Below are 144,179 nucleotides of genomic sequence, written 5' to 3' on the forward strand. Positions count from 1 at the left end.
TACCTTACACCCAGTAGTTTGTACCTCTTACTCATTATCCATATGTTGTCCCTCCATCTCTCTCTCCCCACTGGTAACCAGTAGTTTGATCTCTATATCTGTGAGTCTGCTGCTTTTATGACATACTTTGCTTCAGAATTATTGGGAGGGTAAGATAGTATGGCTGCTACAAGCATTTAGCACATAGCCCAGCCTGAAGAGCTCTTCAGAGACCACGACTCCTCTCTCTCCAGAAGAGGGGAAAGTACACAATCCAATACTGCTGAGGGAAAATTTCTGCAGTACTTAAGATGCTGCTTGAATGAATAAACAATATTATTTAAATTTCCTTTCACATGTTTTCTATTTTTCTTCCCTCTTTCGAGTGACAGTGGATAAATGGCAAGCAAAAAGCGAGAAATCCAGTTACAGGTAGGCATGACAATCAACAATTCTTTACTTATAGCATTGGCCCTTGAAGACTTTTGACAGCCCCTTCCTTTTTGCAGGCGGTCATCAATAATCAAAGCCTGTGGGATGAGATGATGCAGAACAAAGGCCTAACAGGTACTAGGCTTCCTAGGTGTTTACCATCCGGAGTTAGGCTCCGGGCATCTTGTGGCCCCCCCAACACTGAGTACCACTCCCCACTTCGCAGAGTAAAAACCTGCTCTTTTCTCTGCCCTAAGAATTGGGAGAAGCTGCTATTTGAGACTCTTTGCCTCTGTTCGTTCACGAATATTATCGTCTTCTAGTGATTGATGTTTACCAAGCCTGGTGTGGACCTTGCAAAGCAATGCAAACCTTATTCAGAAAACTGAAAAATGAGCTGAACGAAGATGAACTTCTGCATTTTGCTGTAGTAAGGATTTCCACTAAACTATTATTTGATTACTTTAAATGTTGAGGATTGTCTTAATTTAAGCAGTCTGTCAACTTTTCAAAATGGACAGTGTTTACTTGGTAATTTACTGTATATTTAATTCCACTAGATCTGAGAGCAAATGTGATTTTTGTCCCATTCCTATAAAGCGAAGGTCATTTACCATGGTTTTGAATGTTAGAAAAACATTAAAATGGGTATCTGTTTATTGCCATATTTATTTTCACCAGAGCATATGGTGTGTGTTCAGAATAAGGATTGCAAATGGCATTTACAAGAAAGCTTAGGGTAGGACTGGCCATTTACCCAGTTAATGTTAGATATGTGACTCTACCTCTTTAAATGTATTAAATCTAATTATAAGTCAGTTATTTATGATTAAAATTTGGCCCACAAATTGAGATGCATCCTAAGTATAAAATACAAGAATGAAAAAAAGAATGTGAAATACTTCATTAATAATTTTTTACATCCATTACATGTTAGAATCATCATTTGAGGATATATTGGACTAAGTGAAATATATCATTAGATTATTTTCACCTGTTTCTTTTTAGTTTTTAAATGTGGCCACTGGAGGATTTGAAAGTATGTATGTGACTCATTTTCTGTTTCTATTGGACAGAAACATGTCCAGACCAGCTAGTCCTAAAATGCAAAAGCAGATGCTGCTGGTGCTGCTAAGTCGCTTCAGTCATGTCCGACTCTTTGCGACCCCATAGACGGCAGCCCATCGGGCTCTGCCGTCCCTGGGATTCTCCAGGCAAGAACACTGGAGTGGGTTGCCATTTCCTTCTCCAATGCATGAAAGTGAAAAGTGAAAGTGAAGTCCCTCAGTCATGTCCGACTCTTAGCGACCCCATGGACTGCAGCCTACCAGGCTCCTCTGTCCATGGGATTTTCCAGGCAAGAGTACTGGAGTGGGGTGCCATTGATAACTCATGTATTTTTACTTCTTAACCCTAAAACTCATAATCCCTGGTACAAATATGAAGCCTCAATCTACTGCATGTTCTCATGTATACAGGCCTTCCTGACTCTTCCCAACCCCAAGCTTATGATGAATTTGCTTACTGACCTTAACTTACATTTGTCCATCCTCTTCTGCTGACACATTGTTTATAGGGCTTCTTTTTCTTAGTTCAAGGTTACAAATAAACAGTCTAAAGCTTAGAAACTCATCTTTTATTATTTTTTCTCTTAAAGAAGGTGGGCTGCAAAGAAGGAAAAAAAAAAAAGCCTGAAGACCCAACAAAGAGAAAACAGAAAGAAAAGTTTTTAAAAAAGAGAGAGTAGGTGGTTATATACAATCAATAACTCATTTTTGTCGAGAGATTGACTTTGTCTCTTAAAATAAAGGCCATATAAGTTTTTAAAGGGCAGCATTATATTACAGCCTTAACTCTGAAGAGTCAGGCCACCTGAGTAGAACTGAATTCTGATTCTAGATTTGACTTTACTTTGACCATCTGATGTGAAGACCCGACTCATTGGAAAAGACCCTAATGCTGGGAAAGATGGAAGGCAAAAAGAGCAGGGGGCAGCAGGGGGCAGCAGAGGATGAGATGGTTGGATGGCATCACTGACGCAATGGACATGAGTTTGAGCAAACTCCAGGAGACAGTGAAGGACGGGGAAATCATGATGTTGCAAAGAGTCAGACACGGCTTAGCAACTAAACAACAACGGGAGGAAAACTAATTTCAGAGGACAGAGAATGAGGCCTAAAGGGAACTGCCATATTCAATAGATGGTGGGTTGGTATAAGCAGTTATAAGACAATAACAGAAAGAGCTAATAGCTGGGAAATGGATCTTGGAGAATCAAGGGTCAGAAAATTCTCGTGACTCATGGCAATCTGTCTGGAAGTAATAGGAGCGCAAGTTCATGGTCTAGAGATCATGAAGAAACTCCAGGTCAAAAAGGAAACTGGGGCCAATGGGGAGAGACAGCAAGGCAGAACCCCTGCTCGCTTGTCTGGCTACCTAGAAGGAAACTGGTGCATAGAAAGCAAGGCGGGAGGAAAGTGTAATTTGATGCTGTGTTCCCAGGTGGTCTGGAGTCATTAAATCCCTCCTTGTTCACAGAGCCTGAGTAGGAGCAGACCTGGGGTATGTGTGTGGGTTGGGCAGTGTGGTGGAGGCTGAGGGGTGGGTCCAGGAGGGTTGGCTCATGTGGTTTTTTGGGCTACCGTTTCAGCACAGCACAGGGCTATGTGAGGACGCCGGTCTTCACAGCACCTCCTCCCACCCAGAGCCTTCTGACTGTGTCCTCCCAGCAGTCCCCCAGCCAGCCAGAATTCCTCAACCTGCCTCACATGAATCAGTTTCACCACTATATCTATTCCACCAGGGAGTGCTAGTAAACTTTCTAAAATATATCCCAAATATGTTCATATTGTTCTTTTGTTTAATTTAACAACCACAAGAATGTGTGCATTGTCTCTAAATGGCTTCTCTTCTGTTTGAGCACAACCAACAATAGTACATTCACTTAGACTGATGCTATTTTTCTTCTATGACCTGCTTATTAAAAAAAAAAATTATATATAACAGCTTCCGAACCTCCACTGGGAGCAATGGAGGGGCGACCTCTGCTGGACTCTTTTTAAACTTGTAAACTTGAATCCGAAACTAAAACCTATGAGGTTAATTACCTATTGAAACCACCCTAAATTGCATGGTCAGTATAAAATTTTTTCCATTATGTGGTCTTTTAAAAGACTTGAAGACTTGTACTAACATTGTGCCTATACATATAAAAATTCAGTAAATGTCATGTATTATAGTTTTTAGTTTTTATGTATTATAGTTTTTAATTATATGCTTTATTTGCTAGACTTAACTATCATATAAATTGCAACAATGATGGCTAGACTACTTTTAAATGTAATCTTTGACTACCGTCCTTTAATATTATGTATTCAGTTCAGTTCAGTTCAGTCGCTCAGTCATGTCCGACTCTTTGCCACCCCATGAATTGCAGCATGCCACGCCTCCCTGTCCATCACCAGCTCCCGGAGTTCACCCAAACTCTTGTCCATTGATTGAAAGCAGTGAAGCCTACTTTTTTGAAAAGAGAAAAATAGAGAAAGAAGGAAGGAAAGAAAGGGAAAGAAAGAAAGCGATGTGGAATCCAATGTGTTAGAAAAAAATGATTACAACATAGCCCCTCTGGCTGACATAGGGCCGAGGGACCCTGCCTTGGCTCGCACCTCACTATCCTTGGCCATGGTTGAGGAACCTCTAGAAACCCAGTTTGGAAACAATCACTCTATGTTCCAAAATGCAACTCTCATATAGAAGATCCTATAACACACATCCTGATGGCTGGCCCAAGGCATGTTACATTAATTTGCAGGAACACTATTTAATACATAGTTGTTGATAATCAATTTAAGACAACTTGAAATTTGTGAGAAAACTTTAAAATCGAAGGCTTTTAAATCTGACAGCCAGTTTATTCCAAAAGCATTTAGGCAGCTCTGACTGATAAGGTGGGGCGTGCCATGCAAGGGTGTGTATGTTCCCTGTGCATGCAGTTCGCTTTCTTACAGAGGGCATGAACTAGGTTCGTACAACAGTAGCGCAGTATTGAAAGGGACTGTTGGTGCCCTGAGAGAAGGGCGATGAAGCGTTACGTGGAGGGGAGATGATTTGCAGCAGAAGGGGGAGCAAAGCAGAGTTCTTGGAGGAAGGACACTCGAACTGGGTTGGAAAAGGAAGGGAAGGAGCAGGTAACAAGGGGAAAAGCCCACGTATATGCAGCAGTCTATGAGGAGATGAGTTTAGCTACAGGCTGGGAACCGTAAGGATGAAGAGTGGGAAGGAAGGTTGGAGCCAAATGAGATAGGGTCTGAATTGCCAGAATGTGTAACTTGATTCTAAATACAACTATAACACACTCAAGAAATGTAGTAAACATAAAAGCTTTTATGTTTTGAATATAGTACATCAAATGACTTGAACATAGTGTCCTTTATCATTATATGAAATAATATTTTTTAGGCAGAAGCTGACAGTATTATGACTCTCCAGCCATTTAGAGATAAATGTGAACCTGTTTTTCTCTTCAGTGTTGTAAGTATATTTATCATCTCAAATGTATCATCAGACTCCAGTTCACAGCTAAAGGGCAAATAACATTGCACAATGACTGGAACTCTTCTCTGATGATAGTAATTGTAGACTTTTTTTGCCTTACATTTGCTTGTCTATTAACATATTTTATAACTTGACCTGTAGGAGCTCATAATGCATTGTGAAGATTAGACTACCATACACTGAGTTGATCAGGGAAGAGAAAAAAAATGGTATCTACCTTTCCTAAGGAAAATAATCAGAGATTTTTATTATAGGATGAATTATTACAGGAGTGAAAAATTGGAAATTTCTTAGGTACCCAGTAGAAGAGAATTGGTTGTAAATATTCATTTATATCAATACAAAGAAATATTTATATGGTCACTATTTTGTAATATAGTTTGTTTTTCTCTCCCTATTTATAAATGCAGAGAAAGAAGGTAGGTTGCACCAGAATGTTAATAGAAGCTTTCTGTGATGGGGGAAATATATATAATTTAAATTTTTGTCATACTTTTCTGTATTTTCCAAATATTCCAAGATAAGCAACTTTAATAATAAAAAAATATTATAAGTGCTGGTTTCTAAAAGAAGAGTCAAGTAACTGCTTGCTTGTGTGATACAAAGCAAAAAGGAAATTCTTCCCTGAGAGGGTTTGGACTGTTTATTTGCTGTTGAAGAGACCGTTTTTGATATTATAAATAATTATTTTAAAAACACATCTCAAATATAACTTTTTGCTTCTGTTAAACAATAATCTTGCAGCTATTTTATGGAAGTGAACGATACGGTTAACTGAATTTTAAAAATTGCTCTATAGATCTTGCTGTCGACTGGATGGGAAAGATTTGATGATTTATCTGAGGGGTAGCAAACTGTTGTTTATATGGGGTCAGACAGTAAGTATTTTCAGTTTTGCAGAAGTATCATCTCTGTATAGGTCATAGTTTGCAGACCCTTGGCCTAGATATAATTCAGGGAACCAGAATGAATAACAACCAGAGGCAGGAATGGGCTGAGGTTAATGTGCCCATGAGGTGGGTTTAGTAGCAGCAGTAGTTCGGAGCCTGAGACTCAGGAGGAGAGGCTGGGGAGGGGGCCCACATAGAGTCTGCAGCTTTGGGGTAGCCATCACATGCCAAGTGAGTCAGCTCTGAGCAGCAGACCCATGTCTACCTGAAGACGGGGCTCAAAATCTTCCTTTCATGCTAACATGTTGTCATCATCCTGGGACTGAGGGATCTTGGCCTTTCCTAACTACCAATGAACTTTTCTTCCAGCTCACTTCCTGCAGTCACACCTCACTTTGTATTCACCCATTGCTCCCATATTCAAAATCCTAATTCAAGAATCTCCATGGGGAATCTAGCCAATATTTTGTAATAACTGCAAATGGAAAGCAACCTTTAAAAATTGTATAAAAATTAAAACTTAAAAAAAAAAAAGAAAAGAATCTCAATCCATGACTACAAAACCACCTTTGTTTTGGGCAGTGTTCTTCAGTTCAGTTCAGTCATTCAGTCGCGTCCAACTCTTTGTGACCCCATGAATCGCAGTACTCCAGGCCTCCCTGTCCATCACCAACTCCCAGAGTTCACTCAGACTCACGTCCATCGAGTCAGTGATGCCATCCAGCCATCTCATCCTCGGTCATCCCCTTCTCCTCCTGCCCCCAATCCCTCCCAGCATCAGTCTTTTCCATGAGTCAGCTCTTCGCATGAGGTGGCCAAAGTACTGGAGCTTCAGCTTTAGCATCATTCCTTCCAAAGAAATTCCAGGGCTGATCACCTTCAGAATGGACTGGTTGGATCTACTAGCAGTCCAAGGGACTCTCAAGAGTCTTCTCCAACATCACAGTTCAAAAGCACCAATTCTTTGGCCCTCAGCCTTCTTCACAGTGCAACTCTCACATCCATTCATGACCACTGGAAAAACCATAGCCTTGACTAGACGGACCTTTGTTGGCAAAGTAATGTCTCTGCTTTTGAATATACTATCTAGGTTGGTCATAACTTTTCTTCCAAGGAGTAAGCGTCTTTTAATTTCATGGCTTCAGTCACCATCTGCAGTGATTTTGGAGCCCCCCAAAATAAAGTCTGACACTGTTTCCACTGTTTCCCCATCTATTTCCCATGAAGTGATGGGACCGGATGCCATGATCTTCGTTTTCTGAATGTTGAGCTTTAGGCCAAGTTTTTCACTCACCATTTTCACTTTCATTAAGAGGCTCTTTAGTTCTTATTCACTTTCTGCCATAAGGGTGATGTCATCTGCGTATCTGAGGTTATTGATATTTCTCCTGGCAATCTTGATTCCAGCTTGTGTTTCTTCCAGTCCAGCGTTTCTCATGATGTACTCTGCATAGAAGTTAAATAAGCAGGGTGACAATATATAGCCTTGACGTACTCCTTTTCCTATTTGGAACCAGTCTGTTGTTCCATGGCCAGTTCTAACTGCTGCTTCCTGACCTGAATACAGATTTCTCAAGAGGCAGGTAAGGTGGTCTGGTATTCCCATCTCTCTCAGAATTTTCCACAGTTTATTGTGATCCACACAGTCAAAGGCTTTGGCATAGTCAATAAAGCAGAAATAGATGTTTTTCTGGAACTCTCTTGCTTTTTCCATGATCCAGCGGATGTTGACAACAAATTCATTCCAGCCTGTCAGCAGGAAGGGCTTTCTCAAGGGATATTGAAAAGCTCATTTTAGTGGTAAATGGTAATTGGAGTGTCAGGTTTCATTCAAATCTTTCTCAACTGGATTCTTCTCTGTGGCCTTTGAATATGATTAAATCTTTCTGATTAAAAAAAATTCCTTTTGTTACTATGTTCCACTCCAGCCTCCACTCACCTCTCTCCTCTACCTCAGAGCTAAATTTCTTGGAAGAGTTTCTCTATTTTCACTCCATCTCTTCTCATCCTATTAATTCTTCAACCCATACAATCGAACCTCTTTCAGATTATTCCACCAAACTGGCTGTTGCTAATGTATCCAATTACCAGCCTGTTGTTAAACAGAGTGAATGCTTTCAGGTCTTCATCATTCTGTACCTCTCAAATGTATTAAATGTGGTAGTCATGCCCTCCTTTTTGGAACAGTTGCTTCTTTTGACTTTTGTGACTTGGTTTTCCTTTTGCTTCCTAGGTTGCTACTCACCATCCCCCCCACCCATTCTCCTTTACAGGTTCACCTTTCTTTATTCAGCCATTACATTTTGACTTCATTATGCCATAAATCTCCTTAGAAAACTTCTCCCAAACACAGTTTAAATTGTCACCTCTTATATATCAATAACTCAAGTATATGTCTTCAGCTAAATCCTACACTTTGAGCACCAGACTTGTGTATCCAACTGGTCCTTTGACCTTTCCTCTTGATAGCTCAAGGACATCTCACAATGAACTGGTCCAATACTAGACCCCTCCTACCCTCCACATCCCCATCGGAAATGTTCTCTTCTAGTGTTGCCTCATCTGGTGAGTAATATCTTAGCATACCCAGTTTCTCAAGCCATCTCAAGTCATCTTAGTGACTTCTCCTTACGTTGAACCCCATCCACACCAGACCTTGGTCCTGTCAATTTCACCATCCAAGCTTGCCTCACACTCATCTCCTTTCCATTTCCAACAGCACCTCCATAGACTGAGCTCCCATCTCTCCCATCTTCACCTCTAGAGTAACTTCTGATCTGTGTACAAACATCTCTTGCTCCATCTCTAACCTTTTCTCCATATCGTAGGTAAAATGATTTCTACAAACAGCGGTTCTAATTGTGATCCTTGCCTCTGTTTAAACATTTCAAAGTCTTTCCACTGCACTTAAGATAAAGGTTGCATCCTCGCAAGACCCACAAGCCCCTGCACATTCTGGCTACCCTTAGCTATTGGGCTCTGTCTCATATCAGGCCTTCCCTTAGTTTCTCTGCTGGCCTTCTTATTTACCATGTTTCTTTCCAGCCATAGGACCTTCACATCTCTATTTCCTTTTGCCTAGAATGATCTTTCTTCTTTTTATTTCTTACCTGTCCTTAACATTTTAAACCAAGAATCACTTCCTGGCATTGATAAGTACCTTTACTAATCTACCTAACCAGAATAAACTTTTATAGATGCTCCCAGCTCTTTGTACCTCCCTTAGTGGTCCCTGTCATGGTTTTTATCTCACGTGTGTTTGTGGTTTTTTCTTTTTTAAAAATAATTATATGGTACCAGGATACTGGCATCCTCAGTGGCTCAGTGGTAAAGACTCTGCCTGCAATGCAGGAGATGTGGGTTTGATCCCTGGGTCGGGAAGATCCCCTGGGGAAGGAAATGGCAACCCACCCCAGTATTATTACCTTGGAAATGTCATGGACAGAGGAGCCTGGTGGGCTACAGTCCATGGGGTTGCAAAGAGTTGGACAGGACTAAGCAACTGAACAACAACAAAAGCCAAGACTACTATCTCATACCACCATGCCTGGTACAATGATAGTTCACAGTTCAGTTCAGTTCAGTTCAGTCGCTCAGTCATGTCTGACTCTTTGTGACCCCATGAACCGCAGCACGCCAGGCCTCCCTGTCCATCACCAGTTCCTGGAGTTCACCCAAACCCATGTCCATCGAGTCAGTGATGCCATCCAACCATCTCATCCTCTGTCGTCCCCTTCTCCTCCTGCCCTCAATCTTTCCCAGCATCAGGGTCTTTTCAAATGAGTCAGCTCTCTGCATCAGGTGGCCAAAGTCTTGGAGTTTCAGCTTCAACATCAGTCCTTCCAATGAATATACAGGACTGATCTCCTTTCGGATGGACTGGTTGGACCCTTGCAGTCCAAGGGACTCTCAAGACTCTTCTCCAACACCACAGTTCAAAAGCACCGATTCTTCTGCACCCAGCTTTCTTTATAGTCCAACTCTCACATCCATACATGACCACTGGAAAAGCCATAGCCTTGACTAGATGGACCTTTGTTGGCAAGGTAATGTCTCTGCTTTCTAATATGCTATCTAGGTTGGTCATAACTTTCCTTCCAAGAAGTAAGCATCTTTTAATTTCATGGCTGCAATCACCATCTGCAGTGGTTTTGGAGCCCAGAAAAAGAAAGTCAGCCATTTTCACTGTTTCCCCATATATTTGACATGAAGTAATGGGACCAGATGCCATGATCTTAGTTTTCTGAATGTTGAGCTTTAAGCCAACTTTTTCACTCTCCTCTTTCATTTTCACTTTCATCAAGAGGCTCTTTAGTTCTTCTTCACTTTCTGCCATAAGGCTGGTGTCATCTGCATACCTGAGGTTATTGATATTTCTCCCGGCAATCTTGATTCCAGCTTGTGCTTCTTCCAGCCCAGCGTTTCTCATGATGTACTCTGCATAGAAGTTAAATAAGCAGGGTGACAATATACAGCCTTGACGTACTTCTTTCCCTATTTGGAACCAGTCTGCTGTTCCATGTACAGTTCTAACTGTTGCTTCCTGACCTGCATACACGTTTCTGAAGAGGCAGGTCAGGTGATCTGGTATTCCCATCTCTTTCAGAATTTTCCACAGTTTATTGTGATCCCAAAGAAAGGCAATGCCAAAAAATGATAGTACACAAGTGTTCAGTAAATATGTGTTGAAAGACAGACTAAAGGGAAATAGTATCAAAATTAACGAGGGAGAGTAATGTTGAGAGACCTGAACAGAGCCAGTAAAATTTAGTGCATGGATGGCCTGTGTTTGGTTGTAGGAGAATTAGTGGTAGAACTAATCATCTAATAGATGAATTAGAGGTAGAACTCAAAGAGATGGATTTACCAAATGGACATACTTTCGTACCACTAATATTTATTTTTAAATGGCTAATTACAGTAGCTAAAAAAGGGTTGGTGAGGGTATGGGTCAGAGTGGGGTGACTTAGTCCAGTTGAAGTATTCTTGACTTATCCTGAAAATGAATTCCCTTCCTGCTTTTATTTCCCCTTATAGAATGGAACAATTGTTGCAAAAATCCAGGGTGCAAATGCACCACTTGTGAATCAAAAAATTATTACCTTGGTCAATGAGGAGAGGAAAATTGCAGCAGGTGAAATGGTTCGCCCTCAGGTAATACTTCAAATGACTAACAATTAAATTTTTAAAAATTTGTTTTCAAAATGATGTATTTCATCTTCTTTGTTGTTTTCCTGAAGTGTTTCCTCTAGTTTTATAACTATCTGGGTATCTAAATGGTGCAACCTTGTTGGGAAGTATTTTGATAGTATGAATCAAGGGCTTAAAATAAAACATGTATCTTTTGACTGACAATTACACTCCATTAAGTTTCCTTAAGCTCATGAGACAAAGAAAGAAAAGGCTATTTATTTCAGTGTTGTCTATGTTACTAAAATTTTGGAACCAATCTAAATACCTAGCAATAGTGAATAGATGCCATAGATGTTGTAATGTGCCGTAAATGATACAAATTCATACAGTGGAATATTAGTTAGTACATTCTAGCTCTATTTACTGATATGAAAAGAGGGCCAAGATAAACTGACAAATGAACAATAGAGTATCATACTTTAATATGATGCTTAGAATAAGATCCTATGTGTGTAAAGTGTACTACCTGGTAAGAAATAAAATATTTTGAAGTGAATCATAAAGCATGTAGAGCTATGAACATAAAATACCATAAGAAAGAAAGCCACAGAGGAAAGTGATTACAAATATAGGCAGATAAATAGGAGTGGCATATTGAAACATGCACACGCATGTACACACACACACATACACACATATACACACACAACAACAAAAACAAGAAGTGTGAATTTAAGAAACAAAAAGTAAAGACTAGCTGAGAAATAATGAAAAATAAAAGCTATGAGATGGTGTAGGCTCAAGGCTGTATACGTATCTGCTATAAAAACTATCAGCTTAAATCTGGAAAGGATTAAAAATTCATAAAACAGTAATACGGGGTTAACTATTTGTATAAGAAAGTTATATCATTTCCTCATGGATATAAACAAATTTCAGATGAATGGAAGAGCGATGAAGAAACAAAGCATAAAAGTATTAGAAGAAAATATTGGAAAGTATTTATTTTGTCATAGGTTGAGAAAGGCCTTGAAAGTATAGTATAAAACAGATATCAAAGAAGAAAAAATTGATAGATTTGATTATTTAAATGTTTGAATGGAATATAAAAGTAAAGCAGCAAACTTGGAGAAATGTTTGCCCTGTGTCTCAGTGTGCCAACATCCTTAGTGTGTACCAAGTATAAGCAGTAAGGAAAAAAATGAGTATTTTGATGGTAAACTGACAAATGACAAACATAGGAGATTTACATTTAAAATAGTGATTTTTCTCATCCAAGGGCGTTTTCCTTTACATTTTCAGGTTTCTTGTTTTTCAGGGAAACTTTGCCCTTCCTTTCTCTCTGTATCTCCCTCCCTCCCTCTTTCCACCCCCTCTACTTCTTTTTGAAGTTAGAATAACTTGGAATTTTTGAGGACTTACTGTTTGCTAAGATTTTTAAAAAGATATCCTCATTTAATCCTTACAGAAACCATTTTACTCCTCACTTTTATTTAGATATAATTGACAACTAACATTTTATTAGTTGGGGCCCCGTCTTTCTGTTGGAAGTCTTAAAGTTGGGGGTACTCGATGTTCGTGTCAAGCCCTTCACTTCTTTGGGAGATGCTGGGAGTTGTGAGTCCCCTCTGGATTTTATGCCTCTGTGTCAGGGAGGGAGTTTATGGTGAGATTGTGACTCAGCCTCTCCTACCCAGTTTGCATGTGTTTTTTTCCTCATATGTCTGATGCATAGAAATTGCCCAATTATTTTCTGGATTTCGCTCAGAGGGAACTGTTCCACAAATAACTGTAGGTCTGGTGTGTTTGAGGGAGGAGGTGAGTTCAGGAGCCTCCTATGTTGCATCTTGAATCTGAACCTAGGGGAGCCTTATGAAGTATTTGTGCTCAATAGGACAGGCTTAGAAACATTATGTCCTCTCCTTAGAAACAGGTAGCTAGTAGGCTGTAAAAGCAGAATTTGAAGTCAGGCAGTGTGACTTTTAACCATTTCTCCTAATTACTGCATCTGGCTTTCGCTATGTGTGCTCTGTACTATGGTTTTATTGTCGTTATTCTCATTATTCTTGCAGAATGACATCTTATTTTAATTAATAATAGTGGATATGTAAGAAATTTATTAATATCTGATATTTATTTTATCTTATTCCATTTTGTTGGACACTTCTATTATTTAGGTTTCTCATCAATTGCCTTGTTTAGTGCAATAATAGTAATAAAATACAAGACATAGTGTGAGCCACATACATAATTTTAATATTCTACTAGTCAATTAAAAATAATAAAAAAGGTGAAATTAATTTTAAAACATCTTTTCTTACATCTGACATATTAAAAACATGCTCATTTAAAGATGTATTCAATATAACTTACAAGATTTTGCACAATGAGGTAACCCATAGACAAAATGAGAAGACAATCTATGAACTTGGAGAAAATATCTGCAAATGATGTGACCAACAAGGGCTTAATTTCCAAAATATACAAAGAGCTCTTACAATTCAATGACAACAACAACAACAAAAAACAACCTAATTGAAAAATGAACAGAAACCTAAATAGACATTTCTCCAAAGAAGACATACAGAGATCTAATAGGAACATGAAAAGATCTTTATTAGTAATTATTAGAGAAATGAAAATCAAAAGTAACATGGGGTACCACTTTACACCTGTCAGAATGGCCATCATTAAAAAGTCTACAAATAATAAATGCTGGAGAGGGTGTGGAGGAAAGGGAACCTTCTTACACTGTTGGTAGGAATGTAAACTGGTGCAGCCACTATGGAGAACAGTATGGTAGTTCCTCAACAAACTAAAAATAGAGTTGCCATATGACCCAGCAATCCCACTCCTGGGCATATACCCAGACAAAACTATAATTCAAAACAAGACATGCACCCCTAGATGAATGGATAAGGAAGATGTATATATATATACACACACACACACATACATACACACACAATGAAATATTACTCAGCAATTAAAAAGAACAAAATCATTGCAGCAACATGGATGCATCTAGAAAGTATCATACTAAGTGAGGTCAGTCAGAGAGAGAAAGATAAATAGCATATGATATCACATATTTGGGATCTAAAATATGACACAAATGAACATATCTATGAACCAAAAACAGGCTCACAAATATAGAGAACAGACTTGCGGCTTCCAAGGGAGAGAGGGGGCCAAGGAGGGGAGGATTGGGAGTTTGGGATTAGCAGATGCAAGCTATTATTTATTAGATGTATAAACTGTATAGCACAGGGAACTATATTCAATATCCTCTGATAAACCATAATGGAAAGGACTATGAAAAAGTATATATATATATATATATATATAACTAAGCCACTTTTCTGTATAGCAGCAATTAAACGCAGCATTGTAAATCAACTACAATAAATCAACTTCAATAAAATAAGAAAAAGGATGTAGTCAATATAAGAAATAAAGTATTCCACATTCATCTTTTCAAACTAAGTCTTTGGAATGTGCTGTATATTTTCTACTCATAGCACATCTTAATTTGGACTAACCTCCTTTCAAGCTCTCAGATATAGCCTTGTGTGGTTAGTGGCTGCCCTGTTTGTCAGGGTAGATTCAACAAATACTAGACAGGTCACTATGAAGTTATAGCTGGCATAATGATCTTATTTCTGATTATAACAGAAGTGAATGCTTTCAGTAGTTATTTCCAAACGTTTTTGATTCTGTAGTCCATTGAGAATCTATAATGATATAAACTTCTTGCCCTCAAAATGTATATATGTAAATATATAAACTCTTCAGGTAGTTTACAGAATCACAGAAGCATTTTCAGGGCTTCTCCAGAAACTAAGAATCCCTTATCCTTCCTAGGGTTTTACTCTATAGGAGGATATTGGCTATTGTTTTGAGGAAGACATTTATTTTTATAAGTCAAGGACATATCTTTCTGCTCCTAATTTACTCGGAGCAATGGTCAAGAATGGATCCTGAAGCTTAATGTTCTTTCAGTTTTTAACATAATGATTGTGTGCTTATTGCTTTCTTACTTGTTAATCTTTTTTTCTTTCTTATTTTATTCCTTGTGCTCTTATGTTTTAAAGGTTTTGTTTTAAAGCATTTTCCATATAGCATATATGCATTGTTCCTGATAGTCTCCACATCCCAACTATTTAAATATTCTTTATTTTATTTTAGTGAAAAGGTTGGGGAAAAGTAGTGTTAGATAAATGCAGCCACATTTCCACTTTAATTTCTATCCCTTTGATTATACATATTTACTAGAAACAAAATTTCTAAAAACTCTCTCACTATCATATTAAAATATAACTGTTCTATTTGCTTTCCTTTTTCACAGTATCATGAAATTGTGTTTGTAGACTCAGATTCAGAGGATGCTGGGGAACTAAGCCATGAAACCGTTGGCAAGTAAATTTACTTTAAAGTAATAGCGAAGGATTTGTGTACATGAATAATGTTCATTACAGCATCACTTGCAGCAAAAACCTTGTAATGACATCAATGTTAATTGATAAAGACTGGTAGGATTAATGATGATTTGTGCAATACCAGAGTCAGCTCTTAAAAAGCAATCTCTTTTGCTCCCCTTGCCTTGCCTTCAGTCTCTATGCCTGGAGTCTTTCAGAGATTACATTTGACCAGGGGCTTCTGTCTCCTGTGAGTAATCTGGACAGTAGTTTCCTCCCACTTTATCCTTCATCATCTTTCCAAAACTTATAAAAATTTCTTCCCTGATGACCTGCACTTCTAGTTTACTTTATGGATCAACAACTTCCTGCCTTCACTGGATTGTCTTGAGTGAGTGTGTGAATGTGTTCATGCCCTGGAGGGATCAGAGGCAAACAACATGCTAGGTGAGCTATTCTGCACTAAAAACTGGTTATAAGAATGTGTAGATAAATGTGGACAAATTCATAGACAGTTAAGCCATTGGTTTATAATGTTTGCTTGCACTGAAACTCTAGCCACTAGTGATACTGAGCTGGATGGATCATTGGTGTGATTCTAATGCACGTGAATTGTATTAAAATAACTAGTGCTGGGAATTCCCTGGTGGTCCAGTGGTTAGGACTTCACATCGTCACTGACGAGAGCCCGGATTCAACCCCTAGTTGGGGAGCTAAGATCGCACAAGCCATGAGATGTGGCCAAAAAAATAAAATAACTAGTGCCCACCTACACTTTTTTTTGGCCCTCTGACTGTAAACTCCTGTGAATGTTTCTCCTGCATGCAAATACAGGAAATATACTTTGATTCTAAGTAGAAACTCTTTGGTAGTTTCAACGCCATAAGGACAAAGCTGTTGATGGACAAAATTCATTGGACATTAGTAGTTTACGCTTGCAATTGTCAAATCCTTCGTTATCTAGACTTTGTGCCAAGAAAATGAAATCCATCCTTTGTTTTTTCCTAGACCAAATATACACTATTGTTATTATCAAGCCTGATGCTGTGGCTGCTAGAAAAGTTCAAGAAATTAAAGAAAAAGTAAGTAATATTTCCAAATAATAGTTTAAATTAATTGTAAAAAAAAATCCCTTACTTTTCAATGTAGAGGCAAGCTTATCATTTAGAATAAACTAGAACATAAAAACATCTGGTACTAGGTACCTCTAAAGGCTTTGGATGTTTTACTCAACATCCTTATTTAAATAACTCTGCTCTCCTAGTATCCAATATAAAAGATAAAAATTGCCATCCTTATGTTGGATGATAACAAATTCTTTGTATTTAGTTGTCATCAGTGCAAACCTGCTATAAGCTCACATTAGCTTGCATTATTTCCTGATGTTGTCACAAATATATGGTCCTTTTAGATACATGATAACTTAAAGAAGCATTTAAAGTTTTGCATTTAGAGCCCAAAGAAAAAAATTTTTGGAGGAAAATTGCATTCTAATCCAAAGGTCAGCATACTTCTCCTATAAAGAGCCAGATAGTAACTATTTTCAGGCTTATGGGGCATATGATCTCTGTCACAGAAGTTTAACTCTGCCATCATCTGGAGAAGGCAACAAGACAGTAAATAAACAAAGGGGCGTGGTTCTAGTAAACTTTGTTTCTAAACATGTGTGGTGGAAGGGTCTATGGTTTACTGACCCCTGAATAGAGATTTTGTGTTGAAACAACAAAATTATATTAAAATTTGTAAGAATGCTGCATGTGCAATAGAGGAGGTCATATGGGAAGCTATGTCAGGAGGGATTGGATATCTCATTATGAATTTCCCATCATGCATTCTTTCTTCAGCCAAAGCAGCATCAATTAAACTACAATAAAGTAGACGGTCCACTTTATACATTGTTATACTTAAGTGACATACACACAATTTGTCATTAAATTAAAAAATTTTAAGACAAAGCATGGCTGAATTTTAAATTCTATTCTTCCCTGTAATTTGGATATTTTTGTTGCTGTCACAGTAAGATATACTAGATTATGAGTTACAGGTTTAACAAAGGTAATCCTTGAAGAAAAGTTAAGAAAGTTACAATAATTTTGAAAATAAATGGTTCAAAGTGCTTATAAATGTGTTTCTTTTTGAATGATTTAGAAAGCTGTGATATCTTTCCTTGGAATTAAGTCAGTTCTTTTTTTTTTTTTTAAATCTGAAAACAATTCACTTAAATAATAGAAGTAGTGTGGAGTCTCTCCTTCAAGCCATGAAAATTTAAACACTGAGGTGGGGGAGCATGAAAAGAACCTTCTCTGTTTACATATTTTTGGGCCTCTTGCAACTTAGTGCCTTATGGATTGTGCTGAGGCATCATCATGTAATGCATTCAAATCTGGATGATTTGTTAAGCCTAGGAAACAAATGTCCTTGACTTCTTTTACCTGTGGTCCCACTACCCATTTGAATCTGACCTTGCTCTCTAATTGAAGATTATCAAGGCAGGATTTGTCATAGAAGCAGAGGATAAGAAACCGCTTACTGAAGAACAAGTAAAGCACTTCTATAGTAAAATAGTAGACCAGGTAAGAAAGTTTTTTAAAAAATCCGTTGTGTGTCAAATACAGTGGATTCCTCTAAGTTTAGTATTCTCATTATAGAAAAAACAAATGAATAAGTCTGGCCAACCAACTAAGCTCCAGATTTCCTTGGCGGTGTCCATATCATGGTTGATCCAAAGAGAATGACACTGGAGAAAGCTCCAGTAGACATAGAGGCAGCCAAGCAAAAATGGATGCTCTGATTGTGTTTTATTGGAGCAAAGACCTCTTTATGATATGTGTCCTCTAAGACTCTGTGCATTAGCCCCCAAGAAGTGAGTATCCAGACCTTTCCTATAGATTCTGATCCCAGTTTGAAGGCTCCTTGTCATAAACTTCATAGGAAAGCTTTCATCCTTTCTTTACCTACATGTAAATCCTTTTCATCAAGCTATTTTTAAAATTCTCTTTTGTCTGGGGTAATACAGTAAAGACTTTGTGTTAGCAAGTGCAGTGGCTTGGGTGTCAGGAGATGTAGGTTCTAGAAATTCACTGTCTAATATGGTAGCCATTAGATACATGTGGCCATTTGAACTTAAATTCATTACAGTTAAACAAAGTTAAAAATTCAGAGTCTCAGAGGCACTAGCCATATTTCAGGTGCTCAGCAGCTGCCTGTGGTTACATATGCTGAAGAGCACAGAGCATGTTGGTCATCAGAGAAAGTTCTACTGAAAAGCACTTTGTAAACCAGCTGCACCCCTCAGACCATCTTTCTTGGCCCTGGAAAAGGGTTGGGCCAGCAACATCAGCATCGCCTAAAAACTTGTGAGAAAATCCAGTTCCAGGGCCCCACCCTAAACCTACTGAATCATAAAGTCTGGAACTGGACTCCAGAAAACTGTGTTCAACAAGCCCTCCAGTTGATTTGGAAGTATCTTGTAGTTTAACAATTGTTATTAGACTGCCTTGACGATCAGTCCCTGCCAACTGTGAACTTCTGTCCCTCGGAGATGTGTTAGTTAACAGGAGGCTTGTGAGTAACTTTCTCTTGACCAATAATCACGAAGGGGAAGAGGTCCTTGACTTGGGTCCTTGGGTAGGGGTCACCATTGTAGTTTATCCATTTCATGAGCCCAGTAATATTATTTTCATTTTATTTTGTAGCCTGACTTTGAGGATTTTGTTTCTTTTATGACAAGGAACCTAAGCTATATTCTAGTTGTTTCACAAGGAAAGGAAAAACAGTCTTCCTGGGATGAAAGTGAAGTTAATTCTGAGACGGAATCTAAAGAACCATGGGATGACCAACAGGAGATGGCCAAGTCTTCGAGGATGAAGGAAAGGAAAAGGTAGCTTGTTTACAATGTTTTAGCAGGTAACATAGTATAACATACAGATATCTCAAATCTAAAGACAAACATCTTTATGTCGAAGCTACAGGTATTCTTTTCAGTCCAAAATTTTATATGATCAACAAAGCCGGAGTTGCCCTGAAAGTTTATGTCAAGCAGTTTTGAAAGGGAAGAAATTCCTGTTTGTCTCTCTTAACACTGGATGCACCAACCTAGCATCATGGCCCTGGACTCCAGGGTTAGAATGGGACCAAGGCTGCTCCCTTCCAAACCAGACCCCTTTCCTGTCTCTCTGCATTCCACTTCTGCCTCCTCTGGTCCTAGAGACAGCAAATGTCCTCTGTCCTTTTACTCAAGGCAGTTAGTGGTGGTAAATTGCTAAGAATTAAATAGCTGTACAGTTTTTGTTGACAATTTGTAAATATTCAAAAGTGAATGTAAGTCACTTACAGAACGTTGGGTTTACGCACTTGCCGTCTATGCCTTTCAGTCCTCTGAAGACTCAGAAAATCCGGCATTTAGCCCATGAGTTGTCAGAGTTATGTCTGAAAGAAAGGTGGGTGAGCAGGAGCAGCTTCCGAGTAGCTAAATCCTGAGGCTTCCTACTGTGTGTCTTCTCCTGCCGGGCAGCCCATCTCCACTGCATGTTCTGGTTGAGCATCTCCAGAACTCTCCTTGTTATCTTATTAATAAATTATAGCGTTTTTTTTTTTTAGTTGGTCCATCCACTGGTTCCTAGCCATATCATAATTTTTATGTAGCAGGGAGACCCTAATACCATTAATTCCCCGTTTTAAGTGAGATAGAGGGGCTGGTATGATAAATCAAGAGCTGACAAAGGACTTTGTATACAGTAGGAGTTACTGTTTTAGTTTTAAGAGAAAATGATACTTAGCGGTTGGGGAGCAGGCTTGGGTGGGAAATGTTGGGCTCAAGATACCAGGTTTCATACCAGAATTTTTGAGCCATTTTTTAAAGTGTTCCGTGAAACACTATTAACATAGCTGACAGAGGAGGAGTCAGTGTTTGTTGGTGCTGTTGTACAGGTCGGGGTCTATTGCATCCAGCTTTCAGAAGCAATTGTTCAATACACACGTAATAAGATAATTTAAGCACTTGGCATGATAGAGATGGAGTGAGATGTGTCAATGTTGTTTTGCAAAGTTTGCAGCATTTTCTTTTTAATATTGGCCTGTGTTTATACTAAGCATCAACCTAAGCAGGCAGCATGAAGTTGTGGGTTAGGGAGCATATTTTCCTGGGAATCAGTTTTCACAGATCTTATTCTGCAGACATGGCCTAACAGGTGCTGTGAACGTCCACCTGCCATTTTTAAAATAGATTCAAAACCTAAAGGATCAAGGACAGAAATTCTTATGTAGAATAAAAAGTATATATAAATTTTTATAGCCAGATATATGACTGCTATACTAAATATGAAAAGATTAGCTATCCCATCAAATACAGAGATTACCAGATTAAGATAAAAAAATTAAAAACTACCTAATGATAATTAATGCAGACAGGAATCATCAATGAGTGCTAAATCCATTGTATGAATAATATATAGATTTTCCAATAGTGCCCTTTCAAATAATAAGGATAAATAAATAATAAGGCTATTATTTATAAAGTGAAAATTGTTGCTTTTCAGTGGTGAAAACTGGGGGTTCCACTTTGACTATGTTATTATAATTTCCCAGTGATGGGAAAAACTGACATTGTGTACCTCCTGTTGTGATGTTTCAAGAAGGATACAGCACCACTGATGTGATATTCCTATAGAGTATCATACCCAGAATGTAATAGGAAACTGTGGGGCCATTCCATAGTTTGAAACCTTCCAAAATGAGGACTGGCCTGGAGTCTTCAAAATATCAGTATCATGAAAGACAAGAAGGGCTGAGGCATTTGTTAGAGGTTGAAGGAGACTAGGGCTTAGGGCGACTGCATGCAATATATGATCCAAAATTAGGAAAAATTACTATAGATAGGTGGTTTCCCCAGTGGCTCAGCGAATCTGAGCTCAAAGAATCTGCCTGCAATGCAGGAGACGTGGGTACTATCCCTGGGTTGGGAAGATCCCTTGGAGGAAGGCAAGGCAACCCAAGCCAGCATTCTTGCTTGGAGGATGCCATGGACAGAGGAGCCTCTCTGGCTATAGTCCATGGCGTTGCAAAGAGTCAGACATGACTAAAGCAACTTAGCATGCATGTATGCACTATAGACAGGACAGTATAATAAAACTGCTGAAATTTGAATATGGATTGTTCATAAGATGATACTCTTATAACAGTGTAAACTTCCCTCGGGTATTTAGGAGGGTGAATGGTGAAAATATCTGCAGCCAATTCTTAAATGATTAAGTCAAAATATATGTATACACACACACACACACACACACACCACTCTTGAATGGGGGTGTAGGGATAAGAGAGAGAGAACAAATGTGACAAAATGCTGACAGTTGATGAATCTGAAGTTCAGTATCTTGGCCTTAAAACTTTTCTGTCAATTTAATTTTTCAAAAGAAAAAGTTTTAAAAAATGGTACTCATCTATATTCTGCTTCTTTGTTGTTGTTCAGTCACTCGGGTGTGTCCTTCACCATCTCCAGGAGTTTGCTCAAACTCATGTCCATCGAGTAGGTGATGCCATCCAACCATCTTGTCCTCTGTCGTCCCCTTCTCCTCCTGCCTTCAATCTTTCCCAGCATCAGGGCCTTTTCTAATGAGTCAGCTCTTTGCATCAGGTGGCCAAAGTATTGGAGCTTCACCTTCAGCATCAGTCCTTCCAATGTGTGTTCAGGATTGATTTCCCTTAGGATTGACTGGTTTGATCTTGCAGTCCAAGGGACTCTCAAGAGTCTTCTCCAACACCACAGTTCAAAAGCATCAGATCTTGGGCACTCAGCCTTCTTTATGGTCCGACTCTCACATTCATACATGACTACTGGAAAAACCGTAGCTTTGACTAGGTGGACCTTTGTCAGCAAAGTAATGTCTCTGCTTTTTAATATGCTGTCTAGCTTGGTCACAGCTTTTCTTCCAAGGAGCAAGCATCTTTTAATTTCATGGCTGCAGTCACCATCTGCAGTGATTTTGGAGCCGCCCAAAATAAACTCTCTCACTGTTTCCATTGTGTCCCCACCTATTTGCCATGAAGTGATGTGACTAGATGTCATGATGTTAGTTTTTTTAATGTTGAGTTTTAAGCCAACATTTTCACTCTCCTCTTTCACTTTCATCAAGAGGCTCTTTAGTTCCTCTTTGCTTTCTGCCATAAGGGTGGTGGTATGTGCATATCTGAGGTTATTGAAGTTTCTCCTGGGAATCTCTATTCCAGCTTGTGCTTCATCCAGCCTAGCATTATGCATGATGTACTTTGTATATAAGGTGAATAAGCAGGGTGACAATATATAGCCTACATGCACTCCTTTCCCAATTTTGAACCAGTCTGTTGTTCCACAGCAAATTCTAATTGTTGCTTCTTGACCTGCCTACAGGTTTTTCGGGAGGCAGGTACAGTGATCTGGTATTCCCACCTCTTTAAGAATTTTCCAGTTTCTGGTGATCCACACAGCCAAAGGCTTTAATGTAATCAATGAAGCAGAAGTAGATGTTCTTCTGGAATTCTCTTGCTTTTTCTATGATCCAACAGATGCTGGCAATTTGATCTCTCGTTCCTCTGCCTTTTCTAAATCCACTTGAACATCTGGAAGTTCTCAGTTCACGTACTGTTGAAGACTTGGAGAATTTTGAGCATTGCTTTGTTGGCATGTGAGATGAGTGCAATTGTGTGGTAGTTTGAGTGTTCTTTGGCATTGCCTTTCTTTGGGATTGAAATGAAAACACCTTTTCCAGTCTTGTGGCCACTGCTGAGTTTTCCAAATTTGCTGGTATACTGAATGCAGCACTTTCACAGCATCCTCTTTTAGGATTTGAAATAGCTCAGCTGGAATTCCATCACCTCCACTAGCTTTGTTTGTAGTGTTGCTTCCAAAGGCCCACTTGACTTCATACTCCAGGATGTTTGGCTCTAGGTGAGTGATCACACCATTGCGGTTATCCGCATCATTAAGAACTTTTCTCTATAGTTCTTCTGTGTATTCTTGCCATCTCTTATTAATATCTTCTGCTTCTGTTAGGTCCACACTGTTTCTGTCCTTTATTGTGCCCATCTTTGCATGAAAATGTTCCCTTGGTATCTAATTTTCTTCATGAGATCTCTAGTCTTTCCCATTCTATTGTTTTCCTCTATTTCTTTGCAGTGATCACTGAAGAAGGCTTTCTTATCTCTCCTTGCTATTCTTTGGAACTCTGCAGTCAGATGGGTATATCTTTCTTTTTCTCCTTTCCCTTTCACTTCTCTTTTTCTCAGCTATTTGTAAGGCCACCCCAGACAACCATTTTGCCTTTTTACATTTCTTGTTCTTGGGGATGGTTTTGATCACTGCCTCATTACAATGTTATGAACCTCTGCCCATAGTTCCTCAGGTATTCTGTCTATCAGATCTAATCCCCTGAATCTCACTTCTACTGTATAATCATAAAGGATTTGATTTAGGTCATACTTGAATGGCCTAATGGTTTTCCCTACTTTCTTCAATTTAAGTCTGAATTTTTCAATAAGGAGTTCATGATCTGAGCCACAGTCAGCTCCTGGTCTTGTTTTTGCTGACTGTATAGGCTTTTTCTGATCACATGGGTCACAGCCTTGTCTAACTCGATGAAACTATGAGCCATGCCGTGTAGAGCCACCCAAGACGATGGGTCATGGTGGAGAGTTCTGACAAAACGTGGTCCACTGGAGAACAGAATGGCAAACCACTTCAGCATTCTTGCCTGAGAACTGTATGAACAGTATGAAAAGGCAGAAAGATATGACACTGAAAGATGAACTCCCCAGGTTGTTAGGCATCCAATATTCTACTGGAGAAGGGAGAAGAAATAGCTTCAGAAGGACTGAAGAGGCTGAGCCAAAGTGGAAACAACACCCAGTTGTGGATATGTCTGGTGATAAAAGTAAAGTCTGATGCTATAAAGAACAATACTGCATAGGAACTTGAAATGTTAGCTCCATGAATCAAGGTAAATTGGAAGTGGTCAAATGGGAGATGGCAAGAGTAAATATTGACAGTTTAGGGATCAGTGAACTAAAATGGACCAGAATGGGTGAATTTAATTCAGATGACCGTTATATCTACAACTGTGGGCAAGAATCCCTTAGAAGAAATGGAGTAGCCCTCATAGTCAACAAAAGAACCTGAAATGCAGTAGTTGGGTGCAATCTCAAAAACGACAGGATGATCTCTGTTCATTTCCAAGGCAAACCATTCAGTATCACAGTAATCTAAATCTATATTCTGCTTAGAAGAGACAAAGAAAAATTAAAAAATTAAGAGATGGCAACAAAATAGCCAGAAAAAATAAAGAATTAGAATTGAATATTAAAAGTGTTAAACTTGATAAAGAAGGACATGATGTAAAAGAAAACATTTGTGAAGAAGATATAGTGGTCAAAAACTTTATTCCTGAAACCACACAGATGACATAATAAAAATATAAGTATTAGAAAGATAATAAGGAGAACTGGTAAAAGTAACATTATGCTCATAGATCTCAATACAAAGCAGAGAAAAAAGCAAGGATATATATGAATGGCAAATATGTATTCCATAATTGTGTATAATAAATGATCTAAAATATATGAAATATGAATATGTATAACCTTAAATCTCACAAGCAAATTTGCTTTGTTTACAAAGAAAACCTAAACAAATTTTTAAAAATTAAAATCTTACTACATACATTTCAAATAGAAAACATTTTACCTATTTGAAAACATGAAATGTGCTCCCAAATTAGCCTAGATTCAAAGACAAGACTATAAGGAAAATTAGAAACTATCTGGATTGCTTTACATAGAAGAAAGAAAAAAATTTTTTAAACATACTTTATTTTGGTATCTTTAATATCCTCTCATGAAATCAAACATATGTGATTTCATGTAATTGATTTTTGTGTTTGTTCAATAAAAATGGAATTAAATACATATTCTTTGATGTAATAGAGATGTAACTTATCTTTATGTGAAGTTCAATATTCATTTGTTTTATTAAAATTAAATTATTTGTGAGGATATATTATCAGTTTTAATTTTCTGGCATAATTATTAAGCTTCAGTTTATAATTATGTTTTGGATTTTAACAGTTTACAACAATATTTGGAAATACAACAAATATCTCAGTTTTGTGATGTTGAAGAGAATATAACTAATACTAAGTTTATCGATGTCCTAATCCCTGATTTTAAAAAAATTAGAGGCGTAAAATTTGAAAAGATACTGGCATTACTTCGACCAGCCCTCTTTAATGAAAGAACAGGTAAGAAATAAAGTATAAATTATTTAACTACATTGTGCATATGATTTGAATAATATTAAAATATGTTAGTTTAAAATTGAACATTCAAGAAAAAGCACTTGAAGTAAGAAATTTAATTGACACTAATTTACTAATTTATCAATAAATAGAATAAAACAATTTTATAGTTAAAAAGTTCAGAAAGTGCTTTCTAACCTAGGAATTTGTTAGGGTAGATTTAACATACAAGAATTATTATTATATATAATTATTATTATAGTTATTATAATAAAGATTAGAAGTATTCATGTCTGAAATGCCTAAGTTCAACACTTAGGTAAACCTCTTATTAATAGTGTGATTTGAAAAAAATATACTTTACCAAATCTTTTTTCATGTTTAAATTCAAAAGGTTAAAATGAGAAAACATAAAGTACCTAACTCTTAAAAGGTGCTGGCTATTTTTAACCTCACAGAATAGAGTGAATATTGGCAGAGCAAGAACAGAAACTATAAAGTAACACTATTAATTCTTTTTTATATCCAGTGTATGGAAATAAATTGATACTTGTATGTTGACCTCATATTCTCTGCCTTGCTAAACTACTTAGTTCTAGGACATCATTTCCTTGAGAATTTCTGTTACTAGGGTTTCTGAGGGCTTTTCAGGTGGCATGAGTGGTTAGGAACCTGCCTGCCAATGCAGGACACATAAGAGAGGAGGGCCGGGAAGATCCCATGGAGTAGGGCAAGGCAACCCACTCCAGTCTTCTTGCCTGCAGAATCCCATGGACAGAGGAGCCTGGCAGGCTACAGTTCATAAGGTCACAAAGAGTAGGACATGACTGAAGTGACTTAGCACAGCACAGCACAGGATTTCTGCACATCAGACCTACGTACCTTTTGGGCTAGGTAGCTGTTGAGGGTGCTGCGTCACAAGCATTGGAAAATGTTCAGCGACATCTTTGGCCTTTACTCACTTCATGTCAGTAGCATCCCCTCAACTCCTAGTTGTGAAAATCAAAACACATCTCCAAACATTGTTAAGTGCACTTTGAAGGACTGAGAACTACTGATGTAGACAATAATATCTAAAAATTGAGACAGTTTTGCCTCTTTCTTTTTAATATGTGCATGTTTTATTTCTTTTGCGTGCCTTATTGTACTGGTGGAACTTCCTGCATGATGTTGAATAATAAGAGAGATGAGAGTACACAAGTTACCTTGCTCCTGATCTTACAGTGAAAGCATTAAGTCTTTTACCTTTAAGTGTCATGTTAGCTTTATATGCCCTTTATTTAGATTAAGGAAATTCTCACCTACTCCTAGTTTGGGGAGGTATTTTTTAAAAAAAATCATGAATGGATGTTATAGTTTCTCAAAAAGATTTTCCTGTATCTACTGATATTTTTCCCTTGAGTTTAATAATATGGCAATTATTTTGATTTTTAAATATTTAACCAGCCTTGCATTCTCCAGATAAACTATACTTGGTTGTTGTTTATTATCATTTACTGTCCTTTTTAACATATTGCTGGGTTTTAATTTTTGATATTTTGTTGGGCACTTTCTTGTAATGTCTTTATCTGGTTTTGGTATTAGGGTAATGGATAAATGCAGTCACTGTTTTCTGGAAGAGATGGTGTAGAATTGATATTGCATCTTTTTAAAATCTTTACTGGAATTTACCAGTGAAGCTCCCTGGGCCTAGAGTTCTCGTCTTTGGAAAGTTTCATTTGCCTTTTTAAACCTTGAACAAAATGTATATGTTTTTTAGGTGAATAGACTTTATACTTTAGAATAGTTGTTGATTTACAGAAAAATTAAGAAAGATAGTACAGTGTTCCCATAAGCCTACCCCCGTAATAGTTTCTTAGAATAATTTTTTATTGTGATACATTCTTATAACTAGTGAGCCAATGTCAACACACTGTTATTAACTAAACTTCATAGTTGATGTTAAGGTTTGCTCTATGCATTGCACATTCTGTGGGTTTTGATAAATTCAGTGTCATGTGACCCTTTTACAGTATCATACCTGGTAGAACCACTGCCCTAAAAATCCCTGTTCTTCTCCTATTTATCCATCTCCCTCTCCCAACCCCTGTTGTAATCTGACCTTTTTACTGTCTCTGTAGTTTTGCATGTTCCAGAATGTCATACAGTTGAAATCATATAGTGATAAATTTCTCTTATAAAACTATATACACTTAAGTTTCCCTTGTGTCTTTTTGTGGTGTAAATAGCTTACTTCTTTATAGCTGAATAACATTATATTGTACGAATATACCAGCATATGTATAGTTACTTATTAGAGGACATCTTCGTTGTGCCCAGTTTTTGGCTATTATGAGTAAAGCTGCTATAGGCAGCTTTATTAGGAGCATGTAACATTGTGATAAGGATATCTCTGATGTATTGAGTCACTAGGGTTTTAGCTTTAATTTTCTACACGATATAATCTTTATCCTACCAGCACAACAACCTGCTGCAAAATACATCTCAGTTCAGTTCAGTCATTCAGTCATGTCTGACGCTTTGCGATCTCGACTGCAGCACGCAAGGCTTCCCTGTCCATCACCAACTCCTGGAGCTTGCTCAAACTCATGTCCATTGAGTCGGTGATGCCATCCAGCCATCTCATCCTCTGTTGTCCTTTTCTCCTTCTGCCTTCAATCTTTCCCAGCATCAGGGTCTTCTCCAGTGAGTCAGTTCTTCGCATCAGGTGGTCAAAGTATTTGAGTTCCAGCTTCAGCATCAGTCTTTCCAATGAATATTCAGGATTGATTTCCTTTAGGATTGACTGGTTTCATCTCCTTGCAGTCCAATCAGTCAGTCAGTTCAGTTGCTCAGTCGTGTCTGACTCTTTGTGACCCCATGAATTGCAGCACGCTAGGCCTCCCTGTCCATCACCAACTCCTAGAGTTCTCTCAGACTCACGTCCATCGAGTCGGTGATGCCCTCCAGCCATCTCATCCTCTGTCGTCCCCTTCTCCTCCTGCCCCCCAATCCCTTCCAGCATCAGAATCATTTCCAATGAGTCAACTCTTCACATGAGGTGGCCAAAGTACTGGAGTTTCAGCTTTAGCATCATTCCTTCCAAAGAAATTCCAGGGCTGATCTCCTTCAGAATGGACTGGTTGGATCTACTAGCAGTCCAAGGGACTCTCAAGAGTCTTCTCCAACAACACAGTTCAAAAGCATCAATTCTTCGGTGCTCAGCTTTCTTCACAGTCCAACTCTCACATCCATACACGACCACTGGAAAAACCATAGCCTTGACTAGACAGACCTTTGTTGGCAAAGTAATGTCTCTGCTTTTCAATATGCTATCTAGGTTGGTCATAACTTTTCTTCCAAGGAGTAAGCGTCTTTTAATTTCATGGCTACAATCACCATCTGCAGTGATTTTGGAGCCCCAAAACTAAAGTCTGACACTGTTTCCGCATCTATTTCCCATGAAGTGATGGGACCGGATGCCATGATCTTCATTTTCTGAATGTTGAGCTTTAAGCCAACTTTTTCACTCTCCACTTTCAGTTTCATCAAGAGGCTTTTTAGTCCAAGGGACCCTTAAAAGTCTTCTCCAACACTACAGTTCAAAAGCATCAATTCTTCAGCACTCAGCTTTCTTTATAGTCCAACTCTCACATCCATACATGACTACTGGAAAAACCATAGCTTTTTTGGACTTTTTTGGCAAAGTAATGTCTCTGCTTTTTAATATGCTGTCTAGGTTGGTCATAGCTTTTCTTCCAAGGAGCAAGCATCTTTTAATTTCATGGCTGCAGTCACCATTTGCAGTGATTTTGGAGCCCAAGAAAATAAACTCTCTCACTGTTTCCATTGTGTCCCCATCTATTTGCCATGAAGAGATGGGATCAGATGCCAAGATCTTAGTTTTCTGAATGTTGAGTTTTAAGCCAACTTTTTCACTCTCCTCTTTCACTTTCATCAAGAGGCTCTTTAGTTCCTCTTCACTTTCTGCCATAAGCATGGTATCATCTGCATATCTGAGGTTATTGATGTTTCTCCTGGGAATCTTGATTCCAGATTGTGTTTCATCCAGCCCGGCATTTTGCATGATGTACTCTGCATATAAGTTGAATAAGCAAGGTGACAATATACAGCCTTGACGCACTCTTTTCCCAATTTAGAACTAGTTCATTGTTCCATGTCTGGTTCTAATTGTTGCTTCTTGACCTGCAAACAGGTTTCGCAGGAGGCAAGTAAGGTGGTCTGTTATCCCCATCTCTTGAAGAATTTTCCACAGTTTCCTGTGATCTACACAGTCAAAGGCTTTGGCATAAATAATAAAGCAGAAGTAGAGGTTTTTCTGGAATTCTCTTGCTTTTTCTATGATTCAGCGGATGTTGGCAACTTGATCTCTGGTTCCTCTGCCTTTTCTAAATCCATCTTGAACATCTAGCAGTTCACAGTTCATGTACTGTTGAAGCCTGTACATGTACTGCTGAAGTAAAATACATCTAATTGATAATAACAGCTGAGTATGGAAAGCGCTATGATAAGAGAAGCCTCACTGGATATCAAATAGGATATGCAGCCCATTATTGAGTGGAAAGATAAGTATGGCTTAATTAACCAGGGACAGTTGCATAATACTTCATGGAAAAAGCACTGTTTATGCAGAGACTAAAAAGTCAAGTTTGAATTAGCCAGGAAAAGGAGAATCTTGAATAGTTTGAGTGTAGTGCTTGCCACCAAAGTCAGTCTCAAAACTGGGGTGAGAGATTATATACAAAGAAGTCAGAACAATTCAGAATTAAAGAAGTAATATTTGACAGATTCGTAAATGTTATTTTGAGATTGGAAAAATCTGACTGTAGATTAATGCTCATGGGAAGGAACCAAGCAGTTGAAGTTAAAAGAAAGACAGAAAAGATTAGCACAGGCCAAGGTCACTGAGAGCCAGGAGGAAATAATTTCTGTAGCAGATGTATAGGATTGGGCTGAGAAGAGATTTTCATTCTATGTAACAAGAGAGAAAGAGGCTGGATAGACACAGATCCAGTTTATAGGTTTGTGGCAGGAAGTTGAGGGGTTTTTCTTTTGTTACTTGGTTTCTCTGTAAATAAGAAGCAGTGTTATTGGCTGAGAGGAGAAGAGGCAACCCTGCTGTGGACATGATCCATCAAAGGCCAGCCCTTTTCTTGGTCTATGTATGCCATTTCTACCTGCTTTCTTGAGTGTTTCACACTCGAAAATGTCCCTTATTTTCTGGCAACATCACTTTCTCTCTTGCTACTGAGTTTTCCCTGTTAGCACAAAAACATGGTCCAACATAATAATGAACAAAATTCAATGAAATAAAAACAAAATCTGAAAAACTGCCTTGGATCCTCCGCCCCCTCAGCTGACAACCCATTTCTTTACTTGTCTGCAATGGACACTCTCAAGGAGTTGTCTGTGCTGTGAATCACCTTCTTGACCCTCACCCACTCCTGAACCCCCTCCAATTGAGCTTCTGTCAGAACTACCCTGGTCAAGTTCACCAGCGACCTCCAAATTGCCAGCTCTCACTTTCAAATGGCCTGTGTTCTCTTCATAGCTCTTAGTAGTATTTAGCAGTTTCTGCTTCCACACTGGTCACCTGGTTTGGATTGCCCCTGAAATCCTGACTCTTGTTCCTGGGAAACACATACAGTTTTTTCAGTTTTTCTGAGCAAAGCAAATCTACCTCCAACCAAGTTGCAAAGATCTCACCTTCTACTCAATAATTTGTTGAAATAATTTTTCCCAAACAAATACAGTTTTCTCCTACAAAGAATTTTGGTGACAGCTGTTAGTGTCATAACATATTGCTATTGTGATATGCAAACCATACTGACATTTAAGGATGGCATAAAGGTGTTAATTAAAAAGGGGAAAAAACAAAATTTGAAGTTGGTTAGTCTCTTTTCACTATCTCTCTCCCTCTTGCTCAACTCTCACCTCAGTTTTTGATTATTTCATGTTTACAATGTTTGCCATTTGGTAGTAAATGGTAATTCATCACTCTTTAAATAAATGTTGACCTTTATTGATATTTAATTATTCTGGGTCACCCCAAGAAATTCTACAGCAAAGTCTGTGTGGATTATTAAACTTGAAGAAAACAGACATCTTCGCCATATTCTCATGTATTTTCAAGAAATATAATGTACCTCTATTCAACTCATCTATTACATCTTTTATTCAGATATAATAGTTTTCTTCATTATAGTTCTTGTTACCTTATTTTTCAACTAAATATGGGAATATATGTAATGTTCTTTGCTCTAAAGTATTCACTCAACAAAAGGTAAGCTGTTCACAGTTGTTGTTTTAGTGCCAGCTATTTCTTTTCAGCATTATTCCTAGTTTTTAACCCCAAAGTGAACGACACTTCCCCCCCAAACTTATTTTCTATGTAAGAAAGATAGTGGCTTCTGTAATTTTTTACTTACTGACTCCCTTACTGAATTATGTATTTAATACTATTAACCTTTTAAAAATACTCCTAAATTTTCCAAGCAGCAAATGTGCAAACACTGCTATCCATTTTGTTCAATTTTGTTATTTTTATGTATGGCTTAGTACTTCCAGAATAACTATTAAATAATTAAAGGCCGGTATGACATTTTGCCTTTCTTCTACTCCTGACTGCTTTTAATGCCTCCAGTGATTTTGATTATGATGTTTGCTTTAGATTTTAGGCAAAAATCTCTATACTCTGAAATATTTCTATCTGCCACATGGTACAAAAAGATTTTGAATGTAATCCAATGGCATGTCTTTTGATGGCATATTTTGAAATTTATAATTTTTTTATAAACAGGTGTACAGTGGATGTATTTAGAATTGTTCTTATACAAACCAGTTTTCATGCTTTTCACAGTCCTTAGGTCCATTAATTTCCCACTTTTTCCTCAACTATGTTTCATCTTTCAGTTATCCAGAGCCTATATTTAAGCACATTAAAAAAAAGATATGTACCTAGTTATTTTGTTTTCTGAAAGTGACAGTCGCTCAGTCATGTCTGACTCTCTGTGACCCCATGGACTTTACAGTCCTTGGAATTCTCCAGGCCAGAATACTGGAGTGGGGAGCCTTTCTCTTCTCCAGGAGATCTTCCCAACCCAGGGATCAAACCCAGGTCTCCTGCATTGCAGGCAGATTCTTTACCAGCTGAGCCACAAGGGAAGCCCAAGAATACTGGAGTGGGTAGCATATCCCTTCTCTAGTGGATCTTCCCAACTCAGGAATCGAGCTGGGGTCTCCTGCTCTGCAGGCGGATTCTTGACCAACTGAGCTATCAGGAAAGCCCAGCCCTAGAGCCCTACCATATCTGAGAATGTCAGTGTATCACCTGTATATATGAAATAAAACTTATCTGCCCATACACATTTTTAAAAATAAATCCCCCATTCCCAGATCTATAGAGTTTGGTTCACTGAAGAACTGGAAATGGCATCATAAATTTGACATGTTAAGAATACTGTTCACCTTAAATTAAAAATCGAATAATCTATTTTTGTAAACTTAAATTTCATATGAGAATGAAATACATTCTATGTCCTTATGATAATATAGTCTGTATTGTGTGTATAATCAATAACCTAGCCCTTTAAAACTTATGTGACTTTTTATTTAGAGGATGTTTTGAATAAAATTCAAGATGAAGGCTTTAAAATACTGCTGCAAAGACAGATAGTATTATCAGAAGAAGAAGCAAAAACACTGTGCAAAGAATATGAAAATAAAGATTATTTTGGAAACGTTATAGAAAGCATGACCAGGTAAAACAGAATTCAGGTTGATTTATGTTTGAATCAGTTAGCCTTCTTTTAGCCCTGCTTTCTGTTCAAGTTGCCAAACCTCTCAGTTCTGTAAAGAGGCGCTGAGCCGACTCTTTGCCAGTGTTACTTCCATTTTGAGTCCCTGCTCAACCACGTGTCTTCTGTGATCCCCCTGGAATGTTGCTAGAGCAATGCAAGTCCCCAGTGAAGCCTCTGGAGTCTAGCTGAGTTGAACTGCATAGCCAGTTTGTGCAGCATCATCAAGTCCAAGTAGACAGCTATGACTGACTCTCAAGGGTTTTGGTAACCCTGAAGATCACTAGTCCAAGGAGATGAATGGGATGCTAGAAACCTGTCAGGTTTCTATCAGAATAAATGAAACAGCAGCCAGACCAGAAAGCCAGCAAGCGTGTATAATATAAATCAGCAGGGGCATGGGGACAATACCTGTATTGTCCCTAGACCACTCGATCAGAACCAAGGCCCTTCTTTTCCCTTCCTTTCTCTGCTTCCTTTCTTTGATGAATATACTCTTGAGAGTACATCAGCAGAAATTAATTTCTTACTCTTAGTAAAAAGGGCTATTTTACTATTTTTATCTAACAAATACACTTGCATTATTTATCTATAATTAGCTACAAGCCATAGTTTCATTAACTTTTTCTTTTCTAACAGTGGTCCATCTCTAGCCCTTGTTTTAGTAAGAGAAAACGGTTTAGCATACTGGAAACAGTTAATTGGACCAAGCAGTGTTGAAGAAGCCAAAGAATATATTCCAGAGAGGTACGATTCATGTCATGGGTCCCCAGATTCTTTCATGGGAGCCATTTTGATTTCCTTTTGGATATAGGGTACAGGAACTACAGCTCTCTTCCAAAGTAGGTTCTCAGGAATGCTCCTTTTGCTGGGTAAGGAGGGGGCTATTTATGACTGAAAGCCCAGCCCAGTGCCAACCTGAATATGGCGAAGGCTTTGCAAGAGAATGTTGTAAGCTGCTTTGTTTGGGGCTGAAAATAAGTGGTAGCTACCCAGCCAGAAGTCTGTATCTTGGCAGAAATACCTGCCCCATGCACTGTTTAGGAGAATTCTTTTGAGAAGGGCATGATGGTCCTATAGGTTGTTTAATTGATATAGGAGTTTTAAGACAATGATGACTAACTTAATATGTAGTCTACAATTTGGTGGGAACATTTACAAAGTAATTTACTGATGAGTCTTAGAATTTTGTAATCAGCTCAAAACCTGGCATGTTACCTGTTACCTAGTTCAGTTCAGTCGCTCAGTCTTGTCTGACTCTGTGACCCCATGAACCGCAGCATGCCAGGCCTCCCTGTCCATCACCAACTCCCAGAGTTCACCCAAACCCATGTCCATTGAGTCGGTGATGCCATCTAACCATCTTATCCTCTGTCGTCCCCTTCTCCTGCCCTCAATCTTTTCCAGTATCAGGGTCTTTTCCAGTGAGTCAGTTCTTCGCATCAGGTGGCCAAGTATTGGAGTTTCAGCTTCAACATCAGTCCTTCCAATGAACATCCAGGATTGATCTCCTTTAGGATGGACTGGTTGGATCTCCTTGCAGTTCAAGGGACTCTCAAGAGTCTTCTCCAACACCACAGTTCAAAAGCATCAATTCTTCTGTGCTCAGCTTTCTTTATAGTCCAACTCTCACATCCATACATGACTACTGGAAAAACCATAGCCTTGACTAGATGGACCTTTGTTGGCAAAATAATGTCTCTGTTTTTTAACATGCTATCTAATACCTGTTACCTAGGCACTTTAAAAAATATATTTTGATCTTAGCTGCTGGGCTTGGTCTCAGCTGAGGGAAGGAGATAACATCTCATTCATCTCTGTTCTTGGCATGTAGCTGATGGAAACAAACTGTCTTGCAATTCACCTAAATTCTTTGTGCTAATTTCAGAGCAGGATTGAATTCAGGGGAAGAAAAGCCCTCCTTCAAGTGAGCAAGAATAAAGATGCTTTATCAAACACAGGAAATGTTTGCATCCATGCTACCACAACAAATAACAGGACTTATGAAACATCATGTATATAAAGTTGAAGTGTTTTCTTCGGGGTATAAGATCTTGAGTTGGACTTGTCCTGAAGGAGGCATTTTGCACTCTTTTGACCCTCCTCTCTTATGCCTTTGTTCCTGTGCCAGGAAATTACTGTAAAGGATAATATGGCTTGGACACTCTTTACGTGGTAAGAGCAGGGTGCCATAGAACCTCTTAATGAAATGTAGCAGAGAATGCAATACATGGCATCAGAGAGAAGAATCCTTATCAATACCTGGCCTATACATGTAGGCACACTCTTCTAGAAATTCTGGCTCCAAGTGTGGAGGCTACATACCAGCACAGAGACATTTTCTCCAGGTGAAGGCACTCAGTAACTGCCCCTCTTCTCCCCACTATTATAGTGAGAATTTAAATCGTAAGCCCTTATGATCTCTAATGTTGCCACAAGTTCACAATGATTCTTAGCCATTATTTTTGATTGCCTCCTTTTTTAAGTTGCCTTAGAAATAACTCCTGCACTTGGGCATCAGACTCTTTACTCTCCATTGCTTAATCTGAAATATGGTCACTTGCATACAAGAGAAACACAGCAATCCTTCTCTCCTATCCTTACACGCACATACACACACACACACAGACACACACACAGACACACACACACACACACACAGACACTTTTTCCAAATACCATGTCTAACAGCCTAATAGAGGGCCTGCTTGTAGTTCTTTGCATTGAATGGAGTCAGTTCTGGTGATATATCATTCATTGTACAAATCTCCTTGACAATCACAGGCTCTTAGTCTACAAATATCTTCAAATCAGAGATGTAAGAGCAGCCAAGGGATGAATGGGAAGGTCACGTTAGATAAGGAAATCTGAAATGGTCACTGAAAAAATTAGAGAGATTTTACCAGCTGAGCCACAAGGGAAACTCAGAGATAAGAAAGGGGTCTTAAAACTTAGGACAGAAAGCCAGGTTTCCAGTGATGTCAGTCTGTTAACAGGAAGGGAGATTATTTGCTGTGGCTGGATTTTGTGGGTTGCTTGCTCAGGGCTATGTTTAAAGGGCAGAAAATTAATGAGCAATGAATATCACTTCATTGGCAAAATAGATAGATAGGCAAAATAGATAGGCAGAGGGACAGAAAGAAAAAGGTGCAACTGGAAAACACTGAGGAATAATGGTTGACTTTGGAGATATGTATTCATCTATCATACAAAAACAGAACTGGAATAAACTACCCCAGCAGGGCTTGCCCATTACCATCAATGTCACTCCTGCCTTGTTCCACGAAGCCATTTGGTATGCTCCTCTTTTACTGCTGCTTTCCTTACCTGGAGGGTTCCACTGCCATGTGTCCTGGATTCAGTGTTTATAATTTGGTATCTTTGGAATAGGTCAAATGCCATCTCTAGTGCTTGATATTATTTAGTGATTAAAGAAGGAGAAGGAATTTATTGACAGCTTACTATGCACCATAAATTTCAAACACATCATCAGATTACATCTGCAAAGACTCCTTCTGAAACTGGGTTTATTATCGTATTCGTATTTGAGACAACTGAAGCGTAGACAAGGAAAATAGTTGATCAGTATCATGTGGCTAGCAAGTGGTACCACCAGAACTCTATATTCTGTTCTTTTCCACTGCACCAGCGTGTTCATTTAACTTCTATGCAGAGTACATCATGAGAAACGCTGGGCTGGAAGAAACACAAGCTGGAATCAAGATTGCCAGAAATATCAATAACCTCAGATATGCAGATGACACCACCCTTATGGCAGAAAGTGAAGAGGAAATAAAAAGCCTCTTGATGAAAGTAAAAGAGGAGAGCGAAAAAGTTGGCTTAAACCTCAACATTCAGAAAACGAAGATCATGGCATCTGGTCCCATCACTCCATGGGAAATAGAGGGAGAAACAGTGGAAACAGTGTCAGACTTTATTTTTGGGGGCTCCAAAATCACTGCAGATGGTGATTGTAGCCATGAAATTAAAAGACGCTTACTCCTTGGAAGAAAAGTTATGCCCAACCAAGATAACATATTCAAAAGCAGAGACATTACCTTGCTGACTAAGGTCCGTCTTGTCAAGGTTATGGTTTTTCCAGTGGCCATGTATGGATGTGAGAGTTGGACTGTGAAGAAGGCTGAGTGCCAAAGAATTGATGCTTTTGAACTGTGTTGTTGGAGAAGACTCTTGAGAGTCCCTTGGACTGCTAGTAGATCCAACCAGTCCATTCTGAAGGAGATCAGCCCTGGGATTTCTTTGGAAGGAATGATGCTAAAGCTGAAACTCCAGTACTTTGGCCACCTCATGCGAAGAGTTGACTCATTGGAAAAGACTCTGATGCTGGATTGGGGGCAGGAAGAGAAGGGGACGACCGAGGATGAGATGGCCGGATAGCGTCACTGACTCGATGGATGTGAGTCTGAGTGAACTCTGGGAGTTGGTGATGGACAGGGAGGCCTGGCGTGCTGCGATTCATGGGGTCGCAAAGAGTCAGACACGACTGAGTGACTGAACTGAACTGAAGGGTGTTCATTGCATCTTTGACATTTGTCAGTATCCATTATCATGATTACTGAAATGTTCAACTCCTTTCTTCCTAATGACTGCTACCTGCTTAAAGGTAATAGCATGCCCCAAGCCATTCTGAAATTACTTCCTTTTGTAGAATGCAAATATGAAGTTTTACATTGTGTTATGTTATTTTATACGTTATATCAATTTTTGAGTTGACTTCTTTTTCAAAGCTTATGTGCACAATTTGCAATAGAAGGTTTGCCTATCAACCAGTTGTATGGAAGTGATTCACTAGAAGCTGCTGAAAGGGAAATACAATATTTCTTTCCTCCTCAACACACTGTGGCACTGATTAAACCTCATGTAACACAAGAACAAAGAGGTAAGTATATAAAGATAGAACCAATGTATATGTTTTTCTTCAAGTCCTGTGAAATTTTGCAAAGTAAAGAAAAGTTGAAAGAATAAAGCAATGAGCACCTTCATTATCAGGCGGTAGTGCTCCAAGTTTAGGCTGTGAGAGATTTCGACCAGATTTCCTTTATTTAGTCACCTTAATGGTGCCCTGTTAGTTCAGTGAGAAGAGTTCAGGTTGGCTGTCTCTTCCAATCTATATCTAGAAGTTCTATATCCAAGAAGTTCCTTGGCATTTGCAGTGTGGAGATGAAAACATGTCTTCACTTTTGGCATAAAAACAGGTTTCCTCATTTATAGACCACTAGACATTTCAGGTTGTTTCTGGAAAGATGGATCCCAGAAACTGAACATCTACATTAACATATTGAAGTTCTTCTGAATGTCCCTCTGGTGCCTTTTCAGTTTAGTTTAGCACAGTTCTGGTTTTTTAAAACCACTGTATGCAAGTGATACTATGACCTTCCTTAGTTATTTCAATCTACTTAAAAACAGAACAGAAATGGAGGCAATCTGCAAGACTATCAAATATCTGTTTTCCCTAGAGGATATCATGAAAGTTATTAAAGACACTGGATTTGATATAACACAGATGAAAGAAATACTCCTAACTGAAGAGGAAGCAGAGAAAATTTATTTTAAAATAAAAAGAAAAGCGTTTTATAAGGATGTCTTGGGTGTTTTAGCTGAGTAAGTTTCAGATATAAAAAAGTTCTTTGCATTTTTCACATAGTAACTGTTTGTTATAGAAACTTTGAAAACTATGAAAAATTCATTAAAACATTCTATCTAATCTAATTCATGAGAAAAGCACCCTGGTAATATTTGGAGTTCATGTTTATTCTAATTCCCTTTTTTCCTTCTCTGTTTTTCTTTGTTTCTTTAGGTCTTCACATAGATATAGAGGCTATCTGCTTTTAAACGTCTGCTTTGCCAACATATTTAATCTTTGCCTTAGTTTCCTTATCCATAAAATGGGGATGTTAATAGGACCTACCTCATTGGTACTGTTGTGAAGGCTAAATAATTGATACATTGAAAGTAACGGGAATAGCATCTGGCATGTATCCCTAGAATTAAAAAACAACATTCTTCTAGAACAAAAAACCTGTTGAAAGGGAATTCCCTGGTGGTCCAATGATTAGGACTCTGTACTTCCACTGCAGAGGGCATGGGTTCAATCCCTGGTCAGGTAACAAAGACCTAGCAAGCCATGTAGTATGGCCAAAAAACCCAGAAAAACAAATCCCAATAAACCTATTGGGTACGGGAGAAATTAAAATTTTTTTAAAAAGTAGAAAAATCACACTGATGAGGACAAAGAATAAAGATGAGCTCTCTGGATGAAGCTGTGGCATTCTGTCTTTAGCTGTGTATTCAGCCTCTATAGTTACCAATAGTCCAAGTCTTCTGAAAGCATTCTTGTTTGCAGGGGTACATCTCTGGTCATGATTCTGACCAAGTGGAATGCTGTTTCAGACTGGAGACGATTGATGGGTCCCACAGACCCAGAGGAAGCAAGACTATTGTCCCCAGATTCTATTCGAGCCCAATTTGGAGAAAATATTTTGAAAAATGCTGTCCATGGACCATCTGATATGGAGGAGGCAATGAAGACAATTAGTAGCATGTTTGAAGACTTTGTTCCTGAGAATCTGGAGGAAAACTAAAGTACAGTGCCTCTTGAATTATTATTATATCTCCTTATTACAGTGGCTGGACCTAGGATAAGGCTGGTCCATAAAGACCAGAGTTCTCCCCATATTCCTGAATCAACTTTATTTCCTGCCAGACACACTCTGCAGGTCTGTAGCAGGCTGGGAGCCGTGTAGATGCCAGGCACCTGAGAGACAGTAGGGCAAGAGAGACCTCTGCAGATTCGCCAGCCTTGGTTTTAAACCTCTGGGTTTGCAAGCCCTGGTCTCCAGCTGTGTCTGTGCCATCTGCTATGACTCAGTCTCATCAGTCTCTCTCCTTTCTTCCCCTCCACTTCTTCACTCTGAGTGGTCAAAGTCTCATTCAGAAGCCTCAACTCTATCCTTTAAGCGTCTGGAAACTTGGAGCCGATTAACTACCTGTGGGTACTATGTGACCATGGAATAAAATAGAATGTTAGAAAGTATAGAATAAAAGGCAACCAGTTCTATTCTTTGGCAAACAGGTGCTTATTGGGAAGAGGCAGCTACATAAAATGTATGTGAATTGAGTCTTGCTTAGTTGTTGACTGAAAGCTTTTCCATCTTGGACAATATGGGAGATAAGAGTTGTAAGACAGATAATTTCCCCCCATAAAATCTACTTTCTTTCTTTAGTTTCAAAGAGCAGGCTCACTAATGTACACCCATGTGGCTCTGGTTGCTGACTTGAATGTGGAGTACAGTCCCCACCTGGACAAGCCAAACAGAATCAGCCTCCAGAGCATAATGAAGAAGCAATGTGAAATGCAGCAATCCCTTGACACCCAACCGGTTCCTCAGGGAGAGATGAGCAAGCACATTGATTCCTATTATTATTGATAAGCTATGATTTCTCTAGATATAAGAATGTTGTATTACTATATTATGCATAGAAATAAAGGTAAATTCTGGCATAGTGCAGCTCATTCCATTAGTCCAGCTCAGTTATAGACCAAACCATGATGGTACAACCTTTGACCACTTATGTTGGGAAAATATGTATTGTATATCTGCTTGAACTCTGGGTTCTTAGTTAATACAAAACTATGGGTTCTTGGTTAATAACTAATAATTAAGGTTACCTTCAGGGAAATACAAATATGATGAGGAGACAAAATCACAGAAACAATGTCTGATTGTAACTACCATCTGTACATTATTAAGCATGTCAGTGATGAGTGCCTGTGAAGCAGGTGGTGAGTAGAATTGCATTCTGTTCATAGTGTCTATTAGAAATATAGTGTAGATCTAATGTTAACATACCTCCCCCCTCTTTTGTGATGAGGGAAACATTATGAATAATATAGGGGATTTTTAATTAGTGTATATTTCAGTGCTGAATTGATAGGTGTGCGTTTGATGGGTAGGAACTGGAGAAGGTAATGGATCAAACAGATCTTGAAAAATGGGTAGGATTTCCAAAACCACACACACACACACACACACACACACACACACACACACACACACGGGCTTCCTTGGTGGCTCAATTGGTAAAGAATCCACCTGCAATGCAGGAGACCTGGGTTTAATCCCTGGGTTGGGAAGATACCCTGGAGAAGGAAATGGCAACCCACTCTGGTATTCTTGCCTGGGAAATCCCATGGACAGAGGAGCCTGGTAGGCTGCAGTCCATGGACTCACAAGAGTTGGATGTGGCTTAGTGACTAAAGCACCACCACAACTACACACATATATTCACATTTTGCTGGTTTCTTTCTTATGCTGTCACTATATCATAACTCTCAGGGGGCTAGTATTGTGGGTATGTTTCAGACATTCAAGAATCATTTGTTTGGCTCTTGTTGGACACTGTTGCAGGGCTGTATATACACAGTGCTTGTCCTAAAGGAGCTTAAGACTCTAAAGGCTGGAGATAGAAAATGAATATGTGTTCTAGGATTCTTAGAGGTAAGCACAGAGTGAGCAGATGCATATGTGTGACAGAGAGGGAAAAAGACATTGAAGTTATCCAGAGAGAAGGCACTGCAATGATCAAAGTGAAAATTGAAAGCAACACAAAATAATGTGGAAATGTGAGTTAGTGATAAGTGAAATAATCAGAGAATTTTTAGAAAGCTGCATTGCACCCACAAGACTTGATAACTGGCTATAATTCTACCACATTACAGTTGAATTGTCAAAAGCCAAAAATAAAGACTGAAAGAGGAATAAGAGAAAAGCACTTGTTGTGTACATAGAATCCACAATAATAGCTGATTCTCATCAGAAATCATGGAGGCTAGAAGGCAATAGGATAACACATTTAAAGTACTGAAAGAAAAAAAAATCAACCAAGAAGCCTATACCTAGCAAAACTATCCTTCTAAGACATTCCTAGTTTAAAAAAAAAAAAACTAAAGGAATTTATTACTACTAAATCTGCTCCACAAGAAATGTTAGAGAGGGTACTTCAAACTGAAATGAAAGGTCACTACACTAGACAGTAACTCAAAGCCACATGAAGAAATAAAGAACACTGATAAAAATGTAAAAGCCAGTATTACTGTACTTTTGGTTTCTAACACTTTTTGCCCCCCTATGGTATCAACATATAAAAAAGATGATAAAATAATGATTATAAATATATATTAATGGGCACACAGTGTACAAATATGCAGTATGTGCCAACAATAATATAAAAGGGAAGAGACAGAAAAGTTTAGGAGAAAAGTGTATACTATTAAAATAAATACTAGTGGTATATTCCATTATAGACTATTGAAATTGGTATTCTTCACAGTAGGTTGTTTTTTGTTTTGTTTTGCTTTTGTTATGAGTTTTAGAATGTTAATTGTAATTTCTGAGGAACCACTGAGAAGTTTTATAAACTATTAGGAAAAAGAGGGAAGCAAAATGGTGTGCTAAACATAAAAAGTCAACCAATTAAAAAAGAGACAGTAATGGAAGAACTGAGGAAGAAAAGCACACAGGACATATAGAAAACAGATAATTAAATGGCAGACATAAGTCCTTCCTAATCAGTAACTACCTTAAATGCACATGAGCGAAAGTGAAAGTATTACTTGCTCGTCACGTCCGACTTTTTGTGACCCCATGGACTGTAGCCCGCCAGGCTCCTCTGTCCATGGGATTCTCCAAGTAAGAATACTGGATTGGGTTGCCATCCCCCTTCTTCAGGGGGATCGAACATAGGTCTCCTGCACTGCAAGAGATTCTTTACCATTTGAGCCACTAGGGAAGTAAAATGAAAGCGAGTCACTCAGTCACATCTGACTCTTTGTGACCCCATGGACTATACAGTCCATGGAATTACCCAGTCCAGAATACTGGAGTGGGTAGCCTTTCCCTTCTCCAGGGGATCTTCCCAACGCAGGAATCAAACCCAGGTTTCCTGCATTGCAGGCAGATTTTTTTTTTTTTATGAACTTGTTTATTATTTTTTATTTTTACTTTATTTTACTTTACAATACTGTATTTGTTTTGCTATACATTGACATGAATCCACCACGGGTGTACATGAGTTCCCAAACATGAACCCCCCTCCCACCTCCCACCCCACATCATCTCTCTGGGTCATCCCCGTGCACCAGCCTCAAGCATCCTGTATCCTGCATCGAACATAGACTGGCGATTCATTTCGTGCATGATAGTATACATGTTTCAATGCCATTCTCCCAAATCATCCCACCCTCTCCCTCTCCCTCAGAGTCCAAAAGTCCGCTCTACACATCTGTGTCTCCTTTGCTGTCTTGCATACAGGGTCATCATTGCCATCTTCCTAAATTCCATATATATGTGTTAGTATACTGTATTGGTGTTTTTCTTTCTGGTTTACTTCACTCTGTATAATTGGCTCCAGTTTCATCCATCTCATCAGAACTGATTCAAATGTATTCTTTTTAACAGCTGAGTAATACTCCATTGTGTATATGTACCACAGCTTTCTTATCCATTCATCTGCTGATGGACATCTAGGTTGTTTTCATGTCCTGGCTATTATAAACAGTGTGCAGGCAGATTCTTTACCAGCTGAGCCACTAGGGAAGCATGGAGTAAGTTCTCCCAATTTAAATGCACATGGAGTAAGTTCTCCAAATTAAAGGTGGAGAATAACAGAATGGATTAAAGCATGTCCATTAATACGTTATCTTCAAGAGATTCACTTTCAATCCAAAAACACAAAAAGCTTGAAATTAAAAAGATGGAATAGAATATTCCATGCTAATAGTAACTAAAATAAAGCTACGGTGCCTATATTATAATCAGAAAATTACATTTGACATCAAAGAAGTTTATGCAAAATACAGTAAAGGACATTAGATATTGAAAAAGATCCAATTTATCAATAAATTACCATTATAAACATATGCACAATAACAAAATAATTCCAAAATATATGAAGCAAACTTTGACAGAATTGAAGAGAGAAATAAGTTCCACAATAATAGTTGGAGACTTCAATGGAATGCTTTCATAATAATAATGGATAGAAAAAGACAGAAAATCAGCAAGAAAATGGAGGACTTCAGCAATACTATAGTCCAATTAGACCTAAATGACACACTGTTATTGCCTCAGGAGTGGTCCAAGACTTCAGTAGCATTGAAGCCAAAACTCTTAATAACCAGCAGATGGCATGCTTCACTCAGTTGTACATAGTTGTTCAAAGATTTTAAAAACAAGACATAGGGACAGGCTATTTTTTTCAGGTTGTAGGAGAAGGCAATGGCACCCCACTCCAGTACTCCTGCCTGGAAAATCCCATGGAGGAGGAGCCTGGTGGGCTGCAGTCCATGGGGTCGCTAAGAGTCGGACATGACTGACCGACTTCACTTTCACTTTTCACTTTCATGCATTGGAGAAGGAAATGGCAACCCACTGCAGTGTTCTTGCCTAGAGAATCTCAGGGACAGCGGAGCCTGGTGGGCTGCCGTCTACAGGGTTGCACAGAGTCGGACACGACTGGAGCAACTTAGCAGCAGCAGCAGCAGCAGCAGCAGAATTAGGTTTAAGTAGTCAGAAGTCTAATAATCAATGTCCAAAGAGATATATTCAGTTAAACTTTAGTTTATGTTGGTGTTGGTCTTGAGGGGTTTGAACTTAGTAAAGTGGTATGCAGCAGCATGAGGCAGGCATCCAGGGGCTGGGGTTGGTGGTATCTGGGAATATATTCTTCCCCAGAGAAAGAAAGGTTAGAAAAGACTAGAAAATTGTCAGGGATCGAGCTCACTGGATCTTGAATCTTAGCTGGACTTTAGGCAGCAGATGCATGTCATTGGCCATTGTGGCTGAGGTAATCCATGCATAAACTTGAAGCAGTTGGCTGAGATATGTAAACAAGATGAGAAGCGCATGACGGTGGGGCCATGGGTCCAAATACAGGGACTAGCTCAGAAGGCAGGCAATGGTGTGTCTGTGAGGGAAGGAAGCACCTCTAACCCAACAGCCAGACAGAGCTGGGGATGAGTCTCGTCTTCATGAACTATACAGTACAGAATAAACTCCAGCCCGGCACTGGATCAGTCATGCACCTTGACCCTGAACCCAGAGTTTCCTTCATTGCCCTACTTAGCCCTTGTAGCCCACTTCCAACCTGAAGCATGGCTGATTAGAGGTTAATACCTTCCAGGATCCTCTCCCTGGATCCTGTTTCTTGGAAGCAGATGCTTTGCAGAAAATGTGCTCTGCTCTATTCTGTGGCCCTCTCCCTGGAGTCTCTTGGCCCTGAGACACCAAGAGTTGATCTGCTGCCAATGATGCTTGCCTGCACAGTGTTCGAACTTGCTCACCCCTTGGAAGTTACTCTGGGAGACCTCCAAAGTCAGTTCTTTTTTCAATGCTTTTAAGAAAGAAGAAAGTTTACTAAGCAATGGTTTATGTGATTTTCAGCTGCTAAAATATTTCAGTGACATAATAAATACTTGAAATTATTAGATGACTAAATGGTTGATGAATTTTAAAAATCCATCTGTTTGATTCAACAATAGCATTTGAGAGATCCCTTGATACCATTATGAAACTTTATTCATAATACCATGTTTTGCTTAACCTCAGTGTTCTGAACCTCATCCTGTTATTCATGTTATTACAATTTTGTGAGATTTGGGATCAGCCCTCTGGCTATGAGTCTTCTCTCTTATCTAAATGTAGTTGCTGATCAGGTATGCTCCTTTTTCGTCTAAAATATATCACTTATGTGATTTAAATTTGCCATTACAAAATGGTTCTAATCTAGATATTATAGCTGCATGTTAGAACTATCTAGTTATAAAACTACTCTCATACAAATATTGCAACTAGATATCTTAGACTTATGCCTATACTGCCTGAAGTTGTAAAGGCAAAATTGCACACCATAGAGATTCTTACTGCCATTGACTTCCTTTCAAAAAAGGTTTCCTTACGTCCTAGTAGAAACAGACCTCTCTTAGATAGAAGAGTGAATAATGTAAGATATGTAGGATATGAAGGCAGAGCTGTCCCTGGGAGACGAGGGAGTCCCTGATGGCTGGCTTGGGTCAAGGTTCCCAGTAGTCTTGACGAGCCTTCCTTAGACAGTGAGGCAGCCTGGACAGTTTCTTCCCCCACTTCCTGTCCATCTTCCTTCCGTCTCAGCTCTCCCAGCCCTACTCCCGCCTCACTCTTTTCCACAGGTGTTTCCTCTAATAGGATCCATATTTGACTGAATTCCATTTTGGTGCCTGCTTCTCTGAGTACCCAGACTAACACACATGTAATCAATAAAAGTTTTCATGTCTACCTGGCTTGCTGCTGCTGCTGCTGCTAAGTCGCTTCAGTCATGTCTGACTCTGTGCGACCCCACAGATGGCAGCCCACCAGGCTCCCCCGTCCCTGGGATTCTCCAGGCAAGAACGCTGGAGTGGCTTGCCATTTCCTTCTCCAATGCATGAAAGTGAAAAGTGAAAGTGAAGTCGCTCAGTCGTGTCCGACTCTTCGTGATCCCATGGACTGCAGCCTACTAGGCTCCTCCGTCCATGGGATTTTCCAGGCAAGAGTAGTGGAGTGGGTTGCCATTGCCTTCTCTGCTACCTGGCTTAAATCCATACTATGTTTCATCACCCTCTTTCTCTTTCTCTCTCTGATAATATGTTTGTGCATGCCTGCTAAGTCACTTGAGTCATGTCCAACTCTGTGTGACCCTATGGACTATAGTCTGCCAGTCTCCTCTGTCCGTGAGATTTTCCAGGCAAGACTACTAGAGTGGGTTGCTATGCTCTCCTCCAGGGGATCTTCCCAGCCCAGGGATGAAACCTGCATCTTGTATGTCTCCTGCACTGGCAGGTAGGTTCTTTATCACTAGTGCCACCTGGGAAGGCCTAATATGTTTACAGTATTTTCTAATTATAAAAGCAACATATGTTCATTAGACAGAGTACAAGGAAGCATTTATGGCTTGTACTCTTCTGTGCCACATTTTTTTTTTCTGGTTCTGAGAACTCAGTAGCAGTAGAAAATTATTTGTGTCATGGAAATCTGCCCTCCCTTCATGCCTGGGGAACCACATTCAGAAGTCCATTCTCACAAGTTATTGACAAAATAAACTAGTCATTCATTGCCCAGACGCCTGGAATGTGGAGAATGTTGTCAGTTGAGGGCTCATAGATGAAAAGAGACATCGAGTTCGCAGCTCAAATTTATAAGAAGGCAAAGACAATCTTAGTGAGGAGCTGGAAAATCACTTTAATACACCTATGGGCCAAACGTTCTGCAGGATGACTGACAATAGGATCAAGAACTTTCCTGGCTGGGCATACTCCTCGGCCCAGCAATGTCCCTTAAATGAACTTATCCCCCAGGACTAAGTAAGGATGAGCACAGATATTAGCTATGAAGCTGTTTGAGTTATTCAGTACATACAGTTAAGAGTCAACTTAAATCTCTAATAACATGAAGGTCTAAGTGATGCTCACCATGGAATACCCATGGCCATTATAAATAAGCTGGCCTGGGTTTTTTAGTGATGTGAGAGCTAATTCAAATAAAGGGCTGAGTGAAGAAGGTAGATTATGAAACAGTATAACAAAACCTATTATAGGTTTTGTTTTTTATCATATAAATGCACAAAGGGAGACTGCAAACTGCAAGGGGAGTGACTGTCAGGAAGTGGAAATTTGGACACAGACCTACCCATAGGAACACTGTGTGACTACCAAGGCACAGATAGGAGTTATCCTGCCTCAAGCCAAGGAATGCTCAGCACTGCTGGCAACCTGCAGAAGCTAGGGAAGAGGATTTGGTAACCAAACTGATGGATGCTGACAGAATTGGGAGTTTTCTGAAGGAAGTAGCTGCATCAAGGGGACAAGGTGGTGGAATCGAGGGACCCTGGGCTTGCCTCTTCTCATAAGCACACCCAGACTGTAACTACCTACCAGATAATCGTCAATAACAAAGACTGGAGCCTACCCAAAATGATATTCTACATCCAAAGAGAAAAACTCAACAAGATGGCAGGAAGGGTGCACCATTATACAATCAAACCCCAACCCCCCAGGTGAGCCATTTGCCTCTCATAAGTATTTAGGTGGAAAAAATATTTTAAGGGAGAAAAATCTGTGGCTCTCACACAAAACCCGCTTCCACATTTGTTATATTACTCTCAGTGTGGGCTGATGTTCATTTTCAACTTTTTTTTAATAACAAATAAACAGTGATTATCAATTAATCAAAGTAATTAATGTACCTTATTAAGTTGTGATATGCAGTGTATGATTTCAGTTAAACATTCAAAGGAAACTGTGTTTAAAATTGTCAAGTCATTTCCAAACTCTTGTTACATCATTTTGCACTTTAAAAAAGTTTTGCAGGGAGTTTTTTCATTTCCACTGAGAGTTCTAACTCCCCTCCCTACCCTCCAAATTCCTACTATGCTAAGGAGGTAATCTAGGGTATCAATGCCTTTTCATGGACTTTCCTAGATTTCTTTAGATGCTATCCTAAATACCTGTCTGGTTTTCCTTAAGGGCCAGAGTGGTTTGTTTTTTAGACAGAAACACACATGGAGTATTTTATTGATACCTCTGTGTGTGGGTTTGTATTGGATTCCTTCAGCTCTGTTGCCATGGGGTAACAGGATGCAGATGAAGTTACACTTTCAGGAGGAGATGGGTGCCCATGCCAGCACTCTCATTAACACTGTTTCTTCACTCTGCCCTGGCTTACCCACACACCTCACCTCTGTGTCCCAAAGCCTACAGAGATGAAATTAAATTACCTGTTTAATCATCGTGTGTGAATGCAACACGTAACTTACCCCTACTCTGAGAAGCAGCAACAATGGTACATCTAAAGGAGATTTTACTCTTAAGCTTGCAGTTTGTTCTTCTATATCCTTGAGTGGTGGATGGACAAGTGACAGCAACTGTCTTTTCCAAGTACAGAGCTGGTGTGTGGCAAGGGTGCCACAGCAGGCTGAAGACCAGGGGTTTTGGATCCCAACCCTCCTACCTCAGGCCCAAGGCACCCTTGGGGGCACCAGCAATCAGCAGAGAGGCTGGGCATCAAGATACCTGGGATGTCCTGGGAAGTGAGATGAGCATCACACCCGCAGGTATAAGATGCTTGAGGATGACTAATCGGTACCTGAATCATAGAGAAGAAACAAAGTGTTTCCAGTGCTGCTTAAAGGGGCTAGTAAGAAACGTGCATATGAAACCAGAGCATCTCCACTATGGCATGGTAACCAGAAAACAAAGATCCAGACTTTGTCTGTCTGCCTTTCCCTTTTATTCATTTAGCAATACTATTGTTTTAGTTTTTAGGGTTTCTAGCTGAAAACAGAGCAGAAAGTCTTCTTGGTAAAAACAAAACCCATAAAACCAGACTGATTCTGATTTTCATATCCTACTTTTCTAGATTGTTCAAAAATCCCCTTTGATTACAAAAATTCTTCTGCAAACAGTAAAGACCTTTGAAACATTCATTCCTCTCGCTTTCCTCTTTAGAAGCATTATATTTTCAACCACATTTTGAAAACCTGCTCACATCCTAACCACCAAATGAAATAAAACATATTGTAAAAAAAAAAAATTGGGTGTTTTGTTTGTAATATGGCATTTATTTTTCAATGCACATATCAGGTCAAATTGTAAGAACAAAAGCATCTCTGCCCTAGTGGAGCTCTCACAGAGTCTGCACACAGTTTACTCTCAATACAATAAGCCTATTTGACCAGCTTTCTTATACCTTCCATACCAAAGGGCATACCTACCACTATGGTTTGTAGTGACTTAAAAAGAAAAATTGAAGCATATCATTAAGAAAAATGCTGCAAGATGTGTCTATGAAGAGGACTGTGGTTGTTAAGGCGAGGGGTGTGTGGCCTTCTACAGGCTGTCTGGGCGATGCCTGGCCTCACTCTGAGAGGAAGTCCCCATTTCAGAAAGCAGTTAGCTCATGCTCGTTTGGGGTTTGTGCTCTTTGGAGCACTCCTAGCTTTGATGTTCTTCTTGGGGCTGGCTGGTTTGGGAGCAGGTGGCTTCCCCTTGGGCTTCGGGGCGTTACTGCGACTGGTGCGCCCTGCTGTTCGCTTCTTGTCCTGGGTTGTCCTCTGCTGTTCCTGCAGCCTCTCTTCCCACTGCTGGGAGGCAATGTGTACATGTGACCATCAAATATGTCTCACCTCTTCATGCTATTAAACTAATATCCAAAATAATGTGTGTTTTCACTGTAGTATACTCATCATGACATTCATGATTATCATAGCTACTCTACCCTGTGATGTTGAGCACGTATCCTGTAACAGGTGCTTTGGAAAGCACTTGATATATATGGTCATGTCTTGACATGCATTTATTTCATTGAAACAACCCTTTTAGGTAGACACCATTGTCATGACTGGGAAACAAGCATACTGATGTTATTTGCAGAGCCAACAAAGTCAGAGCTGGGATTGAAATTTACTAGCCTGACTCCACAGCCTAAGGCCCTTTGTTGTTGTTCAGTTGCTCAGTCATGTCCAACTCTGTGACTCCATGGACTACAGCATGCCAGGTTTCTCTATCCTTCACTGTTTTCTGGAGTTTGCTCAGACTCATGCCCATTGAGTTGGTGTTACCATCCAACCATCTCATCCTCTGTCATCCCCTTCTCCTCCTGCAAAGGCCCTAATGTATGCAATTTTTCCCATAGGCCCTGTAATGCAACTTTCCTATACAGCCAATCACTCTTAAAAGGCTTTGCCAAGGCTAAAAGCAGAAGTGGATCCAGCCTCACTAGGAAGCTGGGATTTCTTACCACACTTATAGGTTCACCTAACTCTCTTACATCTGAAGGAAGATGGAAGCCCCACCCACATATAGTAATCCACTCATGTGTTAGCTACCCAGAGCTGATGAGAAATGCCATTCTAGACAGTCAAGATTCCATGATAGAAAAAGAATTTACTCTTTAAATATGAAAATGTCTAAGAAAAAAATGAAAAAGAGTCTACTTGAATAGACATTGCTTTTCATTATAACACACATGTCCCTACTTTATGTTAGAGTATAAAAATTAGACCACAACCATAGGTCAGGCAGTAAAAATACAATGAAATGAAAAACACAGTCCCCACCCTCCTAGGGCACAACTCTAGTCCTAAAACAATAAACTTATTATTGTGTATTGTTATACCATGGTGATATTTTCATGTTCTTAATATTGTTTTGGAGTATTTGCTGCCAAGGTGAGTGACCCAGTTATGATTCTTGAAAACTTTCTTTCCTCTCAACAATCTCAGTTTTCAAGGTGGACTTACCTTCTAGATTGATTCTTCTAATCTACTGCAGTCTTGGAAACCAGATAACCAACTCTGCTAGAATTTTCTGTTCAGTAAGACAAAGTGTGCTCCTGAGAAGCTCATGAGTGTTTAGCTTAGATGCAGCAGCAGTGTTTGGGCCTGTTATTTAGAAAAGGACTCAGTAGAAGAGGTTGTGTTGAAACTACCTTCTCCATGCATGCAAACACGCTCAGTTGCTCAGTCACGTCCAACTCTTTTGTGACCCCAAGGACTGTAGCCCGCCAGGTTCCTCTGTCCACAGGATTCTTCAGACAAGAATACTGGGGTGGGTTGCCATTTACTCTTCCAGGGGATCTTCCCAACCCAGGGATTGATCCCATGTCTGCTGCGGCTCCTGCATTGGTAGGCAGGTTCTCTACCACTGAGCTACCTGGAAAGCCCACCTTCTCCATAAATCAGTATTAATATACACTCTCCCCTTGCTCAGGAATTTTCATTCCTGCAAACTAAGAGAACATAGGCAGTTGCAGTATCTTTTCTGAACTGGGTAATACAAACTCTCCTGCATACATCTAAACATATTTTAAGCAAAAGGGATGCTTTTAAAATCCAAACCAATAACCTGATTTCTTTAGTTCTGGAATGATTTCACATCTCTGGGCAGAAAATTATTCTAACTCCTCTAACTGAGTGACCAATTTTTCTATGATGTTACCGTTAAATTATGGATTTGACCACAAAAGTATTACTTTTTGTATATGATTTATTTTGACAAAAGTCTTGAAATTATCTTAAATACAGGGAAAGAATCTTCTCTGTACAGTGACAGTGTGAATTTCAAAAGCAGATATTCACACCCATATATGTCTGTATTAATACCACTGGATATTAATTCTGTTGAAGCACCTGACTGTCTGCTAAACAAATTAAATATAATACAATAAAAAAACAATAAATAAATTTAATCTGAAAATGATAAAAACCAGTAGATCAGTATTGAATGCAACCAAATCACCTTTGAAACTGAAGAGAAATTTATGATAAAAACTCCACATGAGAAAAGTTATTCTCTTAATTACCTATTCAAAAGACAAATACCGCTACTGTTGCTGGCTCCTATCATAGCCTAGCTGGAGCTAGGTATGGCAACCCACTCCAGTATTCTTGCCTGGAGAATCCCCATGAACAGAAGAGCCTGGAGGGCTACAGTCCACAGGGTCACAAAGAGTCGGACACGACTGAGTGACTAAGCACAGCACATGATAGCCTAGAGATGAAAGAATGTGAATAATTCCCAAATACATGCATTTAAATCCATATTTATGAATTCCTAATTATACTTACTACGGATCTTTTACTGAGTTGGTCTCTCCATTTTTCAACTAAACAATTTTCGAGGAGCATCATCCTGAAAAATGTAATTTATCTTAATAAGCAATGCTAATTATGAAAGTAAAAATTTCAAAAATACAGGAGTTCAAAAATATAAAATACAAAAAATTGTAAAAACCAAAATTCTTCAATAACTGTTAGCCCCACAAGTCCCCATTTATATTTTACTAATATTTTCTTTCAGTGTATTTATTTTACTAATATTTCATATTTTATTAGATCACACTGTACATTTAGATCATACTGTATATTTCCTTTCAGCATTGTATGCATTTTCTTATATACCTGAAAAATTAAAAAAATATAACTTTCCTAACTAACTATATAAATTATAACTATGGATATCCATAATATATTTAACTATTTCTGTACAGTTGAACCTCCCTTTTGCTTAGCTATTATCACCAGCATTGCACTGAATATCACTAGTGTGCACTGGCTAATTATTTCCTTAAGATAGATTTATGAAAGTGGAAATCTGGGGTTGAAGAATATGTATTTTTTTCTTAAGGTTTTCAATGCGTAGTGCTAAATTATTTTCAAAATGGTTGAACTGTCATTTAATTCACCAACATTAAGACTAGGTAAGAATGGAATCTTGCTTTTATTTGGGTTGGAAAACTAAGGAGGTAAATATTTTAATGTTTATTTGCTATTTGTACTTCTTTTAGAACTTTGTATAGACTTCGTACATGCATTTCTATATTGTAGTCAATGTTTTAAATATTTATTTAGATGTAAATTTATACTTACTTTTTAATAGAGTAACATCACTATCTTTTGTTATACCCATTGCAGTGATTTTTTTTTTGTCTTTCTCTTTCTAAGAAAATTGTTTTTGCCTGCCTGGCACGCAGGATCCTAATTTACAGACCAAGGATTGAACCCATGGCCCCTGCAGTGGAAGTCTGGAGTCTTAACCACTGGACCTCTAGGGAAGTCCATGTCTTTCTCTTTTTATTTTTGATTTTAATATGTACAATATTGTCATCAGATATGTGCACTGACATTTTTCCTCAAAATTTCTTACATTACTTTTATGTTTACAGACTACTTTATTTTTCAGGTAGTACACATTTATTTACTGAACTTTATCTTTTTTGATTAAGATTTTAAAATATTTACTTTTTTACCCCATTTGAAATTTATTGAGTACAAAGTGAAAATACATACTATTTTCCCAAGTAAAGCTATTTGCAACATTTACTAAACAACAGTTTAATTTCTATTGATTTTCCACATCTCTTTCATAACAGTTCTTGCATGCATTATAATCTGTTGCAAGATTTTCTTCTCTGCTTTATTTACCTACATGCCTACTGTTGCACCACATGACTTGAACAAGGGTAGCTTTGTACTAACTTTGCTCATGACATAAGGCACATTTTCTCTCATCCTTCGATTTTCAAAATCTCCTTTACATGTCCTTACCACTTTATTCTTCCAAATGATCATTGGCGTTATTTGCGAAGACATAAATCTCAATCATCCAAAAGATGTTTACTAGGATTTTGATCAGAATTACACTATCTATAATCTAACAGGGAAAATGACACAAAGGCTGTTATTTAACTCATGTATTACCTATTCACCTGTTCAGCGATCCGGCACATCCTCAGAGCTGCTTCTAGTACTGGAGCATATATAAGCATCAGAGAGGAGATGAGCCCAGAAACAGTCATTCAAAGTTCATTCATTCAATGTCTTTAGAAAGACAAGATATAAGCAGTAAAACAGCTTTAAAGCCAAGAGCACAAAGAAGTGTGAAGATGGTACTAAGTACTGATAGACTGAAGAATAAGAAAGTATTCAAGTGAAGTCAGTATCAAAAAGTGGTTTTTTGGAGAAATAGAATCGTGAGCTGTATATCCAGGAGGAACAGGAAGATTATTAATGGCAGAGAATCAAAAGGAAGACTTTTTAAATAAAAATGAGTAGTTTTGCTGGAGAAACGAAGTGAAGCAAGTTATGGGGCTCTTTCTGGAACCTGTGCTGAAGGGTTTGATTTTTATATTTTAAGGACTTCTTATGTTGTAAGGATATATATAAAAAGATGTTATGGAAAGATAAGTGAGGAGACACACTCCCAGCTGGAGAGATGCATACAACACATGTGTGTGAGTGTGTATATGTGTTTATATAATACTCTAGCAAACAAATGCAAACTAAGTGTGGAACTAGGTTTCAAATGGCCATCGTTTCTTGATTCATAATTTATTTAAAAGGTCTTAAAAATAAATATTTGCTACAATAAGATTGATTTGAAAAGAACTGGTTTTACTCAGTTTATTTGCTTATAAGTTTCTTAAATCAGGTAATAAATTATGAAATTGATTTTTAAAGAGGCACTGAAATACTCATATTTTCATTTTTCCTTAATTCTATGAAGAATTAACTGATGTTTAGGAGATATGATATCTCAATCAAACCATCTATTAAAACTGATTTTTTTAAAAAAGCTAGTGCTTTTTTTAAACAAACAAACTAGGACTTCTAAGTGGGATTCATGGTTTTCCTAAGCTGTGTGCAGTTTTTTTCTGCCCCTCTGTGCCTACCGTGAGCGCCACTCGTAACACATGATGAGAACATCTTGATGAGGCAGGATGTGTGGACACTGGCAGGAAGAATTCGTAATAAGAGGGACTTGAGTCCGAGGGATGGGTGATGAGGACTTGAAGATCTCTTTCACATCCACCACTGTCGTTACTTCATTACAGCCACTCCTCTGCACGGCTTTTATTTTTGCATGAATGACTGCAATTGAAAAATCGATTTAAGTGTTGCCGAAGCTTTGGAGAGAAATATGGATGGTGTACTCCTGCCAACTCTGAGCCTCTCTTAAAGAATCACTCCTGTAATTATGGTCATGTCCAAGCTGCCCGAATGCAGGCAAAAAAGCCCACACAATCATATGCTAAATGTAAGGCCTCCCATATTGTCAACAGTGTCTTAAAAGTTCTGAATCATGCTGCAAGATAGAAAAGGAAATTCACAAGCAGGCTTACTCTGGGATCTGTCTTTGGATCAGTGACTGCTCCACATGGGGCTACAGGTAGAGTTTCAATACAGAATCCCATGGATCCTTCTCAGCCCTAAAATTCTATAATTCTATGATGAGGGTTTTTTTTTGGGGGGGGTGGGGGCCAGGAGGGAACATCAGGAAATTTAGTTACATAGAAGTTTGACTAAATTTTGTAGAAATAATACTATTTTGTCTTTCTACTCTGTCTTGTATGATTTGAAGTGAGAATCATATATTCTCAGATTCAGAAGGCACCTGAAAGTTTGTGTGGTTCAATCACCCATCTGCTGCTTGAACTGTTCCAGAGAAAGTTATTACAGTCCTAACATTCTCATGTAGGAAGGAGTCTACATGAGAAGGAAGATGACTGTTCTCAATTCTTTAATTTCCCAAACTGCCAAAGCAGGGTCTGTGGTGGGCAGAGGTGGAACTGTTATTATGGATGACTGGTAATGTCACTACGTCAGATCATGCTTGCAGTGCTGACTTCTTTGGTCCCTTGCTATTACCACCTGCCATGGTGGTGTAATCAGCCTAGGATGGATCTGTCTTGGTTCCATCCTAGGAAGCTGGTTTATGAAGGAGTTAAATAATTTAAACAGAAAATAGTTTCATCATCAATGTGGTTACGAAGCAATGATGCCTCAGAGAACAGTATGACAGTGAAACTCAGACTGGACAACTAAGTAACTAAGGCTGGACGGTGCCAGACAAGGGGCTACGTGGATCAGATTAAGATGATATCTACATATAACAGGTTTAAAAAACAGTAACAAGAAGCTACTAGAAAAGACAGTGTTTTGCTTTTTTTTTTTTTTTTGGTTGAATTACCCATTTTGGCTATGTGTGGTTCTCAAATATGACAACCTAAATAAGAGGTTATTTTTTCAGACTTTTATAGTGCCATGATCTTCCTGCTTTTATGTGGGTTGTATAATACAAAGGTTCTTATGATATAAAATTTCAGTTTGAAATATGGAAAACTAAGTTACCAAATAAAACAAACATTTTTACCCAAATAGTTTCCACTATTTCAACAGAAATAATTTAAGAAACACACAAAAAACCCATGAAATAGCCCAAAAAGATATTTTAAAGGAACAAATCTTTAATTAAATTTAGTTTAAAATTATGATAGTAGAATTAAATTCACTGAAAACATTCAAGACAGCGTGATTGACTTATTCTCTGAAGAAAGTGCCGACTGGGTCTTTCAAATAAGAGAGCATTTAAACTGTGCTAATACTTACAGCCATAGGCCTTGTGATTAACATATTTCCACAGTTTTGTAAAAAGTGTTTTTATAAGTAAAAAGATACGTGTGCACATCTTAATTCTTTGGTCTCTGGGCCTCAGGTCAAATCCACAGATCACTTACCCATCCTTTCCACAGCAGTGAAACTTTTTTTTCCGTCCCCTCCCACCGCTGCCCTAAGGCTCTGTGGTGAAACCATGAGAGAAGTGAGGTGATGTCCTGGCTAACAGAACTTCTGGACAAATAGGACAATTAGGATCAGGATGTCACACTTATAATCTGATTCACAGCACTGCCCTCACCCAGGTAATTTACTTAGTTTTTACTTGATTTACCCAGAAAAGCAAGATATATTCACAGTTGTTATTGTGCCATCTAGGACCCACATGACTGAGAGAAATCACCAACCCGTTTTTTCACTTCATGACTAGCAGACCGGGCTGTGTCATGTGCCAAGTCCCCAAGCCAATGGATTCAGCAGATGATTTACCGTAACTGTAGTTTTTGCTTAGATACGTTGCCAGGGTTGGCTTCACCTTTTTGCACTTGCACCGGTCTAAAGAAGACAAAAAACAGACAGAATGTTGAAAAAAGGTTCAGAAGTCACTCTGGAAAGAAGAAAGAGATGGAGCCTTGAGGCTAACGAACTTACCTGGGCTTAGGCGTTTACAGTCAATGTCAAGAGGCCTTTCCTGTACCATCATGTCTGGAGTGATGTCTATCCACTTAACGTCTGAAAAACACACAGGGACACATGGGTGTGGTCAGTGACTCCAGCTGGAATAAGGAATCATCTGGAGACACTGACTAACATGGCAGCACACACAAACACACACAAATCCTAAACAGCAAAAATTATATGTGATTGTCAGCTACTTCTTCCATATAGACTCTTTGGGCTTAGGAAAGAAGACTTATGGCTGAGACTGCTTATCCAGAACAAACTAAAGTGAAGGCACATCCATTTAAACTGGTTCATACATACAGCCAACCTGGATTTATCCAACATTTATCCAACCTGGATAAATTACGTCATTCCCTCCTAAATCTATTTTAAAATGTTAATTTTCCAAGTTGACAGTTTACACTAATCAAAATAACCAAAATAGTCCCCAATTCCCATCTCACATTTTGCAGAAACAGTCCAGAGCTACCCCTCAAAGAAGCATAACCCTGTATCATTTCTATAATTAAAGCAATAAATGTTTTTTTTTTCTAAAACTGAATTAGAGAGGAGCTTAAATTTCCCCCCTTCACTTCACTTCTCCACCTCCACGTTTTGGGCAAGGCTTTGAGGTATAACTTCAGAAACTACACTAAAGCAACACCATAATTTCTTTAAATGTGTAGCAACTTGAGTCAGGGATAAAAGGAGGCAAAAGTATTCTTAGGTTTTATTTCAAGAAATGGATTTAAACCTGCCTCTTCTTCCTAGAAAAGCAGCAAAAAGACTAAAGAGAAAAGAAGGAAGTGGTGGTTGAGTTCAAGTTAACTAAGATGCCACAGACGCTGGCATTGGGTCAAAGACCATGAAACAGACATCACAGTTTTCCAGGGCAACTAAATTTATAAACTGTACTCCTGGTGGGAAGTGACAACTAGTACTCCTTTTTCAGAAAGAGCTTTCAAGAGCTAAAGTTAAGTGGAGAATCCTGGTAGGAGTGTTTTATTTATTAAATGATATATAAAAAGTGCTGAAAGCTGGTTCAGACCCAACTGTCACTGCTATTACTATTTTATTACTACAAAGAAAAACTTATCTAGTGTCACCTGTCTAAGCAAAATCGCCCATCCCTCTTTATGGGGACATGGTGTTCTTTAGCTCCTGAAATTCCTAGAGAAGGCAGACTTTTCCAGAAGTCAAGTCACCAGCCCTTCCCACCTCCTCCAATTCGCCTAAGAAGAATGAGGGGCTGCCTGACCACCCACTGGCAGCTGTCGATGTGTCTGTCGGGTTCTCACGTGGCAGTGACAGTCCAGAGTGCCTCTTCAACCCCACCCCCCACCTCGGTCCTTCCCCGTCTTACCGTCAGGGAGGTCAGTGACGATGGCCTCAGGCGAGATGCACACACCCCGGTCGTAGACAGGCAGCTCATCGCAGGCCAGACTCTCAGGCCAGCTGTGGTTGTACATCTTCATGAGGGGCTCGCAGTCGTCACGCGCGCGCTGGCACACCGACTTGCACGGCTTAATGGGGTCGTGCAGGAACTCTAGGGTGCAGATGGGCGCGTACATGGCACAGAGGAAGAAGCGCAGCACCGCGCTGCAGTTCACGTCCACCAGCTCCTCGTATTGTTCGATGGCCAGGATGGCGTTCTCCTGCGTGCTGTGGTGCAGGTGATTGGGCATCCGCGTGATGTTCCAGGGCATGTGCCGGCACATCGGGATGCGCACCGCTTCGCAGGGCGCGCCGCGCACGCCCAGCGCCAGGCGCAGCCACAGGCACAGCGCGGTCAGGATGGAGAGGAGCATGGTACTGCTCTCCCGCGCCGCCACCCCAGTAGACAGAATGGGCGCTCCCTAGTCTTTCTCTCTCCCTTCCCGAAGGAAGAGGTCCTTTAGGGCACAGGGGATGTGCTCTCCCCAAACTCCCGTGGGCAGTAGTGCGCGGCCTCTGGGGCCGGCCGGGGGTATCCGCAGTCCGGCGCGCGCGGCACGAGCAGCGCCAGCCCGCAGCCTCCCCGGCGCAAACCCGCCCTGACAATTCCAGTCCTCGGCCCGGCAGCTACGAGCGCAGCCAACCCCGGCCATTGCCGGACCTATTTATCCCGACACTTCCCCTGACGTGGGCTCGGAACGCTCCCTTGGCAGCTGCAGGCTCGGCGCGGGCTCCCCATCGGCCGCCCCACCCCCCAGCCCTCTCTTGCAGAAGCGGTGACATCATCTCCTCCGGGCCGCAACCCAGGGCTTGAATCCTGCATTCCCCTAAAGTCCCTCCTTTTTAGTCTGGCCAGTCCTTTTTCTTCAAACCAAGAAAAAGAGCCTCTGGCAGTCGTTTTGGACACCGGATCCAAGAAGGTGCAAGATACGATTTCAAGAGAGGGAAGGACCGTCTTTCGAATCAAAGCTGAACTTTGCGCCCTCTGCCTTTTGGGTTCCCCAATTGTGAAGTTGGAGGGAAATGGGAACTTCTGCTGCTCTTTACCTCTTAAACGTACTTGCTTTCTCCAGTAGGGGGCATGAGAAGCGCCGAGCGGTGAGACGTGTGGGACCCGGAGAGTGCAGTTGGAACAGGTTGGACACATTATATAAGAAAACCGCCCCCTCCCGGCCCTGAGTTGTATAGAATTTGTTTTTGTGATTACTGTCGTGGCTAGTAGACATTACTTTGGGCTCAGGTTTTGTTTTTTTTTTTTTTTTTCCAGAATGGCCTTTGAGCTGTACTTGCTCCAGGAAAAGAACTGACCGACGGTGTCACAGCATCTTCCAGTTTGAGAAATGTCTTCCGTCTAACATTTCTCCCTCTTTCTCCTACTCCTTGTTCCCCTTTTCAACTTGAACAAAAGCAGAAAGCCAAGACGACTTTGATATCACAATCTGAAAGATTTTTTCCTCCTTTATGCCAAGTGATTTCCAATCCAGCTAACATCTTGATTTACTTGGAAACTGTTATTTAAATGAAGAAACTGTGTACCATGGAGATCAATGATGTATGTTTTGTTCTCTCTTTTATCTTATTTTTATTCGGAACAGGTAGTAGAATCCACTGCTGGCTCAGCTATCCCCAGAAAAGGGAGGCTTTATTGTTCCAAGTATACACTGATTTGCAAACAGTAAGATTTTTGGTATATTTTCTTAGGGCATTAGAATATGAAAGCATGTTATCTGAATGGTAATCTTCATGGTTTAGTTGGAAATCTGAACTTAAGACAGACATTGATTTTTCTCTCCAAAGCTTAGATAACAGAATTAGTTTAGTTTTGACTCTCATTGGGACTGAGGATTACAATAGCCCAATAAAGGAAAAGCACAGCTGATGTTTCCTGAGCATGTACAATGCACTTGATGTGTAAATAAACCTTATTTATTTTTTCTGGGTACATGAATCAAACATCGTTAGTTGAAAAGGTAAATGAGACAAACATATTTCAGGATTCACTCAAGGAGTCTAGTTTTATTTATGGGAAGCCCAGAGTAACCAAATACAGCAGGGCCCATCTAGAGAGGTATCTTTTTTTCTGTAGAAAACCAAGCTTCAAATGCCAGTGCAGGCTAGTGAAACAGCAAGCAAACAGGATAGCCCAGATGAGATCTCAAGCTGTTTTCAGTATTAGATTCTAGTAGGTCTAAACCCTGGTTTAGTGAAAATGAGTTTCAGCCCAAGTTCCTACCAGGGAAGAAGATACAGTTTTGAGAATGAACTGGGCTCCCTGCCCTTTTCCTAAGAATCAGCTGAGGAGGGCAAACTTGGGGAGGACTCAAACTTCTATAGCTAGTTTGGACCTGCTGCATTAGTTTAGCTCTGCAAGTACCAAGTCACGACACTTTATTTCCTTGATATTCTCAGATGGAATGTCCTTTAAGAAAGGGAGGGGAAAAGCTGAGAACCCTTCTCCATAAAGCTCCTTGCTTACCCGATTAGGTCTGTTGGTACTTTGGCTTTAGTGTTCCTAGGAGAGGGTGGCAGCATTGAGGAATTCATCTGGAGAGTGTGACAACCAGCCTCCCTCTTCTTGCCTGGCGTGTAGCACTCAATCCATTACCCCATACTTGACACTGATTTGCCAAAATCTCAAGTAACTGGGGAAGTTCCCCTGGTCATTGGCTTCTCTCTGGTAGCTCCTCTTCAGTCTCCTCCAGGGCCTGCTTCCCTGCCCGTCCTTTCAATGTTGGGAGTTCTCTAGGGCTCCATCCTCAGCCCTCTTCTCACTCTCTACACTCCCCACTGCTCCAGGTTGTCTCAATCTGAGCACTAGTGTCAAAAGCACTGGATAATTCTTTTTTGAGTGAGCCATGGGAGCTGGGGTGGGGAGGGTTGTCCTGCACATTGTGGGTAATTTAGTAGTGTCTTTGGTCTCCTCCCACTAGATGCCAGGGGCGGCTTGCCCTCTATCCCATTGTAATAGTCAAAAATGTCTCTAGATATTGCCAACTGTCCCCTGGGAGACAAAATCACCATGAGTGGAAAACCACTCTTCTACTGTGCTTTCTGGGTTAAGTGACCAACTAAATGCCAATGGCTTCCAAATCCAGACCCCTAGGCCTACTGGGCTTCCCAGATGGCCCTAGCAATAAAGAACCTGCCTGCCTGCAGGAGACATAAGAGACGTGGGTTTGATCCCTGGATCAGGAAGATCTTCTGGAGTGGGAAATCGCAACCCACTGCAGTATTCTTGCCTGGAGAACCCCATGGACAGAGGAGCCTGGCAGGCTATAGTCCATAGGGTCGTACAGAGTCGGATATGCCTGAAGTGACTTAGCAGGCACACATGCAAGCCTGCTGGTCTCTGGAAATGTTTATCCAACTGTCCCCTGGGTATTTCTATCTGTATATCCCACAGTCATCACAAAATCAGCCAATCCTAAACTGAATTCATCTTCTGTCACTCAGGACTGAACTTCCAGTGATCCAAACTACTCAGAGGAAGTGGTCTTCCTCCAAGTCTGTCCTTTTCTCTAGTTCCCAACTCTTCCATCCTCTGCATTGCTACTACCAAGGTGTTTACTCAGACAGTAGCTCTTGTCTAGATTGTGACAGCATCTTCCTCATCCCCCTGCCCTCTGCCTTGCCCTGCCATTCTCCACAGTGACCTGGGGGAGCTTCCTAAGACTTCTACCTGATGACACTCTCCCTAGCTTTACATTTATGGTTGGCTCCAAAACTTTGGAATTAATAATAAAGCCTTAAAAGGATTTTCAAGGCCCCAAGTGATGCCTCATACTTGAACCCCCAAATCACACTCATTTCTTCTTGCCCCGCATCTGTCTCTCATCCAGGAATGCTCTCTCCCACGTTCACCTGCCTCACTCTTCCTCATCCTTGAAAAGCAGATCAGGTGAAAAGACTACATAAACTTTGAAAACAAGGTGTTTTTTGGTTTTTGTTTTTTTAAAATTAACTTATTATTTTAATTGGAGGCTAATTACTTTACAATATTGTAGTGGTTTTTTGCCATACATTGACATGAATCAGCCATGGGTGTACATGTGTTCCCCATCCTGAACGCCCCTCCCACCTCCCTCCCCATCCCATCCTTCAGGGTCATCCTCGTGCACCAGCCCTGAGTATCCTGTCACATGCATCAAACCTGGACTGGTCATCTGTTTCACATATGATAATATACATGTTTCAGTGCTATTCTCTCAGATCATCCCACCCTCACCTTTTGTTTTTTAAATAGTTGCTTTTTATATTGAGTCCATACTACAGATTCTAACCTTACACAGACATAAACCATAAACCCAGTTAACGTTGTTCTTAACGACCCTAAACTTCCAGACACCAACATGTAGGTCTGTGTTATTGTCAGGTGATGGGTGAGGTGATGGGTCTCACTGCAGATGTGGCCACCAGGCATGTTCCTGAGTCCTCAGCCCAAGAGCAAAGGCATAGTGTCTAGTCCCACAGTGTCTAGGGTCTAGACTAATCCCCATAGTGTCGAGACCCACAGGCTCTCTACTGGCTGCCAAATGGCCATGAATGACTGATGTAATTTCTTCAGGAAGAGACCCCTTTTTACACTTTTAATTTGGAGTTAGCAGATGGTAATTTTGATAAACTCAGCCGTGGCCACAGGACTGGAAAAGGTCAGTTTTCATTCCCGTTCCAAAGAAAGGCAATGTCAAAGAATGCTCAAACTACTTACTGTACAACTGCACTCATTTCACATGTTAGCAAGATTACACTCAAAATCCTTCCAGCTAGTCTTCAGCAGTAAGTGAACTCAGAACTTCAAGATGTACATGCTGGATTTAGAAAAGAGAGAGGAACCAGAGATCAAATTGCATCATAGAAAAAGCAAGACAACTCCAGAAAAACATCTGCTTCATGCTGCTAAGTTGCTTCAGTCGTGTCTGACTCTGTGCAACCCCATAGACGGTAGCCCACCAGGCTCCCCCGTCCCTGGGATTCTCCAGGCAAGAACACTGGCGTGGGTTGCCATTGCCTTCTCCAATGCATGAAAGTGAAAAGTGAAAGTGAAGTTGCTCAGTCATGTCCGACCCTCAGCGACCCCATGGACTGCAGCCTTCCAGGCTCCTCCATCCATGGGATTTTCCAGGCAAGAGTACTGAAGTGGGGTGCCATTGCCTTCTCCGTCTGCTTCATTGACTATGCTAAAACTTTGACTGTGTGGATCACAACAAACTGGAAAATTCTTAAAGAGATGGGAATATCAGACCACTGTACCTGTCTCCTGAGAAGCCTGTATGCAGAACAAGAAGCAACAGTTAGAACTGGACATGGAACAATGGACTGGTTCAAAATTGGGAAAGGAGTATGTCAAGGCTATATATTGTCATCCTGCTTATTTAACTTATATGTAGAGTACATCAATCCCAAAGAAAGGCAATGCCAAAGAATGCTCAAACTACTGTACAGTTGCACTCATCTCACACACTAGTAAAGTAATGCTCAAAATTCTCCAAGCCAGGCTTCAGCAATACATGAACCGTGAACTTCCTGATGTTCAAGCTGGTTTTAGAAAAGGCAGAGGAACCAGAGATCAAATTGCCAACATCTCCTGGATCACCGAAAAAGCAAGAGAGTTCCAGAAAAACATCTATTTCTGCTTTATTGACTATGCCAAAGCCTTTGACTATGTGGATCACGATAAACTGTGGAAAATTCTGAGAGATAATACCAGACCACCTGACCTGCCTCTTGAGAAATCTGTATGCATGTCAGGAAGCAACAGTTAGAACTGGACATGGAACAACAGCCTGGTTCCAAATAGGAAAAGGAGTACGTCAAGGCTGTATATTGTCACCCTGCTTATTTAACTTCTATGCAGAGTACATCATGAGAAACACTGGGCTGGAAGAAACACAAGCTGGAATCAAGATTGAGAAAATCAAGATTGAGAAATATCAATCACCTCAGATATGCAGATGACACCTCTCTTATGGCAGAAAGTGAAGAGGAACTAAAGAGCCTCTTGATGAAAGTGAAAGAAGAGAGCGAAAAAGTTGGCTTAAAGCTCAACATTCAGAAAACGAAGATCATGGCATCTGGTCCCATCACGTCATGGGAAATAGATGGGGAAACAGTGGAAACAGTGTAGGACTTTATTTTGGGGGGGCTCCAAAATCACTGCAGATGGTGATTGCAGCCATGAAATTAAAAGACGCTTACTCCTTGGAAGAAAAGTTATGACCAACCTAGATGGAATATTCAAAAGCAGAGATATTACTTTGCCGACTAAGGTCCGTCTAGTCAAGTCTATGGTTTTTCCAGTAGTCATGTATGGATGTGAGAATTGGACTCTGAAGAAGGCTGAGTGCTGAAGATTTTGCGAATTGTGGTGCTAGTGGCGCCAAAGAATTGATGCCTTTAACTGTGGTGTTGGAGAAGACTCTTGAGAGTCCCTTGGACTGCAAGGAGATCCAACCAGTCCATTCTGAAGGAGATCAGCCCTGGGATTTCTTTGGAAGGAATGATGCTAAAGCTGAAACTCCAGTAGTTTGGTCACCTCATGTGAAGAGTTGACTCATTGGAAAAGACTTTGATTCTGGGAGGGATTGGGGGCAGGAGGAGAAGGGGACGACAGAGGATGAGATGGCTGGATGGCATCATGGACTCGATGGACATGAGTCTGAGTGAACTTCGGGAGTTGGTGATGGACAGGGAGGCCTGGCGTGCTGAGATTCATGGGATCGCGAAGAGTCGGACATGACTGAGCGACTGAAGTGAACTGAACTGACAGTACATCATGTGAAATGGTGGACTGGATGAATCACAAGCTGGAGTCAAGATTGCTAGAAGAAATATCAACAACCTCAGATATGCAGATGGGTAACAAAAGAGCCCCTCGATGAAGGTGAAAGAGGAGAGTAAAAAAAGCTGGCTTAAAACTCAACATTCAAAAAACTAAGATCGTGGCATCTGATCCCATCACTTCATGGCAAATAGATGAGGAAAAAGTGGAAATAGTGACAGATTTTGTTTTCTTGGGCTCCAAAATCTCTGCGGACAGTGTCTGCAGCCACGTAATTAAAAGATGCTTGCTCCTTGCAAGAGAAGCTATGACAAACCTATTAGCATATTTAAAGGCAGAGACATCACTTTGCCAACAAAGGTCCATATAGTCAAAGCTATGGTTTTTCCAGTAGTCGTGTTTGTGAGATATGAGAGACCAGAAAGACAGCTGAGGACTGACAAATTGATGCTTTTGAACTGTGGTGTTGGAGAAGACTCTTAAGAGTCCCTCGGACTGCAAGGAGATCAAATCAGTCAATCCTAAAGGAAATCAACCCTAAATATTCATTGGAAGGATTGATGCTGTGAAGCTGAAGCTCCAATACTTTGGGCACCTGATATGAAGAGCCGAATTTTTAGAAAAGACCCTGTCTGGGAAAGATTGAGGGCAAGAGGAGAAGGGGGCTACAGAGGTTGAGATGGTTGGATGGCATCACTGACTCAATGGACATATATTTGAGCAAACTCCAATGAAGGACAGGGAAGCCTGATGTGCTGCAATCCATAGGGTCGCAAAGAGTTGGACATGAGGTGGTGACTGAACAGCAACAAAAACAGTTTGATAAAGGGACAGGGTTATGTGGGGTACAGCAAGTGCAGTGATCCAGCTTTCTTGATCTTGTGTTTGAGTTTGTCCTCCAGTGTTGGTTATCTGCTGAATACTCAACTTAGCAGAAGAACACTTTCCTTTTCACCCCACCACCCCACCCCCCTTAAAATGCGGATACCCTTCAGGATGCTAGTGGCACCACTGCCACTGCATTTCCTGTTGGCAGCAGAGAGCAAGTGAAAACAGTAGCGGCCGCCGGCAGCGGCCCAGGCAGAAACAGCTCTCACACGATTCACGGAAGCTTTCCCGTGGCCGATCCCGGCTCCCAGGCCTTGCGCATCCTGATCCCAACAGCTGGAAAGGCCCCCGCCGTGACCAGCAGCAACTTGGCCAAGATCCCCCTCGGGCACAGTTGGAGAAAGCCCCGCCGAGTGCCTGGGCTGCTCAGCGCCCCCTTGGGCGCGGGCTGGCTCTCTGGGGACTGCGGCCGCGGCAGAAGGCGATGCCTGGGCTAGCTCCCCTCCGCGTGGCCCGAGGGTCCCTGGACGCTTGGCTGCTGGGCGGCCTCTGGGTCTGCGCGCTGGGCTGCCTCTGCGGCGTGGGGACAGCGGTGCCGGGGGCCGGGGCGGGGGCTGGGGGATCTCTAGGGGCTCAGCGCCCTTGCCAGGCGCCGCAGCAGTGGGAGGGACGCCAGGTGCTGTACCGACAGAGCACCGGGCGCTACAGTCGCGCCCTGCTGTCTTACGACGGGCTCAACCAGCGCGTGCGGGTGCTGGACGAGAGGAAGGCGCTGATCCCCTGCAAGAGGTACGCGGGGCGCGGAGAGCGAGGCCAGGGCGGCCCGGGGAGGGCGAGGTCGAGGGAGCTGCGCCGGAGTGCGGGGTTTCCAGCAGCTCGCGTTGCCTTCCTCCCATCAAAGATAAACTTCACGGAGAGGATCTCTTGGGAACAGCAGAGTTGGGGGCTGGGTGTCGGGCTGGCACACTGGGGGCGGCGTGCTGGCGGGCACTCAGTGAGACCTCGCAAGGCAGTGGCCGGTGAAGAAAGGTGGCGCCCCCGGGCCCTGGTTCGCCCACATTCAAAGGCTGCTGAGTCAGCCTCCTGACTCCTGGTGCCCCCTTCAGCCTAGGGCGTGTCTTCTGCACTATCTCAGCTTTTTCAGGAGACATCTGTGAGGGAGACACGACGAATACATATTTTATAAGAGTTTTTTTTTTTTTTTTCCTTTTTAAAGGAATATGACAACTCAACCAAAAGTGTGCGGGATCAGTTAAAAGAACTGTCACAACCGTTGAAATTTTAGTCTACTCCCTTAAAATTTCTTTTAAGCAAGTTTTACATTCGGTGATCAAAAAGCCTGTATGTCTGTATCTTCTTTTTTACAGAACATGATCTCTTACCTGTTGTTATTTGCCATTTTAATAGTTGGCCGCTACCTATTTTTAATGGCTGCACAATATTCCACAGAGAGGTTATGCTACAATGCTTTTTAACCACTGGCGTGATTATTTACCTTTCTGCATCTGTTATTGCAAAGGACACCCTCTTTCCTGAGACTGCAGTTTGTTCTGACCCCATTATAACTTGATTTCTATTTTGGGATCGCCACCTGTCAGTTCCTTCTGCCTCATTCCTGTTTTTCTCTGTGTGTTCCTCCAAGGGTTATGCTGGCCTCTCATATGGAGCTGGCATAATTAGGAGGTGCCATGTGAATGTCCACAGTTTAAGGCTCCAGTGGGCAGTAAAATGTGGAGAAAATTTGATATCATTTCACCTAAAGGTGTTTGTTGAAGTATTAGGCATCTTGAAGACAGTATGCAAATGCAAGAATTGTTCAAAGCAATATATTTGAGAATGCAAAATAGTACATGATTGTAAACTACGAGTGCTGAGGAGGCCTGGAATAGCTGAGTCATCATGGGGTATTGGGAGTATCTTTTCTCTTTCAAGAAGATGAATGTTTTCTGTTAAGTCTTGAAGAACTTTGTATTAATAATAGCAAAATCCAGCATTTGAGTACTTGTTATGTACCAGGCATGGTCCTGAAAATGTTCCACATACCATATTATTTAGTTTAAAAATCACAACTACTGGACAATGCAGGTTTTATGATCTCCATTTTACAAGCAGAGAAATCTGGGGTCAAGGGAGATTGGATAACTTTCTCAGATCTAGAGCTAGGACTGGAGAAAGCTGAATGGATTCTGACATCTATGATATACTGGGCTCTTGTTTGTTTACTTATTCATTCGGTCTGCATTTTTTGTGTGTCAGTCATTTTGTATAATCAGAGTGGGTCTTGGGTTTCAGGGAGGTTATGGTCTGGGGGTGGAATCATATAAGGAAGAATTCCCATATAGTGGGGTAAGGGATGAGCTGGGCTTGAGAGCACCCCAGACAAGCACCTAACCTGGAGGTGCTTCCTGGAGGAGGTGGAACAGGAGTGAGCCCCCAAATCCCTGGACGGGGTGATCATTAGGGGGAAGTGGGTGTGGAGGGAAGACTGATCCAGGAGGATCCATCCAGGTGTATTCTGGGACATCCTGCCACAGGCAAGGCTGAGAATATCCCAAGAACTGCAGGCCAATCACTATTAGACTGAAGCGTGGAGTATGGAGGGAGGTTGGGGATCCAGGGAAGGATATTTAAACAGTGGAATGCCATGGCTGGGTTTTTTAAAGAGCACTGGATGAATGGTTGAGAATAAAGAAGAACAAGAGAAGAAGCTGAAACATGACCTAGGAGATGTTTGTAGAGAGATCCAGGTGGAAGAGGGGGTGTGGCAATGTGATGGTGAGAAGTGGACACTTTTGAGAAATTTTAAGGATACTGAAGAGGCTTATTGAAGGAGGTGCAGAGGATCAGATGGTATGCTGTAGGGTGGTGGTGGGGGAAGTCAGTCCTGGCTTGTGAAAGCTAATGGTACTGACGGCATTGAGTAGATGGTGATGCTGTTTGCTGAGATGGGATTTGGCTTCTGCACTTCTGAAGAAGGGTCAAGTACTGCTCTTTGTGTGCATTGTCCTGAAGCCTTGTATAGTGGTGGCTTACAGATGAGTCCATGTCAAAGATGGACTAGGATTGAGACAGACCTGGGCCCTGGGACCCTACGCTGCAGTGCTCACACATGGACATACTTCTCCTCCAGCAACAAGATACAAAGAAACTATATGGGGCTAAAAATAACCATGTGCATGCACAATTAGGGTGAATTCTGGATAAAGGATACAAAGGGACCCCAAAACCCAACTGCCACATTTGAAAGAGCCTGGAGCAAAAGCAGCCGATTATGTGCATGCCCCTGTACAAAACACCACTGATTAAGGGGTGGACAAACCACCTAAGCCATCCCCCTGCAACCCAACCCCTGGATACACCCCTACCCTCATCCTGTGTAAGGAACAAGTTTGCTCCCCTTGGGGATCTGTTTGTTCTTGTTCCCCTCACCCCCTCGACTGCAGCAGCGGCTCCTATAAAGCCTTGCCTGAATTTCTTGTCTGGCCTCTGATCAGTTTCTATTGATTAAAGAGGCCAAGAACCCTGATCGGTAACAGGATGGCCCAAAAGCACACTGCTGACACAGTGGAGTGAGGCCAGGAGAAGGAAAGGAGGATAGGGTTCATCCCCCCACCTCCCAGAGGTAGGATTTTCATGATTTAAGGTATTAGGCTTTAGAGTCAGATAAATCTGCCTCTGAATTCCAATTTCTAATGCAGGTCTTTGGGTTACTAGATAGGAATGCTACTAATGCCTAATGTATTGCTTTGCTGTGGGGATGAAATGAGTTCAACTATGTACAGCACATAGTGCAATGTAGAAGGTGTGGCAATTGTCCCTCTGGCCACCACCATCTTCGCCATCCCGGTAAATTTACCATAGCCCAGAGACTCGCTGCCAGCCCCATGAGCTCAGAAACGACCTTGTGGCACCCTCCAGGGCCCTCTCTTTGGGAGCTGGCTGAGAATAAACAAGCTTAAGTGTGGCACTGTATATCTCAGTGAGTGCTGTAGCTGGCATGGGGGCCAGAGTTCTCAAATCTGACTAGGTCATTCTCTCCCTGTAGGCAGAACTATGTAGAGAGCCAAATTCTAATCAGGAGGCTATGAGCGAAGAGTTGGAGCAAATTCATGGAGTCTAATGACTGCCTGCTTTAGGCTGGGCTGTGCGCTCAATGTTGAGCTTTCCATCATACATAAGAGGCCAGCCCAGCGGAATCAGGCTAAGATTAAGCAATGCATCATTTTCACTAGAGAAGTTAGAAGCATAGAAGTCCCTGATCCTATGCTATCCCAACACTGCTGGTCCAGACCCCCTTCACTCTGCACAAAGCCTAGGCAGGTATTGCTCAGGCTGTCTCAGCAACCTTTCTTCTTCTGTAACTCCATGATCAATTAGTAGAGTCTTCAGATGTGTATATTATAGCCTCACTGAGGTCACAGCCAAATCTTGCTGGCCTCAAAGCTTTTTGTCCCCATGTGGTGATTTCTTTCTTTACTTTTTAAATTGAAGTATAGTTGATTTCCAATGTGCAGGTTTCTGGGTACAGAAAGGTGATTCAGTTTTACATATATATTCATGTCCTTTTTCACATTCTCTCCCATTATGGTTTATTACCAGATATTGACTTTTGTTCCCTGTGTCCATGTGGTGATTTCTCATTTTTTCACATTTGCCCTGATCCGTCAAGTGTTAATCTCACAGTTTAGCTTTTAGAAGGCAATTTTACTCCTTTTCTTCTCAATTCCTTGGCAGGGTTTTATCTTACAGTCCCATCTCTGGCCCTAAGTCAGATGCAGAAAAAAATGGTTAGTGCACAGATGCATTTTTAAGCTTGTAAATGTAGATTTGTTGGAACAAACTCCGAAACTTTTTCAGGTACTAGCAGTCTGGCCAAGAAACCAGATACGATTTGAAGAAAATATGGATGGGTTGTCTCTTCATATTTATTAGTAAGTTGAGAAGTAAGTTTTAGAATTGGATCAACTTCTTAAGATTTTTATTTTGCATTCAGATAGTTATGGAAAATCCCACTGATAGTTGCTGTGGAATGACTAGGATTTTCCAGGCTTTCTTCTCCCTGAGATGATGGAAAAGATTAAATAACTTTACAAGCTTCAGATAAGACAAGCCTTAGCAGAGAATGGGAAATATTAGTAACTGATACTATTTTGTTTTCTGTTTCCAACTGTTTTTTCCGGTAAACTCACAAGTATTACATTTGGAAGACTGAAGGAAAGGCAAGATTATCTTGTATTTCAGTAACATAGTGAACTTCATGGGAGAAGCAGTGTAGATACTGAATGAATTTTGTTAGACTACCAGTAACTTACTGTTCCTATTTACAAAATGGTAGATTGGGAATTGGAATTAATGAAGCTATTGATGCAAAGGGAACAGAGTGGCTTTGAGAGGATATACACTGGTAAGTTAGAAATGTATCTTAGAGGACTATTCAACCACCAATCCCACATGTTTGAGGATTTTTTTTTTTTCACTAAAGGATGAAAAGAAAAGTATATCTTAAATGGAGTGGCAAGTATCCACTTTATCTTATACAAATTCTGATTAGTTCCATCTCTGTCTCAGATTTTATAGAGCATTTTACTTCTTGGAGAACAGAATATTGTTTCTCTTCTCTATTCTTAGAGAAAACCACCTAGTGTCATACAAAGCATGTGGACGTCCATTTAGACAGCCATGGGATGCCAAACATGGCTTCTAATCCTGGCTTCACCCCCACAAGTTCCTTTCCTTCTTGGAATATCAGTGCTTTTCATCTTTTAATTTGATTTTAATGATATCTACAGTATTGATACTAAATAATATTTAGGGCTTCTTAAAAGCTAGGTACAAATAAAATTATACAATACCATGAGAACACTACTTGTACTTTTATTACATTCAGCTGATTCTTTTTTCTTGTAAGATGCAGTAACTTGACATAAATTCTAAATTTATTTTTCAACTTGTCCCTTTGTGTAGATAAATTCAGATACATCTCTTTCTTCTTTCACCTTTCCACCAAAGCTTGTGTTCATGGGTAGAGATGAGATGGGCTGCCTTTCTATACTTTGGCTCCAAACTCAGAAGGCTATCCTCTCCATGGAGCCTCCTTGTATACTGTGGGACTGAATGGGACTGCTTACAGGAGTGTCCTTTCAAGGATCTGCTGTGGAAGATTCATTCCAGAGGAAGTTATCACATGGGGCAGCTTCGACAATTATACGTGTTTGAGGATCAGGATAAGGGTTTTTTTTTCTCCAAATGCACAATTTTATTTTAAAATTACTTCACACTTACAGAAAAAGTTAGTCCATAGCCATTTTTTCCCCTGAGTCTCTTGAGAGTGAGTTGTCAGCTTGTTGCCCCCAAGGCCCCCCAGTATTTCAGTGTATATTTCCTACAAACAGGGACATTGTCTTGGGACACAACCATGGAAACAAGGAAATTAGCATGTGTTCCTTGCTACCATCTGAAATTCAGGTCTTACTCAGATTTTGTCATTTGTGTTTTTGATGTTCTTGTAGCAGGAAGGACCCAGTTTATATTTAAGCATTGCATTTAGGTGTGTCTTTTTAGTCTCTTTTTGTCAGTAACAGTTCCTAAGCCTTTCTTGCACTTCAATACTTTTGAAGATGACACATCAATTATTTAGTAGAATGTTCCTTGATCTGATGCTTCCTCATAATTAGATTCAAGTTATTCACCTAGGGTGGAAACGGCACATCTGGATGTTTACTTTGGTAACTTGATGATTGATGTCTGCAATATTTCTTAAGTGTGAAATGATACTTTTATATTTTATAACCCATAAGTATATTATAGGGAGATATTTTAGGCCATGTACATATTCTGTTCTTCATTAAAGTGTCAAGTTATTCTTTTATTTTTATCAGCATGAATATACAGATGCTCACTGAATTCCATTTGCTATCACTATTTATTTGATGTTCAGATTTGGCCAGTGGGAAGCCCTTCAAGTTGGCTTCTATGTTCTTTTGACATGTCTCTCTTCTTTGAACATATCCTTGATTTCTGCCAAGATATTTCAAGATCATCTGTACTTTCCTTGCTGGATTATTGGAATAAGTCATTTCTCAGGAAGCTCTGGTTATTTTTACTAGAGAATAATATTTGGAAGCAAGGTCCCTGCTGTAGTTGTGCTTATGGCTATTGGGTGGCACTGTCCAGGCACCCTCACTAGACAAAGCAAAAAGATATAGGTTTGAATACACACACACACACACACACACACTCACTCATTCACACATATATATACATATTTACATCCACATTTATTTCTAAGCTTCCGATTTTAATACACAGAGATATTTATACCCGTATCTCTAATTCTGACCTACCACCACGGATCATTCTAGATTTCTCCTGTTCATTTTTTGTAACTTCCTTTTCATGAGAAAACTGGCTTCCTTGGGCTTCCCTGGTGGCTCAGACGGTAAAGCGTCTGCCTGCAGTGCAGGAGACCCAGGTTCATTCCCTGGGTTGGGAAGATCCCCTGGAGAAGGAAATGGCAACCCACTCCAGTACACTAGCCTGGAAAATTCCACGGACTAAGGACACTGGTGGGTTACAGTCCATGGGGTCGCAAAGAGTCGGACATGACTGAGAGACTTCACTTCACTTATTCAATTGCAGTAGGTATCAGGCATAGCTATGCTATCCGCTCCCTACTTGGATGTCTTACTGTTGGGCTCTCCAGGCCAGGCCATGCAGAGACCTACCTTGCTTGACCCTGCCTAATGGCTCTAGACTAAATTGTTTAATGAGGGGAAGGGAAGGTCAGGTTACATTTTTTCGTATGTTTTCCTTTGGGATCTCTTGGGGCTAACATCGTTGTAAATCCTCAGAATGTGTCTGTGTGCTGGGGGAAGTAAATTAGTATGAAATATTCAACAAATTTATTTGATCCTGAGCCCTGTTTTGCACGGGTTGGGCTTTCATTTGAGGAACTCCTTTCAGAATTTCAGGAGAATTACTCTTTTGCCCTTACTCCCTCCTCCTTGATCTCTGAAGGCTGGAGCCAGTATTTTCTTTCATTAGCTCAGGAAGTCTAACTGCTTGTGGCATTTTGATCCTCGAAAAATAAACCATGCTGGATTTGTAATACTGAGTTTTTCTTCATGAAAGAGATTTTCTTGGAAGCACGTAAAGTTTGCTTTAAGAATCTTAATTCTGTGGGTCTATTAACCCTGAATTTCAGAGGATTGACACTGGGATGTGGAAAAAGTGGGATGCAAGGATGAGGAAAAAGAAATTCCAAGGAAGATAAGCCCAGGAGATTAAAGGCACTGGTGGAATAGGAGACTAATTTATAAATAGAAGCCAGAGGTGGTCACCATACTGCTTTGGAAATATCTTTATTTCTCTCCATTAACCTTGAACTGTTTCTTCCTGATTCTGACCTCAAAGATGGTGGTCAAGGGCAAAGTGCCCAAAGATCTGAAAATATTCCACCAATTAGTGGTTTGTTTTTCCTGGAATAAATGTGATAGGCTTATATTTCCCCAATTCCAGTAAAAATCTTCTATTTTCCCCCTTTATAATTTATTTTATTTTACCCAGCTTTCAAGAAAAAAAAAATCTTCTCTTGATCTTCTTACTAATTGAAACTGCATTCTCTCCATCTATTTAAAGCAAATCTCATGCTGATTCCCGTTTTTGTCCTCCCATGTTCTCCTGGACTCTCTCCAAGCAAACTTTCTCCATCACAGCTCTACTGAAACGGCTCTGGTCAAGGAACGTATGCTCCACATTACTAATCAAGTGATCTTTTATCTGTTTTCATTTTACTGTTTGTCATTTCCTCCATCTTGATGTATTTTCTTCTGTGGTTTTCAGGACATCACGCTCTTCTAGTTCCCCTCCTTTTACCTCATTTTCTTACCTTCTCTTTCTCTTTACTGTCACACATCTTTACTGTCAGGTTGGTCCAAACCTTCATCATTCTTGCCTGGGTTTTTTGCAACAGCCACCTAACAGGTCCCTACTTCTGCCCTTGCTCCCTTTGGTCTATTCTCAACCTTGCAGCCTGAGTGATTTGCTGAAATTGTTATGTTGCTTGTCTGCTCAAAACCCTCCCGTGTGTTTCTATGTCTCAGAGTAAAGGTTTTGCAGGGATTTGACCATGCTGTGGGATCTGCTCCCCCAGCCCCTCCACACCTTGTCTTGACTTCTTCACTCTACCATCCATCCATTATCACCTCATCACCAGCTCACTCACTCAGCCCACAGCCTCTGCATGCTCACTCCTTTGGCACTTGGGTGGTTGATTCCTCTGCCTGGAAAGCCTTTCCCCTGAAAAGCTGTATGACCCACATGCAAATTAGATTGTCCTTTCTCTTCATGACATATACTCTACCTCACTGCCTTTTATCTTCAAGATATTTACCTATTATTTCATATTTTTATTAACATACTATTTTAATATTTTATTAATATGCTATTTAATTTAATTTAAATTTTAAAGTCTGTTCCCTCATTTCCTCTGCCACCCAAAGTAAAGCTCCATTAGGTCCAGGATTTTCCCCTGGTTGTTGCTGTATTTCCAGCACCATAGAATAGCCCTGACTAAATTTTTCTGAATGAGAGAATGAATGACAATGATAACATATATTCATTGCAAAAGGATATCTAAATATAGATATGCAAAGAGTAAAAATTATCCATAACTACCAAGCCAACATGACTACTGTAACATCTTCTAAATATCCTAGGAGACTTTTAGATGCACAATTTACATACTGTAGCACACACTGTTTGGTTATAGGCTGTTTTTCATTTAACAATATTGTGCAAGCTCATCCACACTGACTAGTCTGCTTGTATCATCTTTGAACTCCTGCTTTTCCCATTCAGGTCTTAGCCCAGAGGGGCCTTATGTGACTGCCCAATAAAGCCCTCTCCACTACCCACTCTCCATCACATCTCATTCTGTTTTACTCAGGACACTATTACTGAGTGACATTGTCTTGAGTCTCTCTTCCCAGGAGTGAGAGGAGAAATTGATCAGTCTGGTATAGTACCGAAACTCCAGCACCTAGAAGTGCTTGGCACCTAGTATATTTCAATAATGTTTACTGAATGAATAAATACTATTTTTATGACTTTTGGATTACTAGTATGATACATGTTCGTGGTGGAAAATCTCGGTAACCAAGAATAGCAAAATAGAGTAAAGAGAATCATGTTGTCCAGAATTAACAACCCTTATATATGCTCTTCTAGATTTTTCAATTTCTATTTCTGTATATACAATTCTAAAATTAAATTAGAAACATGCTATGTGATTTTTAAAAATTTAACAAAACATTGCATATTTTCATGCCATTATGTAATCTTTGTGGCTTCCCTGGTGGCTCAGATGGTAAAGCATCTGCCTGCAATGAGGGAGACCTGGGTTTGATTCTTGGGTTGGGAAGATCCCCTGGAGAAGGAAATGGCAATCCACTCCAGCACTCTTGCCTGGAAAATCCCATGGACGGAGGAGCCTGATAGGTTACAGTCCATAGGGTCGCAAAGAGTCAGACACGACTGAGCGACTTCACTTTTACTTTCATGTAATCTTTAACAGAATCATTTTTAATGACTGCATGGTATTCTGGCTAATGGATGGGACGCAGTTTCTATAAGCAATCCTTAATAGGGGACAGTTAGATTTCTTTCTCCTTTATGTTTCACTACTATAAATAACTACATGTGTAACCTTGTATCTGTGTGCAATTTACTTTAAAAATATTTTGCACAGATTCCTGGATAAGAAAGTGGTTGAAAAGGGATTACACATTTATAAAATTTTGACCACTTTGCTTTTCAGGAAGGTAATGTTCCAGCTGATATTTCAACTGGCAAAATATGAATGTTCTTATTCACCCCACTCACACCTATAAGGAGCCTCATTTATTTTTAGCAATTTCAAATATGATAAACAAGAAACTGAAAGGCAGAATGACATACTGCAGTGATGTCACACTCCCTTGTCACGAGTCTCACTCTAAAGTGAATGCCTCTAATTTGCCACAGTTACGTCTCCTACAGGCTGCTGGTTTAACAAAGACACACTATCATGTTCAGTAAATATTTTTCTGAACTATTTTATAAAGAATTTATTCGAATCAGGTTGAGTCTTAAAATTCCCCAGCCTAGTGATTTATACTAATGGATTGTCTAACATTTAACCATCTTTGCATTCCTGAAATAAGTTCTATTATTATGTATTATTTTTTAATAGTCTGCTTGATTTGTTAATATTTAATATTTGTTTTTTAATCCATAACCACAATTTAATTTGATCTAGCTTATATTTTTGTGTTTTCTATATTTTTATGTCAGAGTTTCATAGTTTTGTAAAAGAATTGGCAATCTTTCTGTAATTCTGTATGCTCTATAGCCTTGAGGTTGGAAAAAACTGATTCATGAAATCATGTGGACCCAACTTTTTTTGAAGAAGTAACTTGCCGGGGGCCAGCGTGAGGAACTCCGCCCATGGCAAAGGTCATGAGGAAGGAGGCTTGGCATACGCAAAGGCGTGATCAAGCCTCAGGAAACCCCCTGTTCCCGAGCATCTACCCCCAAACCAGAGTCTGTTTTATGTTCTCACCTACACCTCTGACTTTACGGGGGGCTCTCCCCCATAACTGTTTCTCTCGGAGAAGGAGTTAACGTGCAGCTCCAAGGCAATAAAAATTCCTGGGTGTGACAAGAGTGTTTCAGCTTATGGACTCCTCTGAAGGTTATCTAGCCCACCTGTATAGGTTCGTCCGGCCACATGTGATTGTTTACAGCCTCCCAATCTGAGAGGCATGAGATGTTTTAGACTTACTAAAGGCAAATTCTTTTGGGGAGTTGGAAATTATTAGTATAGTGGGTTGGTTAGGAATTATATTGGTGAAGGGTTTTTCATTTGTTGTGCCAATAATTGCTGCTAATTCCCTGCCCTGGGTGTGACAAGGATGTCTTAGGTCAAACCTCTCTGCTGACAGACTAGCTTGTGTGACAGGATTATGCATACTCCTGCCACAACTCACATGATTGTTTTCTACCTCTTAACCATAAACAGCACAGAGAGTTTTGGAGTATTTTGAGAGTCTTAATTAGCATAGGGCTTTTTCTTCTTGTTGAGTCAATGATTGTCGCCAGGCGTCCATATCCTTAGGCACCTGGGAATATATTAATCAATGTATTTGGAATATAGAAAAGGAAATACAGTAGTTTTTAAGTTTAGCAATACTAGACTTTTTGGTTAATGGATTTTTTCTTTTGTAATAGATCACTGTACTTTGTTATAAATCACTGTGTCCTTGCTATGTAAAAATGTAACTTTATCACTATCTTAAGACTAAACAGATCTTAAGGGGAACATTGGTGAAAGGTTTTTCATTTGTTGGGCTGATGTTTGCTGCTAAATCTCCATATTCCCTGCCCTTATAATGAATATAACTAGCATATAGGAGAAATAAGCATTAACCTTTAAGCATATAGGAGAAATAAGTATTAACCTTTAAGATTAATCATGTTACCCTTGGGTTAAATAAATTTCTTTCTTGATTGTATCTCACTACACCCTCATCCTATAGGAATGTAACTTTATTTGGAGGGTGGTGCCTGGTTTAAGAAAAAACACCCTTGGAAAAAATAAGTTTTTTGGTTATCAGAAAGAAAGGATCATAAAATGTCAGCAGGTCTCATGGCCAGAAGATGATGTAATATCCCTAAGACCTTTTTTTTTACATTTATGTGAAGCACCTGATTTTGATAAAGGTCAGGACTGCTGACCACTGCGTGACTCTGTATTCATCCCTATATGTAACAAAAGGTATATATATAAGCAAACCCAAAAATAAAGAAATCGGATCAGTTTCCAGAAAGACTGATTTCCCTATGTCTCTTCTTTCTTGCTCCCTGTTTTTCTGGCTGAATTCCCATCTGAAGCATGGATGCTATTCCATGTAAACCAAGTGATTCAGCCTCTTTTTCTCCACTAATTTTCCTACTACACTATCCGTTTTCTAATCTCTCTATATCTCTGTAATTAAATATGTATTTTTCCAAGGACTCCGACGCCGTCCCTACCTTTGAATTACCCTGGATCCACCAGGGCTGGACTCTGGCAGTAACTCTTTGATCTCTTTTTAAGATCAAAGATCTAAGATCTTACTAGGCTATTATAAGGATTTTTCCTCTAGTTGTTGACCAGCTTACCTTTCTGCTTAAGTTTGAGTCAGTTTTGGTTGTTTATATTTTCCTAGAAAATCTTTCACTTAATAAACATTGTATTTATAATCATAACAAGTTTGTGCATGGTAGTCTCTTAACTCTTGAAAAAACTTCACCTTATCTATCAATGTCCCCTTGTCTTTTATTTTTTTAATTTAAATTTATTTATTTTAATTGGAGGCCCTTTTCTTCTCAATATTCTATATTTAAATTTTCTTTTTTTTCTCTAAATTACATTTTAACAATAAGCTAGTGGATTTGTGTGATGGTTTTATGGTTTATTATTCATTTATATTTTACATTCAATATCTTTTTTGTTAAGAATAATTTTTGTGAATTAAATTTCAGTGTCTACCCATATTTTGAAAAGTTTTGAAGCAGGGTTATAGTGGAGCATACACTCCACTACAGGTAAAAGGGCATGTCATGATCAGTACATCCCCCAGATTCCTTTCATCCATGAGCTACTCACAGCTCTTCTCTCATCAAACACTCTTTACAGTGCTTCTCCTGCTCCTGACCCTCTGGTTTGGAGAATTCCTCCTAATATGGGCATTGGAAGTCCACCTCCCCCGCCCCCCGCCCCCAACCAATGGTTTCCTTCTGAAGCAGTACCTCTTAAACCGAGAGGCACTCTGAAGAATCAGACTCCTAGCAGGGTGACTGCGTTGCCCTCAGACCTTCCAAAGAAAAGAGGAACTCTTGGGACAGATGGCTCCCAAAGAGAAGCAGCAGCTGCCCCTGGACAAAAAGGCTGCAGTTCCTTGGATGACCCCTGTCCTTTCATAGCAGGCTGTTTTGTTGGCTAAAGTTAGGTCTACTGGGAAAGGTCCAGAGTGTGAATTCTGCCAATGAGTGAGGACCCTCTTCTGGGTTTGAGTTTTCACTATATCTTCACATGGTGGGCATGGTCAGCTAGCTCTTTGGCATTTCTCTTTTTTTTTTTATTCATTCATAAATGTTATAAAATTTGAGGGAGACATATCAATCCTACCAAAGTTATTATTAAAAAGGAAGGCCAGAACTTATTCCAAATATTTTTTCATACCAGGATTATATAATAACAAAATCAAGCAATACATTGTATGAAAATCATAAATTTCATGAGTATAGATGTAAACATTCTTAATAAACTATTAGCACATTAAATCCAACAGTGTATTTGTGCATGCTCAGTCACTTCAGTCATGTTCGACTCTTTTTGACCCTATGGACTCTTGCCTGCCTGGCTCCTCTGTCCATGGGAGTCTCTAGGTGAGAATAGTGGAGCGCATTATCATGCCCTCCTCCAGGGAATCTTCCGACCCAGGGATTGAACCTGCATCTCCTACATCTTCTGCATTGTAGGTAGATTCTTTATCCACTGAGCCACCTGGGAATCTTTAAATCTGACAGTATGTAATTTTAATATTGATCTTGACCTAGTGGTGATTATGCAAGTTTGATTTAATGTTAAAAATTCAGTCAATATAACTCACTATATTTATAGAATAAACAAGAAAAATTATACAGTCATCTGAAGAAATATAGAAAGATCATTTGGTAACATTCAACATCCATGGCTGGCAGACCCTGAACCCAGCCCCAGCAGGGCCTTCCTTCTGCCTCTGAGTGCTACTATGTGAATTTTTTTTTTTTTAATTGGAGGATAATCCCATTCGTGAAGGCTCTTGGCCAAATCAACTTCCAAAGACCTCACTCCTAAATACTCATCTTGGGCTTTAGGTTTTCAACATAACTTTGGAGGAGAAAAATATTCAGGTCATAGGACCTAGAGAATCTGCTCTTGAGCATCTCAGAAGTCGTCAAGGAAGATGCTAGCCGATGGGAAGATGGTGGCACAGGGCCAAGGGGCATGCAGGATCCTGGGTCTGATGTAATCTTGTCAGCTGTAGGTGAGCTATAACTTACAAGGACTATAGGAGGCATCATGAACCACCAGACTAGTTGGTGTGGCATCTAGAAACAGCCATAATGAATGCAAGGGCTTCAAGGTTGCTTGAAAATACTTGCAGGGAAGACTGGTTAGCAGGACCATCTGCACTGATGCCAAAGCTGCTAAAACATTGCCCCCAAGTCCCTTAGTGGGACACCTCTTATATTCTTTGGAATCATAAGGCCTGCTGCCTAGAGTGTCTCACTGAGAAGCCAGTGACCCAGGATCCAAGTTGGAAAAGGCAGACATTCCTCTGAGGAAGATGCCTGACCAGCATGGAGCTATCTGAGTTGGCTGACGTCAAGTGGAAACAGTATCTGCTTCAGAATCTCCAGGACCACTCTTGGCAGAGAGGCCCTGGTGGAAGTGGGGAGGCAGAGGCAGTAAAGGCAGAGCAAGCCCAGGGGGATAGAAACTCTCATTTCAGGAGAAACAGGTAGTGGATCAGTGGAAATTCTACAGCCTATGTTCTTGGGAGCAAAGGATGCTGGGGAGAGAATTCACCTCACATTTAATACCCATTGAGATGCCATGTTATGTGCTGTGTTCTGGCGTGGTTTACGTGTTTCCTCTGGATATGGGAGTCCTCCCTTTCAGTCGAGTTCTTTGTGACAGATTCTAATTTGGACAGTGATTTCCCCTGCAGCCAGTGTTGGTTATTGTCCGGTTTACCCCTGAGATCCCAGAGGAGCCACCCTCCTGAAGGCTTGGTCCTCTTTGGGATCTGCTTTTCTGGTGCCAGAACACAGTTTCTTTTGTAAAAGTCAAGTATTTATTTAGGTCCCACTTGGTATGTGGAAAAGAATTTGAAATGTTTGGATGGCTTCTCGTCTTTCCTTTTTTCACCACACTGAGTCAAGCCTCTAAAAGGTCAACTTCTTCACTTGTTAAAACACAGAGGAATTTTTATAGTGTGTGTTTGTATAAACTGCTAAGTAGCTTTCCCACAATGTCTGTTGAATGAGAAACATGAATTATTTTACTACTTTTATTATTCACTGCAGTTTCTTTTATATTTATATTCACATTCACCTGACTCCTAGATTTGATTCATGTTTTGGTCAGCTAGACAATATATTCAATTAATTTTTTTCAGATACAGTATTGCTGTGGTGGTGTAATTTCAGAGATTTTGAATGTTGGAGAATATCTTATTGTTTTTTCACATAATGATAATTTGGGGGTGCCTATAATTCATAAGGTAATAATAGTATTTTTGCTTAAATTTTTTATGGCATTTAGAATTCTAGAAGAGAAGTTTGATACCAAAGTAATTTTGGTTTAGTTAAAAAAATTTTTTTCTGCCCAAGTCTTTGTACACTGTATTTTGTTAACCTTGAACTTTTTTAAATTAAAAAATTTTATTGAAGTATAGTTGATTTACAATGGTTTAGGTATATAGAAAAGAGGTTCAGTTATATATATATATATATAATATATAAATATATATATTCTTTTTCAGATTATTTTCCATTATAAGTTATTATAACACACTGAATATAGTTCCTTATGCTATATAATAGGTCCTTGGTGTTTGTCTGTTTTATAGATAGTGGGTGTATATGTTAATCTTTGAACTTTATTAACATCTCTTGGTTAATGTGCAGTTCTAGGGAAATTTCTGGAGGCTTGATATTTTGTCTTCTCTATTTGTTCCTTGTAGAATATCTCTCTACTAAGCACGTACTGATTCTCTTATACCTGCCCCCCCCCCACATTTTTTATCTTTTCATTAGCCTTTCATCACTTTTTATGTTTTTTTCACTTGAGTTCTGGAATAGCACCTTTTAACTCACTGCTTCTGCTTTTTGTTCTTGTTGGTTCCCATTGCCAGCCTGCTTCATACTACTTTCACTGCACTTTCTATCTTGATAATCATGTTTTTCATTGGAAAGCTATTCTTGTGGTCATACATTATTCCTTTTTTTCTTAAATGCAAAACCCCAAATCCTAGTGAAACTGAAAAATAAGATTTGTATTTTTGTTTTGTTAACTGTTAGCTGGAAGGCTGTGTGCATGTGTGTTTTTATTTCAACACAGTGTCTGCTGTGTTAAGTTGCTTCAGTCGTGTTCAACTCTTTGCGACCCCAGGGACTGTAGCCTGCCAGGCTCCTCTGTCCATGGGATTCTCCAGGCAAGAATACTGGAGTGGGTTGCCTTGCCCTCCTCCAGGGGATCTTCCCAACCCAGACATTGAATTTGTTTCTCTTATTTCTCCTGCATTGGCAGGCAGGTTCTTTACCACTAGCGCCACTTGGAAACTATTATTTTCTGCTGAAAAGCAGAGTGCTGACTATATGACCCTGACTATGCTTGTATCCTCCCAACCTCCTTAATACCCCTGATATGAAGTTTTTGAAATCACCATGTACCATGGCAACACGGGTATCTCAGTGCTAATGAGGCGTTTTTTTTTAGTGGTGGTAGAAAAAAACCCTCCTTGAATTATTGCCTCATGAGAAACTTTTTTATTATTATCTTTCATCAGATGAAAGAATATATGCCTACACATTGCCAATATTCATCCAGATGCATTTTTTTGGGGGAAAAAATATCTTTAGTTTCTTGAGCATCCTTTTCTTCTTTTGAACTAGAATCCAAGTAGTGGAGGCCCATCACCTTACAGCTTCTTAAATTGCACACATAATTATTCTTTGACTTGACTTTTCCTAGGCCTGCATTCTCAAGTAATTGAATTTTCCTCTTGTTATATGCGGTTGGCATCAGCCTGCATGATGAGTTGGTGTCTAACACGACAATTTTGAAATAGTGTTTTTCTTTTATGTCTCATGATTACTGTAGGGTGTAACTCGATCTTGGTATAAGCCAGCATGTCAAGTGGCCGCAGTTCAGTTCTTCCTGCTGAGAGTCAGAGAGCCGGCATGCATTACTAATCTATTGTACTGCATATTAAACAAATCCAAAATTTGTCCAATTTCTTCCATAAAAGCCAAAGTACTTTTGTAATCACAATATAATATTTGTCCACTCCCTTTTCTGTAATTTAGTATATCTTGGATGGCCAAGTACTTCTATGTGAATGGGAAAAATTGTTCCTTTCCCCTGTGGAAGGAGGCGAAGAGTGTGTGAATTGGAGTGAGCTGATTGGAGATCACATCTTGGGTTTGATCATGGCATCATTATTTACTACTAAATTATGCTCCGAGCCTCATATTTTCTCATCCTTTTTTTTTAAATGAAAAAAGCTAATAATGTCAGCCAGCTGAATTTGCCAGTTTTTAACTTCTGCCCTATACTATTTTTTTTTTCTGACTACCCCAATTCAAGACAGAAAAACAGTTGCCTTTTGGCTGTGAAGACAGTAGCTTTTGGGTTCATTTATGCCTAGGCCAGGCTCTGGTATTTCGAGTCCTAGGATTAACCAAATCCTTGGATGCTGCTCATTCTGGAAGGGAAGGCTCTCATAGACTTCTTGTTATAAGGTATCCAATAGGTAATATCTATGAAGTATTTGTTTTTACTTATTTCTCCTTTTGGCTGCAATTTAAGCTGTCATTGGCTTAAATTGAAAGGATGTTTGTTGTTTACTTCAGAATTCTGGTGATATATGTTTGTAGGTTTGACTCAGCAGTTTCATCAGGGGTCCTGGTCTTCTCCATCCATCCACTCTGCCGCTCTAAGTATGCTGACTCATAGTTGCAAGAGGGTATGCTGATATGTTGCCTCATGGCTTCAGGATGGCTGCCTTTACTCCAAGCCTTATGTTCTTACTCAACTCTGTTTAAAGAAAATGAAGGAAGTGGAATAGAGATTCTCCTCTTCTTTTTTTTTTTTGAGAGCAAAGAAATTTCCAAAGGATTCCCTTTCCCCATAGACTTATTTTTAGGTCTTCAAGACCAGAACTGATAATACTCCTAGCTTCAAAGAAAACTAAGAAAATGAGTATATGAGTATACTTTCTCAGTCTCTATATTGAGAGGCAGGTCAGGAAGAATGGGTGAGAATGCCTGCTATGTCTTCCACAAAAGGCCTCATTATGCCTCAGAAGTGTTGTCTCCTTCATCTCTCCGTTTCATCTAAATGAATTAACCTTTTGCTACATAGTAGATCACATCTTAATGTGTACATGTTAAATGAACAGTTTACTTTTAAACATTAACTGATTATGGCAAATACAACTATAATCAGACTTTCCTGCAAAGCTATAAATCCTTGCATTTATGCAATAATTTCACATTATCTAAAATTGTCTACATAATAATGCTGTGAGATTTAAAATTTTAGTCTCACGTGTACCCCAATGTTCATCGCAGCACTGTTTATAATAGTCAGGACATGGAAGCAACCTAGATGTCCATCAGCAGATGAATGGATAAGATAGCTGTGGTACATATACACAATGGAGTATTACTCAGCCATTACAAAGAATACATTTGAATCATTTCTAATGAGGTGGATGAAACTGGAGCCTATTAAACAGAGTGAAGTAAACCAGAAAGAAAAACACCAATACAGTATACTAACGCATATATATGGAATTTAGAAAGATGGTAACGATAACCCTGTATGTGAGACAGCAAAAGAGACACAGATGTATAGAACAGTCTCTTGGACTCTGTGGGAGAGGGCGAGGGTGGGATGATTTGGGAGAATGGCATTGAAACATGTATAATATTATACATGAAATGAATCGCCAGTCCAGGTTCGATGCATGATACTGGATGCTTGGGGCTGGTGCACTGAGACGACCCAGAGGGATGGTATGGGGAGGGAGGAGGGAGCGGGATTCAGGATGGGGAACACGTTGTATACCTGTGGCAGATTCATGTTGATGTATGGCAAAATCAATACAATATTGTAAAGTAATTAACCTCCAATTAAAATAAATAAATTTATGTTTTTAAAAATAAAATTTTAGTCTCTCTTTACAAATGGAAAATATAGTTTAAAATTATGATGATATAGTTCACCATTGGTAGATTGGGATCCTTAATTCCTTGGCCAAAGTATCTTTACAGTGCTTTTAACACTGTAATGTCTGTAAACATTATCCTGAGGTAGGAAAATTAGACAGAAAGGTTTTCTCCCATTTTTTCATAGTAGCATACACTTTAATACCTTTTCTAATGGGAGGAAATTAATGACACTCTGCTGCTGCTGCTGCTAAGTCGCTTCAGTCGTGTCCAACTCTGTGCGACCCCATAGACGGCAGCCCATGATACTCTACATCCAGTTAAAAATTCCACTGTTCCGTTTTTGGGAAATAGTAGTACTTATATCAGAGAAGGCAATGACACCCCACTCCAGTACTCTTGCCTGGAAAATCCCAGGGACGGAGGAGCCTGGTAGGCTGCAGTCCATGGGGTCGCTAAGAGTCAGACACAACTGAGCGACTTCCCTTTCACTTTTCACTTTCATGCATTGGAGAAGGAAATGGCAACCTACTCCAGTGTTCTTGCCTGGAGAATCCCAGGGATAGGGGAGCCTAGTGGGCTTCCATCTATGGGGTCGCACAGAGCTGAACATGACTGAAGCAACTTAGCAGCAGCAGCAGCAGCAGCAGCAGCAGCAGCAGCAGCAGCAGCAGCAGCAGCAGCAATACCTCATATAATGTAAAATGGGAATTTCCTTTTGATCCAACAACCCCAGTTCTTAAATAGGAATATAAAAACAGAAAGCAAGAGGGCTTATCTCCAATTTGTATTTAGTATTGTTAATATTAAACTATGAAAGTAATCTCAGTGGTCATGAGTAGGGAACTACTGAAGCAAATTATGGTGTGTATGTATATATACATACATACAAGAGAAATATGCATCTAATAAGTATTGTAAAGCATTGTCATGTAGGAAAATTGATGGAATCATTGATTACAAATTCCTAAATAGTAGACTGAACACAATAGCACGTGAAAAAAAGAATACATTATGATCGAGGTTTATTCCAGGAATGTATGGATGGATGATCCAGTTTTAAGGAATCTATAAACATCTGTGAAAGGTGGATGATAAAGCTCAATTAACAATCTTGATACAAAACATTCAATAAGAACAAACTGATGCTTCCTTAATATGATGAAATCTGTATCATTCTTAATATGCTTAATGTTGAAACCATAGCCCCTTTTCCACTAAACTCAGGAAGAAAACAAGAATGTCCATTAGCTCCATTTTATTTAATACTGTGTTAGATTCATTGGCCAGTATAATCAGAGATAGAATATTTAGAGACATGAGAATTAGAAAACAAGAGATAAAAATGATCTCTGCTAATGATATGGACCTGAACCGTGAACCTTGAATTTCCAGATGTTCAAGCTGGTTTTAGAAAAGGCAGAGGAAGCAGAGATCAAATTGCCAACATGGGCTGGATCATCGAAAAAGCAAGAGAGTTCCAGAAAAACATCTATGCCAAAGCCTTTGACTGTGTGGATTACAATAACTGTGGAAAATTCTGAAAGAGATGGGAATACCAGACGACCTGACCTGCCTCTTGAGAAACCTATATGAAGGTCAGGAAGCAACAGTTAGAACTGGACATGGAACAACAGCCTGGTTCCAAATAGGAAAAGCAGTATGTCAAGGCTGTATATTGTCACCCTGCTTATTTAACTTCTATGCAGAGTACATCATGAGAAACGCTGGGCTGGAAGAAGCACAAGCTGGAATCAAGATTGCTGGGAGAAATATCAATAACCTCAGATATGCAGATGACACCACCCTTTTGGAAGAAAGTGAAGAGGAACTAAAAAGCCTCTTGATGAAAGTAAAAGAAGAGAGTAAAAAAGTTGGCTTCAAGCTCAACATTCAGAATACTAAGATCATGGTATCTGGTCTCATCACTTCATGGCAAGTAGATGGGGAAACAGTGGAAACAGTGTCAGACTTTATCTTTTTGGGCTCCAAAATCACTGCAGATGATGATTGCAGCCATGGAATTAAAAGACGCTTACTCCTTGGAAGAAAAGTTATGACCAACCTAGAGAGCATATTCAAAAGCAGAGACATTACTTTGCCAACAAAGGTCCATCTAGTCAAGACTATGGTTTTTTCCAGTGGTCATGTATGGATGTGAGAGTTGGACTGTGAAGAAAGCTGAGTGCCGAAGAATTGATGCTTTTGAACTGTGGTGTTGGAGAAGACTCTTGAGGGTCCCTTGGACTGCAAGGAGATCCAACCAGTCCATTCTAAAGGAGATCAGTCCTGGGTGTTCATTGGAAGGACTGATGCTGAAGCTGAAACTCCAATCCTTTGGCCACCTCATGTGAAGAGTTGACTCATTGGAAAAGACCCTGATGCTGGGAGGGATTGGGGGAAGGAGGAGAAGGGGACAACAGAGGATGAGATGGCTGGATGGCATTACCAACTCGATGGACATGAGTTTGGGTAAACTCTGAGAGTTGGTGATGGACAGGGAGGCCTGGCATGCTGCGATTTATGGGGTCACAAAGAGTCGGACATGACTGAGCGACTGAACTGACTGACTGATTGAATGATGTGGATGTAGTATACTGGAAAACACAAAAGGCCTAAAGAATAAAACTAATTCAAACAGTAAGATAATTCAGTAAGGTAACTGTATATACAATTAGCCTGAAAATCAATAGCCTTGATATATACAAACAATAATCTAGAAATAGCAAATAACAATGGAAGGTCTCATTTAAAACAGCAACATCAAAAACAACAAAAGACTAACTACTTATGAATAATTTAAAGAAAATGTTAAAAATCTGAGAAAGAAAAATTTCAAATACTGCTGATATATACAAAATGACAAAACAAGATTTGAAAAAATGTAAAGACATGCAAGGATGAAAGTACAGAAATGGTAAGGACTTAACAGAAGCAGAAGAGATTAAGGGGAGGTGGCAAGAATACATAGAACTATGAAAGAAAGGTCTTAATGACCCAGATAACCATGATGGTGTGGTCACTCACTTAGAGCTGGACATCCTGGAGTGTTAAGTCAAGTGGGCTTTAGGAAGCATTACTAAGCTAGTGGAGGTTACGGAATTCCAGCTGAGCTATTTCAAATCCTAAAAGATGATGCTGTTAAAGTGCTGCACTCAATATGCCAGCAAATTTGGAAAATCAGCAGTGGCCACAAGACTGGAAAATGTCAATTTTCATTCCAATCCCAAAGAAAGGCAATGCCAAAGCACGTTCAAACTACCATACAACTGCACTCATTTCACATGCTAGCAAGGTTATGCTCAGAAACCTTCAAGCTAGGTTTCAGCAGTACGAGAACTGAGAACTTCCAGGTGTACAAGCTGAGTTTTGAAGAGGCAGAGGAACCAGAGATCAAATTGCCAACATTTATTGGATCATGGAGAAAGAAAGTGAAAGTGAACATCGCTCAGTCGTGTCTGGCTCTTTGTGACCCCATAGACTATATAGTCCATGGAATTCTCCAGGCCAGAATACTGGAGTGGCTAGCCTTTCCCTTCTCCTGTGGATCTTCCCAACCCAGGGATCGAACCCAGGTCTCCAGCATTGCAGGTGGATTCTTTACCAGCTGAGCCACAAGGGAAGCCCAAGAATACTGGAGTGGGGAGCCTATCCCTTCTCCAGCAGATGTTCCCAGCCCAGGAGAACCAGGGCCTCCTGCATTGAAGGTGGATTCTTTACCAATTGAGCTACAAGTTCCAGAAAAACATCTACTTCTGCTTTATTGACTATACTAAAGTCTTTGACTATGTGGATCACAACAAACTGGAAACATTCTTAAAGAGATGAAAGTACCAGACCACTTTACCTGTCTCCTGAGAAATCTGTATGTGGGTCATGAAGTAACAGTTAGAACCGGACATGGAACAACTCACTGGGGAAGGGAGTATGGCAAGGTTGTATACTGTCACCCTGTTTAACTCCTATGCAGAGTATATCATGTGAAATGCCAGACTGGATGAAGCACAAGCTGGAATCAAAATTGCCAGGAGAAATATCAACAATCTCAGATATGTAGATGATACCACTCTAATGGGAGAAAGTGAAGAGGAATTAAAGGGTCTCTGATGAGGGTGAAACAGGAGAGCGAAAAATCTGATTTGAAACTCAACATTCAAAAAACTAAGATTATGGCATCCAGTCCCATCACTTCATGGCAAATAGAAGGGAAAAAAGTGGAAACAGTGACAGATTTTATTTTCTTGGCCTCCAAAATCACTGTGGACAGTGACTGTAGTCATGTAATTAAAAGACGCTTGCTCCTTGGAAGGAAAACTGTGACAAACCTATTAGCATATTAAAAAACAGAGACATCACTTTGATGCCAAAGGTCTGTATAGTTAAAGCTATGGTTTTTCCAGTAGTCATGTATGGATGTGAGAGTTGGACTGTGAAGAAGGCTGAGTGCTGAAGATTTTGCGAATTGTGGTGCTAGTGAAGACTCTTGGACTGCAAAGAGATCAAACCAGTCAATCTTAAAAGAAACCAACCCTGCATATTCATTGGAAGGACTGTTACTGAAGCTGAAGCTCCAATACTTAGGCCACCTGATGTGAATAGCAGACTCATTGGAAAAGACTCTGATGCTGGGAAAGATCGAAGGCAAGAAGAGAAGAGGGTGGCAGATGATTAGATGGTTAGATAGCATCACTGACTCAATGGACATGAATTTGAACAAACTGGGAGATTGTGGAAGACAGAGGAGCCTGGGTGTGCTGCAGTCCATGGGGCTGCAGAGTCAGACACAACTTAGCAACTGAACAACAACAAGGACTTTTTTTTTTTTTTTGCAGGGAAGTAGAATAACAATATCATACAGGTATCCAATCTTCCTTGGAGTAGGAAATGGCAACCCACTCCAGTATTCTTCCTGGAAAATTCCATGGACAGAGGAGCCTGGTGGGCTACAGTCCATGGGGTTGCAAAGAGTTGGACACAATTGAGCACATCCAATCTTCCTACATTAGTATAGAAAGTTAACTGAGTCCTCCCAAATGCCAAAAAGGTGGGTTTTTCTGGAGCCAAATAAGTTAATTCTAAATTTCATATCACAAAACTTAAAAAGCAAGTATTTAGGAAAGCCCTGGAAAAGGAGGACACTATGGGAGGTCTAGTAAATTCTATGAGATTATGAAATGGCATTCTAGTAAGTCTCTGTAATTAAAGCAGTGTGACACAGGTGCATGAATAGATAGACAACCCAGTGGAATAGAGTGCTGGGGTAGACCAGTGTACATCTAGAACTGGTGTATAAGGAGGGCAGCATCTCAAGTCACTGCGGCAAAGATGGACTTTTAAATCAATAGAGTTAGAACAATTGGGAAAAGATAACATTGTACCCATATCTCACATCATACACAAAAATAAATACCAAATGAATTAAAGATCTAAATGTTAACAAAAGAAAACCATACAGGGATAAGAGAAATCATCGGTGAATTCTTTTATAACCTGGGAGAAGGGAAAGGTTTTCTAAATCTGACAAAATCTGAAAAAAGTAAAAGGAATCTGACTTCAAAAATATGTAGGAAAAAATGTAAATAATGTGAACAGACAAATGGTAGAGAAAAAATATCTAAGACACAAAAGGCTAAGTCACTAGCTACAGAAAACTGAGAAAGTCATATGGTCCTTAAATGTATGAAAAGATATTTCAACCGAATATAATGAATGAAGACAAATTAAAACTACACTATTTTAAATTCAACAATTTGTCCTTGATAGTGGGCTTCCCTGATAGCTCAGTGGTAAAGAATCTGCCTACCAATGTGGGAGATGGAAGAGGCAAGGATTCGATCCCTCGGTCGGGAAGATCCCCTGCAGGAGGAAATGGCAACTCACTCCAGTATTCTTGCCTGGAGAATCCCATGGAGAGAGGAGCCTGATGGGCTATACAGTCCATGGGGTTGCTGAGAATTGGACACGACTGAGCAACTGAGCACTGTTCTATTCATTGTGGAAGGGAAGTGACTGGGAGGGGCCAGAGAAGACGTCAGAGGTGCCACAACTGGATATGGATGGGGGTCCCAGTTCTTCAGTTTGTAAACTTTATCATGCTCCACACTTTAGCTTTATGCAGGCTAGTGTATGCTCATTATGCTAACCCCAAAAGGAAAATGTGTTGTTTGTTTTAAAAATCCTGACATTTCTTACTTATCACATTGGCACACATCCAAGTTTGACAGCATGATCTGTTGGCAAGACTACAAAGGAAACAGGTGCTCTCATTTATTACTGATAGAAGTGTAAAATTGTACAACTCTGTAAAAAGAAATTTGATAATATTTAACAAAATACTGTTGTCCTTGTAGCTTCATATCAGTGATTTATTCAAAACGTATACCTCCAAAATGGCACAAGATTATTCACTATGCTGTTTGGGGCAATATAATAAGAATGGAAACAAGCCAGTGCTCACCAGTAGAAGACTGACTAAATAACAATAAACTATTGATATGACCATAAAAAAGAATAATGATAACCTCAGCGTATTAATAGAGACTGGAAAAAGCAAGGTGCCAAAAGTGTATGTAGTATTCTACCTTTTTCATAAAGAAGAGAGAGCAGTAAGAGTACATACATGTGTTTGCTTATATTTTTGAAAGGAAATAAAGGAAAATAACAGGCAAGCCAATGAAAAGTGCTGTTTATCAGGAGATCAAGGGATGGGGCAGGGGTTGAGATGGGAGACTTCTCTGAATGTGGTTTTTTATATTTTTCTGAGTTCTGGAACATGACAATTTTTACGTATTTAAATAATAAAATTAAATCAAAGAGGAAAAGTGTGAAGTCCTTGAACAGACAACAAACAAATGAGCCTAATGACATATCAACCTGGAAATGTACCCACTCAGGGAATAGGCTTAATCCAAGTGAATATTTACCACAGTATTGAGTTGTATTCTAAGCATGAAAAGAATTACAATGAAATTTTAAACTTCACTGGGCAGTTTTGTTCTTTGATAACACTTTTGAAAGTATTTCAAAGCTATTGTAGGATTAAACAAATAAATTTGCTATGTTTTTAGATTATTTCAAGAGAAAATATATACAAACATAAAAAAATGATAGAGAAGAATCTATAACATTAAATCTAGATGGGAAATATCTGTATGAACTCATGATTTTTTAAAAAAATGTACAAGGCTCCAACCACTAAAATATTCTCAAAACAAAGACATCCCAATGACAATGAGCACATCTAGGGCCCTGATGTTAGTTTCCAAGTTATTTCCCAGTTAGATTCAGGGATCTTTAGAGAAATGATTTTAGATTTGGTGCAAGAAAAGTCTAAGATGAGTCTGGGACACTTGTGTCACAGAAGGCCATGAGTCACTCAAAGACTAATGGAGTCATGTTATAAGTCACAAATATCAGGTTGAAGGAGCTCCTCCTGACAAAATTGGGATAATTTGAGCATCAAATGGAATAGTGAGTTTAATCATTTGTTGTATGTTAAATAAAAACCCAAGAGTGCAAAGTGATACTAGATCTATGGATAGATGCTGTTTGCTACACCACTGGTAACATTGTATCAGCCACCAGTGAATTAATTGATTCAGGAAATGGTTTTACCCGAAATGATTGGGTGACAGATATTTTCAGCATCACAAGGTATTACCCACCAATTACTTGGCAGTTGGGGCTTCCCAGGATGCTCAGTAGTAATGAATCTGCCTACTAATGTAGGAGACACAAAAGACACGGGTTATATCCCTGGGTTGGGAAGATACCCTGGAGGAGGAAATAGCAACACACTTCAGTATTCTTGCCTGGAATTCTCCTCTATAGACAGAGGAGCCAGGCAGGCTATAGTCCATGGGGGTCACAAAGAGACAGACACAACTTAGCAACTGAGCACATAGGCACTTGGCAGTCGCAAAAAGAAATGCCTTTATGATGGAGACATTTGGAGTAATCACATGACTTGGTGATCAAAGTTGGTAGCATTAATAGTGGAATGGGACATCACCTGTCTTCTGATGTGATGGGGCATGAAGTACAGAGTCTTATTTGTAAGGATATCTGGAAAATAGAGCAAATACAATGAAATGTAAAAATTGTTGAATTCAAAATGGCAGATATAAGGGTGATCATTGTACTAGTTCTTCAATTCCTGCATTTTAAAAATATTTCATAGTAAATTAGGGAAAATGATTTGACATCTGGATTTTTTGGAAATACTTGGAAGAATGTTTTGTTGTTGTTTAGTTGCTAAGTCGTGTCCAACACTTTTGTGACCCCATGGACTATATATAGCCCACCAGACTCCTCTGTCCCTGGGATTTCCCTGGCAAGAATACTGGAGTGGGTTGCCATTTCCTTCTTCAGGGGATTTTCCCGACCCAGGGATGGAACCCATGTCTCCTGCATTGGCAGGCAGATTCTTTACCACTGAGACTCCAGGGAAGCCCACTACTAAGGACAAACTGTTGAACTTAAAATACAGGTTAGAAAAAAATGTGTATAATTATTTTTGTAAAATGTGGTTCATACACTAAAAATTAATGTAATTGCATACTTTTGTTCATAGCAGCACTATTTACAATGCCAAAAGATGGAAACAACCCAAGTGTTCATCCTCGAGTGAATTAATAAAAAATATGTGATCTATACATTCAGGGGAATATTAGGCTTATAAAGGAAGGAAATTCTGACTCATGCTACTCATGAATCTTGAGGACATTGTGCGAAATGAAATAGCCCAGTCACAAAAAGGTATGATTCCACTTGTGTGAGGTACTCAGAGTAGTCAAGTTCATAGGGACAGAAAATAGAATGGTGCTTGCCAGGAGCTGGGGAAGGAAGAAAAGTGAAGTTGTTTAATGGGTATGGCATTCCAGTTTTGCAAGATGAAAGAGTTATGGAGATTGGTTGCTCAACAATGTGAAAGTACTTAACACCATTGAACTGTACACTTACAAATGGTTAAGGTGTTAGATTTTGTGTTATGTGTATGTTACAATTAAAATTAAAATTGAGAAATCAGAAGATTTCTGACATGCACAGAGTTGTTCTTCTGTAAATTAGAGTTTCAGTTTTTAGGAAAATGGATTTTTCAGGAAACAATAGAAATTGTCCATGCAGCCTGAGAATTTTATCAGAAGCCACAAAAATCCTTTGTCCCACAAGGTGGGAGGCAAAATGGTGCACTGGGCACTCCTCTGCAATCGGGTTGCTGTGGAAAGCTTGGCCTGCCGACCCCTTGGCTGGGCCTGGAGAGCCTGAGATCCTGGCGTCAGGGCCCTCCTGGGAACAGTGCTTTGCTTGGTGTCTGGCCAGCAAGGAGGCTGAGTTTACAGGCTGTTTTTGACCCAGGGCTGGCCTGCCTGCCTTGTCCTTCACACCCATTCTAGCCCCCCACCTTGCTTGACTATAACCCAGGGGTGTGGTTTGTGACTCCTGTCCTCACAACTTCCTTCTCTTCAGAGCCAGGCTTTGATCTCACCTCCCAGGATCCAGTTTCTGTTGAAGTCTGTTACTCTTTCAGATCCACGGGTTATTACCCACACAGCATCCCAGACAGATGATTCATTTCAACCCTGGCTGATCTCTGCATTGTGACCTTCTGGCTTAATTGGGCTCCAGGCCCCTTTATCCTGGTTGTGATAGAGAACCCACATCTTGACTGTGAAAATGTTCATATAAACATACAAGCCATGAACGTCTCCTTTTCCAAAACTTTGAATGGGGCAGTGTTAACGTTAATACCCATATGGAATTTTGAAAAGATGATTATACAGTTCTATTTTGCTTCCCATTCAATTAATACTTTCTGTTTTACTTAAGGCACTGTCAACATAATGTCAGTATCAGACTTTGCCCTCTTTTTTTTTTTCAAATTTAATATTTTGAAAACTTAGAAAAGTACAGAAAACATCATAACAAACACCTGTGTTCAGACCACCCAGAATTAACAAATGTTAACCTTTTGCAGTGATTGTTTCAAGTCTAGAATTCTCATTTTTAAATTAAATTTTACTTCTGTGTATGGACAGATCTAGCCTCGGGCAAACAGTGAATGGCAAAGTTGCTTTTCTGTGGCCCTCCTCCCTTGCCCCACAGGTTACTGACAGGCGTCCATCCATGCCCTTGGCTCTGCCGTGGTCTGTGTGGTGCCTCTCCCAGAACAGCTGTGCTGGCAGCTGTTCCCGGGGCTCTTGATGGAACAGTGGAATCCTCAACTGTATTAGAAATGAGTCCTGGTTATGAGTCACACAAAAAGTTCCAAGCAGAAAAAGGAAAGTTATTAGAACAAAGGAAACATCATAATTCTGCAGGTGGATCTGTAGGCACTGGGCCTCAGAGAGGAAATACATTCAGAAAATGAATAGCTGTTGGAATCCCAGCTTGCTGCTGCTTCTCTGTTCCTTCGATACTTTTAGTTCACTGATTGCAAATTAGCCTCCCATGACTTCTGAGTTTCCCTATGACACGACCAGCCATGAGAAATGACAGACTAGTAGACATTTGGTATCAATTCCACCCGTCTGAATGAGAGACAATCTGGTTGTTTCCCCCACCTCCCCACCCCTCCCCAGGTCAGATGTCCCCCTGTGCTCTATGAAGCTCTGTGGAGGGTGGCCAGCTCACATACATAAACATGGCTGCCAGACTTCCACTTTGGTGCTCATGTGGATTCTCAGGCTGAGTTTCAAGAAGGAAGCTCCTTTTTCCTGCACCTGGCTGCATATCTTTCAGTTGCATACAACTAGAGTATCAGCCAAAGCTAGGAATTACTGTCTAGCCTAAACGCCTTAAACTTGGGGAAGCACAATAAGATGAAGCTGATGGTGAGGAGAAGGAGGATGGAGACAACCACTCCTTGGGGCATACAGTATAGGTGCTGCTCTCACTGAAAGGGTCATGGAGCAGGATTTGTGTATGAACAAGGAATCCCCTATGATGACTGGACTGTGCTCTAAAGTTGATGCTAATATTTCTGTATTCCTTCCATGAATGTTTAAACTCTGATGTGCCACAGTCCAATTCCAAACTTCTTCAAAGGACTTATAGTTTGATGTGAACCCTGCTTCTATATGAGAGATTTGCTCCGGTTTTGAGCAATAGCACATAAAATGAACACTTCGTTTTCTTCCTCCAATCACTCCCACTTCTCAAAGTCTGTGTTTGGGTTTTACTCTCATAAGCCATGTCAAACACTTACTGGAATAAGCAGGGTCAATATTTCTAAATACATAAAATGAAGTTATATTCATATTTTTATGCTAGCTCATAGATAATGGAAGTATAATACTAATAATGGTACTATTTGACCATACAGAAAGTTATCATTTACAGTATTTTTTTGAAGAAAATAAATTTCAACCCCTGACTTGAGATGGAAAACAGGCATCCTCCAGGGGGCTGTGGGGTGGAGCGAGCCTTATGTACCACAGATGAACTGTTGACTATTGTTATTTGCTCATGGAAAGGTATTTCTCTGGGCTCTTCTGCCTTCAGATGTTTCGAATTTCACTTTTGAAGTCAGGGTTGCAACCTCACTCTACTGGGTCAGTAACAGTGCCCTGAGTTTTAGACTGACAGTTGAATGCATGGAAACACAGCAAGCTTCATCCAACATCAAGATGGCTTAGTTTTAAGAAACAAGGCTGATGACCACACAGCATGCAAGGTGATGGCAGGCAGTCTGTGAGCTCAAGCACAGCCTGGGAATACTTCTGGCTTGCTCTGCACAAAGTGTGTGCACTGGGCGTGAGGGAAGAGGCTGAGAGCATGCAGACAAACTCAATCCAGCGACGCTGTTTGATTGGGGTCCCTCAGCTTTTGCCCTTGCCTGTTTCAGCTCATTCCCAGTGCAGCTGCACCTCACCAGCGCCCATTCCTATGATGACAGTTGAGAAAGTGAGGCACAGTTGCCTGGTACATCCTCAACTCTTGTCATCCTGTCTACAGCATATCCCTGTAGTCCCTGACTCATTGCTGCAAGGACTCAACTAAGGCCAAGAATCAAATCCTCCTGTGTCTCTAAGGCCAAAGTGTCACAAACCAGCTGCTAACCCAAGGTCTCACCTCCTTGTGTTTGTCTCCCAGGCAGAGGGTCAGTCATACAATAGATACTTGATAAATTAATAGGTAATTGATAGGTAATTGTCTCAGGAATATTCAGTTTTGACCTCTGAGCTTTATTTTATATTCAAGTTGTTCGGGTGTCTAGTGTTTATAAATAAGTAAATAATTGCCTCACAAGCAAAACAATTTTTTTTCTATTTTAACAGTAATTTGTATCAAAGGCCTTTGACTTTTATGCTGATAAAAGATACGGTGATTGCAACATAAAGTCCTGAATGTTCTCTCTTAATCTATCTTCCAGATTATTTGAATATATTTTGCTCTATAAGGATGGAGTGATGTTTCAGATCGAACAAGCCACCAAGCAGTGCTCCAAGATCACCCTGACAGAGCCCTGGGACCCTCTCGACATTCCTCAGAACTCCACCTTTGAGGACCAATACTCCATAGGGGGGCCCCAGGAGCAGATCACCGTCCAGGAATGGTCAGACAGAAAGTCAGCCAGATCATGTAAGGATTCAACAAAGTATTCAAGTATTGCACCTCAAGAGGGAGGAAGGGAAAAAACGTTTAAGCTCATTAAGAAAGGTAGTTGTTAAGGAAATTTAGAAGCTTAATCAGATTGTTTAACTCCATTGAAGTGCCCACGTGTACTCTATTAGCTGTGTAGTGCAGGGATCTCAGCATCGCATTTGAAACCCCTCAGCCTTCTAAGACCCCCCCGTAACTTTCTCCACTTTGACTGTTAAGGGATGCCCCCAAGGTCTGTGACATGTTTGTCTAAGTCCCATGTTAGAACTGGGCGCCTCCTTTTCCTTCTCCCAAAACACTAACTAAAGTTGTAGTGACCATATCTACTGCTATTATGTGTCTTTTATACTGAGATGTGAAGCTCTTCTCTGCAATGCTGCTCACGCACTCCCCCGAGTGTTTCATAAACACAGGTCTTTATTGCTGTGGAAAACAGTATGATGTGGTTCCCTCTGAAATTAAACATAGAATTATCATATGACCTAGTAATTCTACTTTTTGGCATATACCTCAAATAACTGAAAGCAAGGACTTATAGAGATATTTGTACATCCATATTCACAGCAGCACTATTCATAATAGCCAGAGGTAGAAACAACCCAAGTTTCCATCAGCAGACAAATGAGTAGACAAAGGTGGTGTATACATTCAGTGGAATATTATTGAAACTTAAAAAGGAAGGACATTCTGATATATGCTACAACATGAATGAACCTTGAGGACTTTATGCTAAATGAAATAAACCCATCACTACAGGATAAATACTGTATAATTTCACTTATATGAGGTACGTAGACTAGTCAGACTTATAGAGACAGAAACTAGAATGGTGGTTGCCAGGGGCTGGGGGAGAGGGGAATGGGGAGTTAGTGGGCACAGAGTTTGAGCTGGGGGAGATAGAAAATCTCTGAAGATGGATGATGGCGATGGTTTCATAACAATGTGACTATTTAGTGCCACAGAACTGTACTTAAAAGTGGTTAAAATGCTACATTTTACCACATTAAAACATACTGTATTTTGCCTGTCTTCTTCATTAAAGACTCAATTTGCCTTCCTCTTATAGATGAAACTTGGATTGGTATATATACCGTCAAGGATTGTTATCCTGTCCAAGAAACCTTCACCAAAAATTACAGTGTGATATTGTCCACACGGTTTTTTGACATACAGCTGGGCATTAAAGACCCATCCGTGTTCACCCCGCCAAGCACGTGCCAGACAGCCCAACCAGAGAGGATGAGCGAAGAATGCTCCTGGTAAGCCTGCAAACACTGAAGGGACAGCATCGGACATCAGATACCAGTGGCTCCAGCTCTAGCCAGATTTGAGACTTGAGAAATGAGAGTCTTCGTTGGAGATAAATATCATAATTCTTTGATATGGTTTTTTTTTGTATGTATGGTTTTTGACTACTTGGGCTAGGTTTAAAAAAAGGAATGGAATGGAGAATATGCGGTAATATATGAAGAAATAGCAAACACAGGGACCTCAGGTATTTCCAGAGCCTGTCTGGACCCTGCGCTTTCTGTGTATGCAGGTGTATAGGTCGTATGGTGGCATACACAGGATGAGGGAAGGGTCATCAGGGGTGAATGTGTTATTACTGACATTACTGGGACTTGCTGGGTTGCTGGCACATGGTGATAAAAACAGCAGATTGACTGTGGTCAGTGTTAGTATTAATTTTGAAGCTCTCTATACACACTGGGCCCCTTATGGCCTGTGCCAGGGTAGGGATTGCTTCCACTGCTCCATCCCCCCAGCACCTCCTCCTTTTCCCCCACCCTGTGCTCCCTTGGTCTCTGACACAATGATCTCTGAAAATCCCTTCTGGCCTTAAGAGCTTTATGGCATGACCCAATGGATGTAAATACTTGGGGAGGAAATAAAAGGCTGTAGTAAAAAGAAATAATTCCTCTAAAGATATATTTTTACATAGGAGAGTTTAACAAATCTTAATGTCTATTTCTGGGTAAGCATGAGCCATGTATTCTTCTTTTTTTCTATGCAAGAGTATTGATATGTGTGCTGAATCAACTTGTCAAGAGACCTAAAGAGACAGGTGGGATTCAGGAGACTGTTGTTTCTGAAATTCAGGATGAGAATTCTCTTGTACTGGAGCTCCGTTGATTCACTAGAAAGACTATGTTTCCTCTTACATCCCTGGGGCAGCATTTCATAACCTCTTTGTTGGTCTGACTTCTGCTCATCCTTCCCAGGTCAGCTCATGCATGGCCTTCAGAAGCTGCTCCCAAGCCTGGACTGGGTGCACCTCGTAGCTTGAACATGTTATTCTGATAATGCTTACTAGGCTGTGTCAAAATTTCCTGCTTCCTGGACACTCTGACTCATTAGCCTGACTAAGTGCCATGAGTATGGTTACCATGTTCTGTTTACTTTTATATGCCCAGCACTAAGTGCCTGGCACATGGTCAGTGCCCTGAAGTTTGTAGAATGGAGAATGCTAACCTTTCTGGTCCTAATTTCCTCATTTGCTAAATGGGATTGGGTTTGATGATCTTTAGGGAGACATCTAGTAATAAAATGTATCATCCTAGATTCTTTCTAACATTGTGTTTTATCTGGCCATCTATCTATCCATCATCTATTGCTAGGAGAAATGTGTGACACCTATGTTATGCTGAAAACAATCTGTATTACTCACAGTTTATCTATACTGTTTCAATAAACTAATGTAATTGCACTTCTCAGTGTTCTTTGATATGTTTGTTTTTGTAATAAATATGTATTCAGTTCAGTTCAGTCACTCAGTCGTGTCTGACTCTTTGCGACCCCATGGACTGCAGCACAGAAGGCTTCCCTGTCCAGCACCAACTCCCGAAGTTTACTCAAACTCATGTCCATTTAGCTGGTGATGCCATCCAACTACCTCATCCTTTGTCATCCCCTTCTCCTCCCACCTTCAATCTTTCCCAGAATTCAGTTCAGTTCAGTTCAGTTCAGTCGCTCAGTCGTGTCCGACTCTTTGCGACCCCATGAATTGCAGCATGCCAGGCCTCCCTGTCCATCACCAACTCCCAGAGTTCACTCAGACTCACATCCATCGAGTCAGTGATGCCATCCAACCATCTCATCCTCTGTTGTCCCCTTCTCCTCCTGCCCCCAATCCCTCCCAGCATCAAAGTCTTTTCCAATGAGTCAGCTCTTCGCATGAGGTGGCCAAAGTACTGGAGTTTCAGCTTTAGCATCATTTCTTCCAAAGATATCTCAGGGCTGATCTCCTTCAGAATGGACTGGGTGGATCTCCTTGCAGTCCAAGGGACTCTCAAGAGTCTTCTCCAACACCACAGTTCAAAAGCATCAATTCTTCAGCACTCAGCCTTCTTCACAGTAGAACTCTCACATCCATACACGACTACTGGAAAAACCAGAGCCTTGATTAGATGGACCTTAGTTGGCAAAGTAATGTCTCTGCTTTTGAATATGCTGTCTAGGTTGATTATAACTTTTCTTCCAAGGAGTAAGCGTCTTTTAATTTCATGGCTGCAGTTCCCAGAATTAGGGTCTTTTTAAATGAGTCAGTTCTTTGCATCAAGTGGCCAAAGTATTGGAGTTTCAGCTTCAGTATCAGTCCTTCCAATGAATATTCAGGACTGATTTCCTTTAGGATGGACTGGTTGGATCTCCTTGCAGTCCAAGGGACTCTCAAGGGTCTTCTCCAACACCACAGTTCAAAATATGTATTATCTTATAATAAGTCTGGCTATCAGTTCAGTTCAGTTCAGTTCACTCAGTCATGTCTGACTCTTTGCGAACCCATGGACTGCAGCACACCAGGCTTCCCTGTCCATCACCAACTCTTGGAGCTTACCCAAATTCATGTCCATCAAGTCAGTGATGCCATCCAACCATCTCATCCTCTGTTGTCCCCTTCTCCTCCCACCTTCAATGTTTCCCAGCATCAGGGTCTTTTCAAATGAGTCAGTTCTTTGCATCAGGTAGCCAAAGTATTGGAGTTTCAGCTCCAGCATCAGTCCTTCCAATGAATATTAAGGACTGATTTCCTTTAGAATTGACTGGTTGGATCTCCTTGCAGTCCAAGGGACTCTTAAGAATCTTCTCCAGCACCACAGTTCAAAAGCATCAATTCTTCGGTGCTCATGGCTATAAGGCATGAGCCTTATATGGCTTATATATGGCTATAAGGCAGTCAAAACACTCCTCTAATGAATAAAGTGCTTCTTAAGATCCACCAAATTCATTATCTTTTCTCAAAAGCCTGTTTTTCCTCTTTAAAGTCCCAGTTTCCTGGGTCAGAAGCCTCAGAGTCATTCTTAACCCATATTTTCTCCTTCAGTCCTCATAAGCACTCAGTGTCCTGAGTTTCACCAAAATAGTTCTTAAAGGTACAGCCTCTTGTCCATCGCCTCAGTCACACCCACATCCCAGCTCTTAGCATTGCTGATCTTCGCAAAATCTTTATTCCCTCTGACCTTTTCCTTGTTCTAGAAACCATCCTCTGTTCATTCATTCATTCATAAGCCAATCCTGAACCCCTGCTATCTCCATTGCCTATGCTGGTTCCTAGAGTCACAGAGAAGAGCGCACTGTGACCAGGGCCAGTATCTGGACTGCACAGATGGGGGAGATTTTCTCAGCTGCCTTTGAGGTGGTCCAGCTTGATAAAGCCTCAGTGACAGTGTTTGACCCACTTTTTTTCTCTCCACCCACAGGATAACCCTGCTCCATTTCCCTTAGCTCTGCAATTTTGCATTCACTCACCTCAATCTACATCACCACTCGAACGAGAAAGGAAAGGAACGCCTCTTATTTTATTCAGGACACGTGAAGTTGGCACCCTTCATTTTTCAGTTTGTCCACTTTGGGAGTTAAGCCATTTCCCATTTAAGCTAAATCTTCCTTTTAGAAGGATTTTGTGTCCAGTGGAACCTCAATACACACCTGATGGTGCCCTGCTTATGTGGTTCTCCACTGCCTCCAGGAAAAGTGGAGGCTCCATAGCCTGGTATCCAAGGCCCTATTGATCAGGCCCTGACTTCCTCTCCAGCCTCAGCTCTTGGCACTGGTCTCTCTTTTCAAATGGCCACAAGAGCCTGGGAAATGAAACTTGGGCTACTTCTGGGTGCAGGGGGTTTTATCAGTCACCAATTTTGTATAAAATTCTCCAGCGGCCAAAATAGTAAAAAATAAGAGGACTCTCGAATAGGGCAGGGACTGGTTCCTGTTAACAGAGGAGCATCCGGTGCCTCACTTATCTGCAGACAGTCCTGACATGGACCAGGACCAGGGTTGGGTTTCACTTTGTGGACTCTCTGCCTTGTGTCTCTGACCCTTTATATTACATCACAGCAACTTCTTTCCACCCCTCCCAAGGCAAACTACCAGGATCCACACAAGCTCAGGGGTCTTCTCTACCCTTGGCCTTCAACTCTGAAGGCCGTGCTTGGGGACAGAGCCATCCCTTCCTCTCCCACTGGCTCGTGTGGAATCAAGGGGGCCTGGCCTTTCTGCCCTTAAGTGCTCTGATTACCAGGGTGACTTTGTTGCCAGAGGCTTTGCAAATTGAGATAATGCTGCATTTCCTAAGACTGGGACCCAGTATTCAAAATATAAAATTATTTAAATATTTTAAAAGGGCAGAAAGTTTAGATCTCTGAGGAGATTTCCTGTGACATACTGAGTTTCCCATCAAGCTAAATTCCACACCATTTGAAAACTCAATACTCACTCCTTGCTGGATTTTCTTTACTAACTCTACCCTCTCAATGTTCCCTCAGTTATTTTAAATCGCTTTGCTGGTATAGTCACCCATGTCACATGATTGTATCTTTCAGTTTTTTGAAGTGTGTAGATTGTGTTTTTGTCCATCTACTGAAGGCACCTTAGATGCAGGAAGGGCATCCTTGCCTTTCTCATTGATGAAAAATGACTTCAGTTGGAGGAGATTATGAGCCTCCTCAGCCAAAGTCTTCTGAGTAATCTGTGAGAGTTAAAGGCCTTGTGAGTGGAAAGCTCTTTCAAAAAATAAACTTAACTTTAACATTATACATGGATATCCTAGTATCAACAATCTTTTTTTTTTTTTTTTTTTTGGGTGTGTTGTGTGGTTTGCAGGATCTTAGTTCCCTGATCTAGGATTGAACTCAGGCCACAGCAGTGAAAGCACAAAGTCCTAACCACTAGACTGCCAGGGAATGACCTTAATAATCTTTTAAGAACTATGATAGGATAACAACTGAAATATACTTTTATTTGTTTTAAAGCAGAATTATTAGCTCAGGAACATGTACAGAAAAAACATTGGGCTATAATTTGTGGTATATTTTATTCAGGGAGAATGACACTTTTATATCACTATTTTAAAATTCATATTGCTTTCATTAGGGCAAATATTAACACAGTTACCATATTTATTTCCTATTTAAAGATGAAAAGTGTAATGTATTTTCAACAGTCAAGAAGTGGGATATAATTGGCAGTGGATACATCTTCCGTGGTGGCTAAGATGGTAAAGAATCTGCTTACAATGCAGGAGATGTGAGTTCAATCCCTGGGTTGGGAAGATCCCCTGGAGAAGGGAATGGCAACCTGCTCTAGTATTCTTGCCTGGAAAATCCCATGGACAGAGGAGCCTGGTGGGCTACAGTCCATGGGGTCACAAAGAGTTGGATACAACTGAATGCACACACAGCATTCTTGGTATTTGGGTAATCTGAGTATATGTGTTTGTGTGTGCTATGCTTCAGTTGCTGCTATAGCATTCCCAGTGGTATGTTGTATATTTAAGATACCATTTGCTCAAATTGGATAGCTAAGTGTTCTTTTCCTTAATTGGGGTACCTTTTGATGATAAAACAAGTACTCTTCTTATTAAAATATGACTGCTATCATTAGAATTTCACTTGAGCTCTATAATATCAATAAAGAAAACTAAAGAAAGCTACAATAAGTCAAAGGTTTTCTTGTGAAATGGTTTTTCAAACCTACAGAATATTATTTAATAACCTCTCAGCCTAGTTAATTAGTTTTCTCAGCCTGGAGAAAGGTTGAGAAAACACTGGCATTAGTTTCACAACCAGAAGGCACCAATCTAAACAACTGGAAAATTCCAAGTTAGCTAAATACACAAACTTGTTTGATTAACAGTATAGTCTTGGGATAGGGTTGGGGGGGGGGTTAGATGAAATAGATATTTAGGGTCTCTTGATTTTGCTTCATTTTTGTGGTGGAAGTGGTACCTTTGTTGTGGAATCATGGTACAGCTGTCCTATCTTATGGAACAAGTACCCTTAGCAAAGTCAAGTTTTCCATTAAATTCTACTGCAAAATTTAACACAGTTAAATTCCAGGAAAAACAAAGTTGTGTAAAAGCTAAATTGAAAACTTTTGGTGAGAAAACAACTAAGATAAAAGTTATTTCTGAAACATTCTGTGATCACATTAGCTAATGGGCACGCATGATCAACAGTTGCAATTTAGTATCTTATTATCAGGGTCCTTTGCTTTTGCAAAACATTAGATTCTAAAGTATTAAGTGGCCTTTCCTTAGTAGCTCTGGTTGCTCCAAGGGCTTGGGGATAAAAAAGTGAAAACATAAACTGATCTGTCTTGCAAGACCTTAGGAAATTTTAAGACCTATGGTGCACATTAGCATCACAGGAGTGAGTAAAGTGGTGTTTCAAACCCAACAAAGGTATACACTTTTATGACGTGTCTTTTTGGTTAAATTTCTCTCACTTAACAGTTTTAATCAGATCAGCAACCACGTGTGTTTTTATTGCCACAATTCACACTATATTAAAGCAAACAATAGCATTGCAAAGATTTTAGATGGACCCCAGTACTCCTGGTAGCTTGACATTAAAGGCATTACTTAGATCTTTATGTGTCTAATATAAAAAAATCATGATTATAGCAATCCAATAAATTCTAGCTCATGCAGTCTATGTTCCAAACAGCAAAGATAACTGAAGAGTAAGAATAAGGGTAAGAACAAAAGAACAGGAGGAGAAGGAGGAAAGGGGGGAGGAGAAACCATTTGATATATCATCATAAATTCTCAATCCAAAATTACTGATATATATATATATATATATACTGATATATATATATATATCTGATATATAACTGATATATATATATCAGTTCAGTTCAGTTGCTCAGTCATGTCCGACTCTTTGCGACCCCATGATTCGCAGCATGCCAGGCCTCCCTGTCCATCACCAACTCCCGGAGTTTACCCAAACTCATGTCCATCAAGTCAGTGATGCCATCCAGCCATCTCATCCCCTGTCGTCCCCTTCTCCGCCTGCCCCCAATCCCTCCCAGCATCAGGGTCTTTTCCAATGAGTCAACTCTTCTCATGAGGTGGCCAAAGTATTGGAGTTTCAGCTTCAGCATCAGTCCTTCCAATGAATACCCAGGGCTGATCTCCTTCAGAATGGACTGGTTGGATCTCCTTGCAGTCCAAGGGACTCTCAGGAGTCTTCTCCAACACCACAGTTAAAAGCATCAATTCTTTGGTGCTCAGCTTTCTTCACAGTCCAACTCTCACATTCATACATGACCACAGGAAAAACCATAGCCTTGACTAGATGGACCTTTGTTGACAAAGTAATATCTCTGCTTTTGAATATGCTATCTAGGTTGGTCAAAACTTTCCTTCCAAGGAGTAAGCATCTTTTAATTTCATGGCTACAGTCACCATCTGCAGTGATTTTAGAGCCCAAAAAGATAAAGTCTGACACTGTTTCCACTGTTTCTCCATCTATTTCCCATGAAGTAATGGGATTGGATGCCATGATCTTAGTTTTCTGAATGTTGAGCTTTAAGCCAACTTTTTCACTCTCCTCTTTCACTTTCATCAAGAGGCATTTTAGCTCCTCTTCACTTTCTGCCATAAGGGTGGTGTCATCTGCATATCTGAGGTTATTGAGATTTCTCCCGGCAGTTTTGATTCCAGCTTGTGATTCTTCCAGCCCAGAGTTTCTCGTGATGTACTCTGCATATAAGTTAAATAAGCAGGGTGACAATATACAGCCTTGACGTACTGCTTTTCCTATTTGGAACCAGGCTGTTGTTCCATGTCCAGTTCTAACTGTTTCTTCCTGACCTTCATATAGGTTTCTCAAGAGGCAGGTCAGGTGGTCTGGTATTCTTATCTCTTTCAGAATTTTCCACAGTTTATTGTGAGATATATATATATATATATATATATATATATATATATATATATATATGAGAACAGTTCAAGCCATACTGGAGCAGCACCTTAGAGATTTTCACTTCAAATGTCTCTCTATTAAGTCATCCTAATATACAGCATTTCCAAACTGAATGTTCTTTCCTATGCCACTACCATTGATCTCTTCTGTCAGAAATTTAGAATTATTTCCATGTCTGTGGATCTGTCCACCTCATAGTAGACGTTGTTATTTAATGATAAAGGAAAATAGCCTGAATGAGAGAGTCTACTAATTTGGGGAGTACTCGCTCTGCTTTTTCAATTTAAAAAATTCAAAATGACTCTTATTTTGTCAGAATAACCGAAGTTCAGTATTCTGGTGTGTTCAAGTGTGTAGCAATTGAACCTTGGAGGACATTTCTTAGTTTAACATTGTGTGGAAATTATATTAATATATAGATAGTTCTTATTTAAAAATGGATTATCATATAATTCTAAAAACTCGTGAGTCTATTTTACTCTTTCTAAACCCCTTATCTTTCTAGTTCTGTCATGAGAACTTTGCATTTCCTAGATTAAAGGTTAGAAAGAGGGGAAAACAAGTCTTTAGATGATTCAGTTAGTTCCAATAATATAAGAATGATAGATTAAAAAAAAAGTATTTGCAGTGAGTGCTCCTAGAATGTAGATAAAAATTTCCCCAGGTTCTTGCCCTATATAACTATTTGGTATGACCAGTTTGTTCAAAAATAAACTATTTAATAATTTTTCTATTTAGATAGATCCATATATCTCTAGAAGAATGTTAGTAAAAAATTTACTTAATGAAGTCAGATACAAATAGGCTAAACTTAATTGCTTCCAAACTCAGAAATAAGGTTAAGCTCTGTGATTGAAAACATAGGACCAATAAATACATAATGAATGGATAAAAGAGTTATTTAGAGATTTAAGCCATGGAAAAAGGAGGTCTGCATATTCAGGGCTGAAAAACTGGAGAAATCATGAAGTCCTATTAAAGCAAGATTGCCATTGGAATGCTATCTCATTAAGATGCTGTGGAAACTGGGCTGATATGAAAGAACACTAGCATGTTCTCATTTTGTCTGAAGACAAAGTGGTTTAGCAGAAGGAGGTTGGTTTATGTGGAATTTAGTTAGGGAATCTAGGACCAAGGATTTGGCGCTGTTTGCATGCAGGAGAGAAAACTATGGAATCTGGCAGATATCTGAAGAACACTGGGGACAATTTTGAGATTAAAATCATGTGTTGTTACTTTGGGCAAAATCCATGAATATCCAGATTTTACTTCCCTCTCCTGTCAAGGATCCATAGAGGAGCATGCTCAGAAGACAGAGCCAAGAGAACCATCACTATTATTTAGCTGGGAATCTGGCCCCCAAGCACTTCTGTAGGACTCTGGGGAATTAGGCGAGATCAAGCAGAGGAAGTAGAGGCCAAGGAAGCCACAAACCAGAGCAGGGTAAATTACTAGGTGTGTCTGCTCTACTACCAATCCCAACTCAAGTAGATCTTATCATCGTGGGTCAGCCAAAGGGCAATACATCAGACCCTCTGGCAGCAGAGGAAGGGAGCAAGGACACAGGAGGAAAGCATTTGCCTTGGTGCCTAATACCACCTATCCGAGACCTTGGCTCTTCAGAGCAACAGCCAACCTGCATGAACAGAAACACCCAAAAAGGAGAGAAATATTTAACTAGGCCTATGGATCAGGCATAATTCAATAAATTCTGTGGCCAAGAAGAATTACTCCTCCAGACTAGGTGGATTCCCTTCTGATTTGAAATTTTATTTCTTAAATAATTTGTTATCACAGGCAAGTATTCTACTCACTGAAAAGATTCAAAGCACCATTGTAAAATAAGGCATTGTCATTCTAGCTTATATGCCTGTCTCAACTAAGTTAAGTTGCTTAGTATTTGTCAGTTTCTGAGAGAGACTATGGACTATAACAGAAAGGAAATGGGCTTGAAATTATACAAGCATGCATGATATGTTGTTTGAGTCATGTCTGATTCTGTGATTCCATGGACTGTAGCTAACTAGGCTCCTCTGTCCATGGGATTTTCCTAGCAAGAATACTGGAATGGGTTGCCATTCCCTCCTCCAGGGGGTCCTCCTGACCCAGGGATCAAATTCCCATCTCCTACAGCTCCTGGATTGCAGGCAGATTCTCTACTGCTGAGCTACTGAGAAAGCCCTGAAATTATACACACTTGAGTTCAAATGCTGACTAGGTTCCTTATCATCTTGGACAAGTTATTGGAACTCTCTATGAGCCTAAATGTTCTCTAGGTCTACTAAAGGATTTTATTAGGGTTGAATGAAACAGTATAAAGTATGTAGTCAGTGACTTTGTAGGTAATAGGCCCTCAAAATGGTAGATGCTTCCTACCTTTGGTTTCTTTCCCTGAGAGTCTGACCAACCCTTCAAGGACCAACAAAATCAACACTTTATGACTGTATAAATCTAAGGATCTTACCTAAGGTGAGCCATGAAGGCAGTGCCTTCTATGTGCTCATAGATCCACTAGCTGGCCTGCCCTCTGGGATACCCCTGTCCATCCTCCATTGCTTCACACCCATAGGCAGAAATGCAACCACTCTTAGCCATACTCAGGTACCATGAGGGATAATATAAGCTTAGTTTTAAAAGATAACAGTGACTTACTCTTAATAAGTGTGGCTCTTGTAGTTCTTGCCATTTTTCACAGAATACATTCAGTTCAGTTCAGTCGCTCAGTCATGTCCGACTCCTTGTGACCCCATGAATCGCAGCACGCCAGGCCTCGCTGTCCATCACCAACTCCCAGAGTTCACTCAGACTCACGTCCATCGAGTCAGTGATGCCATCCAGCCACCTCATCCTCTGTCGTCCCCTTCTCCTCCTGCCCCCAATCCCTCCCAGCATCAGAGTCTTTTCCAATGAGTCAGCTCTTCGCATGAGGTGGCCAAACTACTGGAGTTTCAGCTTTAGCATCATTCCTTCCAAAGAAATCCCAGGGCTGATCTCCTTCAGAATGGACTGGGTGGATCTGCTTGCAGTCCAAGGGACTCTCAAGAGTCTTCTCCAACACCACAGTTCAAAAGCATCAATTCTTTGGCGCTCAGCCTTCTTCACAGTCCAACTCTCACATCCATACATGACCACAGGAAAAACAATAGCCTTGACTAGACGGACCTTAGTCGGCAAAGTAATGCCTCTGCTTTTGAATATACTATCTAGGTTGGTCATAACTTTTCTTCCAAGGAGTAAGCGTCTTTTAATTTCATGGCTGCAGTCACCATCTGCAGTGATTTTGGAGCCCAAAAAAATAAAGTCTGACGCTGTTTCTACTGTTTCCCCATCTATTTCCCATGAAGTGATGGGACCGGATGCCATGATCTTCATTTTCTGAACGCTGAGCTTTAAGCCAACTTTTTAACTCTCCTCTTTCACTTTCCTCAAGAGGCTTTTTAGCTCCTCTTCACCTTCTGCCATAAGGGTGGTGTCATCTGCATATCTGAGGTTATTGATATTTCTCCCGGCAATCTTGATTCCAGCTTGTGTTTCTTCGGGCCCAGCGTTTCTCATGATGTACTCTGCATATAAGTTAAATAAGCAAGGTGACAATATACAGCCTTGATGTACTCCTTTTCCTATTTGGAACCAGGCTGTTGTTCCATGTCCAGTTCTAACTGTTGCTTCCTGGCCTCCATGCAGATTTCTCAAGAGGCAGGTTAGGTGGTCTGGTATTCTTTTCTCTTTCAGAATTTTCCCCAGTTTATTGTGATCCACACAGTCAAAGGCTTTGGCATAGTCAATAAAGCAGAAATGGATGTTTTTCTGCAACTCTCTTGCTTTTTCCATGATCCAGCGGATGTTGGTAATTTGATCTCTGGTTCCTCTGCCTTTTCTGAAACCAGCTTGAACATCAGGTTCACGTATTGCTGAAGCCTGGCTTGGAGAATTTTGAGCATTTTACTAGCATGTGAGATGAGTGCAATTGTGCGGTAGTTTGAGCATTCTTTGGCATTGCCTTTCTTTGGAATTGGAATGAAAACTGACCTTTTCCAGTCCTGTGGCCACTGCTGAGTTTTCCAAATTTGCTGGCATATTGAGTGCAGCACTTTCACAGCATCATCTTTCAGGATTTGAAACAGCTCAACTGGAATTCCATCATCTCCACTAGCTTTGTTCATAGTGATGCTTTCTAAGGCCCAATTGACTTCACATTCCAGGGTGTCTGGCTCTAGGTGAGTGATCACACCGTTGTGATTATCTTGGTCGTGAAGATCTTTTTCATACAGTTCTTCTGTGTATTCTTGCCACCTCTTCTTAATATCTTCTGCTTCTGTTAGGTCCATACCATTTCTGTCCTTTATCAAGCCCATCTTTGCATGAAATGTTCCCTTGGTAGCTCTAATTTTCTTGAAGAGATCTCTAGTCTTTCCCATTCTGTTGTTTTCCTCTATTTCTTTGCATTGATCGCTGAAGAAGGCTTTCTTATCTTTTCTTGCTATTCTTTGGAACTCTGCATTCAGATGCTTATGTCTTTCCTTTTCTCCTTTGCTTTTCGCCTCTCTTCTTTTCACAGCTATTTGTAAGGCCTCCCCAGACAGCCACTTTGCTTTTTTGCATTTCTTTTCCATGGGGATGGTCTTGATGCCTGTCTCCTGTACAATGTCACGAACCTCAGTCCATAGTTCATCAGGCACTCTATCTATCAGATCTAGTCCCTTAAATCTATTTCTCACTTCCACTGTATAATCACAAGGGATTTGATATAGGTCATACCTGAATGGTCTAGTGGTTTTCCCTACTTTCTTCAATTTGAGTCTGAATTTGGTAATAAGGAGTTTATGATCTGAGCCACAGTCAGCTCCTGGTCTTGTTTTTGTTGACTGTATAGAGCTTCTCCATCTTTGGCTGCAAAGAATATAATCAATCTGATTTTGGTGTTGACCATCTGGTGATGTCGATGTGTATAGTCTTCTCTTGTGTTGTTGGAAGAGGGTGTTTGCTATGACCAGTGCATTCTCTTGGCAAAACTCTATTAGTGTTTGCCCTGCTTCATTCTGCAATCCAAGGCCAAATCTACCTGTTACTCCAGGTGTTTCTTGACTTCCTACTTTTGCATTCCAGTCCCCTATAATGAAAAGGACATCTTTTTTGGGTGTTAGTTCTAAAAGGTCTTGTAGGTCTTCATAAAACCGTTCAACTTCAGCTTCTTCAGCGTTACTGGTTGGGGCATAGACTTGGGTAACTGTGATATTGAATGGTTTGCCTTGGAGACGAACAGAGATCATTCTGTCGTTTTTGAGATACATTCAGTTCAGTTCAGTCGCTCAGTCGTGTCTGACTCTTTGCAACCCCATGAATTGCAGCACGCCAGACCTCCCTGTAAAACTAAAATAGTGTCAACCTCAATCTTAAAGAATAGTAACCAATACTTTATGTCGGGGTCTCTGTTCAGAATTTTATACTGATGATTTCATTTAATCTCTGCAACAACCTTTTAGCTAGAAACTTATTATTATTATTCCTGTCTCAAAAATGATAGCACTGAGGTTCATATAAATGTCCTTGACTTAAGAGGACAACTGATAACAATTTTTAACTGTTATTTGACTTCCTAGGTATATGTTGCTAGAACATTACTTATAAAAGTCATGTTTATTAAATGAGGAAAAGACTGAATGATTACATTAAAACACAGTTCTCTACATTCAGTTTTGAATATGAGTTGAACATAAAACCATGAACATCATCTCTGTTTAATTGACAGCACTGCCTGTGGACTTCTGGGTTGTGGTAGAACCTTATCTTTCATCATCATCTTAAATGGTCAAATGTCCATTTAAACAAACAAACAAAGATATAAAACTACAATAGTGCTAGAAACAGGAAGAATCCATCAACAGTTTATCAATCTGCAAGAAAGATCACTAATTAGCTATCAGAGGGTTAGCTGAGCAATGGCCAAGACTGTTCTGCTCCTAAACTTTGAAAAGCAACAGGCAGGCAGGAATAAGGTAGAAAATGTTCTCACCCACTATTACTACTTCTGCCAAAAGCCTGTCCTGATCAGTCAGAAAGCCAGCAGGTATCTCTGCAGGGGGAAAATATTTCTGGAGTAGCCAAAGTCATCCCTTTATCCTCTATTTTCATGCCACTTCTCAATAACATCACTTTCCTGTATTAATTCCAGGTAATACTATTTCTGGGGCTTCCCTGGTGCCTCAGATAATAAAGAATCTTGCAATGCAGGAGACTTGGGTTCAGTCCCTGGGTCTGGAAGATCCCCTGTAAAAGGGAATGGCTACCCACTCCAGTATTCTTGCCTGGAGGATTCATGGACAGAGGCATCTGGTTGGCTACAGTCCATGGGGTCACAAAGAGTCTGACATGACTGAATGGCTAACAACAATAACAATATTATTTTTAACAGCAGCCAAGAGTGAAATAGGACAGACAGTGGCCCATTTTTAACAGTATATGAAGTCCCCAGAGAGAGAAAAGGGTCCTGGGATTATGGTTTTCAAACTGAAGAAGCATCATCAGTTCATAGTCTCAGGAATTCATTTAATCATTAAGCAACTATGCATAAGATTCTCTTCTAGGTACTGGATACAGTGAAGGACAAGACAGGCCAGGTTCCGTCCTCAGGGAGCTTCCATTCTGGTGTTGGTGAGTGGGCAGGCAACACACAGACCATTGAAAAAGCCAGAGAGTGAAGAGAACTATACCGATAAAAAAGAGTGATGCAGTAGAGTGGATAAATAGCCACTTTAGGTGTAGACAGGGAAGGCCTCTCTGAGGAAGTGCACTTTAACTAGAAGCTCAATGTCAAGAAGCACCTCGTTATGAAAAAATTCAGCATCAGTATGCAATAAATTCATCTTGTGTGAGGAAAGATACAGGCTGGCACTATGGAAAGCAGGTGCATAGATTCTGAACAGAGGCCCACTTTCCCCTGTGCACAACACCTGTAAACTGAATGTGTCTGCCTCTTAGGGAGACTGGCCTCTCATTACTCAGTTGAACATCTGTTCAGACAGAAGATATTTTGAAGGTGAATTTTTTTTAAATCAATAGTTTAAAAAAATAATAGACATAATCAGAAATAAACTGAGAGCAAAAATTATAACTCACTAGCATCAGGAAAACAAAGACTCCTGGAAATAACCCTTATAAAAAATTTGTGGAAACTATATGTTAAAAAAGATACATAAATGTGCAGCAGTATATAATTTTAATCAGTTCCTAAAATTACCTATTCAGCAGTCTATAAATTTTTCCACTTAAAATAGGGGTTAAAAATATAATTCTAACCCCAAATGCTTTCCTTTGCAGTTTGACAAAATAATTTTAAATTTTGTTTTGGCAAAATAAAAAATCAAGGCTAGAGAAGAAAAGGAAGCATGGTTGTGCACTTTTCCTATGAAATGCTAGTTATAAAATGAAGTGTTGTTAGATAAAAAGTTGGACAGACTGTTGAATTCACATAAATCATTAGGCACAACAGTCTTGAAAGAGACACACAAATTTAACATTTCAAAATAAGCATCATAAGCCCATGGGAAGGATGGGTTTTCTTACTAAAAAAGTATTGGGAAAATAATTCTTTTTTTGAGAAACAAAATATAGCTGTAGTTTTACCCATACCATACACTGAAATAAATTGTAGTGCATTAAAGACATGGATATTAAAACAGTATAAAACCACTCCAGGATTTCTAAAAGAACACTAAAATAAAATATAGGGAAACAGCCTGATGTTGGATTCCAGCATTTAAGCAAAAAAGAGAGAGAGAGAAAGAAACAGATTGACTATATAAAATTGTCTATATAAACACTGAGACAAAATATATATATCTCTATATTATATATAATAGACTATAATATTACATATATAAGTAATATAATAACATAAAGAAGATTAAAAGGCAAATGACAAATGGAGGAAAACATTTACAACACTTCCTACAACATATGACACTTTATTAATCATTAGTCTTCATTGTTCATTAGAAAATAAGCAAAGGACATAAGTAGACAATTCGTAAATAAGAAAGACAGATGTCTAAGAAACATTAAAATGTCCAACTTCAGTAGTAATCAAAGACGTGCAAGTTAAGCTATATAATACCATTTTCACCTTCTTTGATTGATAAATATTAAAAAGTTTATAATTCCCAGTGATGTTTGAGGGCTGATGATGGAATAAGGACTCATGCACAGCAGCTGACCTGTACGTTGGTGAATTTCTAGAAAGCATTTTGTGAAATTAAGTTCAAAGCTTTACAAAGTTTCTTAAGCCCCCCTCCCTCCATTCTCACTCCAAATTAAGATGATCATTTAGCGTCACCAACTTAAAAAAAATTTCCAACTAAATTCTTATAGTCTAGCTGTGACACTTTTAGGTTTTAATAAATAATTTGACCATTTCTTGGCATAGGCTCCATGTTAGTTTTTAAAGAAAATGTTGGTACTCCCTTGATTCATCTTTGAAAGTTGGGGCAATCTTCTTAGTATCAGTTTTCTAACTTCTATCAAAGGTGCTAATTCAACTTGATGGGCTATTAAAAGCTTGGAGTCTTCCGTTTGCTGCCAGTGGATTCATTGGGTCCTCTTATCTCCAAAACACACATATTCAGGAGAATATATTTGGAGAACCACTGGCCCTAGAAGTGAGCAGGACAAGTAGTCATTTGATTTTTTTCCTTTTTTTGGAGGGAGGGATTTGCAAAAATCTGAGTTGAAAAGTGAAATTATGATGTGATAGTTTCAATCACATTTCAGCCAGTGGATGAGAGCTATTTTGATGCCATCCTAACACCCTAGCCGGACTTGGACAGTCACATACTACTTTTAATGTGAGACCAGTTCATGGTTTCCCAGCTAGACTTCGTTTTTCTCAAGCGCAAGTCCTGTCTTCAACTTAAAAAAAAAATTCTCCATAGTTATTTGCACAGATAAATAATCAGTATAGATTTGCTAAATGAACTTAATTCATAGAAAAACAAACTCTGAGAAGAGCCTATAGAAAGTTCCGGGCGCCTACCCACAGCAGCAATTTAGGATTACTGAGTAAGCCTGTTAAGGGATGTCACAAAATCCTTATCTTTTCATTATCCCAGTTGTAGCTGAGGATAAGCTGAATAAAGTTTGAGGCTGAAGATTTTAATGACCGTAAAACTCCTTTAAAATTTTCTAGATGCGCTCTACCTCAGGGTGCCAATAACAATGGAAGATAATCATGGGACTAAAATGGTATTACCCAGTTCATCCAGATCCTTAATTATGTTATGGGGAAAATGAGAGGGGGTGTGAGAGATGCAAATAAAGGAATTAGCTCTTACTGGAAAACAATTTTTAAAAACCAATACTTCTCATGTATCTGCTTTGGAGGGAAGATTTCTTGGAATGAGCTATTGAGGTTGGGTATTGAATGTTCTTTGTCTTGTTCCTTTTATGTATATATTTATTTATCTGCATACACTTTCAGACCAGAGATCTTGGGCAATATCCAATTTTGCTCTGATCATTAACGGAAGGTACAGCGTTTGGCTGCTCACCGCTCAAAAGCCAGCAAACAAGCCAGGTTGGTGAAAAGGAGCCAGCAACTGCAGAGGAGTGCAGACATCTGTTCAGAGGCTGACTTCCCCCACCTCACCCCCTGCACTGGCATCCAGTGAGGCAAGAGCTTTTACAAACAGAAGGAAGGGGTTATATGCAGGAACAGTGCAGTCAGCTCTGATAGTCATCTTCAAATTGGTCATCAGTGGTCTGACCAGCATCATCTTGGTAATCTTCAGTTCCAGGGTCCATTTGTTCCCATTCCTTTGAGGCCAGTTCTCGGAATTATGGTAGCACATGTCATGGGTACAGTCTGGTTATCATGTAGTTAAATTCTTCCACCTCGGGTTTCCACCTGTCCTAGCTATAGGACAGCTCACAGGATATGGCTCAGAATATTATCTATAGCTCTTGAGAAGGATCTAAATGTCTTTGACTATGCTTCACGACTACATTATTATTATTTGGTTACATATTATTACTTAGTTACATATGATTATTTGGTTATATATATTTATTATTTATTTCAAATAATAAATTAAAACAATTTTGACTGTTTCAAACAGTCAGAAACAAATTTGAACTGTTTTCCTTTGTTTCTGCATTTCTCATTTCTCTTATTAAACTTATTCTTTGGCTAAAGTTTTCCACAGACAAAAGGCAGGCAAAGGACATGGGGTGAAGATAGGGTGGACAGCAAGGACCATAAAATCCTGCTCTGTTTCATGATGATGTTGAGATTTTGCTCTCTTTCCAGTTATAATAATAATAATGGCTAACTTGTTTATAGCACTAATTAATCATCAGGCACCATCCTAAGTATTTCACAAATACTAATTCATTTAACTCAATGCAGTTTTGTGAGACAGAGAAGGCAATGGCAACCCACTCCAGTACTCTTGCCTGGAAAATCCCATGGATGGAGGAGCCTGGTAGGCTGCAGTCCATGGGGTCGCAGAGTTGGATACGACTCAGCGACTTCACTTTCACTTTTCACTTTCATGCAATGGAGAATGAAATGGCAACCCACTCCAGTGTTCTTGCCTGGAGAATCCCAGGGACGGGGGAGCCTGGTGGGCTGCCGTCTATGGGGTCACACAGAGTCGGACACGACTGAAGCGACTCAGCAGCAGCAGTCTTGTTGGATGAATATTTTTTATTATTTACTTTATAGTTAAGGAATTGGAAGCACAGCAAGATTAAGTAGTTTGTCCAATGTCACGGAGCCAGGTAGTGCTAGTGCTGGGCTTCACACACGTCAGGCTCTTCCTGCAAGGGGGTAGAGGGTACAGGGAGTCTGTTGACTTTTGAGTGAAACTGCACATATGAAAATCTGGTCTGATCTATAGACCTTTCCGGGCTGTATTTTCCATAGTAGTAAAAATGAGAATCATAATTACTTCCTAATAATAGGTCCCTGAGCATGGTGGATACTTAGCATATATGAGGTTCTGTCTTTAATGACAAGAAACTCTCTGAACAAAGAGAGTCTGTTTTCTCTGGTAGCCATGTTATCTAGGGCTTCTGTCCTCATCCTCAGAGGCCTGGTGTCAGGAAATAAGAATAGCTTGAACGTGACCTTAACTCTCATGTCCCACACCCTGCATGTTTGGAAGAGCTATCACTCACACCTGCAAGTATTTTGAGTAAGTCTCTAAAACTGCACATAAGGAGACGAGAGTGAAGTCCTCAAGTGAACTGAATCTCCTGGAACTTTTCTATGGTGATGAAGTGGTGTGTTATTTTTAAGTACTACCAGCCATAGGCCTTATCAAAGCTTCTAGGCTTTTTCAAAGCTGTAAAACAAAGCATAAGACATGGCATAAAGATTCTGATGCACGCTTCTGGGGTGAGTCTCTACCATCTCAAAGCAAACCCCAAACAAGATAAGCCTTGGTGGGCCCCAAACTGAGAAGGAGGGTGGGCCTGCCAGGGCCACTGGTATGCAGTTCACTGTTGAGTGTCCAGTGCCCTGAACTCTGCCTGCTGCCCCTCCCTGATGCAAAGCCTGGACAGCCTGCCTTCCACAGACCTGGAGATTTGCAGATCTTGTCTGAGGATGATACGAGGAAAAACCTTGCTCTCTGACCAAGGTGGAATAGGACAAATCTGTTGGAAACTTGTGTATGCTCTGGGGGCTAGGATCAAAGCATCACCATGGCACCTGCCTCTGAGGAGTTCTCTGGAAATGGGTGGAATGAAAGGCATGGTGTTTAGAATGCTGCACCTGACAGTAATAGGGCTCCCCAGTCTGGCCCATATTACTGTTATGATATAAAAGCTGATGCTTCCTGGAACACTATTCTAAGAGTATTGCATGAAATGACTCATTGAGTCTTCACAATGGCCTTATTTTCTTTTACCATGAAGTAGCAGAGACTCAGAGAGCCGAGTAGCCCTCTCTCCAATACCTCCTCCTCTGCTGCCAATCTTTATTGACCTCCCCCCCAGTCTCTGGGAGAAACCAGTCTCCATCACACAGCTGCTGCTAAGGCCCTTCATGACCTAGCGGAATTCCAAATAGCCCTTGGGGTAATTATTTTTTCCCCTTCACATTCCACATTCAGGTTGTGATGAATTGGGTTCAGTTCTTCAAATGTATTATATTTTCCATTACCGCAGGACCTCTGCATAGGACCTCTGCCTGAAATCACCTCTCTCTTACTCCCAAGTAGGATAATCACTACTCGGACTTTGAGGTAAACTTAGATCCAGCAGTTACTCCTACTGTTTACTGTTTACTCTTCTTTGCTTATCAGACACATTTTATTTTATTGTATTGACTGATTAACTGTTGATTTCCCCCCCTCTAGATTCAAGGCTCCATGTGGCCAGACTTTTTCCACAGAACATGGAGCATACCATCGAGTGGGTCATCAAAAAATGTTTTTTGATGAATGAGAGATTGACTTTCTTTTGCTCTGCTGTCTCAGCCACACTACTGTTCCACCCCTGAAAATCATAATTTAAAGTGCCTGTTGATAATTATCATCATCAGTTTGACTTAATTAATCCTTTGTTGTTTCTATCCTCGCCAAGCAAAAGCAAAAATCTTTCTATGCCAAAATCCTTAGTTCAAAAGAAGTTATAATGTCAAACAATGAAGGAAAGCAGTTATAAGAAATGGCTTTTTTTTTTTTTTTTATAGCTATTCTCCTATTTCCCTCGAAGCCACTGACACATGCATAACCCTGGTCTCTCTGTAACCTTACAGCCTCGGAAACCACACATCATGTGCTTTGGATCTCACATATCACTCATGCTCAGAGGCAGGGCAAGAATGGAAAAAGCTTTGGTTTTAGGGTAAAACAAACTCAGGTCATATTCCCAGCAGAGCCACTCTCTAGATATGTGAATTTGTGCATGAAGTTAAATCTCTCATGGTCTCAATTTCCTCTTCTCTGAAATGGGGACTTCATGAAGTGGTTATGAGGGCTCAAGGAAATAAATGTCAAGTGTCTGGTGAAGGGACAAACTTATAGCAAATAGTAGCTGATGCCAACTTTCTTTTCTCTCTTCTTTCTTTGCCTTATCCCATGGGATTTTGGTCCAGGAATTTTATAGCATCTTTGCAGGAATTATTGACTGGGCTTCAGTGGATCTGTAAACACCCTGAAATTACATGAAGAGCTGTGGAAGTTGATAAGGGCTTTTATTTCTAGAGAGTATTTGGATCAGTTTCCTGAGGCTGCCGCAACAAAGGGTCATAAACTTGGTGGCTTAAACAATAGAAAACTTGGGCCTCACAGGTCTGGAGGCTAGAGGTCTGCAATCCAGGTGTCTGCAGGGTTGCTCCCTTCTGAAGGTGGTGAGGGACAATCTGTTTCAGGCCTCTTTCCAGTTTCTGGTTGTCTCAGGCGCTCCTTGGCTTTAGAAGGCATTCACGCTGTGTCTTCACATTGTCTTCCTCTATACATGTCTCTGTATCTCCTCTGTCCATGGGATTTCCCAGGGAAGAATACTGGAGTGGGTTGACAGTTCCTTCTTCAGAGGATGTTCCCAACCCAGGGATCGAACTCTTGGCTCCTGCTGCATCTCCTGCACTGCAGGTGACTTCTTTACTGCTGAGCAACCAGGGAAGCCGTGTCTCTGTGCTCAGATTTCCCTTTTGTATAAGAGTATCAGTTATATTTGGATTAGGGCTCACTCTAATTACCTTACCTTGAACTTAACCAATTGCAAAGACCCTATTTCCAAATTACATCATATTCCCAGGATCTGGGGGTTAAATTTCAATATAGCTCTTTAGAGGTGACACAATTCATTCATAGCAATACCCATAGCTTTCACTGGATTCCTAAAGGAGTCTTTAGTCCTTCTAAAGATTAAAAACTAGTGGCTGGAAAATCTGCTTTATTGCTTGTCTTATATAAATCTAATCAACAAATTTGTAGGCTGGAGATGTGCCAGGGTACGTCTTAAATACTAAATCATGGAGAAACAACAACATGATTTTGATGGGGTTATTTAGGCATGTACTAATGGATGGAGAGTACAGAAAGTCTCTTTTCACACCAGACTTGGTCCTGGTTGGCAGAACCGTTGCTATTTGGTTAAAATCTTAATGGCTGTGTTAAGAATTCCTTGAGTCCCACTCATAAAGTTTACATTCCCGTGGGTGACACACTTTTATCAAATAACATAAAGAACAAATAATTATACATTGAGATTAATGCTAGGATAGAAAGAAAAATGATTCTATAAAAGCATATAATTAAGGAATTTGACTTGGCCTGAATTAGTCAGGGAAGGTTTCACTGAGGAAATGATGCTTCCTTTGAGATTGGAAAAACAAATTCAAGTGCACCTAAGGAGAAGAGTATTTCAGGCAGAGGAATAGCACATACAAAGGCCCTGTGGTAGGAGGGAACATGTTACCTTAGAGAAATTAAATGAAAGCCAATGAGGCTGGAGCAGAGATCTGGAAGTGGGAGAGTGAGAGAATGGTGTGAGGTGAAGCCAAGGAACTTTTGGACATTGTGAATAATTTGGTATCTCATCCTAGGAGAAATGTGAAGGTGTCTCCATCGTAACCTGTGTTTCAACCTATACTCTTAGCCTTACTCCTCTCGACTTTTTGAAATTCTTAGCCCTGATTCTTTAGAGATGCGACTTTATTCTGGTACCTTCCTATTACTCTGGCTATGCCTTTTCAATGTTATTTTTTTTTTTCCTGTCTGTTCCTTATCTGTTGCCTTCCACTCTCTTCTTGAGTCATCTCATCCTATTGTGTCGTTTCAGCTACCACCCTTCTGTAGACATCTCCAAAACTTTTTCTCTGGGCTGCAGTTGCCTTTTGCTATTTGCTTATGAAATAAACACTACACAATTTTGATCACATGAATATCAACAAGGTCTGCTTGAACTCTGTTTTGGAATGCTATGCGTAACTTCTATATAGATGATGTTATTAAACCCATATCATTTGGACTATTAACACAGATTTGCCACAGGGTGAAAGAGAATGAATCACCTTTGAACAAGGTGATTCAAGGCTTGAACAAGGATTGCTGGGGTGCTCTCAGCAAGGCCTCCCAGTCAGCAGCGGAAACAGCTGACAGATAGTTTGCCTTGTGCTCTCTCCTTATACATGAAACACATGCTTTGAGTTTGTTGAGGTTTCTGCTCATCTTCCCTGAGGGACCCTGACTCAGGGTTACAGTCACCCTCTGCTTACGTCTATGTGGGCATAGCATATCTCCCTAGTCAGTGGCTGAATGCATTTGAATGTCGATGTGGCAAGGTCTACGTGAGTACTGAAAATCAGATTTAATTGGAAGCCGGTGGGTCTGATGCTCAGAGAGTGATGCTTCTAAGGTACCTATTATGGAAGAGAATCTGAAGGAATAGAGGAAGAAAGAGGGAGAAAGAGAGGAGAAAGGAGCAAGAGAGAAAAAGATCCAAACCAGTATTTACTAAACACAGCACGATTTGCTTTCACATATATATTAATATTTAATCCTCACAAGCATGCTGGCAAGGTGGGTATTTGGGGCTGGGAATCAATCATTTTCATTTTGTAGTTGATGTTCTTTTGATTATATCTCAAAGTCTAGATCATAGATTTGGTGAAAAATCAGAACTTTGAGTCATACTGGTTTCTCTCACTCCCATGAAGACTCAGCTACCATCGAGTTTTCTGAGCATTTTCCTTGAGATATCTTGTCCTGACCCTACACATTTAAGTTAAGACTAGTCAGCCAGAAACTCAAATCACATGGTACTCAAACCACAAAACCAGAAACTCAAACCACAGCAAGTACTGGCAAACAAAGAAACCCGCAGTTGAACTGAGACAATCAACCCTGTCCTAGCCCCTAAATCTCTCCCATTTTATGGCAGTTCTTCCTGAATGCTAGTCTAGGTTTGTCCTCCTGATGTGGCTCAGTTCACAGTCTTTGAAACGGAACTTGTTTTCTCTTGCGTGTGTGTTTCTTTTTAACTGGCTTTAACTCAGTACTTAAAAGGATTCACCTGCCAGGCCCCTCATGAGTCATAGTAGACTTATTTTATTTCCTTAGATGCTTCATAATTTTACCTGAGTGCAAAATTCTCATAATTGTCTATTTGGCTGATACTTCACATGCTCCATTGCTGAACCCTTCTAGGACAGGAGAGAACTCAGAAAGGACTATGTATGGAAGAATTGATTATAAGAAGAGCCTCTGAGTACTTCAGGAACAGCTTCCTTAAATTGTTTGTACTCTCCCCTGCTCCCATGACAGAAATATTATATTATGAAATTTGAAGGGAAGTTTGTCCAGCAAGAATTATCTGTTCTAGTCATCATTAATGGATTATATTGAGCAAGTCACTCATTCAGCCAAACCCCATTACTCTGGGCAAATTCCTTTCTGCTCAGTTCAATTCGTCATTCTATCCTTGGGGACTCCAAAAAGTTTTGTACAAAATCTATTAGCATATATAGCAATTGCTCTCCAGTGGTGAGTTCCTGTGTTGGGTAATCCCAATATATGTGCATCTACTTTTGGATTTTTTTTTTTCCCTCAGTTCTCAGAGTTTTGCAGCTAATACCGGTGCACTGAATTTTTGGAAGAGTTTACATTTTCACAGTCACCTTCAGCCATGATGTCCAGACACTGCTAAATCATTCCCTGCTCCGCACTTGCTGCTATTCCTTATTATCCATCCACATCTTGGCACTGACTGAGACATAGATTCAACCCATTTCCATTCTTTCAACAAACAGACAAACAAGAAAATTATTCAAGGTCTTTGCTGCAGTTTTAAGCAGATAGAAGGGGATGCAGTCTAAGAATGAACATGAAACCTCTTCAAAAGCCCCTTGGAAATTGCTCCATGATGCTTGGCCAACTCTTTCAATAATTCTCTCTCCTATCTTTTCCCCTCTCCCCAGTTCCCACATCCACATTCTTTACTAATTGAGAGGAGCTGAGTTCTTTCTTTACTTCCTTTCCTTTTCCTACCAAGGCTCTCAGTGACTCAGCTATTCCAAGTGGTTTGTCCAGGTATTTTGCTAAATTAAGGCAGTTGTTTCCATAAGAGCTGGCAACTAGGATGATAGCTTTTTTTTTTTTGCAGAACATAAATACAGAGCATTTCTTGTTACTAGAGGAGTCGTACACCCACATGGATATAAATCTAAAACTAGCAATGGCAACTCTCTTTTATTGAACTCTAAAGGTGTTTTTGCTCCCCCTCCCTTTTTATTAAAAATAAAGATATATTTCAGTCTGGGCATTCACATCTTCTCAGCTGAAGCATATTTAAATTACTCCATATCTATCTCTAGGCAGCATAAGAAGGTGCAGAATGGGGCAAATGAGCAGCCCCCAGACACACTTCTGATACACACTCTGGGTGCTGTCTACATGAGAGTATCACATCTTCTGTATTTCAGTGATGAAGTGGCGTATGCTCTGATTGTCAAAACTTCAGTGTCATCCAGGTCCCTAAAAATCAGGCAGGGAGGTGTATCCCTTTGCCTGACAAGCAAAACCAAGTCAACCAGTTATTAAGATGATCTGTTTTTATTACTATCTATGCCAACCAACATTCAAGCCATTCTATGTCTCTGGAAACTCAGTGGAACCTAGTTAGAGGGAGTATGAATTTGGAGTCTATAAGCTGGAAAAGCAATGGATATTTTATTTTGGCTATTGTAAGTAATAAAAACACACAGACTTCCCAAGGCAATAGAAACACAGCATAAATAAACAAATAGGACCTAATGAAACTCAAGCTTTTGTAGTACAAATGAAACCATAAACAAAATGAAAAGACAGTCTACAGATTGGGGGAAAATATTTGTAAATGATGTTAATGACAAGAGCTTAATTTCCAAAATATACAAACAGCTCACATAGCTCAGTAACAAACAAACAAAAAAACACCAAACAACGGAATTGAAAAGTGGGCAGAAGGCTTAAACAGACATTTTTTCAAAGGAGACATATAGATGGTCAATAGGCACATGAAAAAAATGCTCAACATCCCTAATTATGAGGGAAATGCAAATTAAAACTACAATGATGTACCACTTTCACACTGGTCATTAAAAAGCCCACAAATAACAAATGCTAGAGAAGGGTGGAGAAAAAGGAACCCACACTAATGGACATGTAAATTGGTACAGCCACTATGAAAAACAGTTTGGAGATTCCTGAAAAAACTAAAAATAGAGTTGCCATATGACAGCCGAGACATGGAAACAACCTAAATGTCCATTGACAGGTGAATGGATAAAGAAGATATGGCACATATATACAATGGAGCAAAGTAATGATCAAAATCCTTCAAGTTAGGCTTCAGCGGTACATGAACCAGGAGATTTCAGATGTACAAACTGGATTTAGAAAATGCAGAGGAACCAGAGATAAAATTGCCAAATCTACTGGATCAGAGAAAAAGCAAAGGAATTCTAGAAAAACATCTTCTGCTTCACTGACTACACTAAAGCCTTAGTGTGGATCACAACAAACTGTGGAAAATTCTTAAAGAGACGGAAGTACCAGACTACCTTAGCTGTCTGCTGAGAAATCTGTATGCAAGTCAAGAAGCAACAGTTAGAACCAGATATGGAACAATGGACTGGTTCCAAAGTGGGAAAGAAGTATGACAAGGCTGTATACTGTCAATCCTGCTTATATAACTTATATGCAGAGTACATCACGAGAAACACTGGGCTGGAAGAAGCACAAGCTGGAATGAAGATTGATGGGAGAAATATCAATAACCTCAGATATGCAGATGATACCACCCTTATGGCAGAAAGCAAAGATGAATTAAAGAGTCTCGTGATGAAGGTGAAAGAGGAGAGTGAAAGAGCAGGTTTGAAACTCAACATTCAAAAAACCAAGATCATGGCATCTGGTCCCATCACTTCATGAGAAATAGATGGGAAAAAAGGAAACAGTGGCAGATTTTATTTTCTTGGGCTCCAAAATCACTGCAGATATGGTGACTGCAGCCATGAAATTAAAAGACACTTGCTCCTTGAAAGAAAAGCTGTGACAAAACTAGTGTGTATGTGTGCTAAGTTGCTTTAGTTGTGTCTGACTCTTTGTGACCCTATGGACTGTAGCCTTCCAGGCTCCTCTGTCCATGGCATTCTCCAGGCAAGAATACTGGAGTGGGTTTTCATGTCCTTCTCCAGGGGATCTTCCTGACCCAGGGATGGAATCCACATCTCTTATGTCTCCTGCAGTGGCAGGCAGGTTCTTTACCACTAGCACCACCTGACAAACCTAGACAGCATATTAAAAAGCAGAGACATTACTTTGCCGATAAAGGTCCATGTAGTCAAAGCTACGGTTTTTCAAATAGTCAAGCACAGATTTGATAGTTGGATCATAAAGGAGCTGGGTGCCAAAGAATTGATGCTCTCAAACTGTGGTTCTGGAGAAGACTCTTGAGATTCTCTTGGACTGCAAGGAGATCAAACGAGTCAATCCTAAAGGAAATCAACCCTGAATATTCATTGGAAGGACTGATGCTGAAGCTCCAATACTTTAACCACCTGATGCAAAGAGCTGACTCATTGGAAAAGATTCTGATGCTGGGAAAGATTGAGGGAAGCAGAAGAAGGGGGCAACAGAGGAGGAAATAATTGGATGGCATCACCAACTCAGTGGACATGAATTTGAGCAAACTCCAGGAGATAGTGAACCACAGGATTGCAGCGGCATGCTGCAATCCATGGGGTTGCAAACAGTTGGACACAATTTAGCTACTGAACAACAATATACAATGTGATATTATGCAGTCTTAAAAAAGAATGAAAGGATGCCATTTGCAGCAACATAGATGGATCTAGAGATGATCATACTAAGTGAAGTAAGTCAGAAAAGGAGAGACTAATACCATGATATAATTTATATGTGGAATATAAAATACAATATAGATGAACTTATCTATGAAGTAGAAATAGACTTACAGACATAGAGAACAGACTTGTGGTTGCCAAAAGAGAGGGGGCTGGGGGAGGAAAGGATTGAGTGTTTAGGATTAACATATGCAAACTATTATAGAGAGAATGGATAAACAACAAAGTCCTGCTGTATAGCACAGTGGACAATATTCAATAGCCTGTGATAAACCATAATGGAATAGAATGAAGAAAATGTATGTATATGCATAACTGAATCATTTTGCTCTACAATAGAAATTAGCACATTGTAAATAAACTATGTTCAATAAAATAAAATTTAAAAGAATATAGAAAGAGGCCTTAATAGACTTACATGTTACTTTAGATATCTACCTGGTTTATGCCCATCAGAGCTTAAATATCTCAACTGATATTCTTCTCCCTTGAATGTTTTGAGATATTTGATCTTTAGGGTTAATGAGGGGCTGCTGTGTCTTCCCAAATTGTGATTATTTTCAAGTTTACCCTACTCTGTATATGGAGCCCCTTAAAGTGCTAATAAATATAGACTGAATGAATGATTGAATAAACAAATGACCTTGAGAAAGAGAGAAGGAAAAGGGGGTCAGAAGAGACAGAGAGAAGAAGCTAGAGGATAGATGCAGGAGAAAGAGAGTTGATTTGAGAAATTCTTTTCCTTAAAAAAAACAACACTGTCTAGAATGGTCAGAATCATCCAATAATAATGTGTTATTTAAGTGGAACCCTCAACCCATCAGTAACGAAAAACAGCTATTATATTATGATGAGACACCATATCATAAACTGACTTGGCATATTTTATTAAGACCATTTGATTAATAACAGAAGCAGCATTTCTGGTAAAGTCTTGAAAAAAAGTATGAAAATCTTTCAAAAACAAATATCAATACTTACAGTTCCACTCAAGACCTATGCCCAGATGTTTTATTTTTTGTAGGAAAGGGAAAAATAATTCTGGATTATGCCACCTATTCCTATGACAATACCATCTCAAAGTTCTCATAGTGGAATAATATTTTAAACATTAATTGATCAAATACTGTTTTATCTGAAATTAAACTAGCAAATATTTAAGAAGAAAAAAAGCCAGCTGGTGGTTTTATCTTCATCATTTTCTTTTTCTTCTTTTCCCCTCTTTTCTTCAAAGGTACCAATCAGCATAAGTATAAAAGAACCACTACCTAACCACAGGGTTTAATTCAAGGAAGACAGAAATTTCAGCTCTTAAGCCCCAAAGTGATGAATCCAGTGATTCAATTTAAAAAAAAAAAGGAAAATAATATTCTCATGGAGAAAAAGTTACCTTCTTATGTGGAATCACAGTTTTTAATTTAAATGGCTCAGAAGCCTGGAGGTGGCCAAGAGGACTGATTTCTCAAGTAGCTTCTAGAAGAGCAGCTGCTGGGCACTTTTTCTTTCTTCCCTGCTCTGAAGTGGTATCTGGTGTGGTCACAGTGGAAGTGAGGCCTATGGCTGGTTCAGAATTGTGTGAGCTTAACCATTTTGGAGCTGAGACAGGAACTGAGAGGTATGGCAGGGGCCCTCTTGGCCCAGGTCACAGCAGTGGCTGATTGTCATATGGGGGGTTTTCTCTTTGGCTCTGTCTTATGCATATTTTCAGACAATATTTATGATATTGAAGAGAATGAAAGGATACAGGTTGTCATATTTATATGCCTATATAGAGGCATATCACTAAATTTTCATTTTAGAACAGCTGCCTTAGTAATAATTTATGTGGCAAGTACCATTTCAGGAGCTTCTGCTTTGACTCAGATACATTTGCCAAGAGTCTTATAGGCATCATTATAGTCAGTGATCCTTACTATATAAAGAAAGTACTATTTTTGTTGTTTCCTTAAATTAAAAAGCGAACAATTTTTGAAATTTACAATATTTTTTGAAATATATTTATAATATTTACAATATTATGTTAATTTCAGGTGTATAACATAGTGACTCAATATTTTTATAGGTTATGCAAAGTTAAAGTATTATTGACTATATTCCTGGTACTATACAATACATCCCTGTGACTTATTTATTTTATAATTGGTAATTTGTATCTCATGATCCCCTTCACCTGTTTTGACCATCCTCCTCATGTCTGACAACCACCAGTCTGTTCTCTGTATCTGAGAGTCTGTTTTTGTTTTGTTATATTTGATCTTTCATTTTGTTTGTTTTAAATTCCACATATAAGTGAAAACATACAGTATTTGTCTTTCTCAGTCTGACTGATTTCACTTAGCATAATACCTTACAGGTCCATCCATGTTATTGGAGATGGCAATAGTTCAAATTGCTTTTTAATGACTGAGTAGTATTCCATTGTAAATATACCACATCTTCTTTATCCATGCATCTGTTGATGGACATAGGTTGGAAAGCATTATAATTATCACATTCTGTTGTACAGAAGATGGACCTGAAACTTACACAGGTAAATTAATGTGCACTAGTTCAACAGGGCATGGCCATGTCAGAGCTGGACTATGAAGTCAGGCTGTCTGCTCTAAAAACCTTCACTTTAAACTGCTACATAATATTATATATTTTTGGAACATAAATACTTTGAAAATCAGGTATAACATATAAATTTTTTATCCATACCATTTTAACTTTTTTCCCATTGTTTTTGAATCATGCTCTGGCTTAGAATCACCAATACCGGTTGCCATGGATGGCCCTCCAGCTCCTTTTTAGTCCTATTTGTAGCCATTCCCTACCCTTTAGTACAACTACCCTCAACAGTTCCTATTCCCAGAATATATTCTGTGCTTTTGTTTAAAGTGCACTTTGCCTTAAATGTCCTTATTCTCCTTTCCTAGCAGAGTCTAGCTCAGCAGTCACTTTCATGCAGGAACTGGGAAATGGCATGAGATTGAAATATGGCTATTGAAATGTGTGTGTTTTAGTGAAACTGATACTGGTTGGAGTGAAGTGGTACTGGTTTAGGGAGTCCTAGTATTTGCCAAGTGACAGCAGACATTTCTGATTTTCTATATTCATTGTGATTCTCCATGAACAGAAGAGGATTTCTCTCTAGAATAGGGAGAGGCAGGGCTAGAAAAGTTGCAGTGGTACAATTCCTTTATATTCAGGGAAAATTTAACCACAAGGGAGGCTGACATGTTTTCCACATAAATGGGAATAGCAGTATTTCCAATAGGTCTTTGATCTCCCATGAAATTGCTTATACTCACCTCCTTGTTTTGTAGTTAAGGTTTATTAGAATGACCTCATTGATGGTATATTAAATTTCTGTGCCTTTTCAAGGAAAAATAATAAGCATTTATAAGCATTTGTTTTTTAGCTCATTGTAAGTTATCACACTGGACAACTTCTGTGCAATATTAAACAATCCCTCAAATCCCAGTGACTTAAACAAAAAACCATGTACTGGCCACTTGCATTTACAAATTAATAGCTGCTCATCATCTAGGCAGTTCTGCTCCATCATTCCCTCATTCTGGTCATTAGGCTGAAAGAGCATCCCTTAACATTACTGTGGCAGTGGAAAAGGAGCAAGAGAAAGGGAAAACAATTGATGATCCTTGAAACTTCTGCTTGGGAGTAGGGTGTGCCACCACCACTGGCCACTGACCAAACCAAGCCATGTGGCTGAGCCCACGACTGTGGAGTACCCCCCACTCCAAGAGGCACTGCCAGTCCGAATTACAGAGAGTGGGGATGTACAATCCTCTTAAAAGAATAGTTGTTAGTGTTTACACAGTTACTTAGATATTATCTATAATGTGTGTGATGTCTATTGCTAAGGGTTATGCACTGGATTATGTCCCCTCAAAGTTGATATCTTGAAGTCCTAGCTCCCAGTAACTATAACAATGTGACATATTTTAAGAGAGGATCTTCAAAGAGATAGTTAAGGTTAAAGGAGTTCACTGAGGTGTGCTCTAATCCAATGACTGATGCTCCCATAAGGATAGGAGATCAGGAGACAGACACACACAGAAGGAAGACCATGTGAAGACACGGATAAGACCACCATCTACAAGCCAAAGGGAGGCTTCAGAATGAAGCCAACCTTTCCACCACTTTGATCTTGGATATCTAGCCTCCAGAATTGTGGTAAAATAAATTTCTGTTTTTAAGTCATCCATACTGTGATGCTTTGTTATAGTGTCCCTAGCAAACTAATGCATCAATGAACAAATTACCAGAGTTTATAATACTGCTATTTCTACTTTTTACTTTATTCAGTTAATACCCATAATAATAGTAATCCCTAACAAACATGAAGCATTCGCTATGTATTAAGTGCAGAATTAAGCATTCTCCATACATTATCTCTCTTATTCTCTCAGGATACTTCTATGATACAGGTACTAATATGATCCACATTTTGTATATAACAGGGTTTGAGAAATTTGTGCCAGTTTATCCCCAAGAGCTGTGATCTGATCCTAGGCTATCTGATTACAGAATGGTTGATCCCTTGATATAATCCCTTGATTACATCAAGGGATGTTGAGACATCTTATGGTATTTATTAATCTCAGGAAAGTTAAGGGAATATAAAAATGAGTGAGCCATGAGGTGGTTGCAATCCAGTTACCAAAACAAGAAAAGGAGTAACTGTAATACTAAGGAGGAGAAGGATAAATGTCATGTAAAAGGTCCTGTCCAGAATTATTATTTATAACTTGGATGAAGAAATTGATGGCAAGATAAAAATGTTGCTGATGATACAGCTGGAAGAGAGAGTATATTCCTTGGAAAACAGACTCAAACTTTTAAAAAGAAGATAAAAGAAAATCATCTTATCAGAGGAGAATGATTGGCCAAATATAAAGAAGTGGTGTATAATGAGTAAATACAATGAACTTAAGTCCAAAAGATAGCTGGATCAGAACAACAAAGAATGAAAGTAGACTGTTATGTGAGCAAAGAGTATTTAAGCTTTATTAGTCAGCTAATTAGTCACTTATTATGGGCATGTCATTCAGAGAATGTTTACAGAGTGCCCCCTCTGCATCAGGCACTGTGCTTGGAGCCAGAGATAGAACGATGACCATGCAATGTTCTCAAAGTTCCCTCAGGCTGGAAGAGAGACAGAGATGTAAGTATATTATAAAAGAATCTGGTAGATGTTTTAAACGAATGAAGCATGTTTGATGTACAGAAGACCTTTTTACAGGGTCCAGGGAGAAAGATAGAGGAGACACTTTAAGTTGTGATAGGAAGATGAAGCTTGCAGAAAAGGGAGTTCATGATGTTTTAGATGGGACCAGTAAGTAAAAATTCATCAGTATTTAAAAGCTCAGGTCTATTTGGCATGGCAGAAATATAGGTTTAATCATGGGCAGAGGCAGATGATGAAGCTGAAAAATTTGGTTTGGGATGGGTTTTGAAGGACAGGGCAGTCAATGCTACAAAATTTGACCTTTCTCTTATATGTAATAACAAGGTGATGAAAATTTCTAGAGTAGGTCCATGACAACATTTGATTTTGGGGAGAAGGTAATTATTGTAAGCAATATAGTCCATGGGGTTACAAAGAGTCGGACATAACTGAGCGACTTTCACTTTTTCACATAGAGAAAAGACTGGTGGGTACACAGAATAGTTCCAGACAGATAAGTTAAGTGGTGGTTGTAATTCTCCAAGTAAAAGGCAGCTGAAGACTGGTCTAAGCACATTCTACTAACATTCATGCTGACATAACAGGAGTAAGTCTCTACCATTTTGGCTCAGAGTGAAGTTTTGAGTTGTTTTCTTTTTTTTCCTCACACAAGTTCAAGTGTTGATTCCTTCTATACTACTACACTACCTCAAGTATCCAAGTCTCTGAGGGATGGTACAGGGAGGCAGGAGGGAGGGGGGTTCAGGATGGGGAACACATGTATACCTGTGGTGGATTCATGTTGATGTATGGCAAAACCAATACAATATTGTAAAGTAATTAACCTTCAATTAAAATAAATTTATATTTAAAAAATGTATTAGTTATTGAAAAGAAATACAGGGACTTCCCTGGCAGTCCAGTTGTTAAGACTCTACACTTCCACTGTAGGGGGCATGGGTTCAATCTCTAGTCAATGAACTAAGATCCTGCATGCTGCATAGCATGGCAAAAATTTTTTAAAAATCAGTAGATTTTAAATGGGCTGAGTGAAATCTTGGGATATACATGCAATATTCCTATAGGGGTATATTTGGGTCAGGGGTTGAGGTACAAACCACTCCCACAGGACGATCTTCACTGGAAGGCAATAAGAGAGACACTAGCAATGCTCCTGGGCAGAATGACATTCAGGGTTCTGTTGAATGGAAATGGACAGCTCTGAGCATAGGCTTGGCTCCATCATCTTTTCCTGGACTGGCCATAATAATCTTTCTGTGGGCACAGACTAGGTTCTTTCTAAAAATTATCTCTGGTCTCCTCCAAGTGATTCCTCCAGGTGGTCCAGACAGTCCTGACCTCTATTCTTGTCAGGTTCTCTATCTTCTTATTGGCTCCCTGGAAACCTGAAGTCTTAATTTATTATTTGTAGACTGATTTTATATGCTGATCTTTCAAGTTTTTGCCTTTTGGTTTTCAAAAATTATCTCAAAAACTTAGTTCTTATAAGAGCACTCATCTTTTATATGGACTTCAAAAAATAGTCTGATATTCTTTGTGTTCATGCTAAATCAACCTTAACCTCCCTTCTTCTCATTTCCCATAAACTAAAGGGTGTCTCTAAAGTCTGCATCCCTGTATAGGAACACACGTGAGCAGGCAAGTATGGGGAAAAAAGCATATTAATTGATTTTTTCCAAAATATAATTTTATTAAAATAATTATTTTTAAATACAGCTAAAATATATGATATCCTGGGAAAAAAGGTTCCAAAAGTTTGCTCAAGAAGAAACAGGAAATACCATAGGCTAATAACCACAGAAAACAAATTGCAAAAGATGTCAAAGTACTAAACTAGCTCACAAGAAGGATGATCATATAAAATTCCTATTTTTAAAACTACAGGCCAATATCTCTGATGAACATAGATGCAAAAATCCTCAACAAAATTCTAGCAATCAGAATCCAACAACACATTAAAAAGATCATACATCATGACCAGTGGGCTTTATCCCAGGGATGCAAGGATTCTTCAATATCCGCAAATCAATCAATGTAATTCACCACATTAACAAATTGAAAAATAAAAACCATATGATTATCTCAATAGATGCAGAGAAGGCCTTTGACAAAATTCAACATCCATTTATGATAAAAACTCTCCAGAAAACAGGAATAGAAGGAACATATCTCAACATAATAAAAGCTATTTATGACAAACCCACAGCAAACATTATCCTCAATGGTGAAAAATTGAAAGCATTTCCCCTAAAGTCAGGAACAAGACAAGGGTGTCCACTTTCACCGCTACTATTCAACATAGTTCTGGAAGTTTTGGCCACAGCAATCAGAGCAGAAAAAGAAATAAAAGGAATCCAAATTGGAAAAGAAGAAGTAAAACTCTCACTGTTTGCAGATGACATGATCCTCTACATGGAAAACCCTAAAGACTCCACCAGAAAATTACTAGAGCTAATCAATGAATATAGTAAAGTTGCAGGATATAAAATCAACACACAGAAATCCCTTGCATTCCTATACACGAATAATGAGAAAGTAGAAAAAGAAATTAAGGAAACAATTCCATTCACCATTGCAACGAAAAGAATAAAATACTTAGGAATATATCTACCTAAAGAAACTAAAGACCTATATATAGAAAACTATAAAACACTGATGAAAGAAATCAAAGAGGACACTAATAGATGGAGAAATATACCATGTTCATGGATTGGAAGAATCAATATAGTGAAAATGAGTATACTACCCAAAGCAATTTACAAATTCAATGCAATCCCTATCAAGCTACCAGCCACATTTTTCACAGAACTAGAACAAATAATTTCAAGCTTTGTATGGAAATACAAAAAACCTCGAATAGCCAAAGCAATCTTGAGAAAGAAGAATGGAACTGGAGGAATCAACTTGCCTGACTTCAGGCTCTACTACAAAGCCACAGTCATCAAGACAGTATGGTACTGGCACAAAGACAGACATATAGATCAATGGAACAAAATAGAAAGCCCAGAGATAAATCCACACACATATGGACACCTTATCTTTGACAAAGGAGGCAAGAATATACAATGGAGTAAAGACAATCTCTTTAACAAGTGGTGCTGGGAAAACTGGTCAACCACTTGTAAAAGAATGAAACTAGATCACTTTCTAACACCGCACACAAAAATAAACTCAAAATGGATTAAAGATCTAAATGTAAGATCAGAAACTATAAAACTCCTAGAGGAGAACATAGGCAAAACACTCTCAGACATAAATCACAGCAGGATCCTCTATGATCCACCTCCCAGAATGCTGGAAATAAAAGCAAAAATAAACAAATGGGATCTAATTAAAATTAAAAGCTTCTGCACAACAAAGGAAAATATAAGCAAGGTGAAAAGACAGCCATCTGAATGGGAGAAAATAATAGCAAATGAAGCAACTGACAAACAACTAATCTCAAAAATATACAAGCAACTTATGCAGCTCAATTCCAGAAAAATAAACGACCCAATCAAAAAATGGGCCAAAGAACTAAATAGACATTTCTCCAAAGAAGACATACGGATGGCTAACAAACACATGAAAAGATGCTCAACATCACTCATTATTAGAGAAATGCAAATCAAAACCACAATGAGGTACCACTTCACACCAGTCAGAATGGCTGCGATCCAAAAATCTGCAAGCAATAAATGCTGGAGAGGGTGTGGAGAAAAGGGAACCCTCCTACACTGTTGGTGGGAATGCAAACTAGTACAGCCACTATGGAGAACAGTGTGGAGATTCCTTAAAAAATTGCAAATAGAACTACCTTATGACCCAGCAATCCCACTTCTGGGCATACACACCGAGGAAACCAGAATTGAAAGAGACACATGTACCCCAATGTTCATCGCAGCACTGTTTATAATAGCCAGGACATGGAAACAACCTAGATGTCCATCAGCAGATGAATGGATAAGAAAGCTGTGGTACATATACACAATGGAGTATTACTCAGCCGTTAAAAAGAATTCATTTGAATCAGTTCTGATGAGATGGATGAAACTGGAGCCGATTATACAGAGTGAAGTAAGCCAGAAAGAAAAACACCAATACAGTATACTAACACATATATATGGAATTTAGGAAGATGGCAATGACGACCCTGTATGCAAGACAGGGAAAGAGACACAGATGTGTATAACGGACTTTTGGACTCAGAGGGAGAGGGAGAGGGTGGGATGATTTGGGAGAATGACATTCTAACATGTATACTATCATGTGAATTGAATCGCCAGTCTATGTCTGACGCAGGATGCAGCATGCTTGGGGCTGGTGCATGGGGATGACCCAGAAAGATGTTCTGGGGAGGGAGGTGGGAGGGGGGTTCATGTTTGGGAATGCATGTAAGAATTAAAGATTTTAAAATTTAAAAAATAAAAAACTAAAAATTAAAAAAAAAAATGCCCCTAAGCATTGGTTTCCAAAAAATCTAGGCACTAGAATCACTTGAGGGGTTAGTAAACACCCTTCTCTTAACACTTGGATGCAGTAATTCTGGAATGGGATCCAGAAATCTGAATTTAAAGCAAATAGAACCATGTTTGGGGAACAATGAACTATGAATCATGCTATTCTTTGAGAAATCTGTTTAAAACCACAGTCTTCAACAAGAAATTTGGATGAAAAATCCAATAGAGTGAAGTGAAAAATAGAACTTTCATTTATGTTTTATTTTCCTGATGAAAGAAGTTGCTTTAAAGTTTTTAAAAACTGATTGATCTGGTCCCCTGAGTCTGTATGTCAGGTGGCCAAACTGAACTTATAACCCAGCAGAGAAAGGTTCTGGGAGAAAAGTATGAACCCATCTGGCCTTTTCATGGTCACGTTTGCCCTTACACACTGCACTGAAATTTTCCTGGGTTACATCGTATAGTTTGTCACTAAATGAGTCTCTACAAAATGGACAAGTGGCATAATTATAATCTTGAAGCAATAGATTTGAGAAAGCACTCCTAATAAGTTAATACTTTTCCTATTCATACTTAAAGAATTAAAACTACATCAATCACATTATGAGGCAAAAACAAAGATGATCTAATCAGAAATGAAAACCATCAGCTTTGGTTTTCATCAGTATCAAATAATGTTGAGTGATCAAAAATGTTATGGGAGACTATGAACAGTATCAACAACAGACATTCTAAGTGTTCACTGTGCATTGTGTGTTAAAAGGATGAGATTATCAGGATCTATGGAATTTAAAAGTTAAGCATCCAGAATATTATTAATATTTTAGTTATAAATAAAACACATATACGAGATCATAAACATTGGAAGAAAGTATGGAATTTTCTCAAACAACTAAAAGTGGAACTACCATATGATCCAGCATTTCCACTCCTGGGAATATATCTGAATAAAACAAAAACACTAATTCTAAAAGATACACACACCCCAGTATTCATAGCAGCATTATTTACAATAGACAATATACGGAAGCAACCTAAGTGCCCATTAACAGATGAATGGATAAATAAGATATGGTACACACACACATATATACACACACAAGCATATATATGCAAATTGCCAACATCCGTTGGATCACAGAAAAAGCAAGAGAGTTCCAGAAAAACATCTACTTCTGCTTTATTGACTATGCCAAACTTTTGGCTATGTAGATCACTACAAACTGTGGAAAATGCTTAAAGAGATGGGAATACCCGAACACCTTAAGTGCCTCCTGAGAAATCAGTATGCAGGTCAAGAAGCAACAGTTAGAACCGGACATGGAACAACAGACTGGTTCCAAATTGGGAAAGGAGTACATTTAGGCTATATATGGTCACCTGTTTATTTAACTTATATGCAGAGCACATCATGAGAAATGCTGGGCTGGATGAAGCACAAGCTGGAATCAAGATTGCCAAGAAAAATATCAATAACCTCAGATATGCAGATGACACCACCCTTATGGCAGAAAGCATAAGAGGATCTAAAGAGCCTCTTGATGAAAGTGAAGGAGAGTGAAAAAGCTGGCTTGAAACTTAACATTCAAAAAACTAAGATCATGGCACCTGGTCCTATCACTTCATGGCAAGTAGATGGGGAAACAATGGAAACAGTGACAGACTTTATTTTCTTGGGCTTCAAAATCACAGCAGATGGTGACTGCAGCCATGAAATTAAAAGACGCTTGCTCCTTGGAAGAAAAGCTATGACCAACCTAGACAGCAGAGACATTAATTTTCCAACAAAGGTCCATATAGTCAAAGCTATCATTTTTCCAGTGGTCCATGTATGGATGTGAGAGTTGGACCATAAAGAAGGCTGAGCACTGAAGAATTGATGCTTTTGAACTGTGGTGTTGGAGAAGACTCTTGAGAGTCTCTTGGACTGCAAGGAGATCTAACCAGTCCATCCTAAAGGAAATCAGTCCTGAATATTCATTGGAAGGACTGATGCTGAAGCTGAAACTCCAATACTTTGGTCACCTGATGTGAAGAAATATTCACTGGAAAAGACCCTGAGGCTGGGAAAGACTGATGACAGGAAGAGAAGGGGATGACAGAGGATGTGATGGTTGGATGCCATTACTGACTCTATGGACATGAGTTTGAGAATGTTCCAGGAATTGGTGATAGACAGAGAAGCCTGATGTGTTTCAGTCCATGGGGTCGCAAAGAGTTGGAGACAACTGAGCGACTGAACTGAACTGAATATGCACAAATATATATGCACACACTGGGGTACTATTCAGCCATAAAGAGAATAGAGTCTTGCCATTTGCAGCAACATGGATGGATTTGGAAGGTATTATGTGAAGTGAAATAAGTCAGACAAAGACAAACACTGTATGATATCACTTACATGTGAAATCTGAAAAATACAACAAACTTGTAAATATAATAAGAAAGAGGCAGACTGGCAGATCTAGAGAACAAGCTAGTGATTACCAGTGGGAAGAGGAAGAGGAAAGGGGCCATATAAGGGATTAAGAGGTATGAACTATTATAAATAAAATAAGCTACAAGGATATATTGTCCACATGGGTAATATAGCTGGTATTTTATAATATACATTAATGGAGTATAAACTTTAAAATCAGTGAATCACTATACCATATTCCTGTTACTTAAAAAACATTGTACATCAACTATCAACACTCAGAAAACTAAGATCATGGTATCCAGTCCAATCACTGCATGGCAAATAGATGGGGAAACGGTGGAAACAGTGACAGACTTTATTTTTTGGGGCTCCAAAATCACCGCAGATGGTGACAGCAGCCATGAAAATAAGACAGAGCATATTATACAGAGTGAAGTAAGTCAGAAAGAAAAACACCAATACAGTATCTTAATGCATATATATGGAATTTAGAAAGATGGTAATGATGACCCTATATGCGAGACAGCAAAAGAGACACAGATGTAAAGAACAGACTTTTGGACTCTGTGGGAGAAGTGAGGGTGGGATGATGTTAGAGAATACAATTGAAACATGTATATTACCATATGTGAAATAGATCGCCAGTCCAGGTTCAATGCATGAGACAGGGCGCTCAGGGCTGGTGCACTGGGACAATCCTGAGGGATGGGATGGGGAGAGAGGTGGGAGGGGGGTTCAAGATGAGGGACACATGTACACCCATGGCTGATTCATGTGAATGTATGGCAAAACCCACTACAATATTATAAAGTAATTAGCCTACAATTAAAATAAATAAATAAAATTTTTAAAAAGGATGCTTGTTCCTTGGAAGGAAAGCTATGATCAACCTAGACAGTATATTAAAAAGCAAAGACATTACTTTGCCAACAAAGGTCCATCTAGTCAAAGCTATGGTTTTTCCAGTAGTCATGTATGGATATGAGAGTTGGACTATAAAGAAAGCTGAGCACTGAAGAAATGATGCTTTCTAACTGTTGTGTTGGAGAGGAATCTTGAGAGTCCCTTGGACTGCAAGGAGATCCAACCAGTCCATCCTAAAGGAAATCAGTCCTGAATATTCATTGGAAGGACTGATGCTAAAGCTGAAACTCCAATACTTTGGCCACCTGATGTGAAGAACTGACTCAGTAGAAAAGACCCTGATGCTGGGAAAGACTGAAGGCAGGAAGAGAAGGGGATGACAGAGGATGAGATGTTTGGATGGCATCACTAACTCGATGGACATGAGTTTGAATAAGCTCCAGGAGTTGGTGATGGACAGGCAAGCCTGGTGTGCTGCAATCCATGGGGTCACAAAGAGTCAGAGATGACTGAGTGACTGAACTGACTGACATCAAATATACTGCAATAAAACTAAGTTCTTAAAATTAAAAAATAAATATACTGTAGTTATATTCTTACATCATTTTGGGTTGATAGGTATGGCATCATCAAAAATGTTAGACCACTTCATCAAGCATGGGCACCTGTCATGAACTATTTTTTGCAAGTCCACAATAAATACAGCAATTGAGAGTATTTTAAAACTTTTATAGTAATTTGACAGAGTTATTTTATGTCTATTAAATCTCATAATAAACAAATTTTACTCATATTTTGATTGTTTATTTCATTTTTCTCTCAATTTCTTATTTTGTTCTAACAAAGTAGCAATAAATGGTCAGCTGGAAACTAAGAAAAAAGATCTCTAACCACAGATCATTTGGATATCACTGTTCTAGAGCATAGAAGAATATGTAAACTATCCTAAATTATACTATAAAGTCCTGGTACTAAAATCTCACAAATGTCCCACAAAAAGAAGTCTACAAATTAGTTCCAATTATGTTATACATAAAATATTGGAAAAATCAATCTAGTCTCAAATTAAAATAATAATCAGTTCAGTTCAGTTCAGTCGCTCAGTCGCGTCCGACTCTTTGCCACCCCATAAATCGCAGCACGCCAGGCCTCCCTGTCCACCACCATCTCCTGGAGTTCACTCAGACTCACGTCTATTGAGTCAGGGATGCGATCCAGCCATCTCATCCTCTGTCGTCCCCTTCTCCTCCTGCCCCCAATCCCTCCCAGCATCAGAGTCTTTTCCAATGAATCAACTCTTTGCATGAGCTGGTCAAAGTACTGGAGTTTCAGCTTTAGCATCATTCCTTCCAAAGAACAACCAGGACTGATCTCCTTTAGAATGGACTGGTTGGATCTCCTTGCAGTCCAAGGGACTCTCAAGAGTCTTCTCCAACACCACAGTTCAAAAGCATCAATTCTTCGGCTCTCAGCCTTCTTCACAGTCCAACTCTCACATCCATACATGACCACTGGAAAAACCATAGCCTTGATTAGACGGACCTTAGTTGGCAAAGTAATGTCTCTGCTTTTGCATATGCTATCTAGGTTGCTCATAACTTTTCTTCCAAGGAGTAAGCGTCTTTTAATTTCATGGCTGCAGTCACCATCTGCAGTGATTCTGGAGCCCAAAATAAAGTCTGACACTGTTTCCACTGTTTCCCCATCTACTTCCCATGAAGTGATGGGACCGGATGCCATGATCTTCGTTTTCTGAATGTTGAGCTTTAAGCCAACTTTTTCACTCTCCTCTTTTACTTTCATCAAGAGGCTTTTTAGTTCCTCTTCACTTTCTGCCATAAGGGTGGTGTCATCTGTATATCTGAGGTGATTGATATTTCTCCCGGCAATCTTGATTCCAGCTTATGTTTCTTCCAGTCCAGCGTTTCTCATGATGTACTCTGCATATAAGTTAAATGAGCAGGGTGACAATATACAGCCTTGACGTACTGCTTTTCATATTAGGAACCAGTCTGTTGTTCCATGTCCAGTTCTAACTGTTGCTTCCTGGCCTGCATACAGATTTCTCAAGAGGCAGATTAGGTGGTCTGGTATTCCCATCGCTTTCAGAATTTTCCCCAGTTTATTGTGATCCACACAGTCAAAGGCTTTGGCATAGTCAAGAAAGCAGAAATAGATGTTTTTCTGGAACTCTCTTGCTTTTTCCATGATCCAGTGGATGTTGGCAATTTGATCTCTGGTTCCTCTGCTGTTTCTGAAACCAGCTTGAACATCAGGAAGTTCACGGTTCACGTATTGCTGAAGCCTGGCTTGGAGAAAATAATAATATGCCCTAAGTAATTTTTATTTTTCCCCTTTAACTTTTAAAAAATTAGAAAATCTATTAATATGTGTTATGATGTTAATTCTTTTTGTTGTTGTT

The 144,179-nt window shown here is 39.7% G+C and overlaps 3 protein-coding genes and 1 long non-coding RNA gene across 4 annotated transcripts; 3 read left to right on the forward strand and 1 right to left on the reverse strand.

Moving 5' to 3' along the window:
- Positions 1–378: 378 nt before the first annotated feature.
- Positions 379–40,069, forward strand: NME8 (NME/NM23 family member 8). The gene is made up of 15 exons (XM_069588890.1): positions 379–411; positions 489–546; positions 735–841; positions 4,870–4,941; positions 10,893–11,009; positions 15,337–15,403; positions 16,415–16,488; positions 17,887–17,979; positions 19,102–19,286; positions 25,502–25,674; positions 33,287–33,431; positions 34,107–34,214; positions 38,216–38,367; positions 38,945–39,089; positions 39,832–40,069. Exons 1-15 carry the CDS (start codon positions 379–381, stop codon positions 40,067–40,069), a joined length of 1,767 nt encoding a protein of 588 aa, XP_069444991.1.
- A 10,025-nt stretch (positions 40,070–50,094) lies between these two features.
- SFRP4 (secreted frizzled related protein 4) lies at positions 50,095–60,561 on the reverse strand. Its single transcript, XM_069587929.1, has 6 exons — positions 59,476–60,561; positions 58,101–58,181; positions 57,939–58,004; positions 55,727–55,925; positions 53,124–53,187; positions 50,095–50,639 (listed from the first exon to the last, which is right to left on the reverse strand). The coding sequence occupies exons 1-6, from the start codon at positions 59,918–59,920 to the stop codon at positions 50,454–50,456; spliced, it is 1,041 nt and encodes a 346-aa protein (XP_069444030.1). The 5' UTR covers positions 59,921–60,561; the 3' UTR covers positions 50,095–50,453.
- LOC138439306 (uncharacterized) lies at positions 60,386–61,486 on the forward strand. Its single transcript, XR_011256674.1, has 2 exons — positions 60,386–60,682; positions 60,814–61,486. It is a non-coding gene; the product is annotated as an uncharacterized lncRNA (long non-coding RNA).
- A 5,861-nt stretch (positions 61,487–67,347) lies between these two features.
- EPDR1 (ependymin related 1) lies at positions 67,348–102,487 on the forward strand. The gene is made up of 3 exons (XM_069587935.1): positions 67,348–67,941; positions 99,551–99,759; positions 100,847–102,487. Exons 1-3 carry the CDS (start codon positions 67,637–67,639, stop codon positions 101,041–101,043), a joined length of 711 nt encoding a protein of 236 aa, XP_069444036.1. The 5' UTR covers positions 67,348–67,636; the 3' UTR covers positions 101,044–102,487.
- The last annotated feature ends 41,692 nt before the right edge of the window (positions 102,488–144,179 follow it).

The sequence above is a fragment of the Ovis canadensis genome, chromosome 4, assembly GCF_042477335.2.
Source record: "Ovis canadensis isolate MfBH-ARS-UI-01 breed Bighorn chromosome 4, ARS-UI_OviCan_v2, whole genome shotgun sequence".
NCBI lineage: Eukaryota > Metazoa > Chordata > Mammalia > Artiodactyla > Bovidae > Ovis > Ovis canadensis.

Coding starts and splice junctions, on each gene's coding strand:
- NME8 (XM_069588890.1), top strand. CDS start 379: ATGGCAAGCAAAAAGCGAGAAATCCAGTTACAG. Junction 412..488: donor AGCGAGAAATCCAGTTACAG/GTAGGCATGACA, acceptor TCCTTTTTGCAG/GCGGTCATCAATAATCAAAG. Junction 15,404..16,414: donor ACTAAGCCATGAAACCGTTG/GCAAGTAAATTT, acceptor GTTTTTTCCTAG/ACCAAATATACACTATTGTT.
- SFRP4 (XM_069587929.1), bottom strand. CDS start 59,920: ATGCTCCTCTCCATCCTGACCGCGCTGTGCCTGTGGCTGCGCCTGGCG. Junction 58,182..59,475: donor CGTCACTGACCTCCCTGACG/GTAAGACGGGGA, acceptor TGTGTTTTTCAG/ACGTTAAGTGGATAGACATC. Junction 53,188..55,726: donor TGTTACGAGTGGCGCTCACG/GTAGGCACAGAG, acceptor TACATTTTTCAG/GATGATGCTCCTCGAAAATT.
- EPDR1 (XM_069587935.1), top strand. CDS start 67,637: ATGCCTGGGCTAGCTCCCCTCCGCGTGGCCCGAGGGTCCCTGGACGCT. Junction 67,942..99,550: donor GCGCTGATCCCCTGCAAGAG/GTACGCGGGGCG, acceptor TCTATCTTCCAG/ATTATTTGAATATATTTTGC. Junction 99,760..100,846: donor CAGAAAGTCAGCCAGATCAT/GTAAGGATTCAA, acceptor TTCCTCTTATAG/ATGAAACTTGGATTGGTATA.